This window comes from Xenopus laevis, chromosome 4L (genome assembly GCF_017654675.1).
Source record: "Xenopus laevis strain J_2021 chromosome 4L, Xenopus_laevis_v10.1, whole genome shotgun sequence".
Classification (NCBI taxonomy): Eukaryota; Metazoa; Chordata; class Amphibia; order Anura; family Pipidae; genus Xenopus; species Xenopus laevis.
The window spans coordinates 69,694,726-69,829,787 of record NC_054377.1 but is presented as its reverse complement, the minus strand read 5'-3'; the positions used below and the strand labels follow the sequence as shown (position 1 = coordinate 69,829,787).

At 39.9% G+C, this 135,062-nt stretch overlaps 2 protein-coding genes and 6 non-coding genes across 11 annotated transcripts; 4 read left to right on the top strand and 4 right to left on the bottom strand.

Annotated features, from left to right (window-relative positions):
* Nucleotides 1–8,514: 8,514 nt before the first annotated feature.
* On the bottom strand, nt 8,515–13,964 carry LOC121403031 (formin-2-like). Of its 4 annotated transcripts, none has more exons than XR_005966987.1 (7): nt 13,409–13,964; nt 12,859–13,265; nt 12,075–12,761; nt 11,266–11,455; nt 10,891–10,956; nt 10,223–10,678; nt 8,515–9,790 (listed from the first exon to the last, which is right to left on the bottom strand). XR_005966987.1 is itself a non-coding variant. In XM_041590255.1 (2 exons), exons 1-2 carry the CDS (start codon nt 10,453–10,455, stop codon nt 9,469–9,471), a joined length of 555 nt encoding a protein of 184 aa, XP_041446189.1. In that variant the 5' UTR covers nt 10,456–10,566; the 3' UTR covers nt 8,515–9,468. The 4 variants fall into 4 exon arrangements, 1 of the variants encoding a protein (XP_041446189.1); XR_005966986.1 differs by having other exon boundaries at nt 12,075–13,265; nt 13,409–13,474; nt 13,577–13,962; XR_005966985.1 differs by having other exon boundaries at nt 12,075–13,265; nt 13,409–13,963.
* Nucleotides 13,965–44,011: 30,047 nt separating this feature from the next.
* On the top strand, nt 44,012–120,767 carry vac14.L (Vac14 homolog L homeolog). The gene is given in 19 exon segments (NM_001094022.1): nt 44,012–44,173; nt 45,401–45,551; nt 49,270–49,437; nt 50,224–50,286; nt 50,707–50,814; nt 52,178–52,287; nt 61,299–61,405; nt 62,102–62,236; nt 63,984–64,142; nt 81,120–81,180; nt 89,404–89,548; nt 92,699–92,764; nt 98,901–99,051; nt 105,116–105,248; nt 113,843–114,017; nt 115,306–115,424; nt 115,669–115,748; nt 119,004–119,154; nt 120,104–120,767. Coding segments are annotated over 19 exon segments (2,349 nt in total). The 5' UTR covers nt 44,012–44,069; the 3' UTR covers nt 120,267–120,767.
* trnag-gcc lies at nt 73,090–73,160 on the bottom strand. The gene has a single exon. It is a non-coding gene; the product is annotated as a tRNA-Gly (tRNA).
* On the top strand, nt 73,307–73,377 carry trnag-gcc. Its single transcript has one exon. It is a non-coding gene; the product is annotated as a tRNA-Gly (tRNA).
* On the bottom strand, nt 77,107–77,177 carry trnag-gcc. Its single transcript has one exon. It is a non-coding gene; the product is annotated as a tRNA-Gly (tRNA).
* trnag-gcc lies at nt 77,324–77,394 on the top strand. Its single transcript has one exon. It is a non-coding gene; the product is annotated as a tRNA-Gly (tRNA).
* On the bottom strand, nt 78,884–78,954 carry trnag-gcc. Its single transcript has one exon. It is a non-coding gene; the product is annotated as a tRNA-Gly (tRNA).
* trnag-gcc lies at nt 79,100–79,170 on the top strand. The gene has a single exon. It is a non-coding gene; the product is annotated as a tRNA-Gly (tRNA).
* Nucleotides 120,768–135,062: the final 14,295 nt, after the last annotated feature.

The window sequence follows — 135,062 nt, the reverse complement described above, 5'->3', positions numbered from 1 at the left end:
GGTTAGTGCACAAAAGGATGTCATTATATCACAAACTCCATTCTGTACAGTTTAACAAGCAATCTGTCTCACCAATGTATAACCTCCATGTAACAGACAAACTTATGTGCAAAGTTACTTACAGAATGAATTATGTAAAAACAAAGTTGGACATAATATATAATAATGTAACTAACTAGTGCATGTCAAGCTAGATTTGAATGACTAAATAGATATCTGCGACAGAAAGCAAGATTTTATAGTACAGGATACATTCTTTCCACAAAATGACAGTTTTGTTTCACAAAACAGATAAAATAATAATTCTGTGAAGCAACACTGTCAGTCACATTCATGAACCAATAAGAACAAAGCTTATTGCCATATACAAACAAGATGAGAAGTGGCCAGCTCTGCTCCACATGGCTAAGGCAAAATATCTGACCTGCTATAGAGGGCGCCCTCTAATGTCCCCTGTGCTGCATAGTAATAAACATGAACAAACATTTCCTAAAAGAGTTGCTGTTAAACACTACAGGTTCATAAATGGAAGTTTTTACAAATGGCTGAGAAATATAATGCTGCACTTATAATGATTGTAGAGAAAGAAAAGTATGCAAAACTTATATAAATATGATCATTTTAGGTGATATGGCTATTCTTATTGTAGTAACCTGCTTGTGTGGCCATTTTGGTTAAGGGCATTCCTGCTGTTTTGCCATTGTCTTATGACTCACTCCTGTTCCGCTTCCTGTCTAAGCTGAGAGCAATTATGGGACAGGCCACACCCACCTGCCATGTTGTATTAAATGTACCAGAAGTTACTGTGCTTGTCTGGCTGCTTTGCCTGACTCTCAGAGACAGTTATAAGTTTTGTATATGATAATTAGACTCCAATGTCTCCTCCTAGCTGTAATCTTGCACCAATTAGCTTGTAGTAGTCTCTTAATAATGTGCTTACCTATAGTTCAACTACTACATAATAGCTTTAGCCAGAGACTTGGGACTAATCATGTGCACACATACCTCCCAATTTTCCCTTTTTCAGAGGGACAGTCCCTCTTTTGACAACTTAACCTGAGGTCCCTCATTTGTACTGGAAAGTCCCTCTTTTCTCTGCACTGAACAACCAGAAAAAGAAACAAAGTTTCTAACTTAATTGGCTTTTGGCAGAGAGGCCAGTACAGCTAACAGGTGCAACTAAGATGCTTTATAACAATTTTGAGATAAGAAAATAAGTAATTTTAACAGTTTAGATAAGGAGAAATATTTTCAAATTTTTATAACCTGCCAAACTTTGTAAAATGAACATGGTAATTAGGGGGTGCGGCCACAAAATGGGTGTGGTCAAAAAAAATTGCTGCACTATATGCAAAAATTTTTTTTGTCTCTCTTTTTATTTCTAAAATGTTGGGAGGTATGTATGTATTCCAGGAAGTCTGGGTCACACCAGGCCCCCACACACTTTGTTGAATTTTTCTGGTGCCCCTCTTGTTTCATACATTAATTTAATTAATGAAAGAGCTCCATCTATCAGCTGTCTCCAGAAGGGTATGGTAGGAGGGGTATTCCCCATCCAGTGCATAATCACTGTTTATTTTTGCATCAAACATAAGGGGGTTCATTTATAAAGTTTGCGCAGCGCATATTTTTCGCAAATGGTTGTATTGCACGTGTTTTTTCCTGAACGCAAATATATTGCACTGCTCTGCCCGTCTTTCCGTTTTTTGCGAATTCGCATTGTGAATACATTTTCGCAAATGATGCGCAAATGAGACGGGAGTTTGCGCGAGCGCACCGAATGTGCGAGGTTGTTGTGTGCGAAAATAGCGTTGACAGTAACTTAAATTCTCAGTTTGCAAAATTGTTTTGCGAATATTTTATCCGCCACCAAAGTTGCGGCGTAAATGAGTCACAGAGTGTACACATAAATATTCACAATTTGCGAATTGTGACATATTTAAGAAGCTCCTATAGACATTCGCATTGTGAAAAAAAAATTTGCAATTCTGTTTGCACCCTCTTATTCAGCTTTATAAATATAACCATGCGCAGGGCAAATATATTTACTTTGCGAACCAATCTGCCCTGCGCGAAGTTTATAAATGACCCCCCTGGGAGCATAAACAAGTTCTAGCAGTGTTGCTTGATATTGGATCATCAATCACTCCCAGTAAGCATACCACCAGGTCGACTATCTGTGGAGTGCCCAGTTCAGTGGCTAGGGTCTCCATTACCTTGGTCGAGAATAACTGGACTGGGGACAGGACCAGATCACGTGGATAAAGTCAGCACCTGGAAGTTTACATTGGGGCACAGATCTTGACTTTTCCCAATTGTTTTTTAGCTTAAGAGGAGTTATGTAAACTTGATGGAGAATTTTATATTGTATCAGTCTGTCCCTTATTGAAATTAAGAAACTGTAGGCCGTTTCTATTGCATCCTCCCACATCTCATGGTTGAGGTCCGGAATAGCCTGTATCCATAGGAGGTAGGCTCTATCAAAGGGGGGTTTGACCATTACCATGATATTCTGATATAGTCTAGACTCTAGACAGTAGTTTAGTAGGGGAGGGGTGGTAGAGAGCATCCTCTATATTGACCATGGACATTGTTGGGGTAAGAGTGTGGAACTGTGCCTGAAAGTCATGTCTGAGCTGGTACCTCAGACAAGCACCTATAGAATTGGATTTGTTGACCAGGAAGTTGCTCTTATAAGTCTTGGAATATGGGAAACTGCCCATTTGGAATTAAGTCAGACAGCTTTTTAAGGCCTAGAATAGTCCAGTACACAAAGTCAGGCAGGTCATGTAGGTGAGGAAGTAGTGAGTTGCCCCACAAGGGAAGGTTGGGTGACAGGTGTGGTACCGGGTGGCCCAGGAGTTGTAGTGCCATAAACCATGCTTTGTGCGTGGTGAAGAGAGTGCTTGGTAGAGTCATCATGTTGGAAGGCTGCCTGTAGAGGTAGGTACCAAGACCCTCAATTGAGAGGAGGGTAAAGGCTTGGAGGATCATGTTGGGAATGTAGGGGTTGGCAGAGAAACACCATTGCATGTAGTAGATCTGGGAGGCCAGGTAATAGAGGTAGAAGTGTTGGAAGGCCAGCCACCCTTTTATAATAGAGGCATCAGTCTTTCCCAGGATGGGATGTTATGGAATATGTACAGAAGTTTAGGTAGGTAGATAATTTTGATTATATTTACACCCCCCCGATAGTGTCAGCGGAGATTGGCCCAGTGTTTAAGGGTACCAGAGATAGTCAATAATTAGGTCTAGATTGTGTTGTATTAAGGAGTGTGGGTCTGTGTGTATGTGAACACCCAGGGGTTTGAAAGAGTTGGACCACTTTAGGCGTAGGCCTGGGGGTGTTAGTGCTGGAGATTAGAGTCAATGGTGTAGAGTTGTGACTTTTCCCAATTAATTCTTAACCCAGAGTATCTCCCAAAGCTCTGGACTGTGGCCAGAAGAGCAGAAGATTCACCTAGGTATATAAGGATATCATCTGCAAAAATGGACACCTTTTTGGTAATGTTAGCATATTGGAACCCTTGTATGGATGGACAATCACGTATCAGAATGGCTAGGGGTTCGATTGCCAATGCAAAGAGGACAGGGGAGAAGTGGCAGCCTTGTCTACTTCCTCTTTCAAGCTGGAAAGGTTCAGAGATGACATTTTTCACTCATTTTGTCTGTTGGGGACTTGTAGAGCAGTTTAAACCATTGTATAAATCTATTTCCGAGACAAAATGTGTGAAGTACTTGCCAGAAGTAGTCCCACTCCACCGAATCAAAGTCTTTTTCTGAGTCTAGTATTGCTGTTGGTGTCGGATATCTGGAGGTTTGTAAAGAGGCGTCAGATGTTGAAGTCCGTTTCCCTCCCTGGCATAAATCCTGATTGGTGTATCAGATCTGTGGTGGCCCATGTAAGCGGCTAGTATTTTTGCGTCATTGTTAATGAGAGATATTGGTTGATATAAACTACATAGGGTGGGGGGGGTGAACTTCATAGGGTGGGGTGGGGTCCAGGGAGGGGTCCCATCCTGTTTTGGGGATAACTATTATTAGGGCTTCTAAAAATTATGGTGGCAGGGACCCATAGTTCCAAGCAGCCTGAAAAGTTTCAAGAAGATGGGGAGAGATTAAATCATCTAGAGACTTGTACCAATCTGGGGGGAGCCCATCTAATCCTGGGGTCTTGTTGGAGGGCAGGGTTTGTATTGCCGACCTCACCTCCTTAATGGTGATGGGCGTGTCAAGCCAAGCACTCTCTGCTGGAGATAGTTTAGGTATGGCTATGGAATCTAAGAATTGATTCAGCTGTGGTGTGGTGCAAGAGGTGGAGTACCTATACAGAGATTTGTAGTATTTGGTGAATGCTCCAGCTATCAATTGTGGTTTGTGTACCATAGAGCCAATCATGGTCAGAATTCTTGGTATGGCTGAGGAGGTGTGTCTCATTGATCAAATATTCACTGTGAACTGTGGGCTTTTTTTGTGGTTATAGTGTTTTCCCTAATTAAGGCTGCTTTGGCTTTACGCACCTGCTAGTATGTATGTGTGGATGGGGAATTGAAGTGGAGCTCTTTGGTCTCTAGCAGTTTTATCTCTGCTTTTTCAACTCCTTCTTTGGCAGCTTTCCTAGTTTGGGCAATGAGTATGATAAGAGAGTCCCGGGTGGCAGCCTTGGAGGCTTCCCACACCATGTTTTGTGAGGTAGACCCTGAGTTTATTTCCCAATATGCTTGGTAAGTTTTTTGTGTGATTCAGCTATGTCTGGGTTATTAAGCCAGAGAGGGCTTAGGCGCCACAACTTGTTTGGGGGTCGGGGGAGACATTATAGTATCATTTGGAGGGGGGAATGATTGAATAGGGACTGAGGTAGGTAGGAGATTTGTTGCATCAGAGGAAGTACCTCAGGTGTTGTGAGGGCTAGGTCTATCTGGGAGAATGTTTTGTGTGGTAGAGTGACAAAAGGTAGGCCTTAGTGCCAGGGTGCTTCCATTGCCACACATCAGAGAGACCTAGAGCGTTTGCCCAATGAGTTAGGTGTGTGGGGCCCATAGTGGTGGAATGTAGCCAATCGCTGGACAGGTCCATGACTTGGTTCATATCCCCCATTATGCAGGTTGGTGCAGGAGGCAGGTCGGGAAGTTTTTCCCTATGAGTTCAAATAGGGCAATATTAAATGGAGGTGGAGCATACACATTCACCACTGTCAAGGGTTTATTTGCAATAAGGCAAGTCATTATAATATATCTGCCATATTGGCCATTATTAGTTTGATAAATTCAAAGGGGAGATTTTTCCTTATAAGGATAGACACTCCTCTGGAGTGAGTGGAAAATGAGGTGTGGAATGCCCACCCCGCCCATGGTTTCCTGAGGGTGAGAACTTTCTGGCCCACTAGGTGGGTCTCCTGTTGGAGCAGGATGGTGGGTGGATAATGTTTCAGATATGTCCACATAAGGCTGTGCTTATATTTGGAATTAAGTCCCCAGCCATTCCAGGACATAAAGCTATAGGATGCCATTTGTGTGTAGGAGGGGTGTTATAACTGGATGATTATGTTCCGCACCAGGAAAAGCATCAATCACATAGTAGCAGTTATGTAAATACAAAAAAACCCAGAAATAACCCATCACATCAATTACCCTATTACCCACCCCCAAAAAGGATTTGCCCAAAACCAACCCCTTTCCCACCCTGCCCAACCTCCCAACTTGGTGGGCATTATTCCAAAACTTAACCTGTAAGACACTTTCAGGGGTGTTTCACCCATGGAAATTGGGAACAGTTAAGTCAAGGGCAGCACCACGTATGCCATTGGTCTTAAGTCAGCCTTGATGTTGAAAAAAAAAATGTAAACAATTAAACAATAGTGGCTGGAGCCCGTTTAATTACCCCATTGTCTCTATAGGGCCAGCAAATGTTCAATAGGACTCTGGTGGTGGTGTTTCAGTTCACCGGATATAGGGCATCATATACTTGTTCAAAGGGTGCAGGGACTGGTTATAGTATTTAACCCCCTTTAGGGTCCGGATAGGATGGGCTGTGTATAATGCAGATTAACTTTATGGTTGTGGCTTGTGCACCCCATATAGATATGGCCACAATCATTCTCTTGTGCAACTGAGGCCCAAAAAATTAGCAAACATAGAAGGAAAGGGCTCCTTTACTACCAATGGAATCAGCATCTGGGGCTGGCCCGAGGGTTCTGGCTGGTCCTCTGGTCCCGCCAGGAATTTGCTTCTTAAGGTGAGGTGCAGAAAACAGCTTTGGGGCCATCCACTATACTCAGTTTGCCTGGATACAGCATCACATATTTCAATTGGAGGTCTCTCAATCTGCACTTCACTCCTGCAAATGTGTTTCACTTCCTTTGTAGGGTTGAAGAGTAATCAGGGTAAATGGAGATTTTTTTTCCCCCTCATATAGAAGATATCTCTTGATTTCTTGATATTGACTCTTAGAGCGTATGTACTGCATGCAAGTAGCTGGTTAGTGCTAGTAGCCTAATTTACATTAAAAGGGTGAATCTTGTGCCAATCTATTAGAAGGCCCAGATGGCTATGAAAGTCAGAGGCAAATTTACTGGCCACCCTGTCATCACTCCTAAATAAAAAATGCCTGAAATGGTTCAGCAAAAGCTGAATGCAGGAGAATGGGAAGTGGTACTTGACCATAAGATGCAGAACAAATTAAAAGGAATTTTAGACATTCAGTTTTAGAACTGGTTATATGATTTTTGAGCTCCTGAAATCAATAAAAGAATTGCATTTTGTTTTATTCCTTCTGTAGCTACACAACCCCCCCCCCCCACACATTTGCTTTTCCCATCCTGTACTTTTACACAGCCACCATTAACCCATATTTCCCATTCTGTAGGACTGCATGTCCCAAACTTCACTCGTTCCCCTTCTGTAATACTACACAACCAACATACTTCCATGTTTCACTCTCCCCATACATCAATACTTCCCATCTTGTACTAAAAGACAACGCTCCTTGTAACTGAATGAAACAACTATACAGGTCTGGACTTGGAGTCAAAATAGGCCTTGGCATTACAAGTACATAAAGGCCCAAACACCAGCCCACTAAATAGTCTACAGATTGCCAGTCTGAGCCTGCTACTATACTTTGTTTTACCTCTTCTATTTCCCCAAAACCCCTGTGCAACTACATTTCTGTTACTCTACACCCCCCACCAATGCACAATTCTACCCTATGTCCTTACAGGGTCTGTACCACTGCCCAGATTTATTCAGCCTCCCAATACCTTTATACAGTCTCCACATTCCCATACAGCCCTCGTCCCCCAATAGCTCCACTAAGTATCAATCTAAGGGCTAAGGACAGGTGCTTCAGAAACACAACTATACTTTTTATAAACAAGCTGATATGTAGTCATGAGGTCAGCCATTCAAAGCTGAAAAAGGAGAAAAGGCAGATGGTGCACAGCAGATAGCAGATAAGCCCTGTAGTATACAATATGATTCTTCAGAATCTTTAGTCTGTTATCTACTGTGTATCCTGTGCTTGAATGGCTACCCCCATGGCTACACAGCAGCTTGTTTATATAAACTATAGTAGTACTTATCTGTTATCTACTACGTATCCTGTGCTTGAATGGCTGCCCCCATGGCTACACAGCAGCTTGTTTATATAAACTATAGTAGTATTTATCTGTTATCTACTGTGTATCCTGTGTCTGAATGGCTGTCCCCATGGCTACACAGCAGCTTGTTTATATAAACTATAGTAGTACTTATCTGTTATCTACTGTGTATCCTGTGCTTGAATGGCTGTCCGCATGGCTACACAGCAGCTTGTTTATAGTTTATATAAACTATAGTAGTACTTATCTGTTATCTACTGTGTATCCTTTGCTTGAATGGCTGCCCCCATGGCTACACAGCAGCTTGTTTATATAAACTATAGTAGTACTTATCTGTTATCTACTGTGTATCCTGTGCTTGGATGGCTGCCCCCATGGCTACACAGCAGCTTGTTTATATACACTATAGTGGTGTTTCTGAAGCAAGTACACCAGTTTCACCAGTGTAGGGCAAAAGTACACTATATTGACATTCCTTTAAAACACTTTCAATTTTTGGTGTTACTGTTCCTTAAAATGATTGACAAAAAACATAATGAAGTATCTGTGCAATGAATACTTTATTTTATTTATTTTTACACAATTTCTAATTTCCAGCAAATTTCCTTTTAACAGATCCTGTCATAGTAAGTTAGGTTGAAAAAAGACACACGTCCATCACGTTCAACCTTTTTACTTTTTTTAACCTGCCTAACTGGCAGTTGATCCAGAGGAAGGCAAAAAAACCCATCTGAAGCCTCTCCAATTTGCCTCAGAGGGGGAAAAATTCCTTCCTGACTCCAAAATGGCAATCGGACTAGTCCCTGGATCAACTTGTACTATGAGCTATCTTCCATAACCCTGTATTCTCTCACTTGCTAAACACCATCCAACCCCTTCTTAAAGCTATCTAATGTATCAGCCAGTACAACTGGTTCAGGGAGAGAATTCCACATCTTCACAGCTCTCACTGTAAAAAACCCCTTCCGAATATTTAGGTGGAACCTCTTTTCTTCTAATCGGAATGGGCGCCTCCTGGTTCCTGGTCCACCACCTGTAATGGGTGCCTGTGATGTTTCTGCTCTGGTCCCTGATCCTGGAGAGGTGGTTCATGACTCTTGCGAAGTGGTTTCTGTTCCTTTTGATGCCCCCATTCCGGGTCCTAGTAGTGTTCCACTTATTGGACTAAAAAGTATGGGGGGGCATTCGACTTTGGGATTGCCCGGTGGTCGATCCTAAAGGGGGGGTAATGTAAGGACCAGCCCGGGACTTGAACCCTGTGTGCTGCACTTACTCCATGAGCCACTGGAGGCTCTTAGGGCTGGCCCTGGTTCCTATGCTATATGTTCAGGTATTCTCCCTGTCTATAGTTTTCTCCTCCCTGTTCTCCACCCACATCGTTTCCCATTCCTCATCACCATTCCTTTATAAACCCAGCCCTGAGCCTTGCTCAGTGCTGAGTCATTGTGTGTGTTCCTGTATGACCTGTATTCCTGAATTCCTTGTTCCAGTGTCCTGCACTTACTCCATGAGCCACTGGAGGCTCTTAGGGCTGGTCCTGGTTCCTATGCTATATGTTCAGGTGTTCTCCCTGTCTATAGTTTTCTCCTCCCTGTTCTCCACCCGCATAGTTTCCCTCATGTGTTTCCCATTTCTCATCACCATTCCTTTATAAACCCAGCCCTGAGCATTGCCCAGGGCCGAGTCATTGTGTGTGTTCCTGTATGACCTGCATTCCTTGTTCCTGTATTCCTGAATTCCTTGTTCCAGTGTTCTTGTTCCAGCATTCCTTGCCCTCCTGGATTTAATGGTAATGACCTTGGTTTGAGCTTGTTTTTGATTTATGCCTGTTCCTGTTATTATCTTCTGTTGCCATTAAATCTGCAATATCACTATGTCATCTCCAATTGTGTATGGGTATGTCCTACAGAAGGATCTGGAGGCTGAGCAGGTAGTTCTGGAGCAGGATCTGGAGGCTCGGGAGCCAGTCCTAGAGAAGGATCTAGAGGCTGAGCAGGTATCTCTGGAGAAGGATCTGAAAGCTTAGGAGCCAGTCCTAGAAAGGGAAAGCAGCAGAACCTGCATGTATCAAGATCTGGGGGCTGAGCAGGTAGTTCTGCAGCAGGATCTGGAGACTCAGGAGCCAATTCTAGAGAAGGCTGAGCAGCATATCCAGGATCTTCAGAGTCGTACACCAGTATGTCCTGTAGGTTCCTGAGTTGTCAGTGGAAAAATAAAGAAACAAAAAGTAAAATCTTTGAGATTTATACTTCCATCCTGTACCTCTACCTCTGTATATTTACCTACAAACACTCCAAGTCATACATTTTTGCTGGTGTTGGCATAACCCAATATTCCCATTCTTCTGCTTATCCTCAATAAGCTCCTTCATTATTTTTTTTACTGTGATAGACAACTTTTTGATTTGGAAATTTGAGGTAGTTGATAGGAATAGCTCCACACAGACCCCAACATAAACAACCCTTTTTACTACCAATCACCCTCTGCTACCTTCATGGTATCCTTCATGGAATTTATACTACCGAACACTGCCTTCCAGTCTCTACATTGTCATCTATACGTCATACAAATCTCATTCTTTCCTATAATCCATTGTGCATTAATTAACCTATACTGTGTACTCACAATTCAGGTGGTGGGCTTGGGGTGCGGGCCTGTTCAACTACTTTCCGATCCTCTTCATAAAAGATTGTACAGAGGAAGAAGCATCCTCCAATCACTGCCAGAACTGGCAATATTATCAAGGCATGTTGCAAGCAGTGCATTGGGCTGGTTTCTGGTTGCCACATCTGGATCACCTCAGAAATCTGATAAAAGACATAGAAGTTAATTGTTGCATGTTTATAAAGTGGTGACATATTACACAGGACTGCACAGCAGAGAGACACTATGATAACAAACCATTTACAGTGGCTCAGATATAAAGCTAAAAGGTTGGGTTTGCTAGAGTTTAAAATCTTAAGGGGAATCAAATGCACTTACCTTCTCAATGATAAATGGAGCAAATACCCCTCCTCCTAACTGTGCTATAAAAGACTGCAAGGCTATTGCTGTGCCTCGGGAATTTGGCATTACTACCGACTGGCAAGAGAGAAAAGAAGGGATTATCAGGAAAGAAGTCACTGCCATTATTATTATTTGATATCATATCTTGCGCTTATTGGTGTCCAACATGGGGTTACGTTATCAATAAAAAAGCATATAAACCCGATGTTTAGGACCCAAACACTATGATTCTGTCTGTGGGTAAACCAGGATATGAAAGCAAAAAGTTCTGCAAGAGATATATTTACCAGTATCATGTCAGTAGCTACAGCCTGGTTTATATTCAGTAGAACGCCACCTACAAAGATGAACCCCTGTAGGAGAGAGTAGGGTGGTGAGATAAAAATATAAAATGAACCCACATCTAAATGGAATAATTTAATACAATTATTGGTGCCAATGCTGATGTCATCTCTAAGGTTGGCTCTCAAATCACTTTTATTAACTTATCCTCGAGTGTTAGTAATATTTTAAACCATTCATGTAGAACTGGGGCCATAAAAATAATCTATTTCTAATCTAAGTTAATTAGCTTCATGCTATCACCTTCTCTCAATCTCAACATCCCATGATATTGGGAGTACAAACATTATTGTGTCTTGAATTCAGTGGATATAACTCACATAGGCAAGGGTAAAGCTGATTTCTACACTGAAAAAGAAGATGCATATGAAAGATCCAGAGGCCAAAAGTCCTAAACCGGATACCAGTCGATCAGCGAATGGATACATCTTGAACCACCGAGTGATGATCACCATTCCTATTTGAATCCCCACTATGTCAGCCATGTATTTAATCAAACCATAGATCATGCTAGAAGGAGACAAAGAGACAAGAATGTTTATTATATTGTTCAAATTGTATAATGTACCTCTAATAATAACTTCTCAGATCCTGAACTGAAACAATTTAATATACATCCTAAACAATACAGTGCACTTGTTAAAGGCTATCTGCTAAACCATAGCAAGGCTTGTTCATAATGGGACTGGTAAACACACATTTAGGGGCAGATTTATCAATGATCGAAGTGAAAGTGAAATTTGACTAGGGAATAGTTAAAATTTGATTCGAGTTTTTAAAAAAAATTCTAATTTGATTATAGAAATGTATCATGTACTGGCCCTTTAATACTTTGAATTAGACTATTTGCCACCTTAAACCTGCCGAATTGCTGTTTTAACCTATGGGGAACGTCCTGGGATAAATTTGGAGTTGTTTGCAGCCTTCCTGAAAATGGAGTTGTTTTTAGAGAAAAAACATGAATCGAATTAGATTCGATTCAAAATGATTCGATTTGAATTGAATTTAAGTTTGCGGGTCGAATTTTGAGTTCTTGGGAGTTTATGGGAGTTTAATAAAACTCCCATTAACTCTAAATTCGACCCTTGATAAATCTGCCCCTAAATATGTACAAGTTCTGGAGACTTACAAGTCGCTGTAGTAACAATCTGGCAACAGACAGGGAAACAAACTGCTTGTCACGGCCCTGGTTTGGTTCAGGAAATCAGGAACAAGGGCAAACATGGCTTCATTAATGAACGTCACGGACCATGAAGCGAAGGTGAGAAAAACAAAGCTCCGTCTGAAAGTGGAGGAGAGGGATTAGTAATATATATACATCTTCTGCAATTTTCCATTTGATTGTTATTTATCATAAATAATACTCACATTTTAAATAGTATCCTCAGATTTTTGAAGAAGGAGGAGGTCAACTTCCAAATATATTGAAAACTGAGGATCTGCATCTGAGGGTCATCACTGTGGTCCTCAGTGTAGCATCTAGGTGGTTCCTTCATGAAACAGATTAGCAACACTAGGCACACTAATCCCAAGCCTGCAACTGTCTGTGTTCAAAGAAAACAGCAGTTAAGTACCCAGCCATGTATCTCTTTTCATGTAGAGTATCCAATCAACTAAACTGATAGTAAAAGGCTAATATCTCACAACAACCACTGTTTTATTTGTCTTTTAATGTTTAGCCAATATTCAATTGTATCTTCTCATCACCCCAATATAATTAATGGTAACCGGTTGAATTTTCCTTACCTGCAGTGCAAGACGCCAGTTTGAGCCTAAGTAGACTGGCACAATTGCTCCCACAACGATCCCAAAGGCACTGTAACAGAACCAAGGAGATTCAGGGTTAATATAACAGAATCCACACACAAACCAACAGGAATGTAGCAGGAATCCAGGTACAACTTGCAGCTTACCCCATTATATAGCTGAAACTGTTAAACATGCATAAAGTCCCTCGTCGATTTTCAGGTGGGCACAGGTCATCAATCAGGGTCAGGGAAATGCCTGCAAAAAAACTTTCTATTGCGGCCACGGCACTCCGTATAAAAGGGATGGTCCAACCCCACTAAAGGATAAGAGGGTACAAATTTTTATAAGTTAGGATTCATGAAGAATTAATATTACTGAGTACAGGTTATACGCGAAGTGAAATCTCATTGACCATCCAATACATCGACTCTTACCTCCTGGGGAATTATGGAACAGCTCGCAACAAACAGAGTCCAATACGTTACTCCCAGACACATGAGGGTCCTCCGGCTGATCTGATCTGATAGATGTCCAAAGAATGGATTGACCAAGGCAAAAACAATAGCAAAACCTGAAGGAAGAGAGAGAATATTGTGAGCTTCAGACATGGACCAAGCCCACAACTGACTAAAAGAGAAATCTGCTACAGACAGACAGAAAGAGGGAATGATAAGTATATCCATAAGAGAGAAAGTCCAAGGAATGTGACCTTACATGTTTCTACTCTCGCAACTTTGTCAATGGAGAGTTCATATTCTGCTTCAATCAACGGCATAACACCTGTAAGAGGAACAAAGTACCATATGGACACGTTAGTACAGGTAGTGAAGTGGTTCTGTTACCTTCAGAAAATGTATTTCTTCCTTCCAGCCCCTGTCTTACCTTCAGCTAGATATGTGTCCATGTAATGGACGAATCTGATAATGAGAAGTATGAGCAGTGTAACCTTCGCACAGAGGTATGGAAACGGTGCCCTTCTCTCTTTTTCCCCTTTCTCTATGTCGATCGGGACAGGATCACATACTTGTGTCGATCTAATGCAAAATGTTCTGAAGAAGTTGATATTTCTACAATTAAAATCACAAGAGAAATGACAATTTAATTTTTTTATTTTGCATTTGGTGAGTCTCAACAGATAAATCAGAATACAATGTGGATGAGCTCTCACAAAACGATTTTGTATGAACATGATGTCAGAGAGCAGCCACATTATACCAACAGATGCACCTTCTTGAAATACTACCCACAAGTTAAAGATTCTTACCCTTTATTGGCAAATGAGCGAAACGCCATTCTAATATAAAAGATGTTATTAAAAAATTAATTTCAGAAAATTCACTGCTGGGGTTTAGTAAAGCAGTGAAACTTCTGAAATGACCAGCTGTCTGGTCAGCACTGCCTTAAGTAGGTCACAGACATTATGACATCACAATGTAACGTGACCATAGCAACCAGTTACTGAGTTGGCACTTTGCTAATAATAATTGTAATAAGTACGTCACTGACATTATGACATTATAATGTAACACTGCCATAGCAACCAGTTGCTGAATTTGCACTTTGCCAATACTAATTGTAATAAGTAGGTCACTGACATTATGACATCATAATGTAATGTTACAATAGCAACTGGGTATGAATATGAACAAAGTATGAACTTTGCCAATAATAATTCTAACACATAAAGCACAGGCCTAGTTATAATGCATACATACTGTATATGAGAAGAAGTTGAAGATTCTTAACCTTTAACCTTTTTATGAGTGAAACACTATTCTAAAATAAAAGATGTTATTTAAATAATGATTTTCAGAAAATTCACTGCTGGGGTTTAGTCCAGCAGTGAAAATCCTGAAATGAACAGATGCCGTCAGCACTGGCTTAAGTAGGTCACAGACATTATGACAGTACCGACATCACAATGTATATAGCAACCAATTGCTGCCTTGGCACTTTGCCATCAAAGGGTGAACTTTCACCCTTTGATAAATTATGCCTTTAAAAATCCCATAGAAATGACTGTAGAGTGGTGGAATTTCACTCTAGCATACTGTGGCGAAAATTAACTTCACTCTTTGCTAAATATACCCCTATATATGAGAAGTTGAATATTCTTACCCTTTTAATTTCAGAAAATTCACTGCTAAGTTGGCACTTTGCCAATAATAATTGTAATAAGTAGGTCACTGACATTGTGACATCACAATGTAAAACTACCATAGCAACCAGTTGCTGAGTTGGCACTTTGCCAATAATAATTCTAACACATAAAGCACAGGCCTGGTTATAATGCATAAATACTCTATATGAGAAGAAGTTGAATATTCTTACCCTTTGTTGGCAAATGAGCGAAATGCCATTCTAATATAAAAGATGTTATTAAAAAAAAATGAATTTCAGAAAATTCACTGCTGGTGTTTAGTCCAGTAGTGAAAATCCTGAAATGATCAGCCGTCTTGTTGGCACTGACTTAAGTAGGTCACTGACATTATGACATCACCCACTCATATGACATCATATGATGCAATGTTGCCATAGCAACCAATTGCTGCCTTGGCACTTTGCCATATATGGTCACATAACATCCCATAATATATATCACAATGTAACGCTGCCATAGCAACCATTTGCTGCCTTGGCACTTTGCCAATAATAATACATAAAACACAGGCTTAGTTATAGTGCATAAATACTCTATGCGGTATATTTATCAAATACCGCCTCTCTCTATTCATTTCTATGGGATTTTTTAAAAGCTTATTCATTAAAGGGTGAACTTTTACTTTCACCCTTTGATAAATACGCCTTTAAAAATTCCATAGAAATGAATGGAGAGTGGCAGAATTTCACTCTAGCAGACTGTGGCGAACTTTAACTTCACTCTTTGATAAATATACCCCTATATACATGAGAAGTTGAATATTCTTACCCTTTGTTGGCAAATGTGTGAAATGCCATTCTAATATAAAAGATGTTATTAAGAAAAAAATTATTTCAGAAAATTCACTGCTGGTGTTTAGTCCAGTAGTAAAAATCCTGAAATGACCAGTTGTCTTGTTGGCACTGACTTAAGTAGGTCACTGACATTATGACATCACCGACTCATACGACATCACAATGTAAACTGCCATAGCAACCAATTGCTACCTTGGCACTTTGCCATATATGGTCACATAACATCCCATAACATATATCACAATGTAACGCTGCCATAGCAACCAGTTGCTGAGTTGGCACTTTACCAATAATAATTATAACACATAAAGCACAGGCCTAGTTATAATGCATAAATACTCTATATGAGTAGAAGTTGAATATTCTTACCCTTTGTTGTAAAAAGAGCGAAAACCCATTCTAATATAAAAGATGTTATTAAAAAAATAATAATTTTAAGAAAATTCACTGCTGGTGTTTAGTCCAGTAGTGAAAATCCTGAAATGACCAGTTGTCTTGTTGGCACTGACTTAAGTACGTCACTGACATTATGACATCACCGACTCATATGACATCACAATGTAATGCTGCCATAGCAACCAATTGCTGCCTTGGCACTTTGCCATATATGGTCACATAACATCGCATAACATATATCACAATGTAACACTACCATAGCAACCAGTTGCTGAGTTGGCACTTTGCCAATAATAATTGTAATAAGTAGGTGACTGACATTATGACATCACAATGTAACGCTACCATAGCAACCAGTTGCTGAGTTGGCACTTTGCCAATAATAATTATAACACATAAAGCACAAGCCTAGTTATAATGCATAAATACTCTATATGAGAAGAAGTTGAATATTCTTACCCTTTGTTGGCAAATGAGCGAAACGACATTCTAGTATAAAAGATGTTATTAAAAAAAACAATTTCAGAAAATTCACTGCTGGTGTTTAGTCCAGTAGTAAAAATCCTGAAATGACCAGCTGTTTGTTGGCACTGACTTAAGTAGGTCACTGACATTATGACATCACCGACTCATACGACATCACAATGTGATGCTGCCATAGCAACCAATTGCTACCTTGGCACTTTGCCATATATGGTCACATAACATCCCATAACATATATCACAATGTAACGCTACCATAGCAACCAGTTGCTGAGTTGGCACTTTACCAATAATAATTATAACACATAAAGCACAGGCCTAGTTATAATGCATAAATACTCTATATGAGTAGAAGTTGAATATTCTTACCCTTTGTTGTAAAAAGAGCGAAACCCCATTCTAATATAAAAGATGTTATTAAAAAAAAATAATTTTCAGAAAATTCACTGCTGGTGTTTAGTCCAGTAGTGAAAATCCTGAAATGACCGGTTGTCTTGTTGGTACTGACTTAAGTACGTCACTGACATTATGACATCACCGACTCATATGACATCACAATGTAATGCTGCCATAGCAACCAATTGCTGCCTTGGCACTTTGCCATATATGGTCACATAACATCCCATAACATATATCACAATGTAACGCTACCATAGCGACCAGTTGCTGAGTTGGCACTTTGCCAATAATAATTGTAATAAGTAGGTGACTGACATTATGACATCACAATGTAACGCTACCATAGCAACCAGTTGCTGAGTTGGCACTTTGCCAATAATAATTATAACACATAAAGCACAAGCCTAGTTATAATGCATAAATACTCTATATGAGAAGTTGAATATTCTTACCCTTTGTTGGCAAATGAGCGAAACGACATTCTAATATAAAAGATGTTATTAAAAAAAAATAATTTCAGAAAATTCACTGCTGGTGTTTAGTCCAGTAGTGAAAATCCTGAAATGACCAGCTGTCTTGTTGGCACTGACTTAAGTAGGTCACTGACATTATGACATCATCAACTCATATGATGTAATGTTGCCATAGCAACCAATTGCTGCCTTGGCACTTGGCCACATATGGTCACATGACATATACAACTTCTTCTACACAAAGGTATTTCCCGCAACTATCCAAGTCTAAAGTTTAAATATGACATTCGTTTTTCAGAAAAATGTAAAATGAAATTGGGATAAGGTTAAAAAAATCTGATAGGAATTTTGTCAGTTCTGTTTTGTATGTTTATTTTTTTATTTCGGCTATGAGTTAAGGTGATGATTCTTGATACACAATGCTGTGTTTGGTCATTCTCATCAGATACACTAGCACTTCCCCAAAATATTCCTAATAAACCTGTTAGAGGACAAATGGGGCAAACTTTGTTAAAAAAACGTCGAAATTCCACCATCGAATTTGATACTTCGATAGTCGAAGTATTTTTTCGATCGAAAACGGCCGTTTTCGAGTGAAGTAAAAATCGAAGGATTCGAAGGATAGTACAAAAAAAATCTTCGACTTCTAAAAACTTAGCCAAAGACTCAGAGAGGTTCTAGGGGGTCCCCCATAGGCTAAACAGCAATTTGGCAGGTTTAAGGTGGTAAAGTGTCGAAGTCGACGTTTTTTAGAGACAATACTTCGATTTTCGAATGGTCGAATTTGTGAAGTATTTTCAATTTGAATCGAATTTTGGCCTATTCGATGGTCGAAGTACACAAAAATGACTTCGAAATTTGAAGTTTTTGAATTTGAAAATTCACTTTGACCTTTAGTAAATGGGCCCCTGTGTGTCGTATGTAGTTTTGTATATTCGACAAACTGTGACCCACACCCAAGGTTGGACTATAGGACTATTTACATTTTATAAATAACTTTAAAAGCTTTAAAGAAATTACAGTTTCAGTAAATATAAAAACGTGATAGAATATACACACAAGCCCCCGTATTTTTTGGGGGAACATAATATTTTATCAGGGAACCCATTTGTGTTTCTAGCCATTGCATCACTGCTCTAAATACAACTTTACTCTATTACAGGAGGGTAGAGCCACTCTGCAGTTGGTCTCCATTCTAACCCTAAATGCATTGTCTCTTACTCTATTTGTTGTATGAGACCTATACAGAGCCTACAGCATCTCTAAATATGATCATAACCATCAACAAGACCATGAACTGAACAAAATACATTTTATTGAAACTCCTGGTCACAATGTAGTTTATGGAGACTGCAATATCAGTGGCCCTGTTATAAGCAGCACAAAGTGTTTACTTTTTAAACTGATTCTGTCATGATTTTTATGGTTTAGTTTTTATTTCTAAATGACACTGTTTACACTGCAAATAATTCACTCTACAATATAAAATTCCATTCCTGAACCAGCAAGTGTATTTAGTTGTAATATTGGTGTGTAGATGCATCTCAGGTCATTTTGCCTGGTCATGTGCTTTCAGAAAGAGCCAGCACTTTAGGATGCTGCTTTCTGGCAGGCTGTTGTTTCTCCTACTCAATGTAACTGAATGTGTCTCAGTGGGACCTGGATTTTACTATTGAGTGCTGTTCTTATATTTACCAGGCAGCTGTTATCTTGTGTTAGGGAGCTGCTATCTGGTTACTTTCCCAGTGTTCTGTTGTTAGGCTGCTGGGGGGGAAAGGAAGGGGGTGATATATGGGGTTCCATTTGTCCCAAATACATTCTGTATACAAAACTATCCCTAATACACAGAATGAATGTCTCTCATGGTATATAAGTATTTGTGACCATACACAGAGAAAAAAAAATATACAAAAGACTTATTTCTATTAAAGAATGAAAACAAAATCTGGTTAGTGCACAAAAGGACGTCATTATATCACAAACTCCATTCTGTACAGTTTAACAAGCAATCTGTCTCACCAATGTATAACCTCCATGTAACGGACACACTTATGTGCAAAGTTACTTACAGAATGAATTATGTAAAAACAAAGTTGGACATAATATATAATAGTGTAACTAACTAGTGCATGTCAAGCTAGATTTGAATGACATACCTCCCAACATTTTGGAAGTAAAAAGAGGGACAAAAAATTTCTCCTTATCTAAACTGTTAAAATTACTTATTTTCTTATCTCAAAATTGTTACAAAGTTTCTTAGTTGCACCTGTTAGCTGTACTGGCCTCTCTGCCAAAAGCCAATTAAGTTAGAAATTTTGGACACAATAAAGATCTTTACACTTTGAATTGGTGCCTGCTGGAAGTCTGCGTTCATTGAGTGCCTGTTCCTTTTTACATTTTGGTTCGTCTGCCCCCTATGCTGAGGGCTCAGGGCAGTGCACCTGGGCCACTTCCCTTACGTGGTGAGTAATTTGTTTAACAAATTGAAGTACCCATACTACAGATGACTTCTGGTAAGTTAGAAATTTTGTTTCTTTTTCTGGCTGTTCAGTACAGAGAAAAGAGGGACTTTCCAGTACAAATGAGGGACTGCAGGCTGAGCTATTAAAAGAGGGACTGTCCCTCCAAAAAAGGGACAGTTTGGAGGTATGCTCTGTGCACATGATCAGTCCCAAGTCTCTGGCTAAAGCTATTATGTAGTAGTTGAACTATAGGTAAGCACATTATTAAGAGACTACTACAAGCTAATTGGTGCAAGATTACAGCTGGGAGGAGACATTGGAGTCTAACTATCATATACAAAACTTATAACTGTCTCTGAGAGTCAGGCAAAGCAGCCAGACAAGCACAGTAACTTCTGGTACATTTAATACAACATGGCAGGTGGTTGTGGCCTTTCCCATTATTGCTCTCACCTTAGACAGGAAGAGGAACAGGAGTGAGTCATAAGATAATGGAAAAACAGCAGGAATGCCCTTAACCAAAATGGCCACACAAGCAGGTTACTACAATAAGAATAGCCATATCACCTAAAATGATCATATTTATATATGTTTTGCATACTTTTCTTTCTCTACAATCATTATAAGTGCAGCATTATATTTCTCAGCCATTTGTAAAAACTTCCATTTATGAACCTGTAGTGTTTAACAGCAGCTCTTTTAGGAAATGTTTGTTCATGTTTATTACTATGCAGCACAGGGGACATTAGAGGGCGCTCACTATAGCAGGTCAGATACTTCGCCTTAGCCATGTGGAGCAGAGCTGGCCACTTCTCATCTTGTTTGTATATGACAATAAGCTTTGTTCTTATTGGTTCAGGAATGTGAATGACAGTGTTGCTTCACAGAATGGTTATTTTATCTGTTTTGTGAAACAAAACTGTCATTTTGTGGAAAGAATGAATCCTGTGCTATAAAATCTTGCTTTCTGTCGCAGATATCTATTTAGTCATTCAAATCTAGCTTGACATGCACTAGTTAGTTACACTATTATATATTATGTCCAACTTTGTTTTTACATAATTCATTCTGTAAGTAACTTTGCACATAAGTGTGTCCGTTACATGGAGGTTATACATTTGTGAGACAGATTGCTTGTTAAACTGTACAGAATGGAGTTTGTGATATAATGACATCCTTTTGTGCACTAACCAGATTTTGTTTTCATTCTTTAATAGAAATAAGTCTTTTGTATATTTTTTTTTATCTGTGTATGGTCACAAATACTTATATACCATGAGAGACATTCATTCTGTGTATTAGGGATAGTTTTGTATACAGAATGTATTTGGGACAAACGGCACCCCATACCTACACACCAATACTACAGCTAAAAGTAAATACACTTGTTGGGTTAGGAATTAAATTTTACATAATACAGTGAATAATTTGCAGTGTAGTTTCAGTCCACTTTTCATTACTTCCTCCCTTAATAACACATTGTTGGTACCAATTACCTTTAAGTTGCACATCTTTGGTGATGGCATTGTGGAGCCAAGCATCACAAGTTCCAATCAGATTTTGAATGACAGTTTGAGTTCATCATGGAGAAGAGGAGTTAAACTTGTCAGCCCAAAGGAGTTCTCTATCACTCCCTCCAGAGGCACTATCTGTTCTCAGCGACAGTTAGATTTACAGGTAAAATGTCTCATAGGTATATTCTGTCCTCTTCATTATACCTTTAGTGTGTGTGATACAGCTAATTATTTAACTACAAAATAAGGAAACTAGGCTTTTCTTATAGACCACCTAACTAGTTTTGAAATTAGATACAAAAACCACAAGGGACTTTTAACTCCACAATACATGTGCCCGAACATAAGAAGCGATTTTTTTTTTGTTGGTCAAATAGAGTTAAAACCATTTAAAAACAAGCAGCGCTCACCATCTCGTTACTGTATAAATATTTAGTCTCTATGGATGTGGAAAAGCCCCTTAAATACATGCTGGACTGGGAGAAAGACTTAGGGCGTTCTATACCTCAGCAGGAATGGTCACTAATATGGAATACTGTCTCCAGGATATCCCCTAATACTGCCATTAGAGAATCCACATATAAAGTGCTGATGCGTTGGCACCTTACACCGGCAAGGAAACATCGTTTTGATCCTTCCACTCCCGATTCTTGCTTCAGGGGTTGTACAGCAGTTGGGGATTATTTGCATATCTGGTGGACATGTCCTGTAGCACAACAATATTGGGCAGAGATTTATAACTTAATTGACCGAGTATTTCACACACATATAGTCCCCGAAGCTACTACGGCTCTTTTAGCCTGCCCGTCCAAGTCCCTTACGAAACTCCAGAATACTTTGATGAGACAAATCTTAGCTGCTGCACGAACCAATTTAGCGAAACACTGGCTACAATACGCTATTGATACTCATGTTGTCATTGCAAAAATTACTCAAACACAGAATATGTTATATTTAACGGCTTTATTGGAAGACAGGGTAGAGAGACATATGCAAATTTGGGCCCCATGGGATTCGTTTCTGCAACCTTGAGCAAAACAATAAGTTCAATGTATGTTATACTACATGGAATTGTACTGATGTGTTCTACTTTCACTGTTCTATACTGGAAAAGATATTTACGTTATCCTCTGTCAATGTATCTATTTTTGAAAAATAAAAGAGATTATAAAAAAAAAAAAAAAACAAGCAGCGCTGCATGTGAAAAGGAAAGGATCCCTTCTATATGGACATTGACCCCATTAACTGATTATATTAATCAGGTATGGGACAGTTTGCATGCTAATGTGTAAAACGATTATTAGTCCGTTAGTATGAAAGGACCTTATAAAAGGATTTTGGAAGTAATGGATACAAAGTCAAAATTGTGATCTCCTTTGATTTTTCTATATTCAGTTGGATAAATCCTTGATGATCCAAATGGAGGGAGAAATCCCAAAATCAGAAGCAAAACAGCATGCACGCATTCCCCAAAATAATGCAAAGATTTAAAAGGAGGAGTGCAAGGTAATTGTTTAAATGTTGCAATTTGATTGAAACATTTGGGGGTACCTGTTGCGATATTCATATCGCTAATCTTGCCCATTTGGACTGTTCATTCACCATTGTGCATCGCAGCTGTAGGTAGCACACCTTCAGCACTATACAGACTCCAGCACGCACAGAAATCATTAACCCCTAGTATTGGAGCCACTCCTTTTCTATTGAATATTGGCCTATGGGCAAAGAACATCAATTACCTTGCAATCCTCCTTTTAAATCTTTGCATTATTTTGGGGAATGTGTGCATGCTGTTTTGCTTCTGATTTTGGGATTTCTCCCTCCATTTGGATCAACAAGGATTTATCCAACTGAATATAGAAAAATCAAAGGAGATCACAATTGTGACTTTGTATCCATTACTTCCAAAATCCTTTTATTAGGTCCTTTCAGACTAACGGACTAATAATCGTTTTACACATTAGCATGCAAACTATCCCATACCTGATTAATATAATCAGTTAATGGGGTCAATGTCTATATAGAAGGGATCCCTTCCTTTTCACATGCAGCGCTGCTTGTTTTTAAATGGTTTTAACTCTATATGACCAACATGGCATGGTGGTGAATAAAAATCGCTTTTTATTTTACTTTGATGTGTAATCACCTATATTATCTTTTTTTTTTTTTAAAGATTAATTTTTATTGAATTTTACAACTTAAAGAAGAGAGAGGGAAGAGAAGCTAGATAAAAAAAGGAAAAGAGGGGGGAAGGGGGGAAGTATGGCTGGAAATTGATGTTCATTGGTTAGTTGATGTGGCTGGCGACTCGAGCCAAGGTTTCCATATACTTTCAAATTTCTTTGGGCATCCTCGGGCTAAATACGTGAGTTTGTACAGTTCCAATTGCGAATTAATTAGTCCAATCCACCTACTCAATGTCGGTGGCAGAAACTGTATAGATTTGCGCTCTGCCTTACTTCTTTCTTAGTTGTATGCATCAATCCTCTCACAGAGATGTACCAATCATCCCAGGATATCCACTAAAAGTTGAAAGAGAGGAGAGCACTCAGACGCAGATTAACCGCTTGTGATCATTTATTATTCATGCTGCTTTACACGACATGTTTCGGGCAAGTGTTGCCCTTTCTCAAGTGTAAACTTACAGGTACACAGTGAACCTTTTAAACACACCCCTCACACCCATGTGATCTTCAACATCCAATCCAATGTCGGTGGCATTGGGCCCATCCAGTGCAGGGCAACCACTTTTTTTGCGTAGAAGAGGAGCAGCCTCATCAGACATCTAGTATTTACTCTGGGTATCACGGAGTCCAGGAGACCCAGAAGACAGGTAGCAGGGCTAAGTATTTGGGGAAGTTCCAGTTCAGTAGCCATAAAGCTCACAATTGCCCTCCAATATCTGAGTATCACTGGACAATCCCATATTAAATGCATAAAATTGGCAACAGAAGCACCACATCTTGGACAGCCGGGTGAAGCCACTCTCCCCATATTATACAGTTTCTGCGGAGTGAGGTATGTTTGGTGAATGATCCAGAATTGTATAAGTTTATCTCTAACACTCACCAAAGGAATATAAAGATTGTCTATGATTTCTTCCCAATCATCTGGGTCCACAATAACCCCGCTACTCTCCCACTTATATTTCACTCTGGGTCGGGGATCATATCTATTGGAAATTAAGTGTTTGTAGGAATTAGAGAGGAGTTTTGTCTTAGTGGGCTGAGATACTAATTCTTCTAATCCCGTATACTGTAGTTGAAGAGGAGGAGTTGGAAATTGTGTTGAGCAAAGATGGCTGATTTGGTTGTATCTGAATTCGGATAAATCAGGTAGAGAGAGGGTCTGACGAAATGTAGCCAGTGTGTGAAGACTCCCATCAGTGTATACTTGGGACAACCTCTTTAGCCCTAACTTAGTCCAAGTTCCCACTTCCAAGAATGCAGCTAAGTGTGAGTAATTACTGTTGCCCCATAAAGGTGCGTCCAGAGATAGGGTGGTGTTAGCCTTAGTGAGCTGCACCATTGCGTCCCAGGCTCTCTTAGTGGCATCCATAACAGGTAGTAAAGGGCCAATATCTTTTTGAGTTCTATATAAAGCATTATGCAGGCTTTCCACAGAAGTGAGAAATAGTGCCTCTATTATGGATGCTGGGTTGTCTGCGTCAAACACTTTCCAACTGGCTGCATGGGAAGCCTGGGAGGTAAGGTAGTACAGCTCATAATTGGGAGAGGTCAATCCCAGCTGGTCTTGCGGGGCATTGAGAGTGACTCTGGACAAAGTGGGTGTTTTATTTCCCCAAATGAATCCAGATTGCGTGCGGTCTATGTCATGTAGGACTTTCTTAGGTATGTGGCAGGGGGTATTACTTAGTATATACAGAAATTTAGGAAGATAAATCATTTTACAAATGTTTATTCTGCCTATTAGCGTGAGAGGAAGCTTAGCCCAGTGTGCAAGTGTGTCCTTAAATTTGCGATGTAAGGTGTATAAATTATGCTGTAAAAATAGCGTTGGGTCTTTGTGTATCGTTATCCCTAGGTACTTAAAATTATCTGTCACTTTAAGACTGCAGTCCCAGTCCAACTCTGTCGGGAGTTGTCCGTCAAGGGGAAAGATTATGGACTTGTCCCAATTAATTTGGAGGCCCGAGAACCTGCCAAATCTCTTAACAATTCCGAGAACAGTGGTGAGTGAATCGTGTGGGTCTGCCAAATATAGCAGCGTATCGTCCGCATATAAGGAGATCTTCTCCTCAATTGTTTTGTATAGGAGTCCCTTTACTCTTGGGGAATTCCTAATTGCTATGGCCATGGGTTCAATAGCCAACGCGAAAATTAGCGGGGAGAGGGGGCACCCTTGGCGAGTACCTCTTGTAAGGTGAAATGGTGATGAAGCAATGCCGTTAACCCTGATGGATGCCCTTGGTTCGCTATACATCAGCTTAAGCCACTTTGTGAAAGAAGGACCAAACCCCATTCTAATCATTACCTCCCACAGATATGGCCATTCCACTGAGTCAAATGCGTTAGCTGTGTCTAATGAAACCACTAGCCTGGAGCCCAGATTTTCATGTTTGAGTTGTAAATTAAGGAATAACCGTCTCAGGTTGAAACTCGTCGATTTAGAAGGCATGAAACCAGTCTGATCTGGTTCCACTACAGTAGACACGACCTTGACTAGACGCTTAGCTAAGATTTTAGCGAGAATTTTAATTTCCATGTTGAGCAATGAGATTGGTCTATAAGAGGAACACAGTATGGGGTCTTTCCCTGGTTTGGGGATGACCACAATCGTTGCATCCGAGAATGTTTTGGGTAAGGAGAAATTCTCAAAGGCATACATCAGGGTTTCATGCAATTTAGGCACTATCTCACGTATATGTATATGGTACCATTCTATAACAAAGCCATCTAGGCCTGGGGATTTGCAAGAGGGGAAAGATAAAATGGCTTCTGCAATCTCATATGGAGATATTGGGGAATCCATGTACCTCGCTTGCTGAGACGAAATTTTCGGGATGGGAATCTCATTAAGATAATCATGAAGGTCAGTATTAGAGTAATGCACAGTAGAGGTGTATAGAGAGGAGTAAAATTTACTGAATTCCAAGGCTATCTCAGAAGGGGAGGTTAACATTTCCCCTGTGGAAGAGAGAATTCTGGGGACAGCGGAGGTACCATTAGGAGGATTAGCTAGGAAAGCTAGAGGTTTACCATTTTTGTCACTATATGCAAATGTATTGCTGGCTGCATGTAAGAGTTGTTTCTTTGTTAGTTCTACTCTATGCAAATTTAGACGCCTAAGAGCAGCTGCAAATTCCCCATGTGTCTGTGGCGTGGGATTGTCAATGTACTCTGTTTCAGATTGGGTAACCTGTGACTCCAGGAGTTGTAGAGTGACCTTAGAGGTATTCCTAGCTCTGGCAACTGCTGCCATCAGGGAGCCCCTTGATACTGCCTTAAATGCTTCCCAGGTAGTCGAAGGAGCCGCTGAGCCATGATTTATACTCCAATATTGCGTGATAGAACCAGTGGACTCCTCGACCACGCTAGGGACATTCAGCCAGTATGGACTTAGCCGCCAATTTTTGTGTACAGGGTCGGAGAGGAGATCTAATGAAAGGAGCAAAGGGGCATGGTCTGAGATTCCACGTGGCAAATATTTAATCTCTCTAACTTTGGGGAGGAGATCCGAGGTAACTAGTGCCAAATCTATCCTAGATAATGACTGATACGTAGTAGAATAACAGGAGAATTCCCTACACTCTGGATATTTCCAGCGCCACACATCAGTCAGATTGTATGCCTGGGCCCAATCTGCAAGTTTAGAGGTAGTCACTGTAGGGGAGCACAATCTATCTAACATTGGGTTACAACAGTTGTTAAAGTCACCCATGATACACAACGGGGCGGGGGGCATCTGTATAAGTATCTGATTTAGATCATGTAGCATGGTTTCTGTGAATGGGGGGGAATGTAAATATTCACTATAAGCAGGGGATATCCAGCTATAGTGCACGCCAGAATTTGATATCTGCCTGCCCTGTCCGAACGCACCTCAATAAGGTCAAATGGGAAACCTTTCCTAACCAAGACCGAGGTGCCCCTAGCATACGTTGAGTATGTAGTGTGGTGAGTATATGCAACCCATGGTTTTCGAAGAGCTAAGACCTGTCTCCCAACTAAGTGGGTCTCCTGGAGCAGGAGAATATGAGGGGTGTAAGATTTTACATAGTTAAACACTAATGCCCGTTTCACCTTGTCATTTAGGCCCCTAACATTCCAAGACACTAACTTGACAATAGCCATTAGGCGTTGTGTGGAAGGGATGTTTACTCACGCTATGACGAGTAAGTGTCTGGTTTCCGGACACCCTGCGACTCTTCAGCCCGCCATGTGCACACATATTTATCCAGCCAGGGAGAGGGAGGAAAGAAGGAAGAAAAGACAGAAATAAGGCAGAAAAGACATAGTTAAAACAACTTACATAAAAATCAAACCCCCGCCCAACTACCCCCCACCCTCCCCAACCCTCACAGTCTGGCGGGCTTAGTACCCCAAACATAATATCAACTGGGGACTTTGGTTGCCCTCAACAAGCTAGATCCAAATCTTGTTGTGGTCGAGGAGCTTCCGTGGTGATAGGTCATGGGTTAACGGCATGTTGAAATAAGTGACCCTCAGAGCAAAAAGTTGTCTTGTAATCCCAAGGTAAAAGCGATGAGTTGCACCATGCGAGATGTCTTGTAAATAGTAAATCCCAAGTCAGAGAGTGCCCGAAAAGATGACAGGCAGCGGCCTCCTGTTCCTAGGTATCCTGTTAAGAGCAGTGTGGTTGGCGCCTAAAGATTCTCTGTGCAGTGATTTAATTGTTCATATTGCCCAACCTAAACGGGGGTATTAGTAACTCCACGGAGATTCACATAGGTTGAAGACGTGCACAGATAGTACCATCATGTAATAGGGATTACAACCAAAAGTACAAGTATTCGACTTTACTCTTTCCCATGCGGTGCAATTAAACTGAAAGTATTGAGGATAGGATATGTAACTGCCAAAGAGGCTCTCTAAAAATGATTATGGTCTGGGACTTCTCCCAGGTCTTGCTTCAATCCAGCTCAGGGCCTCTTCAGGTGTGCTGAAGAAGTGGGTTTTGTTTGCGTCCACGACTTTGAGTTTAGCCGGGTACAACATGGCGTAAACCAACTTCAAGTCGCGCAGCTGCCTTTTAACGCCAGTGAAGGTGCTGCGCTGCTTTTGCAGAAAAGTTGAATAGTCGGGGTACAGTGATATGTTGACCTATATTATCTTTAGATCGTTTCGGGCACATGTATTGTGGAGTTAAAAGTCCCTTGTGGTTTTCGTATCTATATTAGTTAATTTGTGGACACCCCAATCCATTTAGCCTGACATTATTATAGATTAAGCCTCATCTGAGACAATTTGCTGTTAGTTTTCAAATTAATATCCTTTTAGAATACTTAATTGGTTTAAATGCTGCATGACTAGTACAAAATCCAATAGAGCTTCTAAATAATAAATGCACACAAACAAGGTCTATCATGTATCTAAAGGTTGCAAGGTCAAGTAACAGGAAATAGACATTATTAACATCTCTTGCATGAATGAATACAGTATATTGCTCCCTGTTTATCAGTGATTCTCATATCATATTACAGATTGAATTGCATGGTTAACTGCAGGCAGAACTGTTTCGTACTACTTGTACTTAACCCCAGAAGTTCCCAGAGAGAAAGATATTATAGAATGACAGCAATAAAATAAATGACAAATGAGCAACAGGAGCAACTCAGACCAAGTGAACCACACAGAATTATGTTGACCTGCGCTGTCCACCCCCCCATATATAGCATTACAGGCATGCAGGTTAACTTATCAGCAACTGTCTACATCCAACCTTAGGGCCACAGTTTCCAGTTCACAAACTTATAGGTTGAGACAGCTGTTTGCTTGGGGTCCTTCCACCTTTTTAGCTTCCCATTAAATTTGTATGGCTCTTTAGATTATTACTCCCATTAAATGGCTTTTCAATCATATGTACCCTCCAGTGCAAGCTTTTTGTTATGAAATCACATGACCCTCTAAATTGGTATACGTGTAAGTCATAAAATGTTTGCCTTTTTCATATAATAATTGTAGCCAGTGTTACATTGTAATTGTTTTGAACTTAATTGCTGATACTTGTTTTAGCATTACACAAAAGCATCACTTTTTATGCTTAAAGGAGAATTAAACCCCCTTACTAATAAAAACCCATACCCCCTCCCTGTTCCCCTCCACACAGGTGTTAACACAAGTAAATGCCAGTAAATGCCCTAAGCCGGTAATTACCCCTTTTTGCAGCTCAGTTCATGGCACATATGGTATGTCATGTTCTATTTCTATTTGTGGGTTAGCTATGGGCATTTAGGGATTAACTAATGTATAATATGAAGCAGTTTCAGAGATTAGAATGGCATTGTTCCAAAGCAATTTTACGTTTCTATATGTTCATTTTAAAATAAAAGTAATATAATGCATTAATCATAAGGGTAAGGCCACACGAGGAGATTCGGGGAGATTTTGTCGCCTAGCGACTAATCGCCTCGTCTTTTGAGCGACTATCTCCCCAAACTGTCTCAGCGTTTTTCCCCATAGGCTACAAAGAAAAGCCACCTGCACTAATGCACACGCGGCGATGCGTTTTCTATAATCGCCCGAAGTTGCCTCACTGATGCAGTTCGGGGAGATAGTCGCTCAAAAGACGAGGCGATTAGTCGCCAGGCGACAAAATCTCCCCGAATCTCCTTGTGTGGACTAGCCCTAAAAGTGTTGGATGTACTTTGAGCTGGTGCGAGTGGAAATTAGTAAAATCCCAATTTACAAAATTTCTGCTTCTGCTCCAACTTGTATTTCCTACAGAGATCTCCCATTTTACTTCCTATGAATATATTTTAGGTTCATGTTCTCATCACTTGCTTATTACATACCAGCAATATCATTCTCTTCAACAGAAGCTTCTCAATTATTATAGCTCACATATTGTAAACATGAGCAGCTATGAACAACAGGAAAACTAAAATGCTTGTTTAATATTATCACTCATGTTACATTGAGTTGGAGAAACAACAGCCTGCCAGAAAGCAGTTCCATCCTAAAGTGCTGGCTCTTTCTGAAAGCACATGACCAGGCAAAATGTGCTGGGATGGCTGCCTACACACCAATATTACAACTAAAAAAATACACTTGCTGGTTCAGGATTGAACATGGTAGAGTGAATTATTTGCAGTGTAAACAGTGTAATTTAGAAATAAAAACGACACAATATAAATCATGACAAAATCCCAAAATCCAAGAAATCCAAGCTTCTTTTTTCAAAAAAGTTTAAATATTCTGATATTTCTGTCAGAATCTCTTTGCAATTTGAAATAATTCACTATTCCCCCGCCCCCCCCTTACCATTTAATAGACACGGAAACGTTCTTTGTGGCGCATTGAACCAAGTCATGGCGAAGTTCCACCTTGTGGAGAAATACAGCTAACAATTTTTCCTAATTTGAATGATATAATCAGTTTCCAAGAAAAAATCCAGCTGATTATTTAAAACAGTAATACCCACTTCATACCCCTGTATGCCAAGGGCATCGGGACCACCATTGTGACTGATAAAAACGTTGCTCCTGTCTTAAAGGAGACGCAAAGGTTAAAGCAAAGTAAGCTTTAGCAGAAATGGTTATATGAATATATAAGTAAACCCTTAAAGTAATGTTTCTTTGAGTTCTCTGTCAAAAGAAACACCACATTTATTTCCTTCTATTGTGTACACATGGGCTTCTGTATCAGGCTTGAGCATGCTCAGTTTGCTCCTCTCTCTGAGCTCAGAGCTATGAGCGAGCAGGAAGAAACTCAGGCAGAAAGTGATGTCACAGGAAGCTAACATGGCAGCTGCTATCCTAAACAAACAGAGACATTGTCTAGAGCTGTTTACTCAGGTATGGAAAAGAATTCTAAAGAATAAAAATGATGTTCTAGCTTGCACTGTTGTTGCTAATCTATTGGCAATAAACTGCCTTCCATTCAAGCTGGCACAGTTTACATAGCACATAACAGATAAGCTCTGTCTAATGCAATGGTATCTGTTATCTGCTATGTAACCTGTGCCTTTTTGAATGGCTGCCCCCATGGCTACACAGCAGCTTGTTTATATAAACTATAGTAGTCCTTCTGAAGCAAACTCGCCAGCGTTACCAGTGCAGGTCAACAGTACATTATATTTTCTGCTTAATTGTTCTTAGTTTAGAGAGACACATGAAAGGTAAATAATTATTAATTTACATTATGAATTTATGCAGTAACGGAACTTGGTGGGGGCGGGCCCTGGTGCGGGCCGTGCACCAGGGCAAAAACCCTAATAATCCCTCCCTTCCCTTCCACTTCCTGCTCCCTGAATTCCTATGCTGTGCAGGGAAGCCAGTAGCTCTCGACTCACTGCACTGTATGACAGGAACCAATCAGCAGCTAGAAGGACCTGATAGGGAACTGAAGCCTGTCTGTGCTTGTGTGACTGCAGGGCTGTGATTGGCTGTCCCCCTCCTACTGTGCTTCTGGCAGGGACAGTTAGGACACTCCCACCCCTCATTTGAAACACAGACAGGGACCAGAGAACATCTATAGGGAGCTCCAATAAAGGGGCTATTTTAAAGGTAATATAAATTTTTAACACCATGTAAAAGCAACACCATATATTAGTTATAATTGCCTACAAAGTTTTTTTTTTTTTCATTTATCCTATATGTCTCCTTTAATGGTATTCTGGCAAGATCCCTGTCTTAGTTTAAAGTGTGTCATGATATATATATATATAGTGTTTTGATAGATTATTCTGTGTGCATTACATTTCTTTTCTGTCAGGCTTTTATACTACACTACACAAAACTCCACCTGAACAGTAACCAATAGGAACCAATCAGAGATCACCCAGCTGTAGGAAGAATAATGAAAAGTAATGGGTTGAAATACATTAGGTATCTCAGTCTAGATCACTAGAAAACATAATTACAGGGAGCTGTTTGCATTTTGACAAAACATAATCGGCTATAAATAGAATCAGGACCACCATCAGAAATCGCAGGGCCCCATACGACAACATTTTCTGGGCCCCCTGGGCTATGCCCACCGCAAGACCCACCTACAGGTCCGCCCTCCCCACCACACAGTAAAAAAACAAAAAGAAACCAGTAAAAAAATATTGGTGGCTAGGGTTCCCACATGTTAATAAAAAATAAAAAGATATTGGTGGTCAGGCCCCCCCATAAAAAAACATTTGTGACCAGGGCCCCCCCATTAAAAAACAAATTGGTGGCCATGCCCCTCCCCCCACATTATAAGAAAATTGGTGGCCAGGGCCCCTTAAACGTCCATACCTTCCCAAAGTCAGCAGCTCTCAGAAAGATGGGGGGCCTGGCTAATCAAGTAAGTGTGGCGTGGCCGGGCCCCCCTTACCCTAAGGCCCCCACAACTCTCCCCCCCGTCCCCCCCTGATGGCTGCCCTGAATAGAATGGTAACATTTGAATACTTATGTGTACAGGAATTATGAATGTCTAGAGTATCAGTGGAAAATTGGAAAAGTAGTAAGTCTGCAGGGGAGGGGAAGCTGGCATTGCTACTTTGTTAAAGGAACAGTAACACCAAAAAATTAAAGTGTTTTAAAGTAATGAAAATATCATGTAGTGTTGCCCTGTACTGGTAAAACTGATCTGTTTGCTTCAGAAACGCTACTATAGTTCATATAAACAAGCTGCTGTGGAGCAATGGCGGAAATTGAAAAACCGCTATATAGCACAGGTTAAATAGTGGATAACAGACAGAGCTTATCTGCTATCTGCTGTGTAACCTGAGCCTTTTCTCCTTTGAATGGCTGCCCCCATTGCTACACAGCAGCTTGTTTATATAAACAATAGTAGTGTTTCTTAAGAAAACAAAGCAGCTTTACCAGTGCAGGGCAACACTGCATTATATTTGTATTACTTTAAAACACTTTTATTTTTTGACGTTACTGTTCCTTTAAGGAAAAGAGAGTTTCGTTTCCAGCTCTCCTCTTCTTGCTTTGTTGTTTAGGGCTTCATCTGACACCAGAACTTTTGAATGTATGATCAAAGTTTCATACAGAGCACAACAGCAGTTGGCAACATAATGCCTTTATAAATTGCTACTCCTCCGGGGACATATTCAGCTGCACAACAGAGAAATACTGCTGGGGAGCTAAATAGGAGATGGATAGTTAAAGGAGCAATTTTGTGAGCTCACTTTGCCCTTGTGTTAGTGTATCAGTTTTTATCTCCTGCTGGTGCTTTGTGCTAGGTCTCATTACCGTCAGCGCCTTTTGTTGAGCATCTAACACAGTATAATAGACTACAGTGGAAGATAACACCACCACAACTTCATCTGAGCTCCTGTAGTAATACAAGAGGTGGAATGGAGAGCAATCTGTGTGTGATATGACCCATGCTACGTCTCTGGAATCTCCCACAGATCATTTACTGTACCTCCCCACCATTGTTTTTGTTGTTGTTTTAAGTTTTCTTTCTGTTTACAACACTTCATAGACAGATAAAAACCGTAGCCACTTACTGCTTCCATTGCGCATGGAGCTTACTCAAGGTCAAAGTGTAGATGTGCTCCTTGAGGGATTCTCAGATGTTCCTTATGTAGAAGAACCATGTAATAAAGGGAGAACCTTCTCTTTGATTATACTTTGTAAATACATTTGCCTCTGTGCCTATGATTACGTATCAGTGGATATGAAGCTCGTTAGGGTGTGTAACTTTAATTAATATGGAATAAACGTTGTTTTTACTTTATCGGCTGGCTCCAGGCGTGCGTGTTCATTTGTTTGGTTGTATCCTTACCTCAAGCTATGGGTTTGGGGCACTGCACCTGAGCCAACTGCCGTCCTTGGTGAGTGCGATAGAAGCTGATATTATTTTCATTTCATCATATATATTGCATAGATGGAGTCCGAAGGCAACGGACCTGGGGTGTTACACCCAAGTCATCTTTTCCATCGGGTGAGCTGCAGTTCAACTTTACTTTGCAGCCTATTGCATTGCTCGGAGACAAATGGTTCCATACTAATTATTTTTTGATCAGTGATTTATAGTGCAAGGATTAAATCCGGTTGTACATATTTATTATTATGTTCTGTAAATGAAATGGTGCAAACTCTCAAACAATCCATTTTAATTCCAGGTTGTGAGGCAACAAAGCATGAAAAATGCCAAGGGAGGTGAAGACTTTTGCAAAGCACTGTATATGGCAAGATTATTTAATAGGTCACTTGTTACTATATAGATTTTCCATTCTGAAGGTATTGTTTTCCTTCAATAGTTCTAGTAAGTAGAAAATACAAAAATCATGAAATGATGGACTGCCTGACTGATAGCTTAGCTTGCAGGAAAACCCACAAGCGAGGACTGTAACAGGCTTCTCTTGACAGGTATGCATTTGCTCTCATGTGATTAATCAGAATAATGGGAGAAAACTTGAGAAAAGTTATTTTATGGTCTATATGTTATAGTCTATATGTTCAGGCCCAGATTTGTGGAAGGTCACCTAGGCCTGGGCCTAGGGCGGCAGGATTTTAGGGGGCGGCATGCTGCACAACCACACCCACATTGGTTCAGAAACAAAGGTAATGCACTCTACAATATTCTACAATACTCCAGCCATAATACTAAATACAGGTATGGGACCTGTTATCAAGAATGCTTGGGACCTGGGGTTTTCCGGACAACGGATCTTTCCGTAATTTTGATCTTCATACCATAAGTCTACTAGGAAATCATGTAAACATTAAATAAACCCAATAGATTGGTTTTGCTTTCAATAAGGATCAATTATATCTTAGTTGAGATCAAGTACAAGGTACTGTTTTATTAATAAAGAGAAAATTTTGGATTATTTTGATAGAATGGAGTCTATGGGAGATGGCCATTCCGTAATTTGGAGCTTTCTGGATAATGGGTTTCTGGGTTAACGGATCCTATACCTATATATAAATATACTTTTCGTACAAATAGGGATTGATTTTCCCTCTGGTGCCCCCCCCTCCCCTCTCTCCTACAGGATTGAATGCATGCGCATCCTCTCCTTACTGGAGCACTAATAATGCGCCCCTTAATTTATGCCTCCCTAGGCCCAGGTCTTTGTGGCCTTGCTGTAAATCCAGGCCTGTATATATATTCTTTGCTGTTTCTGTACATCTGCAAATATATCATGCTAGGTCTAAGTGAAGTAACTTTATATAATATACGGCTATATTATAGAGGGGCTTTCTACTAGTCTAAGACACTATGCACTAAACAATAAGCATTTAGATTGTATAATTAATTAACTTAAGACAGTTGTGGTTGAAATGGTCTTTTTAGTTGATGGACAAATTGTACATTTAAACGATTGTTTCAAGATAAGCTTGGTCTAACGATATCGAAAAGATCTTTTAAAAATCTTTACATCTATGGCCAGCATAAGAGTGTACAAGAGCTTGCTGTTACAAACCGCAGCCCTCTGCCAATTCAGTATCGCTGGTCATACCTAACTGAGAACAGGTGTATATGTATGGATACATACTGCTGCACAGGTTTTTACTGCAATATTGATTTAAATGTTAATGTCCTGTTTTGTTTCTGACAGGAAGTACAGCAAGGATGGAAAATTACAGTGAAAAAAACACTAAACTAAATTCACATTTGGAGGGCCTCTTAGATTCTAAATGGTCCCGTGAAGTGATAAAGGATGAAAATGTATTTTATATAAACCTGACAGAGAACAACATTCTGTGTTTGCTGATTCACCAGTACTGTACAGAAACCAATAGATGTGTCTGGGGGAAAAATCTGCTATAATGTAAAATTCATTAAATTAATAAGTGGAGAGAACTAGAGTACACATCATATTAATAAAATAGAATTATTAGCCACATTTAAAGCAATTAATAAAACTATCCATAAACAACTGGCAAGTCAGTAAACAATTCATATAAATACACACTAAGTGGCACATTTATCATCATTCTACTTTGAGTTTTTACTGTGATTCAAGTTACCAAGGCATACACATATAAAAAGAATAATAGCACAGTCACAATAACACTACATGCCCAAGAAGCCCATTTATATATTCTGAAATGAATAGGTTTAACCTAATTTTTATCTTTTTTAGAAGCCACGTCTAGGGTTTGATTTGAAAAAAAATATTTTTATCTTGTGCAAACTTCCTTGAGATCCATGAGGAAATTTGGAGATTATTTGTAAGAAAAGTTCATTTTATATTATCATTGCTATTGCACAAACTTTGTCAGGGGCACATGCAAAATAATTAAATGCAGGCCCCTGACGAAGACCTCAGTTACGGGGTTGAAATGCGTTGGGTTTTCCTGCTCGTTATTAAGTATTATGTAATAAAATAATTTAGATTTTTTTTTCAATATTGGTGTGCCCTGTTACCTTTACTTTTTTTCTGTTTTTTCAGATTTTCCTTCAGGCAGCCCCCATACAGTGAGCACTCTTTTATTAGACTAACATGTAGAAATGTATTTTTCTGTACTTATTTATTCTATATGTTTCGATGTATTATCCTTTCCTACACTGGATATATATTATTGTCAGATCTACAGATTTATTACATTCATGTCCATCTTTCTGTCTTACATAGTGCTGCTTTCTTTTGTTTCACTTCTCTGGGGTAGTCTGATGTTTGAGTACCAGCCACTGAAATCTGGGGAGTCAACAGGACGTTTAATTCTCCAGAGCACGACTTGGGGTTATTTCAATATTAACTCCTTCTAAAAGCCACACTCTCATTGTCTGAAAAACCACTTTACTTCAGCACAACACTTGGCTCTAGCCCAATACTCAGTGCCAAATTCGCCAACTATACCCACCAGAAGACGGTGTACACCTGTAAGGCAAGAACTGCAGTTAATGACACACTCTACTACAGCAAAACTGTCTTTCAGAAAATGCTAAATATTTTAATCAGTTTTTTTGTCATCTCTCCCTAGAAACAGTGGTAAAGTTTAGACTAAATTCAACCATTTATTTTGTTCTACCTTTTATTTACCAGTAATAGAATTGATCTGTAAACTGCCTCATTAATAGAAAAACTTAGCATTTGATTTACCTTTTCTGTTAATTTTAGTCCTTTTTATAAACCGTGTGTCAAATATATAATAAAATGCTGTAATGTGAATAAGCTTGACCATGGTCATGCAGTTCATTATCAAACGGTAATTGACATGCTTTGGTTCTGTGATTGTATGTCCTATGACAGATGTATCTCCTTTGTATTTCTTTCATCAAGTTTGATAATTCTCATTTCCACATTGAGAAGTAGGTGACAGCAGCCCCTGGTTCCCAAGATGGATCGGAAGTCAGTGAACCTGTACAGCTAGGGGAGTCTCATGCTGTTCTGCTCATTTCTTCTGTACTAGGAGGAGAATACACAATTCTATTTTTTGGCTCTTCCTTATCCCACAAACCTCAGGAACCTATCCAAATCCGCTCTAGCTCCTCCATCACCATTCCTTTCAAGAATGTCTTTCAGCAGACTACAGCTTTCACATTCCAGACAGATCCTCCAGCTTTCCCTGTGAAACCCTGTGAGCCTGTTCGACCTAAAGAGATATATTTCTGTCATATGAGGCCCCTCATCCTGGAAGCAAGGTTCCAGCAACTGGCAAGCTTGTCGTCTCATGTTCTTGTGCCACTGGCATCGTCCAAGGAATCGTATGGGTGTATTACCTAAAGGGCGTAGTATCTGAGAAATGACTTTGCCCCACACTATTATTATTAAACGCACTTTCTGCTCAGTTTTAATGTTAAATACTCAAACACATTCAGTTTACATTTTATTTTTTATTTTATTTTCTATACAAGTACATCACTTGTATTTGACTATGTAGAATAAATTGGTGGCAATCTCTCAAAAATTACAATTTGTCATTCAAAGTCACATTTGTATTTGTAAGATTATTTCGGCACACAAACTAAACTTTGTACAAAGTAGAAAGGTATGTTTTCTGGTCTGTGTCCTTTGAGTAAATGTTTTATTAGGCACAAGTTAGAATGTGTTACTACAGAAAAGGTGCCTTTTTACCATTTCTCAGGGCTTTGTTGAATTTTCTTACTCAGTGATTAAATAATATTACATTGGTAATTGACACAGAGGAAGTAAAACATTGGCACCTGTCCTACAAATCCTGATCCTAGGTTATAACATCTAGTAGAATGGATACTAAAGTGTTAAAAGTGATTTATCCTGCTCTGTGTCTAATTCCCCCACATATTCCCTTCTCTCCCCACATATTCCCTTCTCCTTTTTGGTTCACTCAGGAGGATTCTTTCAGTTTTATTTATTTTTAAAGGGGAACTAAACCCCCCTTTAGGAAAAAGTCCCCGCTGGCCCCCTCCCTGCCTCCCCCTGCACAGTGCTACAGCAGATTATGTGTACCCTCTAGGAATACTGATCCGCACCTGCAGAAGAGCGCAGTGGAGCTCACGGGTGCCATCTTCCGGCGCTTCGGTAATCTTCGGGTCTTCTTCCTTACCTTCGCCAATTTCTGTCTCTTTTGGCGCATGTGCAGTTGTAACAAAGCATGAGATTGATCCAACTGCGCATGCGCCGATACGCCGCTCACTTCACAAAGAATACCGAAGCGACGAAGATGGCGCACGTGAGCTCCGCTGCACTCTTCTGCATGTACGGGTCAGTATTCCTAGAGGGGACACATAAACTGCTGTGACACTTTGCAGATGGGAGGCAGCGAGGGGGGCCACTGGGGACTTTTGACTAAAACGGGGTTTCGTTTTCCTTTACGTTTTTTTTCCAGGGCAACATTTCTCTGTTGAGAGATAGTACTCAGCAATATGATCTACTTTTTGCCACTATAAAGAGGGTTGCAATTCTACCCCCTCTGTGGAAGTTTTCTATTTCTTGTTGTGGGACTGTCATGTTCCCCTTGATGTTCCCCATCATGTACATGTACATTAATAGCCTGGAGCTGGTAATACTGGGATTTTTAGTTAAGCAGAAAGAAAAAAGTTAAAAGTATCATCCTTGTAATTAGATTTCTAAATGTATCAATAACTACTTCACTGTCAGTATAAATAAAATATAGCATCAAACCATGTGGGAATCTGAGCCTACTAGATTATCCAGGGATTCCCTGATCCCAATTTACTTATATTGATCCAGATTTGTCCCAGTGCAATATCCATTAGCAACCAATCAGCATTTAGCTTTAATGGGTTTAGTTCTGTTGGATAAATGAAAGTAAATCCCTGATTGCTATGGGTACCTGTGCACCTGTCTTTGTATAAACATTCCACTGAAAAGGAGATTGTTGGTTATCCCAGTAAGGTACACATTCCAATTCCCGCTCTGTGGAATTCAAATCAGTGGAAGGAGACACCCCACTTGAAGTCTGGTTAGCATGAGATATGCGTTTGATTGCTTATTTGCTATCTTGGATCATTCTTGAACTGTAGAACTGCAATGGTGATAAATATGTAGCACAAGTATAGGCTCTATTTTCTGGAATGCTTGGGACCTGGGACTTTCTGTTTTATTATTACAGAGAAAAACAAATACATTTTTAAAAAATAGAATTATTTGTTTAAAAATCAGTCTATGAGAAAAGGCCTTCCAGTAATTCGGAGCCCTCTGTATAATGGGATTCTGGATAAGAGATTTCATTCCTGTACCGGTCTGACAACATTTTTGACTACAATGGGAGCTTGAACATGCAAAGTCTCAAAAAATGCTGATGTAAAAGGCAGAATACTGAATGCACATCCCCCCCCAAGACAGAGACAAAATGTGAGCATCTGTCTAAGAATATTTTCCCATAACTTACAAAAATGTGGACATGAGCTGAATTAATAGGGCATGTGCTGAACAGACCCTTTGTCTATTTTAATTAAGAAATGTCTAATGTTTTATTTCTGGCACTAATCATGAATGTGAAAAATATCCATTACTATCCAGTCTCTCAGTCACAAGAAGAGAAATGATGAATTAATGTGTGTAACTCATACAATATAGATGGACATATAACAGCCTTCAGATGTGACTTTGAGCTACAACTGATAGAAGTCTAATGTCACCCTCTTGTGGCAGTATAGCATTCCAGCAATGCTGCTATAGGTTTACAATAACTAACCGTATCCACGCACATATATTATATGGCTAGAAGTATCCATCCTGACCTGTCAAATCCTCCTGGATTTCTGGCAGTTACCCTGCTTTGTAACCAATCCTCTGGACTCCTGTCATTCTAAGGCATTCCCCCATTTATTTTCAATTATCCAACATCTGAAAATCAGAAAAGTGGTCTAAAAGATCTGCCATTTGCAGCATTCTGAAAAACACACACCCTTCCCCTGGTTGGAATAGCAGCATCAGACTCACAAAGTGTGCTAACCTCTTAAAATAGACACTGTGGTCCCCACCATTTCATGAAATATTATGGCCCTAAACATATAACAACACATTGTGGCACCTGCATTGTATACCAGCCATTGTGAAAGTTCCCAAACATGTTATGACATAGAGTCCTGCAGCGGGTAAAAAAAGTGGGCAACCTGTGGAATGAGGGAAGGATTTTCAGGTGCGGGTGTACCCGCAGGTCTGCGGGTCGCGAGTTGGGTTGCGGGTCTCATCTAAATTGCTTATCTTATGTAATATTGTCTATATATTTTACTCCTTTTAAAGTTTTACAAAACTTGTTTGTCCCGCTCACTTTTGATGATGTCACTTCTGGGTTGCACCTTCCACCTGTGTGATGGTGGTCGGTGGGTCGGGTTGCGGATAAGGCAGTTGCGGGTCCGGGACGGGTAGCGGATAAAAGTGGGAAAATATGCAGGTTGCGGTTCAGGTCGTGGGCTGCGGGTTCTGGTCAGGTCCGGGTCTTAGAAATTGGTTCCGCGCAGGACTCTAGTGTGACACATGCATTTCATGCTACAGTGTCCCTAAGCATTTAATGACACAGTGTGGTGCCTGATTTTTATGATCTTAATCCTCCTTTGTTCTAAAATGTTTTGTGTGTCAGACAATCAGTATCAGGTTGGGTTGTTTCCAGGCTTATTTAAATGGATTTTACATGCAAAAAATCTCTGGCTCACCAATTTGCAAGTGGTACCCTTGGAAAAACACCATTATCAACTAATGGAAGCTCTTCAGAAAATGCCAGATCCGCCTCCAGGCACCATTTATAGGTTTCTATACATTTATAGGTTGGATCACACATTTGGGAATGGTGATGTACTCTCTGGTGGTTTTGGTACAATCTGCTGAGTGCTGCTGAATAGTGTTAGAACTTTTAGGAAGTGCTGGGCTAATATTTCCTTTGGGACATAGCACATGTCTATCTTTAAAGGAGACATAGGATAAATGAAAAAAAACCTAATTTTGTAGGCAATTATAAGTAATAGATGGTGTTGCTTTTACATGGTGCTAAAGATGAATATTATCTTTAAAAATCTACCCTATATTGGAGCTCCCTATAGATGTTCTCTGGTCCTTGTCCCTGTTTCAAATGAGGGGTGTGCGTGTCCTAATGGTCCCGTCCCTGCCAGAAGCACAGTAGGAGGGGGACAGCCAATCACAGCCCTGCAGTCACACAAGCACAGACAGGCTTCAGTTCCCTATCAGGTCCTGCTAACTGCTGATTGGTTCATGTCCTACAGTGCAGTGAGCTGACAGCCGCCGGCTCCCCTGCACAGCCTGGGAATTCAGGGAACTGGAAGTGGAAGCAGGGCTGCAACTAGGGGTAGGCAGAGTAGGCACGTGCCTAGGGCGCAAAGCTGGGGGGGCGCCAGGCACTTACTTCCTCTGTCGCCTACCCCAAGCCCGGTTCCCTTCTCTGCCCGACTCTCTGCTTATTAGCGCATCTTTTCCGCTTCTGTGCATTCGCGCAAACTCCGATTCACGCATGGGCAAGCAGATTCCTGCAGGTGCCGTGACTGGCTGGCTTGCCTAGGGTGCCTGCCCAGCGTGGCCCGTCTCTGAATGGAAGAGAAGGTAGAGACTACCGTATTAGGGTTTTTACAGAAATATTCAATAAATCAGCCTGAAACAATACTTTTTAAGCACAATTCTTCTATATATAAATGAGTATAACGCACTGGTACGTTGTTATTTTTTTACACAAAATGGCTCCTTTAAGGCTAGTGCCAGAGGCCAACATCAGAGGCTTGGCGGATCACAAACATGGTTTCGGGGCATAGGGTTGCCACCTGGCCGGTATTTTACCGGCCTGGCCGGTAAAAATTATTGTTGATCCCAATGTTATTAAAGTGGACCTGTCACCCAGACACAAAAATGTGTATAATAAAAGTCCTTTTCAAACTAAACATGAAATCCAATTTATATTTTTTATTAAAGCATTCATAACTGTTGTAAGCTCATTTAAAAATCTCAGCTGTCAATCAAATATTGTCTGCCACTCCTCTATGCCAGTGGCATAGAGGCAGGGCAGACAATTACTTTCACTTTCCATTCAGCACTTCCTAGATGTCACTGCTCTCCCCACATTCCCCCGTTCTCTTTACCATTTAATTGTGTAGCCAGCACATGGGGATGGACATTGGGTCCCCCATTCTGGTGCACAAACAAGATTCTGAGATGATACAAGGCTTGTCTTAATAATACTGTCCACAAAATGGCTCCTGCCTGCTTGCTATAATTATGAAATCCCAGACTGAAGGAAGCAAGATTCAAATAATTTATATAGTGTAATTAAAGTTTATTTTGCTTGACTAATGTTATAAAATAGGATTTTGAATAATTTTTTTGGGTGACGGGTCCCCTTTAATAGGGAAAAAATATAAATATATAGGAAGGCTGGTATTTTTTCCCAGAAAAGGTGACAACCCTATTGGGGCATCCTCCATCGTACTCTTTGTCAAGGCCCTAGCCCAAACCCAGACCTGGAACAGCACCAATGCTTTATTGTACAAATGCACTCGAGGAACTAGTTTGTAATACATGACAGCCAGGCCCAGACTGGCAATCTGTGGGTTCCGGCAAATGCCAGAGGGGCTTCTGTAAGTTGCCATAGACAGTCACTATATATTGGGCTGGTGGGGGCTGTTTGGGCTGTTGTATGGCCTGTTTGGGCCTCTGTGAACCTGAAATGCCAGGGCCTATTTTGAATCTCAGTCCAGGACTGATGACAGCCATGGTATTACTTGACTTGAGTAATTGACCACAGCCCGTTTCACAGGCGCAATACAAACAGCCAATAAAAGCAGGTGCAATCTGGTGCATCTTCCGCCCACAAAATGGAAATCTGTGGGAGCATGAGTTTCACTTCCTACAGCAGTGCCATGTGCTGCGCAAATGAATACAAGGCAAATATCTACTACTATACACTATGAATAGTGCGATAAAAACGCTTCATAATTGCGGCCTGTCACTATATCACGCTCGCACACTGCCTACGCACCGACTTCTCTACAAAGAACTAAAACTACAAGTCCCGTGACGCCGTACTGTCTGCAAGTCATGTGACAGCGGGCGGGATAGAACACAGGCATGTGACTTGGCCTCGCTGTGGATGCTGCTCATTGACACAAACCCGGCGGAGCTGTGACAGGGAATCGGTGTGCAGTGAGCGCCGCGGGGAAAGATGAACGCGGAACGGGACCTGTCCCCCCTCACCCCAAACATCGTGCGCGCCCTCAATGACAAGATGTATGAGAAGCGCAAGGTGGCGGCCCTGGAGATAGAGAAGTAAGCGGGGAGGGATGGGAGTCGAGCAGTGGAATACACTAACAGGCATTGCCCAACTGCTGACACCCAGCTACAGCGGGACTACAACTCCCAGCAACCCCTGTACACTGTTCATGTGGGGATTGCAGTAAAACAGCTGGAGGACTGCGGTTGGGCATTATTTGCCAATAACCTGCTTGAGCTTTTCTACAGGGCTGCTTGGTAAGTCAGTCTTTGTAATGATCGGGCCTTATCCCCGGGACAAGTGTATGAGATGCACAGAATCGCCTGCAGCTTTGTGCTGCACTGAATGATCTCTTAGGAGGGTTGGTGTTCAGCTCTTTCTGCTTGTGGTTCTAAAGGAAACATCTGTGGTTTTGTTATTTATTACTTTCATTTATAACTTCCTTATTAATCAGTCATATGAAAAACACCTCCTTGTCTGTAAACCCGAGCCATAAACTGCAGTTGGGTTACTCCTCTAGGCTGAAAGTGCATACCTTGTTTTTCAGCCATCAGTGAAGCACCCCAAATTGTCTCTGGCTCCTCCTATATACTATGAGCAGTAATGCATGAGAACTGAAGTTGTAGTGGCATTTTAGTCATCTGACCATGTACTGTTAGGGGTGTGGTACGGGACTGTCTGTGTCAGAAGCCCAAAATGGGGAAAATGACAACAAGGGCTAAGCCATTAACAGAATGATATTTCCTATTAAGTGTATAACCAAAACAATGCAAAGGCATAGTTTATTAATAATAATAATAATGATGGGCGACAGATGCCCAGTGGATTAATACGTGTGCCAGACATGGGAGTCATACGCTGGAACTGGAATGTGCAAAACTTGTGAGTAATGTTTGGGAGGGTTTTACTAGGAAGCAGTTAATACAGGAGCCATGGGGAAATACACCCACATAAAAAAGAGAACCGCTGTTTAACTAGAAAAGTTAAATGGGATGTAAACTTAGAAACAAAAATATAAATCCAAGCAACGTTTTCTTTACATGGTCAGTAATTCAATGTAAGTATAATCAGTATGTGTGTGGCTGTTTGTATTCTCTGTACGTGTGGGTCTGACTCTTGCAACAATGTAGCTCAAGCCAGATGATTAAAAAACAAGTGAAGAAGCAGGCAAGGCATTGTAGGAAACAGATCTGGCTTCTGCTACTTTTTTCAAAGGTCAGAACTAGCAATGTGTAAGAGAGTAGCCCCTGGCAGTCTGCTGAATATATGCTCTGTCTCCTTAGGCTTGTACGGGAGTTTGTGTCACAGAACAACACTGCACAGATCAAGCACGTGATCCAGATTCTGTCACAGGAGTTTGCTCTTTCTCAGCATCCCCACAGCAGGAAAGGAGGCCTTATTGGACTGGCAGCTTGTTCAATAGCCCTGGGCAAGGTATGGCACACGCTGGGTGGGTAATGTCAAAGCTGTTCGGCAACTCATTCAGAGAACCTTGAATTTTTGTCCTTTCTGATATATATTGACGATAGCTTAGGGGCAGGCACATATTGATTTCCTCCAAAAGTCAGGTAACTTGCTTTCTCTACTGACGCAGTATAAAAGTTCCATGCTTTCTGCCTGCAAGGTAAAGAGCAACACTGACAATTGCTGTTTGTCCTCCAGCTAGGGTGTTTCCTTAAAGGAGAACTAAACAGTAAAAATGAATGGCATTTTTATATTCTGAACTTATTGCACTAGTCTAAATTTTCAGCTTCTCAATAGCAGCAATGATCCAGGACTTCAAACTTGTCACAGGGGGTCACCATCTTGGAAAGTGTCTGCGACACTCACATGCTCAGTGGGCTCTGAGCGACTGTTGTGAAGCTAAGCTTAGGGGTCGTCACAAATTATCAAGCAGAAAATGAGGTTGGTCTGTAATATAAACTGATGCTACAAGGCTGATTTTAGTAATTATCTGGCATTTAGGCATTTAGTAATTATCTGTATTAATTAGTAATCAGGCTTTTATTGTGACATTTATATTCTATATGTACTGTATATTGTGAGTTGGTCCTTCAGCTCAGTAAGTGACAACAGCACAGAGCATGTGCAGTGAATCAGCAGAAAAGAAGATGGGGAGCTAATGGGGCATCTTTGGAGGCACAGATCTTCCCTGCTAAAGGGCTGTGGTTGCTGTGAACTGGTACAGACACACAAAACATTATGTACAACATTTCTAGCTACTTTTTTAGTTAAGCTTTAGTTCTCTTTAAGCTGTCTTTTTGCTATCCAAGACTGAAGTAGGCATGATAGGGAGTACTGTCTTAGCGGAGCTGGGCCTAGCTGACTGGATGCCTTAGGCTTCTTGACCAGCCCCTTCCACGTGTATGTGCGGACAAGCGTGCACATGCATGGGTGGGCGGGAGCATGTGGTGACTACTTGCCACAGAAAACGAGGGCCCGGACTAGGAGTAGGCAGAGAGGTATGTGTCCAGCTCCCCCCAAACATTGTGCCCTAGACACATTCCTCTTCTGCTTACCTCTGCTGGCAGAGAACCTTTTTTTGTGCTCGGTCCTGCTGGTTGGGGATCTTCCCATGTTCACCAGTGGAGTTTGAGAAAGGACTTTTTGTTGTTGTATAAGACTTTTTCATTGGTGGGGAAACAAATGATTATCTAAACAAGGGATGGTCAATTTACTTACTTGTCGAAAAGTTATGTACCCTTTCACATGCATAGGGATATGTAATCATATACAGTTAAACCTCAATTTTACATCTCTCGCTTTAGTAGGAATATTTAATTTCTTTACTGGTGCATGGTCCACCATGTCTGCCATTACCCAAAAAAAGCATAGAAGCAAAACATACAGAATAAAAACTAAGAATGCTTGTCCTTGATCTGTGTTGCCTTCTCTAGCTTCTCTCTGCTTGAAATCTTTTCTGCCAGTTCCCACGTTATACGCTGCAATAAAGGAGGTTTGTCTGGAAACAGGCCAATGACAAAGCCCCATGCTCTATCAATAGCCAGACTCCATCCAAAGTACAATGACTAAGCGTATGCGGTAGGAATAGAGATGGAAATTGAAACAAGCCCTGAGCTCAAACTACACAACAGAAAATAATTCATTTATTTCAAAATATGTTTAATAAGGAATTTCTGTCCAACGATCTATATGTTTGAATTGCTGGAGCTTTCCATTTGAACCAGGAAAGTTGGACATAGGACCGATACATTGCTTTACAGTGTTCCAACATAGATTAGCATACTATGTTCAGTGTGGCATTCTGGAATATTCAGAAACCCCAGCTCATAAGCCTTCTCCAAGGTTATGCAGTGTATATATACAGGTATGAGATCCCTTTTCCAAAAACCTTTTATTCTAAAAACTCAGAATTATTGGAAAACATCTCCCGTGGAGTCCATTGTAAAGGAAATTGAAATTCAAAGGCCAAACATTATGCCAAAAGATATAATGTAGTGAAATGTTATATAAATCTCGACACAGAACATGAAATAAAGCTGTGCATAATCATAGCAGTAACAGTCACACCAAAACATCCCAGCCTCCATACTTACATCACTTCCTGCTGAGAACCACATCTCCCTGTTGTTACACAGCAGAGCAAAGAATCTTTGATTGAAGTGTGTGACAGACTTTGGCATAGAGCAGGTGTGTCCAAACGGTAGATTGGGATCTACCAGTAGACCTTTAGCTGGTGATCAGTAGATCTCAAGACAACTTGTCTATATCACCCTCCTGTTTCATGCTTTTTATTCAGATATGTATTATATTAAGGTTACATAAGAAGTAAAGTTGTTTGTTAATATAGTAATATATATTTTCTCATTAATCAATATTTTAGTAATATTTCCCATACTAACAATGCTTTTATACAGTAGATGTAGGTCATAATGGGAAAACATCACTAAAAGTAGATCTCGTCCTCCAGATACTTTATGCCAGGCCAATAATACACGATCATACCTAAGTCTAAAATAACAGGGGGAACTAAGCAATGGTCTGGGAGTTTTTAATAAAGAGGTCAATATTTGAAGGTACGGGATGTTAAAATATATATACACGAGACTGAAATTGAAATGATTGATGAAGGAACCATGAAAGTCTTTATTGTTGTGTTTTTTGTTGTATTTAAAATGCAAAATAAAAACCTTTAAAAAAAGGTGAAAGAAACCATCTGATTGGTTGCCATGGGTTACTACCCAGGTGCAAATTTTGCCCAGTATTTATAAATGAGCCCCAGTGAGTTTAACAGAGACCTTTCAGATGCAGCTTATTTATGTTTTAACTATCTTTGTTCTTCAAGCAAATAATTATAATTTTTAAAAATGTTTCCTTGTTGTAATAAATCAGTCTATTATATAAAGAAATGGACTGCAGCTCACCGTTTGTTTGCTTGATAGATTATCCTGCGGGGTATCCTGTGTTGATCCCCCAAATAGAGTCAATCAGTAGAATTCGGATGCAGGACAAATCCACAGCAGTATTCTTAACTGCAAAAACTTTTATTGGGAATGCACAACACACAACATGTTTCGGGCTAGGCCCTTTATCAAGTGTCAAGTGTGATAAAGGGCCTAGCCCGAAACATGTTGTGTGTTGTGCATTCCCAATAAAAGTTTTTGCAGTTAAGAATACTGCTGTGGATTTGTCCTGCATCCGAATTCTACTGATTGTAATAAATCAGTACCTTGTACTTGGTTCTTATTAAGCTCCTGGAATCCATGCCAGTGGCAAAACAATCCTATTGAGTTTGTTTAATGTATAAAAGATTTTAAGCAGATGAAAGATATGATGATGCAATTTTACAGAAACATCCCTTATCTGGAAAAGCCCAGGTTCCACGCATTCTGGACATGAATCTGGAGGATATCTCGGACACTAGACTACATTTCATATGTGGGGAGTCTTTAGTGTCTCTATGCAAAACATACAAATCCAAACATACGTTGTGAAGCTATATTATGTACTATTTAGATATTTACTACCAATTTTTTTTGATGAGCAGACAACAGCAGGTTCTTGTTTGATTCACTTTTTCATTAACTGTGGCCAAGTGTGATAAATACTTAAAAGCAGGGGGTGGCCTTTTCTGATATGTGATCACTTCTGTATGTCAGTGTGCTGGACATTCTGTATTGCATGCTTGCAGGACTCTGGCCAGTATCTCAGGGAGCTTATAGAACCAGTGCTTACCTGTTTCAATGACGCTGACAGCCGGCTGAGGTATTATGCCTGTGAGGCCCTCTACAACATTGTCAAAGTGGCTCGGGGATCTGTCCTTCCTCACTTCAACGTTCTCTTTGATGGACTCAGCAAGGTATGACACCAGTACACCTGTAACTTGTTGCATACTTACTGCTTGCATGTTTCAGCTATTTGTGTAGTCCTTTATTTGTTCTGAGATAACTACTTGGCCCCTCCTTATTTGTAAATTTTTCATAATAAATACAATGCTTGTGAATGGTTTTAAAACACAACCTTTTATTTATTAAGTGTAAAAAAACACGTTAAAAGCTGCCAAGATCATGTATGAGTTAATGGGAACTGTCCTTATCAAACTGTAAAATATGAATTACTTGGAGGTTTTCGTTTTTTTCTTATTATTTTATCACTTGTAAATGTATAAACAATTAAAAAAAAATTCAAGGTACATGTATTCGTATTTCTATCTGTATTCGTTGAACATTTTTACTCATCTGTACTTATTTATTTGTTTATTTACTTATTTATATGTGGTGGAAAAAATCTTCAAAAATTACACAAATTAGAATTTCGATAAATAGGCCTCTTTGTTTGGAAGCCACTGCTCTGCCCTGTGAATTAAATATGTGCTGAAATATCGGCTGTTTTCTTCTCTTTTTTCCTAACCCCCAGGCCCGGACTGGCAATCTGTGGGTTCTGGCAAATGCCAGAGGGGCTGCTATAAGGTGTCATAGAAAGTCAGTATTTAGTGGGCTGGTGGGGGCTGTTTGGGCCTCTGTGTACCTGAAATGCCAGGGACTATTTTAATTCTCAGTCCGGACCTGCTAACCCCCTTATTATTGGGTGTATTTCATTCACATTTGTGTTTTCTGTGGAATTATTTGTCGTCTGTTCCTTACAGCTTGCTGCTGACCCTGACCCAAATGTTAAGAGCGGCTCAGAGTTGCTGGACCGTCTGTTGAAGGTATGTGTATTTATGTTTATTTTCCTACTAAGTCCGCTTTCAGCATCCAGATGCATTGCTTTAGCTAAACCATTACACAGTTACTAGTGCGACCACTGGAATTGCTCAAATCCTGTCTTGGCTTACTATAAAATTATCAGGAACCAAGTAACCAACCTGCAAATGTTTGGGGTGTGGGATAAAACCCATAGTATTAAGAGACAACCCACAAAGACACAGAGAGAGAACACACGGACTGCTTGCAGAGTACCCACGTCAGAATCAGACTTCGGCAGAAGTGCTACCCACTGGCCCTTACTGTGTTGAAATCAGGAAATGTAGCTGTTGTGCTACTGCAAAGAAGTTTAGTTTTTCTTTTCTGCTAATTAACCGTGTAAAGCCCTTAAGATTCTACTTTTAATACTGTTTTCTTATGCACAGGACATTGTAACTGAAAGCAGCAAATTTGACCTGGTTGGCTTCGTCCCGCTTCTTAGAGAGAGAATCTATTCAAACAACCAATATGCTCGACAGTTTATTATTTCTTGGGTAAGCAATATTATTCTTTTAACTCCTTTCCTTAAATTCTATCTGCCATTCTTTACTTTTTTGTGTCTTCTTTAATTGTAATATAAATCACTTTATTTTAATTATGATAAAATTGTACATGCAATTTTTTATGAAAACAGTAATGTTTTATGTTTAATGACATCACTAGTAAACACTTTTGCCAGTGATCAAGTACCATTTCTTAGAGAGAGGCCACTGCTTTATTTCCACATTTTAATTGAAAAAAGGATTATTAAGAGGTAAATGTATATTTTATCCAAGCTATTTTTTTACTTAGTATCTATGAAGGTGTCTGACTCTGTAGTTCTAATATGGAGTAAGCCTCTGTTATTCTTTAACTGTTTTTCAACATCTTTCCTTAACTTCTAATCTAGTGTCATTAGAAGAAACCAGTAGGTGGTTGGACTGGCAAGCTGTGCATTCCGACAAGTGCCAGAGGGATTGCCATAAGGTGCCCTAGTAGACCATCACTATTTATTGGGTTAATGGGGGCCTCTGTGTACTTAAAATCCCAGGGCAAATCTTCATGGGCAGACCTGGCCGGTAAGGGATTGTGGCCAGGTGATCAGGGTATGGGCACTTATGTCTTGGGATTTGCTAAAAATCATAGTTATTAACTATGTGAGAAAGTGTAATGGCACGTTAAGTTTGATGGAACAATTATTCTAATTGTGTCTGTGCTGTGTTTTCAATTACTGTATTTAACCATCACTAACATTCCGCAGTGCGGTATAATGAATGGGTATAAACTGCAAACGTACAGATGTACATAGAAAGCAGCCAAGTAAATAACAAATACAAGAAGTAAAGAGGGCCCTGTCTTAGAATCTTAAAGAAGTTGCTAAATCACTTTCATAAGTAGTAAAAAAGATTTTGCCCTTTAACTCTTTCACTGCTGCCACCATTGGATCTTGAAGTACAATGTGTTGCCTAGGGACCTGGAACAATTGTCATGACGGTACATTTATGCCAGTGCTGTCGCTTATAGTTAATAAAATCTAGAAAAACTCTGGCCTTAACGGTCAATTTTCATCACATGGCAGAATTTATAAAGGCCAAATTAATAGATATTTTTGTTGTATACTGTATTGAACATCATGAGGGTAGGATGATAAGAACAAGTCATTGTTTAATATTATTTATTTTGCTCTTAAAGATGCATGAGAGACCAGAACTGAGTACAGATGCAAGACAAAAAAATGCAGGCACTGGGTGTGCTTGGTTATATGCCAGTTTGGGCAACAAAGAATTATCTCAAACATTGTAATTTTTTTCTTGAGGGTGCATACAACATTATAGCAGTATTTATAAAGTTTTATATGTTGTTGTTTCTCATACATAGATCCTGGTGCTGGAGTCTGTTCCTGACATCAATCTGCTGGATTATTTACCTGAGATTTTAGATGGCCTCTTCCAGATTCTCGGAGATAACAGCAAAGAAATTAGAAAGATGTAAGTATGTAGGACTTCTTAAATGTATGCATGTATAACATTATTTTTATAATGCTACTAGTATATTTTTTTTTTTCAACAATATTTTTATTGTTTCACAAACATGCCAAGTGTACGTTACAAAAGTTTGACAGGTTATCAAAAATATTGCAAACAGTCGAAAGCGGACACAAGTAAAATTTCAGTGCACATTGACACAACGTAAGATATCAACAGTGAATAGACACAATAAAATTGTTGCAAATTATTAGGAGACCATGTGAGTCTGTTATGTTGCATTGTTTATCAACTTTAATCGTTACACAACTATGAAACAGTGAAATCAAAGAGCCACCTAGTCATTAGATTGCATGGAAAAGACTGATAAATAGCGAAATAAGTCACAGGAATATTAATACATCACAAAAATAAAATCGAGTGATAGTAGGAAAGTCAAATGGAAAGGAGCTGATAAACATTGGGATCACTGCGTCTGTACTCCAACCAGGGCTGCCAAATCCTTAGGAATTTATCATGGGTGTTGTTGAGAAAACTAGCTAATTTTTCATTCACCATAATCCAATCCATTTTACGTTTAAAGGCTGGAATAGGAATAGATCCAGCTTTCCACGCCTTAGCGATGGTTTGTTTTGCAGCTAAAAATATACACGTCAACAGTTTGTGTTGTATTTTAGAGAAACCGTCACATTTACCATTCAAAAGTGCTAGCATTGGGTCTCTCCTCACATTAATGTTAAAAACAGAGAATATAATAGTGTGGATCCTGATCCAAAATCTAACCACCCTAGGGCACGTCCACCATATATGATACATGGAACCAATTAGTTGGCAGCCTCTAAAGCAATTGGGATCTGCCGTAGAAACACCTTTCGCTATCCTATCAGGCGTCAAATACCATCGAAATAATACCTTGTAGGAGGCCTCCAGCAAAACAGTATTCATAGAACTGGATTTAGTGATTTTCCAACACTTTCCCCAATGTTCCATATCATATGAAAACGAGACATCCTTTTCCCATGCCCTAACATAAGTGTGATCTCTTGGGTTTGACAGGTTATTTAAGGCCGAATACAACAGCGAGATCATACCCATGCGGTGGGAGGGGCGGAGACACCACCTTTCAAAAAATGTCAGACTGTGTTGTGCCCGTTCCCAGTGGTTTTTCAGTGAAGATATGTAATGTAACACCTGTAACGCTCTAAAAATTTCTGATGGCGGAAGGTCCCGTTGGGACTGGAGGAGAGCTATAGTAAGTGGGCCCCTAACGTTATAGCAGTCATAGACTCTAAGAATATTGCTAGAACTCCACCACCGGAAAAGGGCAACATTCTGACCCGGTACAAAATCCGGATTTTGGAGCAAAGGAGTAATCGGCACCCATGGCGACATTAGTTTGACTGAGTACCGAACACTATCCCAAACCTTTAAAGTGGCGCTCAAGCTTGGGCTCTGGACCAAAGATCGTTTATGTGACATAGACCAAATTAACGCTGAGTATGGGGCACAAATGTCGTTTTCCAATTGAACCCATTGCGGGCCTACCGAGCCCATATGTAGAAGTGGAATGGCAGTCAGTTGGGCAGCATAAAAGTAGTGAAGAAGGTTTGGGAGGCCCAAACCTCCCTGTGCCCTGGAAGCGTATAAGGTTTTCTTATTAACCCGGGGTGGCTTATTATCCCATATATAGCGCATTATCTTCCCCTGAAATTCCTTCAAATCCGGTAAACTAATGGAGACTGGCAGAGTACGGAAATAATACAAAAGTTTAGGTAGTATCGTCATCTTGAGTTTATACGTCCCATCCATGAAATATGATATCTACTCCATACTTCCAATGATTTTGTTAGGGAAACGTACAGTTTAGGGTAATTGTGTTTGTATAAGGTCGAATATAGCGCGGTGAGGTTAACCCCCAATATTGAGATACAAATGGGCTGCCACTTAAAATCAAAGTTAAGCTTCAATAATTTAACGGCTTCGGGGGCGAGAGTCAGGTTGAGAGCCTCAGATTTCTCATGATTGATAGTTAGACCAGAAACATCCCTTAATTTCCCCAACAGATCAAACAGATTAGGCAAAGAGGTAAGGGGTTGTGTCACAAGCATCGTTACATCATCCGCAAACAATGAGATTTTATGATGGAAACCATTAATTCGAAGACCGTGTATATTAGGATTAGCTCTTATAAGTGCTGCCAATGGTTCGATAGCAAGATCAAATAATATGGGGGACAATGGGCATCCCTGTTTAGTGCCACGATGAATACTGAATAAGGAGGACTGATATCCCATCACTGATACATAAACCGAGGGGGATTGATACAACGAATGTACCCAAGTTCGAAACTTCTGCCCAAAACCCCACAGATTAAGTATATGATGCAGATAAGACCAAGACAGCATGTCAAAAGCTTTCCTAATATCTAACTTCAAAAGTAACGCTTTAGTGGAAGTCCCCTGGGCCTTATGTATCAGCAGTAGAAGGCGTCTAATGGCATCACTAGCTTGTCTCCCTGGGATAAACCCGACCTGATCCTTGTGTATCCACTGACGAAGGTACAAATTGAGCCGAATTGACAAAACCGTGGACAAAATCTTAATATCGTTATTTAGTAGCGAAATAGGCCTATAATTTTGACAATTAGTAGGGTCCGTTGACGGTTTAGGGATAGTTATAATTTTCGCAGTTTGAGATAAGTGGGAGAACCGGGAACCGTGTTGCAACGAATTAAATAGCTGCGATAGGTAAGGGGCTAAAAGGAAAGCAAATTTTTTATAATAGTGGACCGAAAACCCGTCAGGACCCGGGGCCTTCCCAGATTTCAAATGTTTAATTGCTGCAGTAACTTCCTCAGTGGTTACATCGGCTTCTATAGTTGCGAGCTGAGAATCAGTAAGCGTAGGAAGCTGAAGGTCATGCAGTACTTTCTTATACTGGGCTGTGGTTGGGTTACCTACGCTAGAATAGAGCTTCATATAGTAGTCTGCAAATTCCTGCGCAATTTTGGTAGGATTAGTTGTTAACCCTCCATTTTGTTGTTTAATGGGGTGAACAAGTATGGTACGAGGGCTATTATTTAATTTTCTGGCAAACATCCTACTAGGTCTATTGGCGTTAGAGTAAAACTTTTGTTGCGACCAACGAAGGGCCTTTTCGGCTTCATGAGTGAGAGCCAGATCGAGATCTAGGTGGAGTTGATGAATTTCCCCTCTTAGATCCAGCGCTGGGTGATCACTCTGTTTCTGCATCACCTCGTCTAATTGCAGAGTAAGATTGTCTATCACTAGCCTACGATGTTTTTTCCGTCTGGAACTTAATTGGATAAATTTACCTCGCAAGACTGCCTTGTGAGCTTCCCACAAGGTGGTTATTTGTGAGACGGAAGTTTCGTTCTCCTTAAAGTAATTTGATATGGTGGACTCAATTTCAGATGCTATATCAGGTACCATGAGCAATGAGTTGTTAAGTTTCCACTGGTACCCTCTGGCCGCCCGATTATCTATTGTAAACCGAAGGGAAACCGGGGAGTGGTCTGACCATGGAACGTTTAAGATCTTAGCAGTGCATATTTGGGGGGTGTAGTCCTGCGAAATAAATATATGGTCAATGCGCGTATAAACCTTGTGGGGGTAAGAGTAATGGGTATAGCCCTTACTGTAAGGATGTTGTTCCCGCCAAACATCAACTAGTGAATGACGGTCCACTATGCGTCTAAATTGTTGAATGGAGTAAATGTTAGAGATTTCAGAGGTAGAAAGAGGAGTAGCCTGTCTATCCCAGCCCGCATCTAAAATCAAATTGGAGTCACCACAAATAATAAGACCCCCTTCTTTATCCGCCTGACTCTGTTGAATAATAATGGATAGAAATAAAAGGGGGTTTTGGTTAGGCACATAGTATGTAACAATAGTGTACTTTGAGTCCTGGAGTTTTATTTGTAGGAATCTGCCCTCCGGATCCGCAACTACGTTTTCTATTACAACAGGTAGTCCGGCTCTAAAAAAAATAGCAACCCCTTTCTTTTTAGTCGGCCCCTTAGCCAAGTGAAACAGAGGGTATCTATGGTGAAAATACTTTGGAAAGGAGGCAGCAGAAAAATGTGTCTCCTGTAAACATACAATATCGGCAGCAAGCGAATTATAAAAGGAGAAAGCTTTAGCCCGTTTGGAGGGTGAATTAAACCCTTGCACGTTATGGGAAATTATAGAAACTGCCATCTTAACTGTAGCCATAAGTCAGAACTATCAAAACGAAAATTCCAGAAGTATGCAGATAAAGATTCCATGTGACTCTCAAGCATTTTCCTGACAAAAGTAGAGTGTGGTGGCGCTCAGTATAACAAAACAAACTTAAAAAAACAACTAAAAACCAGTTAGTCCTAAGTAGTCTAAACACTAGGGCCTTAGCACAAACCCTACAGTGGGGTCTAAACCCCATCTAAGGCCTGCAAGTTGGAGGGGCATAACACAAGAGCTCCACATCATAACATATAAGGCAACAATAAGGTAAATAGTAGTGCAAAATTATAAACAAGAAAAAGAAAAAGAAAACAAAAAAAAAAAAAACCATGAAAGCATAAAATAAGCATACGACATTAGTCAGGGAGAACCAAGGAGCAGGAGATGAGTAAACCTTTCAGTCGTGTGCTCCATGGTGAAAAAATGTTCCTGATGGGTGATTGTAGGGCGGTCACACAAAGGTAGATCGTAGTAGTCCAAACCCTGCAGAGTCAAACATCTCTGGCGAAGGAAAGTCGCCACGGAAGTTTCTATAGCTCAATCCTGAAGCGGAAAAAAATAAGTGTGTAGGCGTCCTGGATGTTAAAAAGTAGAGGCCCCTCACTGGGCAAAAAGTCCTCTCCTTGAAAAAGCCCTGGGTAGGATGGTCATACCACTCCACATTTTCTACCCACGCTAGAGGTGTTTCCATCCTGGTTAGGAAATCCATAGCATTTTCACTGTCACAGATCATTACAGACCACTATGGTCGTTATATTATTCTACACTGCACAATCGACAATAAGCCTATTACAATGATCAACCTCTACATGCCCCCACCATATTCAGGAGCATTATTAGATCACATTACTAACAAATTAGCAAACCTGCCCCCCGGCCCTATGTGCATACTAGGGGACTTCAATTCCACAATGGACCCTCAGCTAGACCGTCTCAAGTCTCAAGAAGTAGGCCCTACCAAACTAGCTCAATGGGCAAGTGCATTTCAATTGCTAGATGCTTGGAGATGGAAACACCCTGACTTAAAGGAGTATTCCTGCCACTCGACTACTCACCAGTCCTTCTCTAGGATCGACTTGGCACTAGTAACTACTGATATGCTGCCCCTTATCGACAAGGTGCAATTTCTCCCCAGAATACTTTCTGACCACTCTCCGCTTCTTTTATCCATCAGATGGTCAACCCCAGCACATTCTAGAATATGGAGACTAAGTCCTCTCTGGTTAAACAATGAGACAGTGCAAACAGCCAACTCAGAGGGTTATGTCAATTATTGGGAAACCAATGCAGACACGGCCTCCCAGGAGGTCCTGTGGGATGCCTCCAAGGCGGTAATGCGGGGGGTCCTAGCTAGAGCAATACGGCAAGCCCGTAATCAAGCCAAAAATAGTGTTGATCTAGCAGAAGCGGAGGTCTTGCAGGCAGAGACAGATCACATCTCTAACCCCTCACCGGAGTCATACGCACTTCTAATAGACAAACGCAATGCCCTAGAGCGACAGCACACATTGTTAACAAAGAAAGCTCTTCTCTACCAATCACAAAGGTACTTTGCAATGGGTGATAAAAATGGTAAAATGTTAGCATATTTCGCCAAAACAATAAGTCCCTCTACAGCGATACCGGTCATACAGGGAGCGGGTAATGTAATGGTCACCGACCCACAACTACTAGTAGAGGAGTTTGCTTCATACTATCGGGAGCTATATGAAACAACACTAACCCACTCCAACGATCTTCACATACCTTTTTTAGATAGTGTTTCCATCCCGTCCCTCTGCACTGATGACAGGAAGGCTTTAAATGAACCTATTAGGTTAGAAGAGGTTAAAGAAGCCATTGCCTCTCTCCCACCAAACAAAACCCCAGGCACTGATGGCCTCCCCTCGGCTTGGTACAAGTCTTTACAGGAGCAACTAGCCCCTCAGCTACTTAGTACCCTACAGTCCTCCTTTGTGACAGGCTCGTTACCCCCCTCATTCAGTGAAGCCCTCATTGTAGTGATCCCCAAACCTGGCAAAGACCCGTCACAGTGCAGCTCATACCGACCTATCTCTCTCATAAATACGGATGCTAAAATCCTTGCAAAAATACTTGCAAGAAGACTTCAAAGATACATCATAGACCTAATCCACCCAGACCAATCAGGGTTTATGCCAGGCAGGTCCACTAACATCAACCTGAGGAGATTATATACCAATATTGAGATATTACATGATCAGCCGGGCACGAGAGCAGTGGCCTCCCTTGATTCGGCCAAAGCATTCGATTCCATTGAATGGCCTTATCTCTGGGAAACATTACGCAGATTTAATCTGGGTGACCAATTTGTTAAATGGTTCCAAATATTGTACCAACGGCCAACGGCAAGGGTAAGGGTTAATGGTCTTATATCTGCTCCGTTTCGATTACATCGTGGTACGAGGCAGGGCTGTCCCCTGTCACCATTTCTATTTGCCTTAGCCATTGAACCATTGGCTATTGCCATCCGGGAATCCCAACAAATTTCTGGCTTAACTCTCGGCCCCATTACGGAAAAAATCTCCTTATATGCGGACGACATGTTAATATATCTTGCCGACACCCAAGGTTCCCTCTTGGCTCTGCTCACGTTAGTAGGACAGTTTGGCGTTTTTTCAGGCCTTAAAGTTAACTGGGATAAATCCATACTCTTTCCAATCGACAAACAGCCTACTCCCCTTCTCCCCCCCAATGTAGAGCTAACATGGGCGCAGGAATTTAAGTATCTGGGTCTGAATATACAAGGGGACCTGTCCACCTTCGTACAGATCAACCTCAATCCGATACTTACAAAACTAGAAGCTGACCTTCGAGGCTGGGCAAATCTCCCACTTACAATGTGGGGGAGAATAAATCTTATCAAAATGATATACCTCCCCAAAATCCTATATCATCTACACAACGCTCCAATCCATATTCCTAGCTCGGTGTTTAAAAAAATCAATCATCTCATTCTCCCCTTTATATGGAACCAAAAAGTACCACGGCTGGCCTGGGAAAAGTTGACAGCTGATAAAGATGAGGGAGGACTGGCCCTGCCCAACTTCCACCTATATTACCTAGCATCCCAAATCTATTACCTACACTTGTGGTTTCATCCTGACCCATACAACCCCAACATGGCTTTGCAAGCCAACGTAGCAGGGTCCTTAGAGGGCCTTAAGAATCTACCATATCGCAAGCTCACAGACATGGGCAACTTACCCTCCTCTATCACTACACCCCATAAAGCTTGGTGTCAAGGACTGAAACAGCTTAAAAAACAACCCTTGCGTTTGATTTCCTCCCTCCCATTATGGGGCAATGCCAATCTTCCACATTTTCGGAATCTAGACGACTTTCTATATTGGCCACAACGGGGGTATCAAATTTCTGGGTGACCTGCTCATAAATAACACATTCCTGTCATTTCAAGAGCTCCAAGACAAATGTGCTCCACTTCACATTCCCCTGTTTAGATACTTTCAAATCCGTCAACTATTCAGGGCACAGTTTGGTACTCTTTCCCCGGTGTTGACTACATTGGCAATGGAAGAGTCCCTGGCAGTAGAGCAACCCACCAAACTAATATCTAAATTATACCACAACCTATTAGCAAGTATCCCCCCTCCATTCCACAAGGCACAAAATAAATGGCAATTACTTGTACCAGAGCTCACCCAGGAGGACTGGGAGGAAGCGACAGAGTCAATATATATCAGCTTAATATCCGTGAGAGATAAACTGATTCAATACAAAACATTCCATCAGTTATATACAACCCCAATAAAACTTAAGGCTATGGGTAAAAGAAACGACGACAATTGCCCTAGATGTGGTGAAATGGCAGCAAACTTCTTACACATGATCTGGGCCTGCCCGATAATAAAAGCCTATTGGTCTCAGGTAATGGCTGCCCTAGCAACTACCCTAGATTTTCCACAGGTGAACTCACCTCAGGTGTGCCTACTGGGGATAGTGGACCAATTAGTCCCCACTGTACATGCAAAAATTAGGTTTCGAGTTTTGTTGTACTATGCTAAAAAATGTGTTATTATGCATTGGATGGGGCCCAACCCTCCCACCAGGGACTCCTGGATAAAATTAGTTGACGAGGCTATTCCCATGATTAAGCTTACGCATGAAACTAGAGGCACAACCCGTAAATTTGATAAAATATGGAGCCCATGGTGGGAGTCGGGCCCGGGCTTGCAATCAAGGAATGAAGGGGAATGAAAAGCCCTCTGATGACTCTGACACAATTACTGCAGTGGTAAGACCCGAAAGAGAGAACTAATATGTACCAATCATGCTACAATAACGACATCGACACAAGATTGTAATAAAACTGTTTAATGTTTGTAAGTGTTTTATGTGTTTAAACGAATAAAGCATTACCTTTAAAAAAAAAAAAAAAGTAGAGGCCAATGGCCAGCGAACACACGTGGCTACTAGTATATTTTTTAATAATTATACAGAGAATAAGTGCCATGTGGTAAGATACATTAGAGGAATGCTCTTATATATAAATATAGCTACTATGTGACCGTGGAGCCTACTCTCCGTTAACTTTATAATAAAAATTTGAACTGCCCAAAAACATGCTATATAGTGATACCTGGCCCTTTATAAAAAAATAAAAAATAAAACAAAATTCACTTTAATCACCTTCAAATAATGCAATCTATACAATGTATTGGCACAGTGCAACATGAAAATATTTTTCTACTATATAGTGGCACTAACCTATCTCTTAAACCTGGGTCCTTGCAGGTGTGAAGTGTCACTTGGAGAGTTCTTGAAGGAGATCAAAAAGTTACCAGACAGTGTTAAATTTGCTGAAATGGCTAACATTCTGGTGATCCATTGCCAGTCAACTGGTGAGTGTTTGTATGACCACAGCTATTGAAATACTTCTGTTTTAATACTATATGTAAAAAAAATCTTTCAGATTTAGAAAACTTCTTTTTCCCAAGCATACATTGCAGCCATCTGTATATAATGACTCACTATCCAAAATGAACAAAGATATAATATAAAGTACAGGGAAACTGTGAACAGGAAGTGCTGATTGAGATGCAACCCCTGCTTTTTTTCAGTCCAGGTAGTGCTAATAAATTGTCAGTCCTATAAATGCACAGAAATTAAACCTTTTTATATCTAGAGTAACACTGTCTTTGCGTGTTATTTATAATATTGCCATACAAGCATTTGCCTGATGCTTTTACATTACCTATCTGATCCCCCATGTTCCTCAATGAGGGGGCTGGCATATTTTGCAGCAGTATTCATTTAGCATTTGGAAACTCTTGATCGGTTGAATAGGGACACTCGGGTTTAGGAAAATTGGTTAACAATTGCTTACAAAAGCAGATTTATCAGTGAAAAAACAATAAAAATGACATGTAGGCAACTTTTAATGTACGGTATGTGACATGTGAGTACCAGAATACCCAGAGAAAACCCACACAGACCCGGGGAGAACATACCACACATGTTGGTAAAAAACTAGGTATTTATAAAGTGACCCTTATTGTTTCCTAAAGTTCTTTTTTTGCCCTTACTGTGCTACACAGATGATCTTATTCAGTTAACCGCCATGACATGGATGAGAGAGTTCTTACAGTTGGCTGGTCGTGTGATGCTGCCATATTCCTCAGGGATACTTACTGCCGTTCTGCCCTGCCTCTCCTATGATGACCGCAAGAAGAGTATCCTTTATTGAAAGCTTCTGCTGTAGTGTAACATGTGAAATTGATAAGTATTGGCTGTGCCATTTGTGTATAAATGTACAATTAATTGCTGCAGAAAAAGGAACCCATATGACAGTACTGTAACAAGTTCTATAGAAGACTTTTTGATTGGTTAACTGGAGAATATAAAACACGCACGAGGCACGAACACAGAAATGATCCACTACATCCAGTTGTCATTGCTGTGTTTATTGTATGACAGTTGTTTACTGTGAGCGTGTTATATGTTGTCTCAGGTTCCCTTGTCTAATACTATATTTTATTCAATGATCAGAAATTATTTAGTGCAACAAATGTAATCAGGAAGGGGCACATCACTGTATGTTGCAGTTGTAAGGTGAATTTGCATTCATTGTCATGGCAGATGCTCATTCAAGAGTTTTTTTTTACGTCATCGGCGGTGCACGGTGGGCCTATAAAAGGAAGCCGGTACGCTGGTGTGGGCGGGCAAGGATGGAGGCAGCCCCTCCTGGACTGCACTACTTTGCACCAACAATACTGGCCCATTTGTTGCACTTATTCATAAATAGTGCATTGGTATTTGAAGCTTCCATCTCACCCCACTTGATGTAATCTTCCCAGCTGCTTAAGATGTTGCCTACCAACCCTGCTGAGATACATACATGCATGTATCCCTCTAAAACGCTGGCAATATTTGGGGTAATTCACTATTACACAGTCAGCGCTGTATTCATGAGGCAAGCAACAAGTCTCTGAAAAAAAAAATTGCTTATTAACTATTTAGCTGCTGGCAGAAAGACTGTGCCTGGTCAGATGTAAATGAACCCTTTTACTGCTGGAGTGCTTGATTAATTAGTGGAAACAAACCCTTCGACTGCTGCGAGACATTGGGGCCTATTTATCATGCAGTTTAAAACATCACTAGTGATGTTGCACATAGCAACCAATCAGGTTTTTCCTTTTTTATTTCTAACTTTTAGGTGACTATTGAAATCTAATTGCTGATTGGTTGCTATGGGTTTTTCAAAGCATGATAAATAGGCCCCAGAGTGTTTGGTGTATATAGATGCATTACTTGCTCTAGAAAAAAAGTTTTGTACCTCATTTTTCTTAAAGGAATTGTTCACCTATTAATTAACTTTTAGTATGACGTAAAGAGTTTTATCCTGAGACAATTTGCAATTGGTTTTCATGGTTTATTATTTGTGGTTTTTCAGTTATTTTGCTTTTTTATTCAGCAGCTTTCCAGTTTGCAATTTTAGCAATCTGGTTGCTAGGTCCAAGTTGTATTAGAGACTGGGATATGAATATGAGATGGCCTGAAGAGAAAGCAAAGTATTAATAAATATAGATGTATAGCCTTACAGAGCATTTTTTGATGGAGTCACTGATCTCTTTTCAAAGCTGAAAAGACTTAGAAGATGAAGAAGAAGGATGCAAATAATTAAAAAATTAGAATTAGTAATTTTTTAACATACTAAAAGTTAATTTAAAGGCAACACACCCCTTTAATCATAGATGGTGGCAGTGAAATTTTTATGGATGTTAACTTGTTTTGAGGTGTGATTACACTAGTCTAACCCCAGTGTGAAGGGTAAGCTAAAGAGGAAGTATATATACTCCATTACAACTACAGGTATATTCAACGCCATGGGCACCTGAAGAGGCACAACCAGTTTTACCAAACTTAGCTGTGTGCTTTTTTTTTTCTTTTTTTTTTGCTTAACACTGTATAAAACCTCAGACATCAAAGAGGTGGCAAATGTGTGTAACCAGTGCCTTATGAAACTGATTACTCCAGAGGACGATGAAACAGACGAAGTAAGACAGTCTCCTGCCACTCAGCCAGATGAGGACTTTTCTTCAAACCATGAGAATAGCAGCCAACATACCACCTATAACAGTGAGTCCTGCAATTCCTCTTGCTATTTAACATCACTCTGTACTTAAGCTGATTGGGCTTTAGCTGTTGTTTTCTCTCTCTCTTTCTGATTAAATCACTGTTGGTGCCTATAGCTTTCATTGGGACCTTAGAACCTATCTGTACCAACTAGCATTTCCTGCAAGTTGCTTAACAGCTCATCTGTAATATCTACATCCAACCTGTGAGAAATCCTTTTATTGTTAGTCAGCCAGGTTTTGTAAGTTGGATTATTCTTTACTCTTTGCTTTGACCCACCATTTTGTGATATCCTCTGTATCAGCTGACAGGAAAAAATGCAGCTCTAACTGTAACAGGAAGAAGTGTGGGAGTAAAAGACAGAGTACTGTCCATTTATTGGCTCATGTAACCTAACATATACAGAGCTGTGGAGTCGGGAGCAATTTTGGGTATCTGCAGTCGGAGTCACCAGTCCGACTCTTAATAACTTTAAATACAAGCACTGAAAATAATCAAATCAGATTTAAGAGCTTCTATGAATGAAGATGTGGCAGAAGCAATTCTGTTTCTAAGAACAATACTTTAGTAGATTTTTGGATTGCATTTAACAGCTATTCTACAGCTATATGCCAGGTTGCATTAATATATATTCAGGTTTTTGGTTTATGTAGTTAAACTTTGATTGGTTTAGAATTACCAAAGGGTATGGTTTATATTTTTGAACTTTGGCAGTGATAAAATGCCTTGTACACCAAAAAAATGGAAGCATTCTAAAGTAATTAACATATAATAATGCACTGGGAAAGCTGTGTGTTTGTGTCAGAAAGACTACTGTCGTTTATATAGTAAATAAGCTGCTGTGTAGCCATGGGGGCAGCCATTCAAGCTGGGAAAAAGGAGAAAAGGCAGTTGGAAACTTCAGTCGTCTAATAAGGTTTAGCATATTCCGCTATTATTTTAACATATTTTACTATGATTATAAGCTCACAACACTTATTTACTTTGATTCTGCACTATATGTGTGTGGTAAGGCATGTTTGTGCTCTAGTTAGAACCATGAGGGTAGTGATATGCAGGCAGAACTGAAGTCTGCGACCTCCTAGTTCTCTGCTTTTGCCGGAAGTGCTTCTTTTTATTCACTTGTGCGATGGAGTGCCCCCTTCCTTGACATCACAGTGGGGTGGGGGGGCTGCTTATAGAAATAGGCGCTCACAATGGGTTTGGGTCGGGAGTTCTCAGGGGTCGGGTGAACGTCGAGGTGCACATCACTACATCACAGTAAGTTCGTGTATAGGTGAGCTACAACTGGAAATTAAGATTAGATCTGTGCAGTCACATGTTGTCCAAAAATTGTGTTTTTTTTTTAATAGCTTGCAATATTTTCTGCAATGCAATTTTATTCACACGATTTGTTAAGAATTGAAAGATTTTGTATGGAATTTAATCTGAATTATTTTTCATTACTGAAAGAAAGTATAGAATTCAGCAAATTAAAATTGTTTATTATTAAATTCTCTTATTGTGGATAAGTGTCATTGCTATTAATATGCACCCAAGCTGTAGTGGTTGTTTTAGATTTCTTTTTTTTTTTATCAGACCAGGAAACTTTCCCAGTGGAAAACTCAATATATTTTAGGCAATCTCTTGCCTCAGGTTTGCTGCCTGTAATCTCCCACCAGAGAGAAATATGAGAAAGGGAATCAGATGTGGGTGCAGGCAGTGGTAGCACTGTGAGGGCCTGTGCAAATTCGCTTTCTTGTCAGCAAATTTATATGTAATGCTTCATTAGTCCTCTATTGCGCATTATCGCACATACCTGATTTTTTTTTTTCCTGCAACACTGAGCTGTACAGGAATGGTATCGTCTGGCAGCAGGTGTTTAAGAGATCATTGGCCCCTAATCTGCCAGTAACAGCATAGCTCGAAATAGCATGTACGCTTAGTAGTTAACTTATGTAAATTAAGCTTATATGAAAGCCCTGTCAAGAGGTAAGGTTGCACACATTTTTAAAGGGCAAGGAAAGTAGTATTCATTCGTGATTGCCAATCTGTTGGGCATCCCTTGTTAATTCAATCATTGGTTTTCCCCAGACTGGTACTCCTTTTAGGAAAAAAAAAAATACACCAGCCTGGGAAAAACAGAAGTACAACACTGCCATGTTACTTAGCTTTCCTTAAAGCTTAAGTTTCCCTTTTAGAATTATTTAGATTGCCTGGGCCGTCGCAGCTATTGTTGCAGCTGCCTTTGTGAGGAGAGTCAGCCACACAGTTTGGAAGTTTTGGATGACCTACTAATTTAGGATATGATTTTTTAATATGTAAATATTTTACAAGTGTGTGTGTGTGTGTCGCCTGCCACGCGGGAGGCCCGGGTTGATTCCCGGCCAATGCAGAAAGTTTTAAGTCTGAAAGACATTGGTCTGGAGATTCAGTAATAGTCTGGAGTACCATACAGTCGTTTTCTGACTGAAACATATTTGCTATCATTGGTGCGCTTTCTTGCGCGGTTTTTCACATTGAGTTTGCTCTGTTAATGTTTGAAGGGCCATTTAAGTATACCCATCTTTTAAAACAACCCAGAACTGGGATACCAATGCTAGAACCAGAACCTCTTTATGTAAAGGGTTGATTTGTAATAAATACTATTGAATCCCTCAAGCATTCTGGTTTTATTTTAATCCCAAAATCTGTGACTCTGATTCGGGCCCCCTCCATTCCATAAGTGTGTGTATTGACAGGACTCTGGCCACCAATGGATTTATTTTAAAACTTGTGATGGGCCCTGGACACCAATGATTTTTTGAGAAATAAAAAATATCGTTTAATTTAGGGGGAGTCTAGTTTGCCAGTCCGGACAGGGCAACAGAAGCTCCAGGACATTACCACAGTTCCCAAGGCACTATAGAATAATTATTCAAAAAACAATATCCCGTAAACTACTAAATATAAAAGTCAGAGTATCTTTATTAATTAGACATAAACATACAAATTGCTGGTCCCAGCTTATAATTTCAAACGTGGTATCGCTGTAGATTCCTAGGAGCCTGTGCCACACTCCCAAAGGTATATGATAAAGTCAGATTATTGGAATAAACAGCTTCAAAGCAGTATTTTCCAACTGCATGTGTTTTTATTAGCAGTGCAACACACTACATGTTTCGGGTAAAACCCTTTTTCAAGTGTAATGAAAAAGGGTTTTACCCGAAACATGTAGTGTGTTGCACTGCTAATAAAAACACATGCAGTTTGAAAATACTGCTTTGAAGCCGTTTATTCCAATAATCTGACTTTATCATAATTAGACATAAAAACTGGTACATACTGACCCTCCAATAATCCACTCTACGCGTTTTGTCCCCTCCGGTACTTAGTTATAAGTGTCTTATGACAATGTACCACCAAAGATTTTTGTTTTTTAAACTTGTTGGGGGAGGGCTGGTTGTCAATACATTTTTTTTAACATGCAGGAGGGGTGACCACCAGTGTTTTTTTTTTTTGTTTTTTGTTTTTTTTTTGTTTTTTAGCTTTTGGGAGGGATCCATGGCGGCCAATGGATTTTTTTTTAAACTTGTGGCGGGGGGGCCTGGCAGCCAGTTAATTTTTTTAATACGTAGGGGGAGGCCTGGTCCACTCATGGTGCTCATATTGTGTGGCCTTTTTATTTGCTGTGGGGGTGAGTGGTGTCTGGGGGTGAGGACTGTGATAGGCGCGGCCTGGGGGCCCCTTTATTTATTATGGTGGCCCTGATTTTTTATATATATATATATATATATATATATATATATATATATATATATATATATATATATATATATATATATCCGTATTCGTCTGGGTGGCACACTGTATCGTATCGATTACCCGGGTGCACGGTAAAAAAATTCATACACTGTTCAAATGACCAGCAACTCCAGGGATTTCAGTGAAAAAATTCTTGTATTAAGATAAGTGCAGTTACAGCCAACGTGACGTTTCGGTCCACTCAGGGACCTTTCTCAAGGCAACTCCACTCTACACCCATAGGGGTATAAGTAGCCAATAGTGATAGATCAATTAAGGAAATTACATCATCAGAAAGTGACATGTGCCATGTAATCATAAAAACACCAATTACAAAATCTAAAAGAAGTTAAAAGTTACTTTAACTTGTCAAAGTGCTAACGGTGATAAATAGAACAGTGTTATAAAATATGATAGCAGTTACCTAAAAGGTTATAGTTCGATATAAAATTGTGTTACAAATAGTTTAAAATATCGTGCTGTATCTTACAAAATATATAGAATACCCAAAGATATCCATCCCACTGTATATCTATTTGTTTGTCGGGGGCTAAGTCACTATCCATTACACAATAATTTAAATTCCCAAATAGCAACAATCTAAGATCAAACCAGATATAAGAAAAGAGAGAAGTTCAGTCAAAAGGTCCAAATACACCCAGGGATCCCACAAAGTTCCAATGCCGCCATCCAGTTAGAGAAAGGAACCTCGTGTATACGGGGATCCTAAAAGTTCCAAAAGTCCAACAGTTATTTTTCAGTCAGGAAACAATTTAATTGCAGCGCCTTATTCAGACCCCTAGGGGCCACACAATCCAGCTCAAATGTCCAAAATGCTTCTCTTTGTAGTAACCTTTTGTCAATGTTGCCCCCTCTGACTGGGTCCGTAATACAGTCTATCGGCATACATTTAAACGCTGTTGCTGGATGTCTCGCATGTAACCAATGTTGCGCTACCGGTTGTTTCGATATGTCTTGTTTGACATTTTGTTTTGGCTTAGGGTCTAAAGCGGCTCGTATTGTGGATCGATGCATACTAATGCGTTCCCTCAGCTGTCTGTTTGTCTTCCCACAATATATGAGCCCACAGGGGCATTTAATAATATAAATTACATTGCGGGACGTACATGTAAGCCTATGTCTAATGTGGTAGGTTTTACCCGTATGCGGGTGAAAAAACTTCTCTCCTGTTATAAGGGTGTTACACATGACACAATTGCCGCATTTGAAAGATCCCAGTTTTTGAAACCCATGTTGTACATTCATGTATTTTCCTACCGGATCTGTGGACGACAGCAGCTCTTTCAGATTTTTATTTCTCTTGTATCCAAAACACACCCGATCATTGTGCACTGCAGTTAATTCTCTATCCGTTTTAACGATAGGCCAATGCTGTAAAACATAATTTTCATTAGTGGAGCACAGGCATCATACGTGGTAGTGTAATACAAGGCATTTTGTTTTGTTTTAGTTGCTTGTCCACGGTTAGTGTTACCCCTTAGCACTTCCATCCGGTCGAGGCTTAAGGCCCATTTTTTAGTTTCTTGTATTAATTTTTCCGGATAACCACGCTCCAAGAATTGCAGTGCCATATCATTTAAAGCCATCTCTCTCTCTTGTGGGTCACTGGTTATCCTTATCGCCCTTAGCATCTGTGATCTCGGGAGGGAATTCAAAAGATGTCTAGGATGGCTACTGCTGTAATGGAGGAGTGTGTTCCTATCCGTGGGTTTCTGATAGACCTTTGTTTGCAGCTTAAGGAGTTTGTGATCTTTGTATATCATCACATCCAAGAACTGTATAGATTGAAAATCATAGTGTAATGTAAATCTAACCGCTGTAGTTAGTTTATTAAGGTCATCCACAAAGCACAATAACTCCTGTTCAGGCCCAAACCACAAGAAAAACAGGTCATCGATATATCGTCTGTAATAGCCCCCATTTTTACGGAACAACTGATGGCCCAAAATATTCTGTGTCTCATATTTATGCATGAACGTATTAGCATAAGAGGGGGCTACATTAGAACCCATAGCCGTTCCTGATAGTTGCAAGAAGTATTGGGTTTCAAACTTAAAGTAATTTTTTCTTAGAATGAACTCCAAGAGTGTAAGTACAAACTCCACCGGTGGTCCCTTATACAGAGCATTGTCTGCCATTAAGTCTCTGACAGCCTCTATGCCCTCATTGTGAGGTATGCACGTATAGAGGCTACTGACATCCATAGTAACCATAATGAAAGACAGATCATTGGAATCAATGCTATCAATTACATGCAGGAAATCAGTAGTGTCCTGTACATATGAACCAGTACCTCTAACTAGGGGCTGTAATAAGAGGCTGTCAGAGACTTAATGGCAGACAATGCTCTGTATAAGGGACCACCGGTGGAGTTTGTACTTACACTCTTGGAGTTCATTCTAAGAAAAAATTACTTTAAGTTTGAAACCCAATACTTCTTGCAACTATCAGGAACGGCTATGGGTTCTAATGTAGCCCCCTCTTATGCTAATACGTTCATGCATAAATATGAGACACAGAATATTTTGGGCCATCAGTTGTTCCGTAAAAATGGGGGCTATTACAGACGATATATCGATGACCTGTTTTTCTTGTGGTTTGGGCCTGAACAGGAGTTATTGTGCTTTGTGGATGACCTTAATAAACTAACTACAGCGGTTAGATTTACATTACACTATGATTTTCAATCTATACAGTTCTTGGATGTGATGATATACAAAGATCACAAACTCCTTAAGCTGCAAACAAAGGTCTATCAGAAACCCACGGATAGGAACACACTCCTCCATTACAGCAGTAGCCATCCTAGACATCTTTTGAATTCCCTCCCGAGATCACAGATGCTAAGGGCGATAAGGATAACCAGTGACCCACAAGAGAGAGAGATGGCTTTAAATGATATGGCACTGCAATTCTTGGAGCGTGGTTATCCGGAAAAATTAATACAAGAAACTAAAAAATGGGCCTTAAGCCTCGACCGGATGGAAGTGCTAAGGGGTAACACTAACCGTGGACAAGCAACTAAAACAAAACAAAATGCCTTGTATTACACTACCACGTATGATGCCTGTGCTCCACTAATGAAAAATTATGTTTTACAGCATTGGCCTATCGTTAAAACGGATAGAGAATTAACTGCAGTGCACAATGATCGGGTGTGTTTTGGATACAAGAGAAATAAAAATCTGAAAGAGCTGCTGTCGTCCACAGATCCGGTAGGAAAATACATGAATGTACAACATGGGTTTCAAAAACTGGGATCTTTCAAATGCGGCAATTGTGTCATGTGTAACACCCTTATAACAGGAGAGAAGTTTTTTCACCCGCATACGGGTAAAACCTACCACATTAGACATAGGCTTACATGTACGTCCCGCAATGTAATTTATATTATTAAATGCCCCTGTGGGCTCATATATTGTGGGAAGACAAACAGACAGCTGAGGGAACGCATTAGTATGCATCGATCCACAATACGAGCCGCTTTAGACCCTAAGCCAAAACAAAATGTCAAACAAGACATATCGAAACAACCGGTAGCGCAACATTGGTTACATGCGAGACATCCAGCAACAGCGTTTAAATGTATGCCGATAGACTGTATTACGGACCCAGTCAGAGGGGGCAACATTGACAAAAGGTTACTACAAAGAGAAGCATTTTGGACATTTGAGCTGGATTGTGTGGCCCCTAGGGGTCTGAATAAGGCGCTGCAATTAAATTGTTTCCTGACTGAAAAATAACTGTTGGACTTTTGGAACTTTTAGGATCCCCGTATACACGAGGTTCCTTTCTCTAACTGGATGGCGGCATTGGAACTTTGTGGGATCCCTGGGTGTATTTGGACCTTTTGACTGAACTTCTCTCTTTTCTTATATCTGGTTTGATCTTAGATTGTTGCTATTTGGGAATTTAAATTATTGTGTAATGGATAGTGACTTAGCCCCCGACAAACAAATAGATATACAGTGGGATGGATATCTTTGGGTATTCTATATATTTTGTAAGATACAGCACGATATTTTAAACTATTTGTAACACAATTTTATATCGAACTATAACCTTTTAGGTAACTGCTATCATATTTTATAACACTGTTCTATTTATCACCGTTAGCACTTTGACAAGTTAAAGTAACTTTTAACTTCTTTTAGATTTTGTAATTGGTGTTTTTATGATTACATGGCACATGTCACTTTCTGATGATGTAATTTCCTTAATTGATCTATCACTATTGGCTACTTATACCCCTATGGGTGTAGGGTGGAGTTGCCTTGAGAAAGGTCCCTGAGTGGACCGAAACGTCACGTTGGCTGTAACTGCACTTATCTTAATACAAGAATTTTTTCACTGAAATCCCTGGAGTTGCTGGTCATTTGAACAGTATATATATATATATATATATATATATATATATATATATATTAAATATTGCCCGTTTAAATCTTTTACCATGGGCTACCATATTTTTAATGGTCTGTGTGTTTCCTTGTAGATCACCTGAAAGGAAATACTGCAGGTCTAACTGTAAAAGAAAGCGGGGAGTAAAATACAGAAACCTGTCCATCCATTGGCTCATGTAACCTAGCCTGTATGTGTGCATTTGGTTTGTGTGCAAGCAAGGTTGGAGCTTAGTAATTAAAATGGAAGTTTGTCTGTTTGGGATTATTAAATGACACATTCTATTAGATTGTATGGAGACCTGAAATGTTTTGGGTGTCTAGTTACCTTTAACTGGCCATACACAGTCCAAAAACATCAATTACTTTGACTTCTCCAGAAGTTGGCAGCATTTTGGTCCATGTCTGGGGCCATCAGAATGGCCTGCCCAACCGATATGTGGCTAAAAATGGGACAGATATTTTTCAGTTAAGTTTGAATCTTTCAATGTTGAAGTATTCTTCTTCTGATGGGTTTTCATGGACTCACTGTATGATGGATCAACAATCTGATTATCCCAATATGGCCTAATGTGTGCTGGCCAAATGTGTCACAGATCTACTGGTTTGGAGACCTCAGCAAACAACCTGATATTGCTACATATGGCCAGCTTTAATCACAAATTCTATTGTTGAATGTTATACTTTTAGGCCATCTTGATAGCCAGTGCTTTTTGGTTAAAAGAAAACAATTCCCCTAAAATGTTGGAGGTAACATAAAATAATGTTGCATTGGCCGGGAATCGAACCCGGGCCTCCCGCGTGGCAGGCGAGAATTCTACCACTGAACCACCAATGCATTTCTGTTTTCTTGTTCAATGAACGTCTGTCTGGATGATGTACACAGCTGTTACATACCTTAACTTCTGTTCTGCCACATCATCAGGAATTTGAAACCTAAGCTGCTCTGTTTGTGAAGAAAAGTTTCTGCTTCTTTTCACACAGGCATTGGTGGTTCAGTGGTAGAATTCTCGCCTGCCACGCGGGAGGCCCGGGTTCGATTCCCGGCCAATGCAAAGGGTTTTTAGACGTTTTAAGAGGCATTGGCTTGTATAGTCCGTGAATTTTTTCTCCAAATCACACTTTTTTTTTTATTTTTCGCTTAACCCTGTCATAGTTGGTGCATCTGAGGGGTATATATTGGATGATCATTCTATTTATGCAGTGATTATGCAGATTAGTGCAGTTTGGCCACCCAAGTGTGGCTACATATTTTACAGTTTTCATTATCAGTCAGGTAATATGAAACCGGATTTTTTACACACTCTGCAATAGACTGTTCTCTGCTGTGTAATTGTATGGCTTAAAGGAAAAAAAAAATTAATTGTTTTAAGATCATATACATATAATGTAGTGTTGCCCTGCACTAGTAAAACTGCAGTGTTTGCTTCAGAAAGACTACTAATGTTTATATAAAAATAAGCTGCTGTGTAGCAATGGGGGCAGCCGTTCAAAGGTGAAAAAGCTCCAGTTACACAGCAGATAGCAGATAAGCTCTGTAGAACATAATGTTATCTGTTATCCACTATTTAACCTGTCACAGTGTCATATAGCTTTTTTTTCAATTTGCGACATAGCTACACAGCCAGCGCCGGATTCGCTGTGCGGGTGCCCCTAGACCGTGCGCTCAGCGTGGTCCTAGCGCCCGCCCGCACTACCACGCGCTGGCGCGTGCGAGCACTGGGGAGCACAGGCTCCCCACAGAGCGGCTGGGCGGCATGCTGTCACCAAAAATGTGCCGCCTTAGGCCCGGGCCTATGTGGCCTCGCCACAAATCCGGGCCTGTACACAGCAGCTTGTTTATATGAACTATAGTAGTGTTTCCGAAGCAAAAAGATCAGTTTTACCAGTAGATAACTGATCAGCTCTATGGTACACAATGGAATTCTCCAGAACTTCTCTGTTATCTACTGCGTATCCTGCACTTGAATGGCTGCCCCCATGGCTACACAGCAGCTTGTTTATATAAACTATAGTAGTCTTTCTGAAGCAAACACACCGGTCTTGCCAGTGCAGGGCAACTTTACATTATATTGCCATTTAGAACATTTTTATTTTTTGATGTAAGTGTTCCTTTAAGAGATTCCATAGCTGAGAACAAGTTGAGAAAGTGTCAACATTGTACCCCCAATAGATAATATATATCCTAAATCTAGAGCAACTAGACTTGCTGAGCAAACATTGAAGACGTTTCACTACTCATCCGAGCAGCTTCTTCAGTTCAACTGACTGGTAAGGGAAATCCTTGGCATATATATACTCTTCCAATAATCCAATCACAGTGGTGCAATGTAACTATCCAGAGAGGGGACAACTCACAGAGGTTGTGAATGCGGTGTAGTTACTCTGATAGAATTACCTATGTATAATGCAACTCAAGGGACAGGTGTTACTTGTGAGAGTTGCATGAATGGTGGTGTGAAGTTTTGTGAAAGGTGTTAAAACTGAATTGTATGTTGCACACAGGAGGTGTTGAAGGCCCCCCGTCTCTGTTTAGGGATTTTTTCTCTACTTTAGGGATCCTGTTATCGGAAAACATGTTTTTCTCAAAACGCATCAGTTAATAGTGCTACTCCAGCAGAATTCTGCACTAAAATCCATTTCTCAAAAGAGCAAACAGATTTTTTTTATATTCAATTTTGAAATCTGACATGGGGCTAGACATTTTGTCAATTTCCCAGCTGCCCCTGGTCATGTGACTTGTGCCTGCACTTTAGGAGAGAAATGCTTTCTGGCAGGCTGCTGTTTTTCCTTCTCATTGCTAGTCCACACGGGGAGATAGCGACGCGTTTGCGGTCGCCGCGACAAAGCGCCGCGACAGTCGCCGCGACCGGCGCAGGCGACAGTTTTGTATGGGCGCCTATGTAAAAACGCCTGTGCTAACCACACGAGGCGATGCGCTTTTCAACAGTCGCCTGAAAATGCCTCGCCCGTGTGGAATAGCCCTCAATGTAACTGAATGTGTCTCAGTTAGACATGGGTTTTTACTATCGAGTGTCGTTCTTAGATCTACCAGGCAGCTGTTATCTTGTGTTAGGGAGCTGTAATCTGGTTACCTTCCCATTGTTCTTTTGTTTGGCTGCTGGGGGGGGGGAAAGGGAGAGGGTGATATCACTCCAACTTGCAGTACAACAGTAAAGAGTGGTTGAAATTTATCAGAGCACAAGTCACATGACTTGGGGCAGCTGGGAAATTGACAATGAGGCTCATTTATCAATATTGGGCAAATTTGCCCATGGGCAGTAACCCATGGCAACCAATCAGATTGCTGCATTCATTGTTCTACTTGCAGCTGGTTTCAAAAAGCTACTCACTGATTGGTTGCTATAGGTAACTGCCCATGGGCAAATTTGCCCAGTGTTGATAAATGAGCCCCAATATGTCTAGCCACATGTCAGATTTCAAAATTGAATATAAAAAAAACCTGTTTGCTCTTTTGAGAAATGGATTTCAGTGCAGAACTCTGCTGGAGCAGCACTATTAATTGATTCATTTTGAAAAAAAATTTTTTTCCCATGATAGTATCCCTTTAACACGAATGGCATCTTTCACACCTCATTCAAACCAGCGGTCTTCTCTGTCCAAAATATAAACATTCAAAGGAGTGTCCGTACAGCTGAGTTTTGCCCTGTAGAGTTTGCCCTCCTATGCTGAGCCATTCACTTGGGGAGCAGTTGTTCCATCTACCCAATGTATAGATCTGTGCACTCCTCGCTACACTGGACTGCATATACCACATTGCTTTGTTTTTGTTTTGGTGTTGGATCCTTCAGGTGTACCAGTTTTTGCTAACCATTGTACCAGTGTGTCGCTAACCATTGTGATTGGATTATTAGAAGGGTTTATACACTAAGGCCTTTTCGTACCAGACAGTTGAACTGAAGAAGCTCCTCAGATGAGTATTGAAATATCTTCAATGATTACTCGGCAAGTCCAGTTACTCTAGATTTACTTTTACTGGATGACCAGTAATGAAGTGGATGGATGAAGTATTGAGCACGTCAACGTTTTTCTCCGTAAATATTTTTCTAATGGAGCTATTGACATTAAATTTACAACACTTGTTGTTAACTATCCAAGTAATCCACACATACAAAGAAATATAAAAAAAATGTATTCTTAAAATTCTTATCCTGTCTTTCAGAGCCCTTCATTTCTGTGCTCCTCTCTATACATCAGCTGTTATCCCTCTATATTATTATTAATATGTATTTATATTGTGCCAACATCGCTCTATAGGGAGTGTCTTAAAGGCCCTGACATGAAGCATGATCTGTTTAACTTTAGGTATCTCATCTTGTTTCTTAAGTACAAGCAAAGTGAAGCCTTCTGAAATCAAAAGGTATTTACTTGTCTCATGCCATACACACAGCACTGCCCAGATACCAAAATAAGAGTTTTAATTCTCCCATAAGGCACCATGGGAGGAGACATGCAAATCACTCCTTTATGTCCCTTTGGCCAACTATGCATCCAGAACTGCTGGTTTATAGCACATATACAGACTAATGGTTCAGAGCCATTTATCCAAACTTGCAGACAGCCTGTTTCGATCTTGTTAGATCTCATCAGTGCAAGATATTGGAATATGGCTTCTGAGGGGTAGGACTTGGAGAACAGCGAAATGGGAAACCAAAACTGTTTCTTAAGTAGTAAGAGATACATAGATTTATATGAGAAACTTGCTGATGCTATATAAATAAATGATGATGTGCATAGTTAGACCTTATAATAAAAGTTATGCATGCATTGGCCGGGAATCGAACCCGGGCCTCCCGCGTGGCAGGCGAGAATTCTACCACTGAACCACCAATGCATTTACATTTACTTTTTCAAGGAACCTCTGTCTGGATGATGTGTAGCTGTTGCATACCTAAACTTCTGTTCTGCCACATCATCAAGAATGTTAAACCTATGCTGTACTGTTTGTGGAGGAAAGTTTCTCCTGTTTGCTGCACACAGGCATTGGTGGTTCAGTGGTAGAATTCTCGCCTGCCACGCGGGAGGCCCGGGTTCGATTCCCGGCCAATGCATGTGTAACTTTTATTAAGTCTTACTATGGACATCATCATTTATTTATATAGGTTCGATTCCCGGCCAATGCAGTTTTATTTAACTCCATTTTCTATTACAGTGGTGTGGGCTTGATTTTAGGTGCGAGTATAGGATTCAAAATTTTTGGGTTTGATTCCTGACCAGTGCAACAATTTTAGCAGTGCAAAAAGTAGTATATTGCAATATCAGAGCCTGACCCTTGTGTCTTTTTCCCCTATCTATAATAAAAAGATGAGGTTTTAAAATGTGGCTCCATGAAAAATAGTATGTTTTGGTTACAGTAGACTCTAAAAAAAAAAAAGCAAATATGCATAATGATTGCTTCTCTTTAGTATATGCAATAGAAGAGTCATAGTTACAGGACCCACTCTTTTGTTGTACAGATGGCTCATTGACTAACACGGGATACAGTGTACAATGCTCCAACAAAGTTAATGTGAATGAGGCATGAGCCCTGGTAGACTATTAAGTACTTAGGGGGGCATTTAGTTCAATTTCAGCCAGGGCACTGTTTATGATCTTCAGACTCCCTATCACCTGACATGGTACCAGTGGATCAGTGGAAAGCTGATTCCTAGTTTTGACACTTTTAGTGTAAGATATATTAAGTTTTGATGACAGTGGCAGATTAATGACCTGTGAGGCCCTAGGCTACATCCACACAGGGTTTGGATGTGTGTGCAGATCCAGGCATGCATGCTCCTGAACTCTCAAAGCCGGGTTGGGTTCAGCATGCCAGTGACGTCACTGGATCTGCACTGGATCTGCACTGGGGATGCAACCGAATCCAGGATTCGGCCAAGATTTGGCCTTTTTCAGCAGGATTCATATTTGGTCAAATCCAGGTGCCCGGCCGCATCAAATCCATAAAATCACGTGACTTTTTGTGACACAAACAGAGAAGTAAAAATTTTTACCAGCTAGCTCAGTGTGCAGTTCTCTTTGCCCCTTTTTTTCCTAATTTAAATATGCAAATTACGGTTCAGATCCAGTTCAGCAGCGGGGCCATCAGTAAGGAGACACCATAGTTGTGTGCTGTAAGTGGGCCCCTGCAGGGCATTCTGACCCTGAATATACAGCTTGAGCTGATTGAATAGGGATTGTGTTAAACATAGTATCTGCCTATTGGTTTTATTAGGAAATATCTATGGTTTCTGCTATTTCTTGCATTAAACAACAAAAGTAAACCATAATAGGCAGAACACTAAGTCCTATTTAATGTACTTCTTTTTGTCCAAGTTGCATTTACGTATATATACTGCCAATTTATATACTTAGAGTTAGGGTAAAGGTGATATTCTCATCTCACTTTAAATTTGGTCTGGTTATTTATTTACTATTTTTTTACTATCCGTTCAATTGACTGGTAAAGGAAATCCTTATATGAGAAACTTTTATGTTTGTTTTATATAAGTGTGATAAATGTGCTAATTTTAGTAAAACTGTAAACTTGAGAAAAATTTTCTTTGCATTGGCCGGGAATCGAACCCGGGCCTCCCGCGTGGCAGGCGAGAATTCTACCACTGAACCACCAATGCATTTCTGTTTTTCCTTCAGTGAACATCAGTCTGGATGATGTACACAGCTGTTACATGCCTAAACTTCTGTTCTGCCACATCATCAGGAATTCGAAACCTAAGCTGCTCTGTTTGTGAAGAAAAGTTTCTGCTTCTTTTCACACAGGCATTGGTGGTTCAGTGGTAGAATTCTCGCCTGCCACGCGGGAGGCCCGGGTTCGATTCCCGGCCAATGCATGCTTAACTTTTATTATAAGGTCTAACTATAGACATCATTATTTATATAGCATCAACAAGTTTCTCATATAAGGATTTCCTTTACCAGTCAATTGAACGGAAGAAGTGAAGTGAAATGTCTTCAATGTTTGCTCAGCTCAATGAAATCCAGCTGCTCTAGATTTAGGATTTAAGTATTCATTCTAGCTGTGCAGTTTTCCTTTAATGCTTTCACAACCTGTTCTCAGCTATGCAATCTCTTAGGGTTAGGTGTTAAGGTAAGACCGTTCTGTTTGCTTCAGAAAGAGTACTATAGTTAGTTTATATAAAAAAGCTGCTGTGTAGCCATGGGGCAGCAATTCCATTGCAGGATATACAGTAGATAACAGATAAGTTCTGGAGAATTCCATTGTGTACCACAGAGCTTATCCGTTAACTGCTGTTTGTGTGACTTTTCTCCTTTTCAGCGTTGCAAGGCTGCCCCCATGGCTAGGCAGCTGATTTATATAAACTATAGTAGATCTTCTGAAGCTCAGTGGGTCGGGGGTTGACTTTAGGTGCGAGTATAGAATAGAAGATTTCTTTCCCCCCCATTGCAACCTGAAACCTCTAAAGCAGGGATCCCCAACCTTTAGAACTCGTGAGCAACATTCAGAAGTAAAAGGAGTTGAGGAGCAACACTAGCTTGAAAATGTTCCTGGAATGCCAAATGCCAAACATACATTGAGGCTCTGTTTGGCAGTGCATCTGGTTTTTATGCAACTAAAACTTGCCTCAAATAAGCTCCTGCTTTGAGGCCACTGTGAGCAACATCCAAGGGGTTGGAGAGCAACATGTTGCTCACAGGCTACTGGTTGGGGATCCCTGCTCTAAGGCTTTAGTTATTTTTCTTGTTTATAAGTCTGCTCTGCATTAGCATCCTTCACAGGTCCGGTCGACAGACCCGCAATCGCTGACCCAGCACCCCACCTGAACTCACCTGCAAAGGGTTACTTATCACCGAAAGTGGAAGTCACCACGCCAAAGTGGAAGTGATATCACTCCAGATACGGGTCAACCAGTTAAAGTAGAAATTGCTTAGGAGGGAAAAGAACCACAGTTTAGCTGGATACCTAGGCAGGGCACACATGGACTGCCCACCCCACTTGGCCAATTTGGAAGTTCCTACCAGAGACCTACCTATCATGCTGTGTAAAACATTGAAGAAAAACATAATTGGTGATCAGCAATTAGATTTCAACAGTCACCTACAAGTTAGAAAATATCTGATTGATTGCAATGGGCAACATTAATAAACTATTTCTTGGTAAGAACTGTCAATTTTTATATGAAACGGGATTTAATTCTATTGTTCTGTAGAGAGCCATGAGAATGGCATTTGACTCCTGTTTACCTTTTTGTGTAAGAGTAAATGGTGATGGCACATGGTAAGATTTGTTGCCCACAGACTTTCCATAGGATAACATTGAGATCACCACAAATATAACCTATTACAGTGAACTTGCTTACCTGCAGGAAATTGCAAAGAGGGGCATTTACCCATGGTTAGTTAGGATTAGCTCTATATGGTCTTGCTACTTTTACAGCATTGAATAGTGATGCACCTATGATTACTGGATAAAATGTAACACCCCATATGTACTCATTGTACTCAAAGGAAAGCATCCTTTGGTGAGTTAAGGGCATTTTGATAGCTGATACAAGTAATGGCATTGTGCCATGGGTCTAAATATAGTATTGGCTAAGACTGAACTAATACCCTATGACTGGAAAATATACCTGCGTAGCAGGAATAACACCCCTTAGACAAATAGAAAGTGGCCAAAACCTTTCCTATCATTACTTTCATTCTATAAACGTTGCATGTTGGTTTCAGGCACAGCATATGTTTTTACTTTGCGGTAGTCATGTATTTGTATTAATCCGGAGTCTATACATTTACATTACTTTTTTGTTTCCTTTCAAAACAGGAACTCTTCCTTCTGCTCCTGACTCCAGCCTTGACAATGCCAACATCTTTGCTCCAAGCAGGTAAGGTGTTTTTTTTTTTTACTAGGGTCTCCTTCTTTCCTTAATAACCTATATATATATATATATATATATATATATATATATATATATATATATATATATATATATATATATATATATATATATATATATATATATATATATATATATATATATATATATATAATTTCCTAAAAAAACATCAGCCTACCAATACGTGTTTAGCAGGTAGATTGCCAGTGTTGCATGTTGTATTATGTCTTGTTACATTTCAAGATGCTCAGATCAGCTTGGATTCTCGTGTTTCTTTTATATTTCATATTTATAGCATTGGGTAGTGTTTGAATGCATTTATAGAGCATCTAGTGTAAAAAATCATGGTCTGGGCTGAAACGTTCTGCTCTGGCACCTAGCCTCTGGATATAATGGATTTTCTCTACTTAGCTGAATTACCCATGTATTTCCAGTGAAGCCCTGCATTTACTGCCAGACCATCAAATGCTTTTGCATTTCCAGCTCACTTGTGCTCCGACACCACATATATATTCTTTCCTTCCCATTGAATAAAAACATCTATTTTGAAGTTCCTGTAACATTCTATTTTGGTAAGCAGTGCCATTTTTATTGTTGGACACTTTAGCAGTTTGTATAAGAGTATGAATCTCTGCTTTTTGCCTTAGACTTAAGACTGTAAGCTCCACTGGGGCAGGGACTGATTTGAATGTACAGTAGAACCCTCATTTTAAATATTTCAAAGGACCAGGAAAAAAGATACTGGAAAATGTATAATCAGAGAGATACATTATGCATTACATATTGCTGGGGGTATATAAAATTGAGGTTTCACTTTATATTCTCTGTAGTGTTGTGTAAAGGACCAAACATGGAGTAACTTCAGTTTTTCTGTTGGTTCCCTTTAGCTCAAGGTATAGCAAAAACTATAGATTTTAATCATTTAAAAAAAAAACCCCAAAAGGTATGTTTAGAACAAGTTTAGAACAAGCCCTGTTCATTGAACTCATGTTGAGTTGCCCCTTCAAGAAACTGCTTTTCTTCTTTTTGGCTCCTACCTCATGCAGCCCTTTCTTGTTGTCTGTTTGTAAATGCTATCAGACCGGGCCGTGCCGCACAGGCGCCCAAGGAAAGCCGGCAGATGCGGCGCCGGCTAAGTGTGAGTGCGCATGTGTAAGGTGGCGCTCGCGTACGAATCCGCAAGAAAGACTGTGGTTTTTACTTCTTTTTGAGATCCTGTGCATGCGCAAATTGGCGCAACCGTGCGCATGCGCAAATTGACGCAAGCCTGGATTCACACGCATGCGCAGGAGCGCAAAAAAGATGTAAAAACCAGAGTCAGGCACAGAGGGGACCAGACATGGAGTAGGCAACAGAGGAGGTACGTGCCTGGCACCCCCCCAGCTTTGCGCCCTAGACACGTGCCTACTCTGCCTACCCCTTGGCCCGGCCCTGCTATCAGAAGCAGTAGCCCCACATGAATTTGGAAGAGTAGACTGTACATTGCTGGCTTTCTCTATGTAGCATATACGTCATTGACAGTTAAAAAGTAAAACCAATATTTATAGTTGGATAGCCCATGAGCATCCAAACTGTTTGCTTTTCCCGGGCATTATGAGTGTAGTTAGTATGGCAAACATGAGTCTTTAATTCCACAAACCACATATACCTCTTAAATATAATGTGGTGAAGAGTTGACAGTGGGTAGGTGATAGTTACTAAATAACAAAGAAAATATGAGTAAGACCAGTAAAACTGCCTTTACCTTCCATTACTTTAAGTAGCTGTGAGTAATATCCGTAGCAAAAGCATGTCATGATAAAATATTGGCTAAATGAGCAGGAGTGCTAAAATAGAATTACACATTTTCATGACAGTAAAAATTGAATTTATTTTAACGATCCATTTAACAACCTGTCAGATTTTTGATAAAAAGATCTCATTAAAAGCTCAGCAACAGTACTTAACCGATTAGCACTTAGGGTGACATGAAACAACTTCTGTCTGCAGACTGCCTTCTAGAAAAGTCGGAATAATTATCTCCTCCGTGCAAATATGTTCAAAGATAATGACATTGTATTGAAAATCTATTCCTTTATGGTAGCCCTTCAGTATTTTACAATGCATTCCTGGTATTCCCCTCTATACTTTTACTATTCCTCTATGGTAATTGTAATGTTCCAATATGATAGCCCTCCATATTTGTACTATTTCTTTATATAAAGAATCTTACCAAACTGTAATATAGATATCAATAAATATTGCCCTTTTACATTGCTTGCCTTGAGCCACCATTTGATTAATTATTCTCTGTGCTGCCTCAGAGATCACCTGACCAGAAATACTGCAACTCTGACTGTAACAGGAAGAAGTGTGAGAGTAAAAGACAGAACTTTGTCCATTAAAGGAAAACTATACCCCCAAAATGAATACTTAAGCAACAGATAGTTTACATCGTATTAAGTGGCATATTAATTATATAGACCAGTTTGGTAAGATTCTTACCAAAGTAAATCTTGCCCTTTTACATCTCTTGCCTTGAGCCACCATTTCATGATGGTCTGTGTGCTGCCTCAGAGATCACCTGACCAGAAATACTTCAACTCTAACTGTAACAGGAAGAAGTGTTGAAGAAAAAGACACAACTGTTAATTGGCTCATGTGACCTAACATGTATGTTTGTGTGCACAGTGAATCATACGATCCCAGGGGGGGGCAGCCCTTATTTTTTAAAATGGATTAAAATGATTTAAAATGGCAATTTTCTATTTATGATTACCCAATGGCACATACTGCTAGAAAAGTATATAATTATGAAAATGGTTTATTTACATGAAGCAGGGTTTTACATATGAGCTGTTGTATGCAATATCTTTTTAAAGAGACCTTCATTGTTTGGGGGTATAGTTTGCCTTTAATGTGATTTAACATGTATGTGTGCACTGTGAATCAGGGGAAGGCCCTTAGTTCTTAAAAGTTTTTTATTTAGGATTACCCAATGGTACATACTACTAAAAGGGTATATTTTAAGAAAATGGTTTTGGTCTGTTTTATGTGATAGACCTACATTTTTCAGGGATTTAGTTTACATTAACTGTATCTGCTACAAAATTGCAGATGCAGTTAAAGAGCTGAATGTTGCAGGTCTCTATAAAATGTATATCACATAAAACTGCCCATGTATAAAACACCATTTCATCTAGATAAAGCGTTTTCATAAAAAAGAAAATACTGAAGGCCATTCCCCTGGATCCTATGCTCACACACAAACCAAGGGCACACATACATGCTAAGGTACATGAGCCAATGAAAGGTGTGGCCTTCCATACAGATGAACAAGTAGCTGGTTTGAGTGGAAGTGAGAGAGACCTATATCTTCTCTTGTCTTCCCCATGATCAATGTGACTGTGATCAAGAGAATCAATCACATGATGGTCTGTTTAAACTGCCTCTCATGGTGCTATACATGCTCAAACAGATGGGACACTATGGTACAAATGTTCCAAACTGCTTGACCATGTGCCTAACTTTTCCCCAGAATACTTTCAAGGATTTTGAATTCTTTATGGGAGTGCATGTGGACCAACTACTCAATGGTTTTTATTGAAGTTGCATGTGGGATTATAAGTGTTTACACTCACACTACTGAGTCAATACTGGTGTAAGCTTTAACTCATAATAGTGCAAGTAGGAACAAAGCAGATATAGTCTATGAAATGTTAAAAATCAATGGTTGCAATCTTTTAGGGTCAGGTATCAATTAGGATTTTCTATCCTATTCTAAGCAGTTTATTTTAAGGTATGGTTTTGAAATTTTAAAATTTATTTGCTATTCTTACGTGGCGTGGTGAATACAGAATAGTCTGTGCTTGTAACTTGAAAGGTGTTTGAGAGATCCAACCTGCTGTATGTTACAATATATTTACAGCAGCAGTCCAGAAACAGAACATGAACCAATATCTAGTAGAATTAAGTCTAAAGCAAGTAGTATTCTTGAAAATGTTTCCCCACTTCAGTTTAATTGAGTGAAAGGGAATTCCCTTGCACTTAAACACTTAAAGTAACTGCTTAGTTTATAAATAAAAACTGGGTAAATAGATAGACTGTGCAAAGTAAAAGATGTTTTAAATATAGTTAGTTAGCCAAAAATGTCATCTAAAAATGCTGGAGTGACTGGATGGCTAACAAAATAGCCAGAACACTACTTCCTGCTTTGCATTTCTCTTGGTTTCCACTGATTGGTTACCAGGCACTATATCAGAAACATTTTTTTTATTTTGCACAGCCTATCTATTTTCCCAGTTTTTATTTTTTTGCACTGAACTGTTCCTTTAAGGCTGGGATCTCCAACTTTTTTTACCCGTGAGCCACACTCAAATGTAAAGAAAAGTTGAAGAGCAACAAAAGCATGACAAATGTTCCTAGGTTGTCAATAATGGGTTGCGATTGGCTATTGGTTGCTCTTATGTGGACTGGCAGCATATAGGTGTGTCTGTTTGCCAGTACACATGGTTTTTATACAGCCAAAACTTGCCTCCAAACCAGGAATTCAAAAATAAGCACTGCCTTTGAGGACACTGGGAGCAACATCCAAGGGGTTGGTGAGCCACATGGTTGGGGATCACTGGCTTAACAGTCATCAACAACCTATCACAATGGTTCCATTGAATTATTCAAGTGAAACTCACACAGGTATGAAACTGTGATCCAGTCACAATGATAACATGATTCCCATTAAGGCAGGTGTTAATTCTTCAGGGTACATGAGTGGAAGTGTGAATTGTTGTCCTCAAAGTAGTGTCCCTTTTCCTTCACGAGTTTTGCCCTAAGGAGTTAGCCCTACTGTGTTGGGCCATTCACTTACCGAGTGCTTGTTTAGTCTCCCCGATGTATAGATCCATACATTCTTCACTACAGTGGACAGCATAGATCACATTATTTTTCATGTGCTTCTAAGTTTCTCAGATATACTAGACACACATGGGATGGCTATGTAGTTTTGCCTGTTACACACCTCCCATCCAAAAAAAATCAGTTTATTGTCTTTTACATCAGAAAAGTACAAAATATTAAGTAAAGAGAAAAAATATATAATATAAAAATATATTTATTAATTTAATTTATAAATCTATATTTATTCAAATGTTACATAGTACTTTCTAATATGTGCAACCTGTATTTTTCCTTTCATTTGTTAGGTAATGCATTTCTAGACTTTATTTCACTAGAGGGCAGCACTGTGGCATTCTTTACTGTCCATGTGCACGTTCCTGCAGTGTTTCTGAAAAAATGTTATGCTACATTAAAAAAAAACCCTTAGTGGAAGGTCTGTGTGCAATGATGTCACTGATGAAAGTCTGAGCGATGTTAGTATTCTTGCCTGCAGCAGCAGCAGCAGTATAGTACATAGTAAACTGGGAAACGACAGCCCTTCGGGGAAGCCCCCTGCACCACTGATCTACATTAAGGGGGAACAATATGCATCTGTTTCCGTAAAACACGCATATATATGAAATAGAGAAAGATATATACATACACATATGCACACATGTATGGAAACATATCTAGACACACACAAGAACACCATGGTATATACATGCACATGTTTACACAAAACGACCTGTAGCCCTGGATATTTTGCCTTTCCAAGAAGACATCCACTCCCCATGTAAAGGCATTAATTTGATGTACCATAACACATCTTCAGGCATTGCATTGCATCAGGTGAAAATTCTGTTCTTCAAGCGTAAGGAGGTAGCCTCTTGTCCTTTGTTCTTTCTGTGTCAAAAAAGATCCCACATTTGTATCGGACTCCCGCCCTCCCTGAGTGATCTGTATGGGAAAATTGGTACTAGGGATAGGAGTGGCCAGAGAATGGGTGTTATAGTCATAGGTGGTAGGACAGTGGATCATAAAAACAGATAATTTGAGATATTTCCATTTTTCTGGAAACTTCATTTTGTAAAAATGTCTTTCCTGGGAAGGTGATATGAGAGAGATGATTACTCTTTTCAAATAGTTTACAAGGCATGAATTGTTCAGGTGGTGTGATAGAGGCCTGCAAGTTGGCTCTGGGCTGTTTGGTTAAAAAAAAAGAGAGTAAAGTTTGGTGTTTTCCATGTACCATCTGCCAAAGATGGGAATTAATAGGTTGATGATTAGGAAGTTCTCCATTAGATGAATTGGTGTGTGTTAATATATGAACATATTAATTTAATAAGAGCTGTGGCCTCATTTGATTCAAAGTGATGTGTTGTTACAAGGGGTTTCAATAAAAGTTGATTTTCTGGGTCACGTAAGTATTGGGGGGCAGGCTTGACACTAATGCCTTGTAAAGTATTTGTAAAGAGTTATCATGTCCATTTGCAAGCACATTTTCACCAGTGAAAACAACCCAAAGGGCTTTTCTTTTTAATTGTTCTATTCCGATTACTAGTTTAGTTGAACTTGTCTCCTCCGTTTTCCCAGGTCATTTATATCCTTCTTAACAGGACAGTATGCACCCCTTTTCACCTTCAGTGGAATAAATATGGCTTCTGCTGAACATACTTTTTGCCTATTAGTTTAATTAAGAAATATCTGTGGTAAAAAAAAATATCAAAATAGGGATGCTTTAAAACTAAAACAATGGGAAGAATGTAATGCAGGTGGCGAGGTTGTAACAAAATACATTCATCTTAACAGTGCACCTATCCCTTAATATCTTGGTATTAAAAAACTAAATAAATAATGAGTGTTCGTTGCAAAAGTGCAGTTTTGTATTCATTTATTTCAAAGGTTTACTTATCCGTTAGAAGTAGTTTACTTATCCTGGTAGAAGTAGTTCAAAATGTTTTCTTTTTTCCTTCATCCAATATACCAATCTTCTATACTAGTGTCTCACACCCTCCTCCTTACACTAAATGCCATTTATAAGTAGATCATCACATGAGTTTATTTGCACTAGCAAATCCAGCATCTTTTGCTTCTTCCTTAGAATAAACTGTTTCTGGAAATTGGGTTGTTTGGAAGCGCATTTCCTTACATAATTCATAACAAAAAGAGCCCATGCTGCCTGCTTTTGGCATGATGTGTGATGCGCCACACTTGTTAATTGGTTATTTAACCCTGTTCAGATTGTGTTTTTTCCGAACACAGGGACGATTGCCGCACAGCATATTAAGCAGCATCATTAAAGCATTTTGCTTTGGCTCCGTGTTAATTAGATTTCTTATTCATGCATATAATTTAATGACATAATTTAAAAATCCTAAATCTCAATATTTGTGCCCTAACTATGATGCTCTAATTAATAATTCTTTGTGTGGCAGCACTGGAGCAATTCTTGCTGCAGCCCAATGGTTTTTTTTTTTTAGGCAAAGTCTTATCCTCCTATTTTATTTCACAAGAGGAATGACACTTTTTATGCAGCAGTCCCATCAATTACAGCTAAATTAGTCAGCACAGTGCTCTGTTCACCTGGAAGAGCACAGAAATGCGTTTGTGCATGTTCCTCACTCTGTCCTGGAAACTTTTCTGAACTATTCAGCAACCCACTAACATCAGCATGTCATAAGACCTGCATTTACATAACAAATCTCTGCTTAGCATGATAATGCACCTATTAAAAACTGCCCTGTTCTTGTCTTTTCTGGTTAACAAATGATTAATTAGGCACATTAAAGGAGAATTATACCCCTCAAAGAATGTAAAAAAGATATTGCATAAAACATCTCATATGTAAAACCCTGCTTCATGTAAATAAACAATTTTCATAATATACTTTTTAGTAGTATTTGTCATTGGGTAATCATAAATAGAAAATTGCCATTTTTAAAAATAAGGGCAGCCCCCTGGGATCGTAGTGCACACTGTAACAGTACTTGTTAGGTCACAAGAGCCAATTAAAAGACAGAGTTCGGTCTTTTGCTTCCACGCTTCTTCCTGTTAGTCAGAGCTGCATTATTTCTGGTCAGGTGATCTCTAAGGCAGCACACAGACCATCACGAAATGGTGGTTCAATGTGCCATATTCTCTCTCTCTCTCTCTCTCTCTCTCTCTCTCTCTCTCTCTCTCTCTCTCTCTCTCTCTCTCTCTCTCTCTCTCTCGCTTATTGCTGAGTGGTTGAATACTCGGGATACTGCAAATGATATATAAATATATCTGTTCTGTGTAATCATTTAAAATAATACATATTGTCCATGCAGGTGCAGTAACATTCTCAAACCCTATGTCTTATATATCTTTATATAGTATGAATACTGGCCCTGTCTCCCTTAATCTTGATGGGATAGTTCATGTGTTAGATCGGCACCTTCATGAGTCTACCACTGGGATGATGACTAGAATCTGCGTGCTGAAGTGGCTGTATCACCTTTACATCAAGACACCCCGCAAGGTAACTCTCCGTATTCCTTCTAAGATGTGTGCCTGTGCACTTACGCACTAATTCTAGGTCCAGCACTCATAATAAATTGTGGTGGATGTATTTTTTGTATAAACATATGGTTTTGCACTTGACTGAGCCACAATTTGGGGGAATGCACATTATTTTAAAAAGTGCACACCAAACATGTTTTTTGGACACACAGCCAAACAAAAATTAGAGGGAATATAACTTAGACATATTAAAGAAGGCCTTTCTTTTCAGATTTGCTTTTTATTACTAGGATAGAAACAATGATTCTTCATATATAATACAAGTTTATTTTAGGGATGCACCGAATCCAGGATTCGGTTCGGGATTCGGCCAGGATTCGGCCTTTTTCAGCAGGATTCGGCCGAATCCTTCTGCCTGGCCGAACCGAATCCGAATCCTAATTTGCATATGCAAATTAGGGGCGGGAGGGAAATTGCGTGACTTTTTGTCAGAAAACAAGGAAGTAAAAAATGTTTTCCCCTTCCCACCCCTAATTTGCATATGCAAATTAGGGTTCGGATTCGGTTCGGTATTCGGCCGAATCTTTCGTGAAGGATTCGGGGGTTCGGCCGAATCCAAAAAAGTGGATTCGGTGCATCCCTAGTTTATTTAACATGAAAATGCATTTTATTATAGCTACAATAACAGTACTGAACCCTTGACACTGTATGTTTCCTTGTTTTACACTTCGCTCCCTGAATGGTATTGTCCATTGTTCATTTATTTCAAGAAATTTGATTTCAGCAATTTCAGCATTTCACCCGGATAATCTTCAAATGGTTGGTGTGTGTGGGTGGGGTTGGCTATTTCAACAGACTTTCCTGAAGCCCCAATGCCAATGCCCTTATCTCATTGTGTGTATATATAAGTTTATTTCAGATATGCTGATGGCAAGTGGCATAACCATTTGTGTATGGCACAATATATGTCCATTTGGGCTGTGGGCTGATTAGTTTCAAGTTTTGACTTCTTTCAAGTTGCATAATGGCAGGAAGCTCCATCTATAAGCCATAAGCACAACTAATCACTTTGTGTTTCCATTCCATTGCATTGGGGGTTTTTTCAACATGGCTCTGAAGTAGCGCCCATGATAACACCCTATGTGCCATTCCCATAGGCTATTGGTACACAAGGAGATTTGTCTCCCACGCAAAACAGAACTCTGCCGATGCCTTCCCTTGCCTAACCTTCAGATTGTTGTGAGTAATGCGTTTTACTTGCAGCTGTGCAAAGGTTAGGCAAGGGGAAGGCATTTTTAGGAGATTTGTTGCCTGTGGTAGCACATATTTGCTGCTGGCAACAAATCTCCTTGTGTGGGGGTACCACTAGAGTTCTAGAATTAAAGGATCCTTTACCTTGATTGCTGACAAGTCTAAAAATATGGCACAACGGAAACAAACTTATACATGCCATGGATAATTGTACATAAATAGGATGGTGGCTCACTGCTCTTGCAGCTGTGACCTGGCAAGGAGGTATAGATTATTCCTTTATGTGGGTTTCCACTGGGTAATCCTGTTTCTTTTTTTCCCGAGTGTGAGAATATGATGGGGCGTGTAATGGTTCTGGTTCATATGAAAATCCATCTATATTCTCTTTAAGGCACTGTATGAACATAGTGTTGCCATTTATATAAAGTATAACTTACTTAATAAATAACCTAATTAAATGTTATCAATACTGTCACCAGTCTTAATTTTTTTCGAGTGATGATGTCTCTGTATCAAAGAAGAATTATTCATAGTCAAACAAGATCAGGCTTCATTGGTCTGGGATCAGTGGCGCAGGGGAGACTGACGTGCTTCTCTGAGGGAGAACTGCAGAGATCAGAATGTCTTGAAATGCCCAGTGCTTTTTAAGCAGATGAAAGAGAAACACATAGCGAGTATCCTAAGATGATACTAACTTTTGTGTTCCAGAGTGGTACTACTATGTGCTACAGGCAGAGAGGTTTGAAGTGTTTTCCAGTGTGTGAGTGTCCCTGAAAAAAAGACATGGCAATTGAAACCCTCCCAAAACATCACTGAATTCATCTTTATTGAATCATTGACCTTGGTTATGGATTTGTTTTTAACAGGAATAGAATCTCATCACTGAAAGACGGTAAACCATGTAGCATGACATGGCTTCAGAGATTTCAGTCTGTTCTGGTGTATTTGTGGTGCTTTTCCATTAGAGTAAAGTAGTTCGCAAATTCCATTGGTACTAGTTAGTAGCAGTGCTATAAATATCCCCTAGGTCACAGAGGGAGAATACCTGGTGGGTATGATGGGGTCTGATGAGAAGTGAGTTGTGACAGAATTTGGGTGGCTGTAGGGCTCAGAATCCAAGTACTTCTACAAAGCTGTCAACTGTCCTACATATTCCAGGAGACACCTGGGCTTTATTAAAGTGATGTTGGGGGTGGAGCATGGTCAGGCTGTTATGAGGGGTGGTCTATGTCTAAAAAGGTTATAATTATAATTATTAATATGGCTAAATGGCTGATACACCAATATTTCCATATATCCGTAAACCTTGTTTTGTGCTAAATGGGGGGTCCTGATCAAATAAAGTGTAAATTCTAGTGACAAAAGTATGAAAACCACTGAGTAACAGAACATTAACTAACTTGATATGCAAAAGTGTAGACATTGGACAAGCCAATAAAGGAGTCCAAACCTTCTTAATCTAACAATTTACCACGTTAATTTTAAAGGGGACCTGTCACCCAGACATAACAAGCTGTATAATAAAAAATGAAAATATGAATGAAAACTCCTGTTCATTTTATAAAATTGAAATCTCCGCTGTCAATCATATTTTGCCTATATGCCTGGGGCATAACAATAACTTTCACTTTCATACAATATACAATATAATATTCTATAATATACATTTAATATGCCTTTAGTTTTGTGTTTATAAAATACTAGATAAAACCCTAAACTCACAAAATGACCATGTTTGCTTGTAACCAGTTTTTTTTATGCCATCATGGTCCCCATGCATTTGACATGCAGGTCTGTTTTGCTTGTGTCTCTCATTTGTTTCTGAAACCTATATACTGAATCTCTAAGGGGTATTTTTTATTAGCTGTTATTACCCTTTGTACACCTCTGACAGTTGTTTGTATACACTCTGTTCTAGATGTTCCGTCACACAGACAGCCTGTTCCCTATCTTACTGAAGACACTCTCTGATGAGTCTGATGAGGTAAGCTCACCATCTTTCCTAAACAACAACATATACTGTATTTATCTCTGGATACACATTGTAATCACAGGAAGTCTTGTATATGCAGTACCTTGTAAAAAAGGGCAGTAGCTTAGTCCTAGCTAAGAGAAAGCTAGCAACAAAGTGCAACAACCAGAAGCAGAGGGAACAGAATGTCTCCTCTAAAAAGAACAGGGAATGGTTAAATACTGTAGATTGCTTCCACTTATTGTTGCTTCCATTTATTGTTCATTCAACATGTTTAAGGGTTTTGCCTACTACTCCCTGTTCCTTTCTGGCTGCACAATTAATCGAATAGTGTTTGTTACAAAGCAGTTCACTAAATATCAGAATTATAGTCCACATACTCCTATTTCATTGTAATGTACAAATTGATTTTCTGGACAGAAATTTCTTTTTTTTGTTTTTCTTTCTTATGTTTTTTGCATCTGTAGAACTGCATTCTTCCCAGCCCCCCAGAAGGAGGAGCAGTTAAACCAAAGCATTTCTTGCATTAACCAGACTGACTGTAGCCATTTATTTTCTATTGCTGCACTTTCTTTATTTAGATCAATAGCACAGACTGTCTTTCTTCAGGGTTTTTAACAGAGCTAAGCAGTCCACCATAAGCTGTGGTAAATGCTGATGTTGCCTACTTGTAGCCTGTACCCACTGTGGATCACTTTTACTGTAGATGTGTGGATATGAAAGAAGTTACTATTGCGTTTCTGGCTGCTTATCACAAGAGACATTCCTAACAAAAAGATGGGTAACAACTCTGAAGGTTAATATAAATAAGATGGCATTTCTAGCCATAATCATTTTTAGGGTTTAGCTCACCTTTAATAGCACAGCTGAGTGTGAACCAGCAAAGCTATCAGAGTAAATATTTGAAAAGGTTTTTGCTCACAACAGGAACAAAGGAAATTGCAGACATCATTAAAACATATCTTTTTGTTTTTTAATTGTTTTGAAACAATTGTTTTTGCTTGTTGCCTATTCAGCTAACTGATATGAAAATAATTATTTGACTTCTTATGGCATAACATGTGGTTGTCACCCAAAATCACTAACTGCACACACTATTAATGCTTGTCCCAAGTAGATATAAGCATTTGTTGTAAATATCAAACTTGATAAATTGATATGAACGTACTCCCTCTTAGTGCTCCATGTTTTTCCGATATTTCCAATGTATATATGCACCTGTGGGAGACAGACTACATGTAGGGTTGCCACCTGGCTGGTATTTTACCGGCCTGGCCGGTAAAAATTATGTTTGATCCCAATGTTATTAATAGGGAAAAAATATAATTATATAGGAAGGCCCATATATTTTTCCAGAAAAGGTGGCAACCCTAGCTACACATGAAGCATGGAGGTGAGTTGTTTTGGTTGGGGTGTTGCTACTTTGAAATGGACTATATGTGATTATAAGAATTTGTTGAGAATAACTTTTAGGGCATAGACAGACAAGAAGATTCGGGGAGATTTAGGGCAGAGACACAAGTTCGGATTCGGGGAAATTTAGTTGCCCGGTGATAAATAGCCTCTTCAGGGTGACTAATCTCTCCGAACTGCCTCCCTGCCGGCTAGAATCGAAATCGCCGGCGGGATAGCACTTGAAGCACTTTGTTTTCCAAAGTCGCCCGAAGTTGCCTCACGAGGAAACTTCTGACTTCGGAAAACAAATCGATCCAAGTGCCATCCCACCGGCGATTTCGATTCTACCCGACAGCGAGTTCGGGAAGATTAGTCGCCCGAAGAAGAGGCGATTTGTCGCCCGGCGACTAATCTCCCCGAATCTTCTCCTCTGTCTCTGGCCTTATAGGTAGCATTAGCTGTGATTTTGATCTTAGTAGCTTTTCACCCAATTATGAAGGGCAGACACAAGCATTCTTTATAAGGTACCCTAATTATATTATAAATGACCAATGCAAACTAGACCTGCCAGACCCTATTATCTATGCTGTTCCTGTTCCAGTGAGTTGAAGGCTCTGCCCTTTTTTTTTTTTTTTTATAACTCTTTATTTAAGTAGTTTTATGAATTTTACACAAATAATAAGTAGGACAAAATAGGAAACATAAGAAACATAAGAAAACAGAAAAGAAAAAAAGAGAAGAAAAAAAAAAAAAAAAAAACATTATACAGTTGAGAAACTGAAATATGCAAGGTTGTGGATATGATTGACTAAATACAATATAATAGCATAGTGTCTTAAGGTTTCACAAGGTGCAGCCCCACGCCACATCAAGGTTTGGAGTATGGTATCTGGGTAAACCAGTCAAAGAGTGATATGGAGGTAGGAGGTATAGGTCTAAAGTATCGCAGAAAAAAAAATGGGGCTCTGCCCTTTTTATCTCTGCTCTGCCTGTCTGTCAGTGAATTGCACAAATTCATTACAAGAATCATCAGAATGTGTGGCTAGGAGTATATATGGCTCTGCAGGTGGAATGGACGAATGCAGAGAGTGTGGGTGTTGAGTCCACAGCAGTTTCATTCTGCAATATTCCCAAACTGTGTGTGTGTGGTGGCACGCACATCAATTTTGAATAAAAAGAAATTGTGGTGGACATAATGATGAGTCAAAAAAAAAAAGGATAGGGCATATTGAGCATGCCTAAGGTTCAACTTAGGGGAAGGTGCATTGCAGAAGGGCACAGTAGCCACGCTAGTCAGCAAAGCAGCAGCACTATATGACTTTATCTCTTGTTGCCTGTCCTGGATCTGTTGGTAAAACTGCCATCAGCAATTATAAGGCCCCATACTACTATCTCCCACTTACTCTGTCAGGGGTTAATGATGTGATGGGGGTGCAGATTGCCACTTTTTCCTTGAGTATCAAACCTCCTTGGCTTACTCTGATGTGCGCTGCTGCTTTTATTGCAAATGTTCTTCTAATATTTACACCCATTAATATAACTATGCACACAACATTAAATTACAAATATCCTCCTCACAGTACTAATTTTAAGATTGTGAACCCTCTCCTTAATTTAACTAGGACCAATAATATCATGCAGAATTTGATTAAACTTACATTAGGCATACAGATGATTGCTTAGTAGTAAATAGCTGAAGGTCCTGTAGAGGCTGTGAAGGAACGCACATGCTGTAACTTTATATTTGTAGAACGCCAAGATTGATATCATCCCGAAGGCCACCAGCACTTTCATTTTCATGTCGGCCATCTTCTACAATTTGCTATCATTATTTAACCCCCAGAATGCTAATCTTCCCTCTACTCTACAAGCTTATTACTGCAAACATGATGGCCACCAATACACACATTTCTTTTAATACAGCTTTTGTGCAGTGTTGATGCAGAGTTGCTCCACAATCTGCAATTTGTTATCATCATGTTAAAAATACTGTACAATGTAATAGATGCTCCGTTAACCAATATACTTAGAACATTTGTAGCTTTTATGCAAATGAATAATTCCATATTAACTCGCCTGAAGTAGAATTCGTACCTGCAGCCCTATCCAAAATCTACTTTCGAGTATCAAATTAGTGATTTCATCGGAAAGGAAAAATTGTGGAAAATGCCTGCAGACAGCAGTGTTACCGGAACCCATCCATGTGCGCAACCTTAATCCACAACTCACTGCCAGCAGTCTACCAGACCCCCAATCCACACTCATTGGGGTCATCCATGGGTACCAGACCTTATGCAGATCATTAACCCTTCTGTACTTATACATTTCATTCATTAGATCTGTGCATCTGCCTTAAATAGTTATTTCCCAGAGACAGTGGGATTTTTCTTTTGCTTTTTGGGTGTTTTTCACCCCTTTTTCCCCTTACAAATCTAGGTGTACCACCTCTCGATGATCTGTATTTCACACCTTCAGTTTATCCATTTTAGCCAAAGAAAAGAGGAATTGTAGTTGCAATGTTCTCTCCCATTCTCTACATTAAAATAGCTGGTAGAATATACAATTTAATTAATTGGATCTTTAATTATGACTGCTTTATCCCAGAGGCCTGGAGAATGGAATATGGAGGCAACATTATCCTATATTTTGGTAAAAATGAATATAGATTTTTTTTTATATCCAGGATTGAAAGTGTTAATTTTTTGTAGTTTAGCCATACACTGCCCCCTCTGTCAGTTGCCAGCACATCCGTACCCAAGCTACGGGATTGCAGGTCTTGTTTCCATGGTGACAGGGAAGACCGGGCCTTTGCTGCAGAGCAATACACCATACAGGATGCTTCTTCTTGCATGCTAATGTGCAGCCATTGTTCCACGGTCCTTTTACAAGCAAGAAAATTGTATCAAACTTTTTCTTGAAATAAAAACAGTGTTGTTGCAGCACTGTGTGGTGCAGGCCCTGAATATCTTTGTATGAATGTAAAGCAGAGGGGGCTAGCTTAAGTACTGTTATCTATTGAAAAAAACCTGTTGGCTCACTTCCCTTACTCAATTTACCTATATTATTTATAAGATGCCAGTGTGCCTAATTAACACTTACTTATCCAGAATAACACATGGAAAAGCACCCAGCAAAGGTTAATTTTTGGCTTTAGTCCAAGGCTTCCAGCGGAGGGCGAATAGCTCTGGCTGAGAAGTACCAAGTTAATAGGTGAGTTTATGACAAATAGATCTGGCCAGTCCAGCTGGAGGCCTCAGGGCCAGACCCAAATGGAGACTTCTCTGTGTGATACAATATCGGTGCAATCATCACCAGCCTGTGCACTGATGTGTTAGATAACTGTGTTAGATAACTGGTCCCTATTGTTGAAAAAAGGTGGTGAGCAATGAAAGAGTCAGAAAAAAGGCTTGAATGACTGAATAATAAGCAGAGTACAAGATTTTTGGCTCCTTATTTTCTGTCTGGTCGTTTTGCTTTTCACTAAATCTGAAATGGATTTTACCTGCCAGCAAGCCATTCTGCCAGTTAACCTATAATTCAGCAAAACAGAACATATATTTTAGAGAAAAAAGCAGTGCTTGAGGAAAAGCAGCGATTATTTTTTTTGACGGAAATACATATTTCGCTTTCTTATTTTTTGTACACACAGCACAATCTGTATAATTCATGGACGTATAATGCTGCAAATATGTCTTCTGGACAACAGTCTTTAAAACCTTCTGTTTTGGTTTTATAGTCTTGGCTTTAAAATCGTCAAAACTGAATTTTCATGTTCACTGCTCCAAATGCTTCCCGACTGCTGTTTAGGCAGTGTGTGCGCGCGTGTGTTGCATGTTGCTGAGGTGAGTTTGGCACATTGCAGTTTGCCGGTATGGAATGGGTGTACTGCTGTTTGCAGGTAGTGTTCTGTGTGTGAGCAGTTATTTTCTGTTGTGCATGTTTTTAGGCCTGTGGCAGACTGGCGGATTCATGGATGTTTAGGAAACACTCACACTGTACATGGTCTTGCTTTTATATGTAAATTATTGTACAATGTTTACAAACCAGGGCCTTAAAACCCTCACTGCCAAAGACCTCTTGCCCATTGCACCAACATTAAACTTTTGGAACTAAAATGTCTATTTTTCCATAAGCTGATGATTTTCCACTGTTGCCAGTTACCAGTGTATAGATCCCATTTGTGATTGCTTGGTCCTGATTGAAGATTAGGGGCCTGGGCCTTTTGAGAAACTAGGACCAGCGCTGTTGCAGTTTATTAATTGGGCTGGTGTGTCTACTTGTTTGAGTCTGCACACACCACAGTTTTGCTTGTGGTATCACAGGTATTGTGTCTGCAAGGAGTCATGTTCTGCTTTGGACATGCCCTGTCTGCCAAAATCATTGTGCTGATTTACAGCTGTTTTAGCCTGCAAACATCTGCAGTGTTAAAGGCTCTCTTTTGTCTTGTATGGGGTCAAACACTGTAATGCACATCTTCGAATTGAGCCATTATCAATGAACAATTTGTGTCTGCTTTGGTGTCCTTGTCACTTTGCCAATGGTATTTATACAGGTATAGATACCATTGTACAGGTATAGTGATATTTGACAGCAAAATACTGAACATAGTGTGATAAAGTGCAACTTTATATATTATTTGCTGATATATTCTGCTTGCTTTACAGAGATAAAATACCATTAACATCAGTCCCTGCCCCAGTGGAGCTAACAGACTACAGTCCTTGTAACACTTCATTTTGTTTCCTTCCCTCAGGTCATCTTAAAAGATTTGGAAGTTCTGGCAGAAATAGCCTCTTCTCCCGCTGGACAGACAGACATAGTGACTGACTGTAATGACCTCCCCACTGGAATGTCAGAGCTTCATGTACCGGTCCCAACCAAAGTGACCCAAGCGCACGGTTCTGGTGAGAGAGAATCATGGGGAGTACAAGAGTCTCCATGTCACTGTCGGCTTACATGTAGTATTTGCTGTTATAAGTATGTTGTATTTCCGTGTCTGTGTGTGTGTGTATGTATGTATGTATGTATGTATGTTAATATTTATATTTATTGTCCAACTCGGTTACACTGATCTCAGTAAAACACATGAGTAAAAGTCTATCAGTGTTACTAGACACATAACAACTCCACAGAGTTCAAAATTCTTGCAATGTTTCGGGAGCATCACATTCCCCTTTTCAAGCTTGCCTATGCCACAGTTTCTCAAACCACACTCAAACAATTTCAATTCGCACTAACAAAGAAGGCAAAAGTGACGTGTCAAGTTACTGTGGAGACTCAGCGCATCAGAATTCACTTCTACACTGAAGCAGGCACATTTTGCACTAGCCATCGCCCATAGCAACTTCTATGTCCCGCAAGCAGCCTGCACTTGTAACATACACTGAACTCCCTTATCATGGTGTAAAAGTTATATCAATGAATCATAAAGATCAGGTTACAACAATTGAAAATATGGTTAAAGGGATGGTTCACCTTTAAGGTAACTTTTAGTATACTATAGAATGGCCAATTCTAAGCAACTTTTCAATTGGTCTTCATTATTTATTGTTTATAGTTATTTGCCTTTTTCCTCTTAGTAGCTTTCAAATGGGCATCGATGACCCCTTCTAAAAAAAAAACAAATGCTCTGTAAGGTTACACATGTATTATTATTGCTACTTTTTTATTACTCATCTGTCTATTCAGGCCTCTCCTATTCATATTCCAGTCTCTTATTCAAATCAGTGCATGGTTGCTAGGGTAATTGGGACCATAGCTACCCGATTGCATAAATGCAAATTGAAGAGCTGCAGGAATAAAAAGCTAAATAACTCAAAAACCTTAAATAATAAAAAATGAAAACCAATTGAAAATTGTCTCCAAATATTGCTCTCTACAACATACTAAAAGTTATCTGAAAGGTGAACCACCCCTTTAACATCTCACCTCATAATAACAGATGCAAATAAAAACCTCTACTTAGCCCCTTTGGGGCCAGTGTATCTAGCCTATGGATCCACTGTTTTTCAGCCTTTTTTAAGTGCCAATACACAGTCCCCTCCCCTTCTTAAAGGTCGGACATGTTGAATAATTCTAAATCATAGATCATCTAATGTGTGTCCCAATTCCAGTCTTGACACTGGGAGGGATCTATTACCCATCTTGATAGTTGATCTATGTTGGGAGAATCTATCCCTTACTTTTTGGGTGGTCTCCCCCACATAAATCAGATTACAAGGACAGGTCAACATATACACTACAAAACTAGTACCACGTGTTATAGCCCCAAATTTTAAAGGTTCCATCAGTGACAGGGTTATTAAACTCTGGGCCAACAAAGACACATTGACATTAGGCACATCCCTTGCACCTTTACATAACCTCCCTGTTCGATCCTAAAAAGGCTTTTTTCTTGGGGGTGGGGGCACCTCAGCATGTACTAGTTTACTGCCAATCGTAGCACCTCTACAATATGACATCATTGGAGGATGTTAAAAAACCGAAATAAATGGATATGAATTCCTTTAAAGGTGCCAATGCTAGTTCAAAATTTTTTGAAAATTGACTTATGGTTATCGATGTTTAATGGCAGGGGGGTGAAAGCTCTCATAAGCAAAAAGTTGGTTCTGATCTGTGGGTTTGGTGTAAATTTGAGTTTGGAAGCCTGCCTGAGAAAAACTTCTACACTAAAAATACTATCCTTTGGAGATCTGCTGTCATTGTAAATTTTATATCACAATGGCCCCCATTAATTGCGTCCTGGAAGGCAGCCAAAGACTCCAGGTCACCCCGCAAGATGAGGAACACGTCATCGATGTACCTGCCCCAGGCCAAACAATGCCCAGCGAAGAGTACATCCTGATAGACATACTCCCCCTCAAACCACCTCATAAAGGAGTTGGCATATGCTGGGGCGACTTTAGAGCTCATGGCCGTCCCCCATATGTGTAGATAATATTTGTCCCGGAATTTTAAATAATTTCAATGCAATATGAAGCCTAACAACTCCATGAAAAAATTGATTATATTTTCATGATATTGTCCACTATCACTTAAAATAATTTTTACTGCTTCCGAAGTAAAAATAGGCTGGCTACATCAAATATTGTCAACTACACTTCCCCGTCAGTTATATTAATCTTTGATAATTTCTCTAAAAAATCATTAGCGTCTCTGACATATGATCTCGTTCTCTGTACAAGAGGACTAAGTACTTTATCTAACACTTCAGCCACTTTGCTTGTCAAGGACCCTATACCCTCCACAATTGTTATATTGTTATACCTGATGGGTAAACAGGGTCCTTGTGATTCTTTGGTAAAACATATATGAGGGGAACTATAGGGAAATCAATATCTCTTAGAAGACTCTGTAATTAGATTTTCCCAAAGTGCTTGTTTTAATAAAGCATCTAAGTCACGTTTAAAAGAGTCAGTAGGATCATCTCTTAGAACCATATATACCGCTGCATCTGATAGCTATTGATCAATCTCTCTTACATACATATCCGAGTCCAAAACAACAATTTCGCCCCCTTTGTCTGAGGGTTTCATCGTTATATTGGACATTGTTGCAAGTTCAAGCAAAATAGCTTTCTCAGTTTTACTCATATTATATGTGCCCAAGCTTGATTTATGATTAACACAAAATTCTCTGAAAATTCTCTGATTTCACTCTTTGTATGTAGGTCTCCACAACAGGTAGGTTGTAGGTGGAACAAACCTACTTTAGTTTGAGACCAAAATATTCTCTGTATCAAAATCCTGTGGGGTCTCTTGAATCAAATAATCTTTATTTTGGGAAAAATGTACTAGTCTTAATGTCCACACCCCCCGTTGTAAAATATAAGGATATTATAAGTCAGAGAGGAGTTACATGACCGTATAAAAGCACAAGGCTAAATGAGTTCCAGATTATGGAAATCATTTAGCCATATATTTTTAAACAGGGGGTACTTTATTATAATACACAAGTTTCAGTGACTCTTCCTTCTATTTAACAAAATAATTTGCTACATAGTGAGGTAACTGATTTTTTTTTCCATCTTGCTCTGCTCAGTGTTTTCATCTGACCACCACTAAAAGAGTGCCGACACAGCCCTTGCTGGTACTAAGAACTCCTCCAGCCTACAAAAAGAAATATAATTATGCAGTGTGTAAGATCAGCACCACATTACATCTTATAGAAGCCACTGCAGTTTTTAGATCCACACTTTCCCTGGGGCAGATTCTGACGTGTTCGTCTGAGCTTGTGGTCACTGTTCACAAAGCATACACTGGGAAGAGGGTCTTTGTCTTGGAGAATTGAATGCATATTGAATATGCTAAAATATGTCTGACATATAGAGATGGATTTCTAAACTTGACCACACAATGCAAGTGGTCATCCATATACATTTCTACCAAACTGGCCATATGTGCCGTCTTTGCAAAGTTGTTTTAGAATATCAAATTTTGATCCAATAGCAATAGAGTTTACCTCTAAAGGTGGCCATAGGCGCAGAGATATTCTTGTACGATATTCATTGCATGTATGGTGGGAGACTAGCCAACCAATATTGGCAAAAGACTTGGATATCAGATGGCTCGTGAATCGGCCATGTGGGGCCCGAACATCGGCCCCTATTTACTGCTGAATCGTCAGATACGGGTATAATTCTATTGTTTCTATCTGTTCATCTGACGATTCTGCACTAAATGTCTATTGAAAACGAACGATCTTTCCTGCGAAAGGTTGTTATTGTAACGTGTATGGCCACCTTTACTATTCTTACAATTTTTCAGCTATCCGTTAAGACATCTGTCAAGCAGGTTCATAATCATTCTGACTGGCTGTTTGGGGTACAGAGCAGCAGCCTCTTTTTCCCTACATGTAATTACTGTCCCCATCTTTCTTATTACTGTGAGGAATAGTGTGTCTCAGTATGCCCAAAGAAGGTATGTGTGAAGCTTTCCATGAGACTACAGTTATAGAGCTGTATATGGTAGCAACTTGACTATTGTTTTCCTATAACCGCATAAGCTTTCCTTACCTACCCCAAGTATAAAAAGTGTCCCCTAGGTCTCTCTCTGAACATATGCACATGGTCACATGTTTTGCTTATCTCTTTCCATCAATTTCACTCATTTTATTTGTTTTCTGAAAAGGAAACATATACTGTAAGCCTTAAATCTTGGAGGGACACCTGGGGCACTTTTGACCTTTGCCTTTGTATTTCATGTCTGCTCATGCCTGCATGCCAAATGTGTTGGAGACTGTGTATGAGCAATGTGAACTTCTGTGACTTGAGTCTCTTTCTGATATTTGACTAAGCAAGCTTTTTGTGTCATTTTTTTGATGGCTGCTTGTATCCCTTGTGCAGTGCAAAGGTTGCTTTTCTCCAGGAGCTAGTTGATCAGTGGATGGGCAGTGTGTAGGACCAACAGAAAATGTGCCTTTGTTAGTAAATGCTAGTCTGTGTGTTAAGACATAACGATGCTCAAGGGCCTTATATTCTATGCATTACATGGATATTACTGCCTTATTATGCCTGAATTGCTAAGCTCTGATAAAACACAACCTCTCATCTCTACTGTCTCCCACTCCCTTACTCTGCCCTCAGGGGCTTGAAGTTACTTTGGGCCTTTGATCACACCAGTGAAGTCCCTGCCTCTGTAATTGAGGGTGAGGAGGTTCCGTGCTAACCTGCATTTAACACTGTCTGTGTTTTTTTACTGATGTCTAGGGCATACATCACTATTAAATCTCCTGTTAGTGTTGAGCCTATTGTGTGATTAGTCACCAAGAGGTGAGCACAATTAAAGTGACCTATAAAGTAGTACTTAGATCTAAGTAATAAGCAGATTTGGAGACTTGTTCTATGTTTTGTATTGTCATAACATAGTGCAGCCATTTCTCTCTACTGCTATTTTTAAACCTATTATTTTAACATAGTGTAATTTCCCTTCATTAATCATTGGAATTTGTGGTTTTAAACCATGCCAAGAAGCTGATGTGATTTTTTTTTTTTTTTAGTATCTGGAAAATACATTTTTCTGTGAACTACTCATGATGTCCATGTCCTTTAATTTAGACAAAATGTCAGATAATTCCATCTTTTCACCTACCTGTAACATTCAGTTGTTTCTAAACTACAGATACTATCTGTCAAATATTTCCTGTGTTTTCGGTTGAAAGAGAATACAGAGAATTACTCCAACTACAACGATTCAGTCCTTTAGTGAAGATGCATTTTTGGGGGGGTTATGGTGGGATTGTCCGTAAATATTAGATAGACGGCAAATAAAACTCTCAATGGGCAAATTCAATTCTTAGTTCAGCCTCCTGGTGGTTAGTTATTAATTTCTGAATTAAAACTGTTAAATGGTTAAATTTTTTCAAATTATACATGATCCCTCTTTTGTTTAAAAGGCACAAAATCAAGTATTTAACCCCCTAACTTCCACCTCCCTGTAGTGGCATGCACTGATAAACCCACCCTCCTCTTATCTGCACCTTGCTAAAAACCAGAGGAAGACAGATAGTTAAATTGACCATACTTGATTTTATACATGATGATCATATCACATTTATGAAAATACTTGTAATTCCAGACCATGCCCACTGCTATAAAATCACCTTACCCAAAAATATGTACAGAAATGACTTATGAATTAATATTTAAATACTTTTCCTTTAACATTCCCTGTAAAGCAGTTCCAGGATTTGGACATGACAGGCCAGCCATAGCTTACCATTTTTCCTTTTAAGGCACAAATACGTTTTTCATGATGATTTACAATAGCAACCTCCAAACATATTTTGTAGCCAGCTTTTTGCATTCAGTCTTTCTGTTGATTTTGATTTTTATCCAATTCTTTTTTGCATGTTTGAGTTCTACCCAAAATCAGCAAAACATATATTTAAAAATGACTTTTTTGTTATCTGTTAAAAAAAATGACTTTGGCTAAACATTTCTCCTTTTTTTTTTTTTTTTTTTTTTTACAGTGATCCGGGGTCTGGAGTGCTCACCATCAACACCTACTATGAATTCTTATTTCCACCGCTTTATGGTTAACTTGCTAAAACGATTCAGCAATGAGAGGAAGCTACTGGAAATTAGAGGGGCCTTCATCATCAGGTAAGCTTGGGGGATGAAACATCACTTTCATGGTGTAAGAGTATTTGTTAAAATAAAATAAAGGCTTTTTATACAGAATTTATGTAGTGTGGCTACACGGTATCAGATGTTATTTTGTGTCTGTCACTGTCTTTATGTGGGACATTGCTTTTTTAACATGTATGCATGGAGCACTGCTACTGAATGTGTTGAAGAAACATTCTGCTGTCTGTAAAGGGGCCTTGCTGTTGTCTCACACACTCACTACCTTATTGTTCTTGCAATGGTTGAACTCATTTTGAGGAGTTGTGTATCTCTATGTTTGATTTCCATTTGAAGGGGAAACTTTATTTTACTCTTCAAAAGTTGTGTTTAAATATACAACTGGATATCATCTGTATACAAACAGTATGTCTAACTAAATGTTTTGATGAGGACCCCCAAAGAAAAAGTGGATGTGGAGAAGTAGTGAATATGAAACATTAATTTACTGTCACACTAAATTGAACTGGAGCAGAGGAGTTGTTAGCCTAAGATACAAAGAAGGATTGGTTAAAAGGAATAAGTTAGAAAAGGACCAGAATTCAGCTTGATTGCAGGTTCCAATGGGAAGCTAGTATTTGCAATGGATTACAGTAATAACAAAACATAGGATAAATCCATGAGAATAAAGCTGGCCAAACATTATAAGATCGTCTTGTTTGGTGAGGTCACCAAACCTTCACCTTCAGGTTGGAAATATAGTTCTGATCTGTTTGTTTGACCCTTGAACCAATGATTGGATGATCATTGCCAGCATTCAGATCGATGTCCTCATCAAAGGGCAGATGCAGACCTCGGTCCAACAGGAAAATCAAACCTGACAGATATTGGTCGGGTCCCTACACATCTGAAGGGTTGTGAAACGGCAGCTGAAATTTGCCATCATATGGCCACCTTTACATACAAATGTCCTTCTTGGCCCTGGCAATTTGGAGATCATTGCCCAAATCTATCCCAGGTACTTTTAGCCAAGTGCTCTACACAGTGTTTTTATAAACTGATCCCACCTCTCTGCCATGTCACCCACCCACGCAGGACCGCAGGACTTCATAGCTCTCGCTCAATACTTTGTCTCTTCCCACAAAAAGTGGCATGTTGTTGTGAGGCTTCAGGTTTGTAAGTCTGTAAGGCTATATAGTCATAAGCAAAGATCAGGATGAAGTTATAGTTATTGAACGCTATTAAGATTTGAGGAAAAACTTGAGATTACTGTTGTTACTTTCAAATAACCACTGCAATATGATTTATTTACTTTTACTCTTTGTTTTATAAAGTTACTTTTTGTGCCTGCATAAAGGAGGTACTTTTCTGTTAGCGTGGGACTTCCTGTAAAACAAAAACACAAAAATAAAAACTGATTTATGAGAGTGAAACCAGCTAGTATGAATGATCCAGGACAGAGCCATTGGATCCCTCCCTGGTAGACATATTTATTGTGTTCTGTGCAAAGATTCCCAGCTTTTGTTTTCATTTCAGTTCATATTCAGGATATCATCATAGTACCACAGGGGAATTAGAACAGGTAATTTTACTCGGTGTGAGGACATGGCTGGCAGTTCATAATAAGGGATTGCTCTCAGTTGCATTCTGAAGTAGGCATTTCAGCTGCCATTTCTTTGTGTGGCTTTTTAGACTCCGGGCAAGAAATGTTATTGTGTTTATTTTTTCCATACTGTTCAGTATTTTAAGCAATGTTTTGTCTGTCTTAAACATCTTACAAAAGACGAATAATGAAACATACTGTTAGTAGCTGAATGGTAGAGATGTGGAAGAAAAAAAGCAGGTTGGAATCAATATACATTTTATCTGGCCTAGACCAGACAGGGAATATAAAATGATGAAGATGGGATTCTAGAGGTAATATGATTTAAGCAAGCTCATCACATCTTAATTAAAATATATATCCATTAATAACAGAGCATTACACTATGCTACTATATTTATTTAAAGTCGAATAGACTGCAGAGAAAATGTGAGTATTTCCTTAAATGTGGACCATTGCCCCAGGGATGTCCTAGAGGATGAATGAGTCATGTGACTTATTTGTACGGACGGCCTACATCCCGGCTATAGCTGGGAACTCTCATACCAACTGAGGACACCTGCTTCCCACAGTGGCATATTGCCTGTTTTTCTGACTTTTTCCCAAGATTTTATTATGTTTATCAATTTCTGTGCCATATTTATAATCCCTTGTATATTTCTTTTGTATTGTGTTTAAACACCTCTTTGCAGTATAAATTGTGTTTATTACACTTAGACCGCCCTCCCATTGCTTTGAGCTGCCAATTTTATTGTGTTGTATTTAAAGGAGAACTCAACCTAACAATAATTCAAAGCCAGGAAAGCTGAAATATAATAAAATGCAACTTAAAGGAGAATAATGTGAAAAGTCCCTTCCACTACCCTCCATAGTGCCCCCTCCCTGATTCTGCCCCACATAGTGCATTAGTAAAAAATGTACCCCTAATTTGAAACTGCCGTATCTGTGCAGAGTAGCGCAGCGGAGCTCAAGGGCTTCCGCATCTTGGTTTCCTTCCAGAAGGGAACGCCGTCAGGAAGACATTTGGCGCATATTTGGAAACTCAGAAAATGGCTGAAGGGAAGGAAGAGGATAAGGGCAACGCTGCATGTGTCTGTTTCAGCAGGCTCAAAAACACCCAAAATCGCCTCTTGTGGCTCCACTTGACTTCCATCGAAAACACCTGAAAGTGCCACTAATGGCCCTTTTCAGTTTCCAAATTCACATTTTTGGGCTGATAAGGACTTCCAATTGAAAGCTGGACGAGCAGCTACTGTATATCCTTATGTCTGACATTTGCTCGTTTGTTGCAATCTCCCGACCTTCCACTAACCACTCAGATTAAATAAAGTAGTAAATAGAACAAATCATACTAAGTTTTGCCCATTAATTTAAAGACCGCAATCGTACAAAAGTTATGTCTGACAAATAATAGTGTCAGTCTCCCATTGATATTGTCAGCTAGGCAATAGATGCAGAGATATTAGTTTGCAGACAGAAATCTTCTGACCTGTCCAATCAATTAAACAACCGATCGCCATGACATGAAAAAATGTCAGGTTGATCCACACATGGTCCAAAAATCGTACGACTTTATCTTTGCGTCAATGACCAGCTAGTCAATGGCATGAACAAGAGGCGATTCAGTTGCTTTTTTGCCAGTTTCATATATCAGCCTTACTAACATGCTTTCAAGCCACCACTTGCTTTCCTCATCTTTTCCCTAATGTTTATTCCCTCCACTTCTCTCCTATTCCCCTCCCTATGCCTATTCCCTATCTCTGTCCCCGGCAGATAGTTTGTTCTGGTTAGCTGAAGACACTGCATGATCGCTGTTATCTCTCTATAATGTGTCTCCTCAGCACATTGCCTCCTGGAGCTGGTTAATCTTGTCATTGTAGGGATGCTGGGAACCCATATGGTCTTTTCCATGCAACCCAACACTGAATTAGCTTTTATTGCTCTTCAAGGAGGTTGCAGAATTCAGCCTTCAATGCTTGAATCACCCACTAGAACATCCTGATCACTAGCTCTGCCATTTTTCCTTTTTAAACCCCTTTATTGCGTAGTGACAAGCAAAACAGTGATCACAAGATGCTCAATAAAACGACTTCCCCATATGAGATTTTAGATCATGAAATTTGCCTAAAAAGCTCATGATATGATATAGCACGTAATTCTTGCCTCCATCAACATCACATGCAAAACCTTCTGCATTCACATGTAACAATCTAACAGAAGGTTTTGCTGTACTCCTTTCCACAATGTGTAGTTTATGCTCTAGATTTGAGTAAAGCAGATTAGACTATAGTTCATTTGTGCCATAATTCTAGTTAACCAGTTGAGTACCACTTTAGTGCACAGTGTTTTGCATGCGCATGACAGTTTTAGGGCTATGTGCAGTTATATAGTATGAACTAAAAAGCACAAAGTAAGTGCAGTTGCTGTGTAGCTTTTTTAATGATTTTGTGCCTGCAGATTACAATGTGAGCAACTGGGGCTCATGGTTTTTTTTAAGGGAAGCTGCATGCATTTCAGCTTCACAACTGCTCCTTGTGCCGTTGCTGTTAACTGGCTTTGTGTATTAATATGTATCATGCTGGATGAGCTGGGAATCCCAAAATGCCTCTGCTGCCACCAACGAGGCTAGCGTCCCAGTCCTTTCTGTATATGTGTGACGTCTCATTTTTCAGTAACTGCCATTGCGTCTCTTCTTCTAATAGAGATCTGAATAATATAATGTGTACCCCACTAGAAAGAATTAATGTGATATTATGGGAGAATTAATAACAGTGGTGCCATATTAGCAGTGTATTACTGAGAGATGTATGTAGGGGTCTCACTAGAAGTATAGAAGGAAAGTAAGCTGTATTTGGGAATATATACCAGGAAAGGCATGTGATTTATATGTTTGTCTCACTACTGGGATGTGAGTGGCGTAACTTGCTAAAAGGGATGTTAGTGGAACAATATCCCACAAGTTTTATAACTCATTTATGCACCAATCCATCATTTCTTACTTAAGGATGTTTTTTGCCATTATCCGATGTTGGGGAAAAAAACATATATCTGCCCATGAATGGTTAATAAATTCATAAATCGTGGCAAATTATAACTTCACATTCAATATATTTAGTGCATTTGCAAATCCGTTTTAATATACACGAAAGCTCTATTGTTTGACAAGTTCACCAAGAAGCACTTGTGTAATATGGTGTAAGAGAGTGGAGGCTGACAATTCAATTGATAGATTAGCTTTGCAACACTGCCTCATATCCTTCAATGAACAAAGTTAATATCAAGGGTAGAACTGTTTAAAATAATCTTGTGTTTCATCATACAAAGTGGATGGATTGGTGCAGTAGAAGGTGGTATAACACAACTTCCCAATGCACCGGTAAGCCTTGTACTGTGGCTTTGTAGGCAGCTGCTTTCCAGCTAGGAAGCCCTGTACTTAATACCTAACATATACATGTACACACAGTTTTGTCCCCACTAAAATAATGTACAGTTGAAAGATGTGTAAGTGCATAACCATTTGGTGGCACTTTTGTGTGTTTTGGTGGCTGCAATTATGCAGGATTAGTGGTAAACATTGTGAGGAAAATAACATTGCAGACTGACAGTTTTTTACATTTTGCCCATGCTACTGAATGTGTCCCAGGATGTAGGCCCCAATATATAGGAAGGCCCAGGTCTAGGGCAGCATATCACCCAGCTGCCTCTGCGATTATTCCAAAGTACTAGGGACTGTTATTTAAATCTCTCGAATGCCAAGTCACCAGTGCTCTGGAACTCAACGAGTAAATGTTCAGTTTTAACCACTCTAATAATAGGAAAGTTCTTTATTTCTATCAATCATATCGCACAGGGTTGGAAAAATGCAATGTAGGCTATGGCCCTTAAATTGCGCTGTTTGTGAATGAAACGTGGCAAACTTCCTCAGCTGACCATGAGCACAGCTTATGACTGGCTGTAGGCTTGTTGCTAGGAAGCAAGACACGGCTTAAAATGACGCCGGTTACTAGCGTTGAATTAATACAGCTGATTATTGGCTTTTCAGGCTGGTGGATACCCTACCATTGCTGCTTGCAATAATATTTACTTGTATTTCCAAATCTAACTGGACCCAAAGGTTAATAGTACACTAAAATGATCAAGATGTTGTTTCCAACCTTTGTTCCCTTGAGAAAAAGTAACAGTATGGCTTCTGATTGCCTTGCAGCTGTGCCCTTAAGCAGTATGATGGATCTGTTTAGATTAGTAGGATACACACAGTTCAGACACTGCAGTGGAACAGCTGATCGTGTTGGTGGGCTGGGGGCTTTCTGCATGGCTTTACCTTAATAGGAGAAAGGAGAGGGAGGTTCAAGGCATATTGAGTCTGCTGAATTCCCTGAAATGTACACATTTCCCAGACACCCCCCCCCCCCACACACACACACACTCTGTCTCTCTTGTCTACACATGCCTTTTTAAATCTAAATTTATGTTGGTTTTGCTATGGTTACTTTTGGCATGTAGGGTGTCCAGTCCCTGCTGCTTCAGCTCTTTTTAACTTTCAGTCACAACTGATGACAGTGCAAGTTACAGTTCTGCAACAGCTGTGAGATGAAAACACCACTTCCTTGTTTCTCTGTACCACGTCACTATCACCCTTTCACCATATATTCTTGATCATTGATCGTCTTTTTTTGCTCTGTATAGATCCTCTGCACTCCATGTACTCTCTGTTGCCTCTGGTTCTATAATTGTATTTATGAAAATTGTTTTCCCTGTTTTTTATTCCATGTTTTTTTCTGTAATTTCCCCTTTTTGTCACATAATCTATCTTTCCATTTCCCCTCAGATTGTGCCATTTTCCCTGTGCTCTTGTTCTATAGTCATTTCTCATTGTAATCTGATTCTCGGCTCTAGTGCTTCTCTCATCTTTTTCTCATCATCAGACCCTCATTCTCCTGTGAGTTCTGCTGCAGCGTTTATTGGTTGTCATAGATATGCCAGTTTCCAGACCCCTGAGACAATGCAACCCCTAAAGTACTAAGCATATCGCTTAACTCCCAGGACCTCATGTCCCATTTTCACTCAGTGGGTCTCCCCAGTTACCATGACAACTTTTTTTTCTCTGTGGTTCTCAAAAGTGGTGGGAGTCACGTGACCTCTCCCTCATCGCCTTAGCTTTTTGTGCCTTTGCTTTATGCATACGGGTCAGTTTAAACAGGTTGCCTGATACAGGGACATAATTGCCCTTTGTTCAGTTGAACCATACGAAGAATTCCACACAGAGTTAATTGCCGGTGAACAGGGACAGCTATATCTGGACTTGTGTGTCATCCAAAGGCTTTAGAGTTTGTTTGCATCATTGTTAAGATAACAGAAAATGATGTGTGCTTTGCTTATTCATTTTTACAAACCTGTACATTAAATCACTGACAATAAAAAATAATAAGGTATTAGTACAACATAGAATATGTATTTAGGGGTGACATTAAGCCAAAACAAACCAACTAACTGTACACAGGTGAAGCAATAGATAATTCAAACACTACAAAAGTACCAAAGCGTTTTCCATAAAGTCTTCCAGCAATGTACATTATGATGCAGCCTCAATATTGGTTGCTGGGAAGAGCTCTTAGAATATATGATTTGCCCAGGTTCCACTACGTTCATTCACAAACCCCAGAAGATGCCGCTTATCTAACCAATACTTTTAATTGGCACATTTACAGTGCATGGTTGGATGCTGATGGTGCATGCCCTGGTGCATTTTGGTTTAACGCAATATGTTATCACCCTAGGGCATTCCAAAACTAATTGAAGAAACCCAGCTACCCCCATAGCACATATCACACAGTATATTCTACCATTGTATTAATGCTTATTATTAATAATATCTGGTGTTTCCATTAATTTAGTGGCTTGTATATAAATCATGACAATGACAGTAGTGCTACTTTTCAGATCCTTAGGTTCAATTTGGGGCACATCTGTATGTGTCCATTAGCCCTAAACTGTTTCAGGGTAATGCAGAAAACTGTTAGGGGCAGCTTTATCAAGGGTAAATTAAAATTTGAGTTTTATGGCCAAAACTGTCAAATGTGACTAGAGTTGTTTTAAAAAATTCGAATTTGATTTTCGAGATTTTTCATGCTTTGGCCCTTTAAGAACTCAAATTCGACTATTCGCCACCTTAAACCTGACAAATTGCTGTTTAAGTCAATGGGAGACGTCCTGAGATCAATTCGGAGTTGTTTGCAGCCAGCCAGAGTTTTTTTTGGGAGAAAAAGCTCGAATCGAGTTTTTAAAACTCAAATCAAATTCAATTTGGGTTCATCCTATTCACCTGAGTTGCACAAATTAATTTTTTTTAAAATCGCGTTTATGGGAGATTTTTTAAAAACTCACATGAATTCGAAAATCAGACTTTGATAAATGTGCCTTTAACTGTTGGCCTGCCACTGAAATCAACAGCAACCAATCAGATTTTCTTTCATTTGAATTGCTTGAGACCAATAACAGGTAACAACTGGTTATAATAGGCTACTGTAACAGGTATGTGTAACTGGAATTGCCTGAATCTATTTCTGAGTTTTGTATCTATGATGTTATCCTTTGTATATTTAAGTGAACCTTCACTGGGCGGCAACAACATTTTGCTAAAAACACAGATAGCAGTTGAGATGGCATTCTATCTTGTACCTTAACAGTATCTGTGCACATTGTAGTTCCCGGCCTCAAGCTCTAATGGGCAGAGCTTGTTCATTGGCCTTTACAGAAGGCTTTTAGTGATCTCTAGCTGTCCTAGTCACTTGGAATCAAACCATTGTCTGATTATCAGCCTAGCACAGGTCACTTATGCAGCGGTCAGGAAGTAAATGTTTGCCCCGCAGGTGTCTGACTGGAAAGGAAAGCGAACAAGCTGGGCAGATGTGTTAGTGAGGTGCTTCTATAAGCACAGAGAGGTGCTCAGATGGTAGGATTTACAAGAGGGATTTAATGTGTTCTTTAGGAAATTTGTTTTATCATCTGGTGTGTTGTATGTTCTCTGCAGGCAACTCTGTCTCCTCCTGAATGCAGAGAACATTTTCCATTCCATGGCTGATATACTGCTGAGGGAAGAAGATTTAAAGTTTGCCTCCACCATGGTACAGAATTTAAACAGCATCCTCCTGACTTCCTCAGAACTGTTTCAGCTCCGCAGCCAGCTCAAGGACTTGCAGACACCTGTATGTATTTTTTATTATTACACACGTTGTTATTCCGTTTATATTCGGTGTATTCCTATTTTAAAATGATTCAGTCTATTTACTTGACAAGAGTCTCAAAACTATTTTGCAGGCCTCTCTTCTCAATATATTTTTTTAACTTTCAGGCGCATTCTTTTACTCAGCTGAAAAATAGCTTTACCAAGTGCCTGTCATTTTTTTTCTTCTTTATTCTTACAAGTTTGTTTTTGCAGGTTGAGTAAAGCAGATTCACTCCCTTCCCCAGCTTTAGTGATGTGCACTAAGAAGTACAGCTTCCACTTGCTTGCAGGCACACGGAGCATAGGTTGGCGTAAAAATGAGAAAGAAGGCATTTTCCAGCCGACCTTTGGTCCGCAAAGGAGCTGTACTTTTCAGTTCAGATCAATGAAGCTGGGAAAGGGAGTGGATCTGCTTCTCTCGGCCTGCAAAAAAATCACAGTCTGAAAGCAGCAGAGCCAACCCTCTATGTGCCCTCAGCTTTAGTGATACAGTAAAGCACGGAATGCACTATAGCAGGCACTGATCAGAAAAACCTATTTCTCCATTTCTTTGTGTAACTGCTCTTGGTGTCATAAGCAAAATGGTTTCTATGCTGTGTCCTAGAAAACATGGGCCCCTAGCCATGCTACTTGAAAAATTGTGCTGAGTGGCAGATGTATGGAGGACTTCTACACTGCAAAAATCCCCCTCTGCTTCATACAGGCAATTACACCTTCAGAGAGAAAATACATGACTTACCTACATTTGCCACATATATATTTTCCCTTTTACACACCGGCTACACAGAGCATTACGGCGTCTCTGCTCGTCTGTAATACACACATTTAAGAGCTTGAGCAAATGATTAGTGGTGTTCTTATGGACCCTATAGAGAATATCCCTGCCCAGGTAAGCATCATGGCAGCCTCACTCCAAGCTATTAATAAATATATCCATAAATTGTATGACCTAAGCACAAAGCAAGCTATGGCCTTATATTTTACTACATGCTTAATGGAAGATAAAAGCCTGCTTATAAATATTGAATTTCTTCCTTTAAATATGACAGTTGTGCAAGATGTTTATGTGCACCTTTGCAGTAGGTTAGAGACTGACCAGCTCAAAACTCACAGTGAAATGTCTGAATGCAAGGCATACATTTTATACAATTTCTTTTGTAATGCCATGGCAAATAAACACCAGCCATACTGTAACATATAAGCTGTTTTTGTGCATAGTGATCATTCTGTGTAACATTAGTAATGTGTTCTATTTGTGTTTATTCCAGGAGAGTTGCAATCTTTTCTGCTGCCTTTACCGCTCCTGGTGTCACAATCCCGTGGCCACAGTGTCTCTTTGTTTTCTCACTCAGAACTATCAGCATGCATACAACCTCATCCAAAAGTTGTATCCTTACCTGAGCACATGTTATAATTGTTTCTATGAATAAATAAATTGGAGCGATTACTAATTGGATACTATGAAATTCGTGGGTAACTGCTTAAACTTGTATACTGTACATCTTGTGCTATTCAGACTGCCACATCACTGTTTTGAATCCAGTTCACAAAGAGGGAACGGGGTGTCTGTTTTAGAAAGTCAATTCTTGTTCTTGTTGATTTTGTTTCTGCTCCTTAACATCTTCCTTTAGTGGAGACCTTGAGGTAACAGTGGATTTCCTGACTGAAGTTGACAAGCTGGTGCAGCTAATAGAATGCCCAATATTTACATGTAAGAGTACTTTTTATGTTAAAAGTATGTTATAGAATGGCTAATTCTAAGAAAGTTGCCCTTCATTTTTTCTTTTTTTATAGTTTTTGCATTATTTGCCTTCCTCAGACTCTTTCCAGCTTTCAATTAGGGTTACTGACCCCACCTAAAAACAAATGCGTTGTAATGCTACAAATGTATAGTTATTGCTACTTTTTATTACTCATTTCTTTTCAGGCTCTCTCCTATTTATATTCTATTCAAATCAAAAAGCAACTAAAATATTCTGAAAGCTTCCTTTGATTATTATCTTAGTTAGCCAATAAGGATATCATGTTTATAAGTTAAGGTTATGTTTCATATCAAAAGATTCGCCTTGTTACATTTTGACTGACTAACACAATACAACAATACTTTTTTGCCTCAAAGGACATATAAAGTCTACATTTCCCTACCATGTATAAAAGTTAGCATTTGTATCTTCCCCACCCAAGCCATATCATTTGTACTGCATATACCCCCTCCATTTGCCAGAGCCATCACATTTCCTAAAACAAATAGCAGCAGAATGCAGGTCTACACAGGCACAACATACTATGATAAAACGTTCTGCTGGGATTGACCACTGTAATGGTTAAGCTGAGCTCAGAAGAGGTGGCTAGGAGAAAAAATAGGATCAGACAGCTAGACGGAAACCAGGAATTCTATCTCTTCATTTACTGTTGGACTGGAGGGAGTGTTTAGTAATCTGAGCTGAGAAGAACTGAGCATGCTCATGAGCCAACAGCCAAAGAAAGTTCCTGAGGCCATGGGCAGAGTGGGTTAGAGGAGGAGAAGGATTTCTAAGTGATTAAAGGAGAACCAAACCCTTTATATTAAAATCCCCTACCCACTACCCTACATACACCCCCTCCCTGCTCCCCCCAGCCTAGGTATTAACCTGGCTAAATGCCCCTAACTCTTTACTTACCCCTTGTTGCAGATTCAGCGCATTGGAGCTCACGGGCACCGTCTTCTCTTCGTAGATCTTTGTGAAGTAAGCACTGTATCAGTGCATGCGCCCTTGGAGAAGTCTGGCGTTTTTTTGTTTTTTTTTTAACAACTGCGCATGTGCCGAAAGTCACAGAAATTGCCGAAGTTCCAGAAGAAGACCCAAAGATTACTGAAGAGAAGAAGATGGTGCCCGAGAACTCCGATGCGCTGAATGTGCAACGAGGGGTAAGTAAAGAGTTGGGGGCATTTACCGAAGGTAACACCTAGGCTGGGGGGGCAGGGAGTGGGGTCTGTGTGGGGTAGGGGATTTCAATATAAAGGGGTTGGTTCTCCTTTAAGGGAATGCTGCAGCCTTACTGTTAACCTTTTAACAGCTAGAGTGTCATGCAGGCCCGGACTGGCAATCTGTGGGTTCTGGCAAATGCCAAAGGGGCTGCTATAAGGTCCCATAGAAAGTCACTATTTAGTGGGCTGCTGGGGGCTGTTTGGGCCTTTGTGTACCTGAAATGCCAGGACCTATTTTAATTCTCAGTCGGACCAGGTCAGGTATCTAAAGATTTGAAAGAGGCAGTTCATTGATTACATTTTTGTCAAGGGGGTTTACATGTCCTTTAATTCAGGATGTTTTATCCCATCCAATTTGTACATTTGCCTTAATTCAATAATGCTTCACCCATACCACAATTTCCTTCAGCAAGGTCGATTCTGCTTCCATCTTTAATACGGACATCTCAGCACTGTGCCACCAGTAACCTGTCCTAGCTTTGCCCTTACAATATTAGTATTCCTTACAGAACAACCCTCTTTTGTATGTTAATAATATTTTAAGGCAGATCTGGGCCAAATATTACTGTTGCCTAAGGCAAAATACATTTCCCACCCCCACTCAATTACTGCTTCACTGTACCTCTACTGTACAGACTAGATGGTGCCTCTATCATTATAGGAATGCCAAACTGTTGGGACAGACAAGGGCCATTGTGCAAAAACAAAATTTCCATAATTGCGCCATAAGCAGATGCTTCTCTCAGCTATATATATCTCCAACTGTTTTAAGGAGTCTTCATGCCTTTATGATCAGGATTTCTGTATCTTGTCTCATGCTCGCCTCATGCTCCTGTGTCTGTGTGTGCACATGCACACTTTTTTACATGAGTGTGTATATATACACGTGTCCTCATTATACATTCCCTCCAGCACTGCTGGTGAGAAATAGAGCAGAAGTGATGAGAGTTGGCTCATTCTGCCTTGCTGAGTTATTTAGAACAACCTCCACGCAGCAGGAGTAGCAGCAGGCTATGTAGGGTCAGAGCCCCATACACACAGGGGCTGCGTAAGGATAAACAGGGTTTCATTTCCAAGCACAGCAGGTTGTAAAATATCAAAACATCAACTACAGAGAAGGCAGAAAGAGTCATGTCCCATAGACTTGGGTACCAGCAAAGTGTTTTAATAACCATAAATGCTTACTTTTACATCACAGTACAATTAGGCAAAATCTAGGGACACCTACAAAAGCCCAGAGTGCATCATTTCTGAAATAATCAATTTCATCTTCACTATCCCTATCTCATCATCTGTTTTCTCTTCATTCTGTCTTCTTGCAGCAGTTGGGTGTCCGTTAGATCCAATATATCTTATAGGGGGGCTTTCTTTCCCAGCAGATGTAATAGAGCTCATTCAAATAACTGATTCCATTGCTTTTGCACAGATCCTGGATGTAGAGAGACATGATGTCTGGTGATTTTAACAGAGAGAGCTCTAATACATCTTCTAGGCAAAAGGAGCCCCCCTATCAGATATATTGATAATCTGACACCCAACTCCTGCATGAGGAGAGAATGCGGAGAAACAGATGCTGAGAGAGGACTCATGAAGTTGAACTTTATTATTTCAGAAACAGTACAGAATTGTATTTGATTGTACTTAGAAAGTTTCTTATTTCAGTATGCTGAAGCTTATGTTACATTTTCATTTTCACGATAGTTCCCCTTTAAACTTTGCAACTGCTGTCAATGCAAAGGCAGCCCCCTACAGCAGTGGGGGTTTGTATGCCAAAAAACAGGGACATTCTTGAGCCAATTGCTGCAAACGGGGAATTTGTACAGGGACACTTTTGCCCTGGTTCCAAATTCCTGAAATGAGAAACAGAGACTAATGGGAACCCTATAGTACAAATACAGGAATGGAGTAACATAAACCAAGGTTTGGTTCATGTGCACACAGGCTGAATTATGACTTCAGTCTTTTTTTCATACACACTGTTGTTTTCTTATCATGTAGATCTCCGATTGCAGCTGCTGGATGTGGAGAATAATCCCTACTTGATCAGAGCCTTATACGGCCTACTTATGCTCCTCCCCCAGAGTAGCGCATTTCAGCTTCTCTCCCATAGACTGCAGTGTGTCCCCAACCCTCAGCTTATGAGACCTGGGTAAGTGCTTTCTATGCAGTCTTTGAAAAATGAGGAGCCTACATCACTGCCTACATTCTCTTTGTGATAACTGGATATATGTAATGTTACCAACCCTAGGCTGTTAGCTTTTATTACTGCCAGCCTCTTCCAGTTGCTTCCTGTCATTCATTGGTATCCTGCTGCCATACCTCTGTTCCCCTCTAATTTATTTCATTATTCCAGCCATGTGCACAAAACCTAGGTTTGCAATTATAAAAACTGTAAAGAGGGAGGAAGGTATGTCCAATTAAGCACTAAATCATGTATTCATACAGAATTCTCTGTGCTCACCACTGTTTGTTGTGTCCACTGCCCTTTGTATCTTGTTAACTTATTCCTCTCCTTAGTGCCTTGCCTTAGTGCTGCCTATGTTTGTAGCCCCCTTCACTTGAACCATTTGTAATCCTGGCCTTTAAGCACACAAGCAGGGACAATGTATTCTATGATATGCATGTAAAGAGTTTAAAGATAAATTATGAGGTCTAGAAGCAAATGTATTTCTGCAGGGCAAATGATTAGTCTCCTTTTACCCCCAAACAGCCAAGCCATTGGTAGTATATACTGTAAAGATCACGTGGTTGTGAAATGTATTGCATACAAAACAGGTATATCATCATTCTCATCCAGTGTTTTAATCAATCCTTTTGTGGTCTTATGCCGGCTGCACCTCTTAAGTGCCTCTTAAATTACAGAAAGGCCATCTCCCATTTTATCCAAATAATGCAGTGTGGTGTTCTACTACCTAGAGTCTGAAACACTAATGTGCATCCTTACTGCTTGTGTAGATTATAAAATATACATTTTTACTCTGTAGTTACTTTGTTATAGAAACCAGATTTGTATCCAAAAATGTACAGTATCTACTCCAAAGCAATACATAAGCCAATCTTCCAGACATGTCACATCTCTGCTTGATCCTCCCTTCCAGGCACAAACAAGAAGAATCCTCAAGAGCACCCAAGGAAGATCCCGCAAGAATAGATTATGTCGAGCTGCTGCAACACTTTGAGAAGGTTCAGAACAAACACTTAGAAATACGGCACCAGCGTTCAGGCGCGGGGGAGTTACTAGAACGAAGGCTTGTGCAGTGATCCTGCTGAAGAACCTGCACTGGCTCCTAATGGCACAGAGGCTTATTGACTTGGCCCTAGATTCTAAAGGTTTCCATGCTTAAACCCACACTCCTGACCTATCAGCCCCTGATCTTTCAGAGCCCTCAGCACAGCACAAGCTTTCAGCCAGGATGTCTGTTACAGGAAGGTCCAGTCTGCAGAAGGATAAGACTGAAATACTACACAATATATTCAAGTATTATTTGAAACATTTAATTTGCAGGATCTTGAATTGTTTCAGATATAATGATTGTGGCATTAACAAGGCTTTGATCGGCACTATCTTACTTTGATTTATAAGAAATTCTACAGTTAGTTGGCTACCTATTTACCTGTAAAGTTATCATCTGTATAAAAAAAAAAAAGTCTTTGTTGCATCAGCTTTCAGATCTAGTCAGTACTGAGCAGGTATCCAAATGTTGTTTATGTGATAAAAGAACCCCAAGGTTCTTCCCGGCAATAAAACAGACTGGAAATCCATAGAATCAGAGGATTTAATGTTTCATCTATAGAATAAACATATGGTTGAGGAGAGTACACATCAACAGCTGTTCTGTATAAGTTCTTATTACATAACAGTTATTACTATCAGGTTTACAAAACAGGTGTAATAGAGGCATAACGCAAATTTCGTTCAGAAGTCCTGCGTTACACATTACAACCCCATTTTGATATTTAGATGTTCGTTTTCCCTCGAATATTTGCACAATAGTACAACCGCTACTGACTGAATTTGATGTCAGATTGAAAACTGACAGATTATATTATATGGGGGTGCCCGGGGTAAATTACTTAACTGCAACTTGTACTGGCTAAAGATACTTCTTAGCCATCAGTGCTGGGAAGTATGGGAAGTCCCAGCAAGGCAAGCTTTCTTGCTAGATGCAGTAACTGCAGGGATCTCACACTAACATGCAATTGAACATACAACCTAAATTTTCTTGGACTACAAATCTGGAAAGTTCTGTATTGTTACAACTGCTGAATGCAACTTCCCACTCATTATAGCCTCTAACTTTGTTCAAAAGCAAGAAACCCCCCTGCTGTCAGACCGATAGACTTCCTGCTAGTGAGCATAGGAAACCGACAGAATGAATGGCAACATAGAAGCTGACAATGAGAAAAGCCCATGTTGCACTTCATATGTGTCTGTTGGTTGCAAAGGCAGTGCAACAGCTCCTGGAATAGCAGTGGGGATAAAGCCTCTGGGAAGGGACAGAGGCTGTGGGATAGCAGTTATAGTAAGTCGACAGATTCTATAATAGCCAGAGGGATGGCATCATGCCTGTGGCATAGCAGTTAAAATAACTAAATAAATAAACTGTGGGATTGCAAGTATAGTAGGGTGAGATGGTTTGTATATTTCAGTGGGGGTAATAGCATCTGGGAAGGTTCTTGGGCTGTTGGATAGCAGATAAAGTAGAGTAAAGCTGGCCATAGACGGGACCGTGTGTGGAGTGACCCGACTTTTTTCATCCCATGTAGATCGGTCGTTTGGACGATCGGACAGGTTAAAAGATTTCTGTCGGCTGCCGATAATATCTCTGCATGTATTGCCAATCGTACAATTTTCAATGGGAGACTGTCACTAGCTTTTGTCGGACATAACTTTCGTAGGATTGCTGTCAGGGGCAGAACATCGGCTGATCTGTTCTTTTACTACTTTATTTAAACTGAAGGTTAGTGGCAGGTCCCGACCTGCCACTTACCATTCAGATCAAAGTCTTACCATTCCGATCAAATAAAGTAGAAAAGAACAGATCAGCCAATGTTCTGCTCCTGACAGCAATTGTACGATAGTTATGTCCAACAAAGCTGGTGACAGTCTCCCTCCAAAAATCATACGATCGGCAATACATGCAGAGATATTATCGGCAGCTGACAGAAATTTTCTAACCTGTCTGATCGACCAATCTCCGCCGGACGAAAAATGTCGAGACTCTCCACACACGGTCCGAAAATCGTACGAATCCTCGATTCGTACGATCGGATCTTTGCGTCTATGGCCAGCTTAAGATGGAGCCTACAGGAGCAGTTCTGTTGAATGACTTCATCTGTGGGATTGCGTGTGTTTAGAACAAGACATTCAGTTGTTGAAAGTACAACTCCCTGCACCCATAAACAGGCCAAGGGTGTAGGAACTGTTGTTCAATAGCAACTGAAGTGTGTTGGACAGTGTTATATGATAACTAATGGGAGGGTCCTGCATTCTATTTTTGGGCCTTCCCACCACTAAAAACAACTTTGGGCTTGGCCACATTAGTCTACACATTACAGGGAGAAACTTATGTTTGTTGCATTTAGAGAACCTAGGGACCAAATGAAGGACGTTGAATTTTATAAGTATTGCAAAATTAAATGGTTTTCTCCTTATCACGGGTTCATTGTTTTTATTTGTTGGTGTTTCAATTTATGATGCTGTGTGAAGCTGCGCATACATACTATGAGTAGGCAATTTGATCGATTTTGACCATACTGCCGATATTCTTAGTATGTATGTATGTATGTGTGTGTGTTTGGAAACATTGTCCTGTAGAATCAGTTGATCTGCCTAAAATAAAAAATGTCAGATGTATTCTACATTGGCAGATAAAACAGGGAGTTGGGCTGCAGCTTGGCTGCCAGCACTTTTTTATATGTACTCACACCAGCCCTGCTCCGCCCCCTCCAGTGACATCAGAGATGGGGTGGGTAAAAATGGCTCACCAGGTTGAATTGGGAGAGGGTAAGGTCCCTACGGTGGTAGTTATGGTTGACATTCAAATAGAAAACTAGTACATTTATAATGAATAATATATCTGCAATGCAGCAACAAAGCCCTCTTGCCCCATACTGGGCCATGATTATCATCTGACCAATTGGAACCCTTGTCTGTAAACTGAGGAGGGCAGGACTATTATATTGCTCACCTTACTTCACACCCTCTGAATTTGAATCGGGTGGTTTCAGGTCTCGCTACAATGAATATGTATAGGCAAGACTACATAAAGAGATTTTATCTACAGGTATATATTTATAAATGATCCTGGAGCATAAATATTCATATTTCCACCATTACAGCTTGCTGACAATTACAACCCATGGTGGTGGGACTTGTAGGCAACAACAGCTGGAGTGCCACATGCTGGGAAACCAACATATTGAGACCAAATTTAGGACGGGATTCAGTTTTGAAAGTTTTAGGATCCTGCAATTACACAAAAACCAGAGGACAAGTCTGTGGATGATTCTATTTTTGGAGACGCGTGTAACCCAGAACTAGAGTGCTAATGTACAAGCTAGATTTCTGTAGATACAACTGGATTATTACCCAAGGGCAGTCCTAAACCAGAATTGAAAGGAATTGTTCACCTTTGAGTTAACCTTTATTATCATGTAGAGCAGCCTTTTTTTTTTTACCCGTCAGCCACATTCAAATGTAAGAAAAAGCTGGAGAGCAACACAACCATGAAAAAAAGTTCCTGGGGTTCCAAATAAGAACTGTGATTGGCTATTTAGTAGCCCCTATGTGAACTGACATCCTATGGGAGGCTCTGTTTAGCGGAACACCTGGTTTTTGCTCACGAGTCACTGGCTGGGAACCACTGATGTAGTGAGTGATATTCTAAGACAATTTGCAATTGGTTTTCATTTTGTATTATTTACGATTTTTCAGTTATTTAGCTTTTTTTTATTCAGCAGCTCTCCAGATTTCAATTTCAGCTTATCTGATTGCTAGAGACCAAATTCCCCTAGCAACCATGCCTTGATTTGTATAAGCTGGAAAGAGTCAGAAGAAGAAGAAGGCAAATAATTAAAAAAAACTGTAAAAGATAAATAATCTGCTACGTTTCTCTCTGACTTTGAATCTTGGCTCTCTTTTTTCCTATGCTGTGACAGCCAGGCAATTATTCTGGGTGACTTCAATTATCACATTGATAACCCCTCCCAGTCCTGGCCATCACATTTTCTCCATTTAACCACTTCCTTTAATCTCCAGCAGTGGACAAATACACCTACCCATAAGGATAGTCACTGCCTAAATCTGGTCTTTACCAAAAACCTAAAACTTTCTGCATTTAACATTGATCATTTTCTTCTCTCTGATCACCATCTTATCTGTTTTTCTATCTTGCCCCCCTCTGCTAACCCTCAACCAAAAATTCTGGTTTCGCAAAACACCCGTGCGTTTGATGTAACTGCTCTATCTGATCTCAGTTCTAGCTTCTCCTCCATCACTACTTCCTCTGATCCTGATTCACTGGTAAATACCTACAACTCCGTTCTGTCTGCTGCTATCCATACCCATGCCCCTCTGCAGCCACAACGCAGTCGAGCCCAAACCCCTGTCCCTGAATGAACGGCCAGAAGCAATTTCTGCGGTCCTATACGCAAGTGGCAGAGCGATTGTGGAGGAAATCCCATACAAAAGCTGACTTCCTCCACTATAAATGTCTCATGGCCTGCCTTAGTACTGCCCTATCCCAGGCTAAACAACAGCACTACAATACAATAAATTCAACCCACGGCGATTGTTTTCAATATTTAACTCGCTACTTCATCCCTTTACAAATGATACACTAACAGCTGAACATACCCCCCAGGACTTTGCTGACTTCTTTGAAAGCAAAGTTGACTATCCACAAACAATTTTCCTACCCCTCAGATACTAATTTTCTCATTCCCCCTAAAGCTTCTATTTCCATTTTCAACTCTTTTGATCGTATATCTGAGCCTGAAGTCTCTAAGCTTCTCCTATCCTCTCAATCAACTACTTACTCACTTGATCCTATCCCATCACCTCTACTAAAACAGTGTGCTCCTGTCCTTACTCCAGTACTTACTCATATATTCAATTCCTCATTAAAGGAGAAGGAAACCCCCTGGGCGCAAAACCCCTCCCCCTCCCCTGTGTTGCCCCTCCCTCCCTCCTGCCCCCTGGCCTACCTGTCCCCCTGGGCAAATGCCCCTAGCTTGTTACTCACCCCTCTGCGCAGATCCTGTCACAGTCGCCATCTTCTCCTACGCGCGTCTTCTTCCTGCTTTGACGCTGCTTCTTCCTGCGTCTTCTGGCGCATGCGCAGTAGGAACATTTACCGGTACGGCTCTACTGCGCATGCGCTGAATGTCACAAAGTTTTCCAATTTCAGTTTGTGACATTCGGCGCATGCGCAGTAGAGCCATACTGGTAACTGTTCCTACTGCGCATGCGCCAGAAGACGCGCTTGGGAGAAGATGGCGACTGTGAACTCCGTGGACAGGACCTGCGCAGAAGGGTGAGTAACAAGTTAGGGGCATTTGCCCAGGGGGACAGGTAGGCCAGGGGGGAGGAGGGAGGGGGGCAACACAGGGGAGGGGTTTTGCAGCCCAGGGGGTTTCCTTCTCCTTTAATGTCTGCTACTTTCCCCTAATTATTTAAACAGGCCTGTGTCAAACCCATCCTGAAAAATGCTACACTGGACCCATCCTATTAGTCTAACTATCAGTCCTGTCTCTCTCTTACCGATAGCCTCTAAACTTCTTTCTCCCATATTACTAACTTTCTCTGCACCAATAATCTGCTTGACCCTATGCAGTCTGCTTTGTAGCCTGCGCTCTACACTGAGACTGCCTTATGTAGAGTTGCAAATGATTTCCAGACTGCTAAGGCCAAAGGGCATTAGGGTTGGGGCAGATGGGGAGATTTAGTGGCCTGGCAACTAATCGCCTCTTCTGCGTGGCGACAACCCCACCGAACTGCTTTCCGTCTGCTTGAATGAAGAATCGCCTGCGCTAATGCACTCGCATCGCTTCGATTTCCGAAGTCGCCGGAAGAAGGCGATTCTTCATTCAAGCAGATGGAAGGCAGTTCGGGGAGATTGTCGCCACGAAGAAGAGGATTGATGTCACGATGGGAGTGAGTATATAAATAAGGAAGCACACTGGGTTTGGGTCGGGTGCTGCCAGATCGGGGTAATCACTGAGACACGTGTAACCCACAGCTAGAGTGCCACAAGCTAGATATCCTGGGTGCCTGTCATGCCCTGAGGTGCTATTGGTTGCAGCATAGTAATGTGGAGTGGTGAGACCCTTGTTCTGGTCAGTGTGAGGAAGAAAATCTGTCACAATGCTTGGATTCCAAGGTTATTAATAATTACTGTGGGATGCTGGAATTTGTTGCCAATAAAATGTGGATATGGCATGGGACATCTTTGCTTTGGATGAGTGCTTCCATGTAATGGGTAATTTAGCTGCCAATGTCCACAGGCCAGATTGTATCAAAATGAAAAAGTTGTTCACAACACTCACTGTAGGAAGGCAGCCCTGCTCTGCACTATACACAGGGGTGATCCTCGCTTCTCAACTCGCCTCATTGGCACATCACCTCTGACTATACAGGAAATAAACATGATGATAACAATGGAGAGTCACCAGCATCCTCCTCCTTGTAATATAAACAATGGCAGTCTCAATAAGTGCCAGGCTGGGACTGGCATCAAGTTGGTGACATGGTGTCAGGTTATAGAAATCCCAGGATTGTGTAAGGTTAAACATATATAGAAAGCTGTAGTGTTATTGTACAGCTAATGATATGGGTTTGTAACTGAGCTGAAATGTAGAAGTTGGCCTGTGATGGATTTCACATGTTGGAGGGAGGGTGAGGAGGTTCAGAGGGTGGGGAATGGGGCCTCTGGTTCCCACGGCTCCGGGATGTGTTCTCACGGACGCTGGACCCCAGCTCCCAAAGCTTCCGCTCAGCCCTCTCAGGAATGCTTTGTGCAGAACATTTACCCAGGAGAGTTCTGGGTGCCTGTCATTGTGTGTGTTTACGTAACCTCTTCCCTGCCAGAGAACCACAGAGCAGCATTCACTGCCACAGCTACAGCCTGGAACTTGGTTTACTGCAATGCGCTACAGGGCAACCTTACCCTCTAGGGGTGTTTAACCCCTTCTGTGCCACTTTCTTCTGGTCTAAATACTGCCAAATCCAGCCTGGGAACCAACAAATATTACATTTGCATATCACATTTCTCTACTTTTTTGTTTTCTTATCACAGAAGATTTATGGCTACTACCTGCTTTGAGAGCCACTTGTCACACACTTTAACCCTCAATCCTTGTTTTACAATTATACACTGCCATTTCTAGTGCAGTAAGGCCTAATCAGACCCCACAGGCTGAATTTATACTGACATCAATGTCTATGATATGCCCCCACCGTCAGAAATAATAAACACTTAATGACTGTATTGTGCTAGTTCACCTGCAAACCAGCAGCTTTTCACTTTCAGCAGATACACATTAGCATTATCCTACTAGCTGGAGCAGTATAACCCATCTATTTATTGTGAATTTCACTCTGCAGCATAAAGTACATAAATATTCCTTATGTCAACTGGTGTGTTTTGTTGCAGTTACAAAACGCCAGAGATTTTGCCATAGGGGATACTGACAATTGTCTTTGTGTACAAAGGCATTCTGACCAATCTGAGTTATTTAGCAGAGCCAATTCTCAATATCCCTTATGGCAACTTTTGTGGCATTTTGTAGCAGGAACAACGCAACATAATTGCCCTAAAATTTGATAGAGGTGTAATGCTATTTGAAAATGCATTATCAGAATATCAGCGTTTAGAATCATTAAAGTTAAAATCTTTAAGCAGCTGATCATGTAATACAGGTATGGGACCTGTTATCCAGAATGTCCAGGACCTGGGTTTTTCCAGATAACAAATCTTTCCATAATTTCGATCTCCATACCTTACGTCTACTAGGAAATCATGTAAACATTATATAAAACCAATAGGCTGGTTTTGCATCCATAATAATATCTTCGTTTGGATAAAATACAAGGTACTGTTTTATTATTACAGAGAAAAAGGAAATCATTTTTTAAAATTTGGATAAAATGAATTCTATGGGAGATGGCCTTTCCGTAATGCAGAGCTTTCTGGAAAATGAGTTTCCGGATAGTTGAACCCATACCTGTATTTCAATATTAAGAGAGACAATAATGCAAAAAGTACCAGAGCAGCACACAGCCATTTTACCTTATTCTGAGGTGTTCTCTTGCATTGCGCATGCACTTGTGTAATTAATTGCTAGCGATGCCTGGGAAATGTAAGCATAATGGCCAAATGTTGCTGCTTTGTTTTTTTTCCCCTTGCTGGTGCAGTTTTCCGTGAAATGAACACTAGCTCAGGGAAAAAAACTTTACAACAATACCTTGTCTGTTAATATTTTCTTATTTAGAATAGAAGTCCCCTAAGACTAGTGTAACAGTGCACCTGCACCATTTGCACTAATGGTAGCTCTACCCTAGAAAGGGTATATACTTTGTATCCACATCATGCTACTAGATTCAGTAGTTTGGAACTTTATTATACCCTAAGCAACACTGTGCCATATAAAACATTCTAAAAGGTTTGTATATGGCAACTTCCATGATGCTTTTGCCTGAAGAATTATGTCTTGTGAGTAGACAGAGAACCACACTGGTGCCATCTGGGGTGTGTCTGTGGGTAGACTGGGAGCACAAAATATTGGTCATTAGCACTGATATATTCACTTACTGATGTGAGCACTTAGATTGAGGTGCTTAAACTTACACAGAACTATACTCTCTGTTGTTTGGCACTTTAAAGAAGTATGCTCTAATTATAAAAGTGATAGAGCTTTACATTTGTCTTTTATTTTTTCACAGTTCTTAGTAATGCTACTCTATAGAGTATTTTATTTGTTTTCTTTCCTAACTCCCCCCCCTTACAGTGAATATAATTGCTAATTTGGTAAAAATCACACAATCCTGAGATACTGTTCTACTGCTGGATACTGGAGTCCTGCGCTGCCATCTTTTCCTCTGAGGCTGCTCAGGTATAAGAAATCCAAATCCAGCTGCAAGGAATCACCGGGACAAGATAGATGATGGCAGGGTGTTGCTAACTGGAATATTACACTGGGACAGTGTCCTTTTCAGCATGGAGTTCTGGCCTGGGGAAAAGACTGGTATGCTCAGTTTTTGCATTTTGCTATTATAAACCCTTAATGGGATTGTTCCATTTGTGCAGCTGTCTTTAATGTTTTAAGTTTTCACCTGTAAAAGTATTTTAACCAGGCCATAACTACATGGGGTTCAGGAGCTGTGACTGCACCAGAGCTGTGGGACTAGCACAGAAGCAGGGGCCTAACTATAGAGGAAGCAGACCCTGCGGCTGCAGGGGGGCCCAGGAGGTATAGGGGCCCCATGAGGCCCTAATTCATATACTATTTCAATAAATATTGGAGAAACAAGTCAACCTCTAAACATTTTGGGGGCCTGAAAAATAATTTGCTGTGGGGCCCAGTAATATTTACCGTAGTTACGCCACTGCACAGAAGGATGCATTTTATAGTACACAAGGATGGATACACAATCCCAAATGCAGGTCTACAGAGATTTGGGTGAATAGTGGGGTGGGATTTAAAACTGGCGTCATGACCATATATTATATTGTCACCTGGGTACACCAGCTGGCCTTCAACACATCTTTAGTTCCATGATGAACATATGATATAATGGAGAATATACAAATACAGATAGTAATTCACCTAGCTTCATCATTCTCATTTCAGCCTGCTGGTCCATGACTATGGGATGCCATATTCCTTATAATTCTTTTAATGAAGAGAAAGAAGAATATGACAGCAGTATTCTGTAACTTGGCCCAGATGTGTGTGTGTGTGTGAACAGACCAAAAGACATCAATAAAACCTATTTGTTGGGATGGTAATGGCAGTATTGTGTCAGATTTAGTGTAAATTAACTCCCGGGGATGGACATTACATGTATTTTATATGGAAATTGAAGATTTTCTAATGGGGTGATAACATGTGTAAGCAAAGTGGAGGAAGTTAGAGTGGCCTGCACCTGCAGCTCTCCCTGTGCCCAGATGGAAACCGGAAGGAAAAGTGTCAGCTCACGTGCATAACAAAGGAAGAGAAAAAAGTAAAATAAGGGAAATGACTGTCATTACAATAAGTTTATTTTTTCCCAAACCAAAAATCTGCCCAACACGTCCATATTATCCACATAATTAATTCATTAATTAAATGTCAGGCTTCTGTATACATTTTCTGCTATTAAAATGGACTTCTAAAGTTTTTGCCATATATTACATGCTCTCATTGCCATATATTACATGCTGAAAGGCGAGAACTGCCCCTTTATTAGTCACTTCATCCATTTTGGGGTGGAATAGGGAATGCACCCCCCCTTTTGTTATGTTTTTGGGTAAGCCATTTTTTCTTCTAATAACACATGGCCATGTCTGGGAAGCAGTTACCCATAGCAGCCAATAAGATGCTTGCTTTTAATCAGGTGAACAGTAAAATCTACCTGCTGATTGGTTGATATTAGTTACTGCTCCTGGACAATCTTAGTGCCTCTTATTACATACGCCCCATATGTGTCTAAAAATTTGCAAGGATGAACAGAATAAAATTCTTCTCTGGGACTGCTGAAGTGTTTGGTCTGATGTTGCTTCCTTACTGTAAATAAACTACCAACAGAGAAATCACACAAATTACATTTATATTGTATCACCTTGTCTTTTTAATTTAAAAAGTTGCCAGTCGTTATTTGATTTTAAAGGTATTCGGGAATCAGTTGAATCCAAAAATGATTGACCTAATTTTATAGACTAATATAATGTAATATAATATATAATGAAAATTTTTCCTTTAGCCAATGTAACGAACATGCAGCTCCAACCAAACTATAGGCAATGCATTTTCAGCGCTGTAGTTGCTGCCACATCCAGTCCCCTGGTGTCTGCACTAGAACAAGGCTTTACATGCCTGGCTTAATTCAAACATTATTCTGTTTTCAAACGTGAACTGTTTTGAACTGTTTTCAAATCAGAATTTCTGTTGCTGCCCAGGGAAAAAATGTCACTTGGCAGAAATGAATGAGAAGGGATTCTGCAATTTTCTGTAAATGCCAAGCTCAGCTGTAATTCAACTGCAGTGACTTCTGAATGAACTGTCTGTCAATACTAGCAGCTGCCCACCTCTTTCATTCACAAGAAAAAACATGTAAGAATCAATCTTAGCAAAATAAAGAGGTAGGAAGGTTTAGGTTGAATGAAAATATCATACCTATATACTGAGCACGTAGCATCTGGTTATTAATCAGAAACCATGGGTGACTAACAGCAGGTCCATACTTTTATCTTAAAGCAGTGCATCACACCTGATATCTTCTAAGTTATAAAACTTAAATAAATAACATCTGTACAGTGACAGGCAAATGCCATTGCTATCACTGTCTGCAGACATGTGACAGGTTTATTCTATATTGGCATTTTCTCAGTCGGAGGAGAAATCACTAGGGGGCACATTTACAAAGCTCGAGTGAAGGATTCGAATTAAAAAAACTTCGAATTTCGAAGTGTTTTTTGGGCTACTTTGACCATCGAATGGGCTACTTCGACCTTCGACTACGACTTCGACTACAAATCGAACGATTCGAACTAAAAATCGTTCGACTATTCGACCATTCGATAGTCGAAGTACTGTCTCTTTAAGAAAAACTTCGACCCCCTAGTTCGGCAGCTAAAAGCTACCGAACTCAATGTTAGCCTATGGGGAAGGTCCCCATAGGCTTGCCTGTGTTTTTTTGATCGAAGGATATTCCTTCGATCGTTGGATTAAAATCCTTCGAATCGTTCGATTCGAAGGATTTAATCGTTCGATCGAACGAATAATCCTTCGATCGTTCGATCGTAGGATTTGCGCTAAATCGTTCGACTTCGATATTCGAAGTCGAACGATTTTAGTTCCTAGTCGAATATCGAGGGTTAATTAACCCTCGATATTCGACCCTTAGTAAATCTGCCCCTAGGTGTGACATAGCCTTTATTTCCCCAGCAAGGACAACACCACTGTCCAATGTCCTGATTACTACATCTTAAAAACTAATACATTTGTCATAATAATCTTGTAAAATGATTCAGATGGCTACTTATACCATTCCCCAGCACATAATATTGAATGTAACTTCTAAAAAAAAACTACAGTTATCTTTCCCACTACAAATGACAAACTTCCAGGTGTGTAATTGGCAAGTTGAGGCTGTACCACAGCAGAGAGGGAGTCTAGAGAAATAACAGCCTATTATTGAACTAAACTATCTGAGTACAGCTGTCTGTATTCTATCAGGCCCTTGAGTTTTGATTAAATGTGTAGTCATGTCAGCTACTGGCATCCTAGTCTTCTGTACTGCTACGTTATAAAACCTGACCATTTATTTCAATATTGTACAATTTGTAGATATTATTATTATATTAAATTTATGGTATTACACAAAAATATGAGCAGGCAGTGTCCCCTGTAACCAAACTGTTTCTTTTCTATATAACTACAGATAGACATTTATGGATTTTGTGCTTTGGAATGCCTTATTTCCATTTTTTTCTGTTTTACAGCACTTGTAACAATAGAAATGTTCCAACCATCACCCCAGACCTGTAGATTTTGAATATCTCAGTGGCCTGCACTTTTCTACATATGTTTCCTTATTAAGAGATTTAACTGAGAACTATAATATATGAAGGAACAACTGCTTTCTCTTTAAAGGAAAACGATACCCCCAAAATGAACACTTAAGCAACAGATAGTTTATATCAAATTAAGTGGCATATTAAAGAATCTTACCAAACCGGAATCTCGCCCATTTCCATCTCTTGCCTTGAACCACCATTCCTTGATGGTCTGTGTGCTGCCTCAGAGATCACCTGACCAGAAATACTACAACTCTAACTGTAACAGGAAGAAGTAAGGAAGCAAAAGACCATCTGTTAATTGGCTCATGTGACCTAACATGTTTGGTTTGTTTGTGTGCAGGGGGCGGCCCTTATTTTTTAAAATGACAATTTTCTATTTATGATTACCCAATGGCACATACTACTAGAAAAGTATATTATAATGAAAATGGTTTATTTACATGAAGCAGAGTTTTACATATGAGCTGTTTTATGCAATATCTTTTTAAAGAGACCTACAGGTATATTTTTTCCTTTAAATCAATTTTCCACCACCAAGGTTAGTGGTGTAGTAGGCTTTGATTTATCCCAACGTGGGTGAAATAATGATTATACATTTTACAACATTATTAAGAACAGGGGCTGGTTCCCACGCCATAGATCCAAAATGGGAAAAACCTCTCCAGGGTTGTTATTCTGACTCAACTTGGAAACATTGTCTATGTAAATGTTAGTATATAAGGGTAAATAAAAACTATTAACATCTGAAACATTAACATTATTCTCAGTGTTCTACTAAATCAATTGATTACCCCTTCCAGGGTGTTCCACATATTAAATACTATGGTCGCTATTTCCCAGGTGTTGCATTATTGTTACATTAGCAGCACCTTTTATATTGGCAGTGATAACTATATCCACTAACATTGTTTTTTGTTTGACCAAATGTGACATTACATTGTTAGAATGCTAATTCACTGTAAATGTGAAGCCTGTGCATATTATGTTTGTATGAAACATTTCTTTATTATAAGGGAAATCCCAGCTTTGTCCAACAAGTGTCTCCTTTGTTAGATTGCTAGGGCAGTGACAAAACCAGTCTTTTAGACTGGCTAGACTTCCAACAAATGCAGTGTGTTCCACATTTCCGATGTGACACGGGCAGTAAAATACAGTGGAGCTGCAGGAGGCATGCTAAGGCTGGCCAGCATCCAGGAATACATTATCAAGAAAATTCAGAGGATTCAGAAACATCCATGGCCTTCCTTTGAGGTGAGAAATTGATTGGCATTCCCACAGAAAAGAAAGGAGCTGATTTCTTCTACGCTCCCTTAGCAGGATCAGGAACAGCCTCCAGTGCGGGGCTTCCCTCAGATCTGTGCTTAATCTGACTGGCTTTTCATTAGTGCCTGTCTTTGTGAATTCACAGTGCAGAGAAGAACATTGTTTGTTCCTAATGATTTCTCAGTCTAGGTGATTTATGCGGATAGATTGTTAATATAGAGGCACATCTTTTTATAGGCCTTTATATAAATAGGCTTTGATTTAGGGGAGCCTTTATTTTGTAAATGTTTCCTTAGCAAACCCAAGTTTGATCAGTATGATTAAGAGTCTTTTTTCTCTCTTCTGCTTCCAGTCTGGAGCTGAGTCTGCAAGTTGTAGCTTAGGGATGCACAGTCTGCCTTTCTCTCCCTTTATACTAAGATTTGCACATGTTCAACAACCACTGGAAGGTCAAAATACTTCTTGTTCTATATGAGTTGAGAACAAAATTATGTGATATTATCTCTGTGAGACAACAAACCTGACAGGGCACCTTGGTATGGAGATAACATTATGTTGCCATGTTAAGGATAAATGTGTCTGGTGCTAAGTGCCCAGGCTTTAGTGCTACTCCTCATGGACCAAGACAAAATGCTGACATAAGCTCTATCCGTCGCTTTGACTCTCACTGTACCCATGGAAACCTGCCGCCTGCCAGGGCTTTTCAACATTGGGAAGAAAACCACTGCCTGGGTCAGAGTAATGACTACAGTAACCTTTTATTTGCCAGGGTGCTGCTAGAAATTGTTTTTTTACAGGGAAATGCAGTTCAAAGTGTTTTTCATACTTTCAGATAGGTGCACTGGGGGTCTCTTACAAGATACGATTCAAAGGAAAACACATACCTATTTATTAGCAACTGTCATCGTAAAAGTATCATACATTATGAGGGCATTCTCTAGCTTCTTGGCCACCACAACTTGTATATATTGCATTTATAATCATCAAAGTGACCTGAAAACAAGCATATATA

Excerpts from the sequence above, each read along its gene's own strand:
- LOC121403031 (XM_041590255.1), bottom strand. The coding sequence starts at position 10,455 with ATGTCACCACTTTATAAACATGCAACAATTAACTTCTATGTCTTTTAT. Across the intron at positions 9,791-10,222 it reads CCAAGCCCACCACCTGAATT|GAACCTACAGGACATACTGG; the intron begins GTGAGTACACAG and ends CTGACAACTCAG.